The sequence below is a fragment of the Cuculus canorus genome, chromosome 3 (assembly GCF_017976375.1).
Source record: "Cuculus canorus isolate bCucCan1 chromosome 3, bCucCan1.pri, whole genome shotgun sequence".
Classification (NCBI taxonomy): Eukaryota; Metazoa; Chordata; class Aves; order Cuculiformes; family Cuculidae; genus Cuculus; species Cuculus canorus.
Window position 1 is genome coordinate 67209409 of NC_071403.1, and position 108131 is coordinate 67317539.

General features: G+C 59.8%; 3 protein-coding genes and 3 non-coding genes across 21 annotated transcripts; 5 read left to right on the top strand and 1 right to left on the bottom strand.

Annotated features, from left to right (window-relative positions):
- The first annotated feature begins 5930 nt into the window (after positions 1 to 5930).
- DNMT3A (DNA methyltransferase 3 alpha) lies at positions 5931 to 50426 on the top strand. Of its 9 annotated transcripts, none has more exons than XM_054061659.1 (23): positions 5931 to 6080; positions 15780 to 15977; positions 21690 to 21794; positions 29897 to 30239; positions 32508 to 32554; positions 33189 to 33335; positions 37490 to 37702; positions 37794 to 37952; positions 38041 to 38148; positions 38758 to 38914; positions 39066 to 39215; positions 39432 to 39476; positions 39968 to 40047; positions 40219 to 40331; positions 41693 to 41876; positions 42398 to 42482; positions 43315 to 43460; positions 43851 to 43941; positions 44042 to 44190; positions 44276 to 44361; positions 45284 to 45353; positions 45600 to 45718; positions 45828 to 50426. In XM_054061659.1, the coding sequence occupies exons 2-23, from the start codon at positions 15909 to 15911 to the stop codon at positions 45967 to 45969; spliced, it is 2808 nt and encodes a 935-aa protein (XP_053917634.1). In that variant the 5' UTR covers positions 5931 to 6080; positions 15780 to 15908; the 3' UTR covers positions 45970 to 50426. The 9 variants fall into 9 exon arrangements, with proteins under 9 accessions (XP_053917634.1, XP_053917640.1, XP_053917639.1 ...); XM_054061665.1 differs by having other exon boundaries at positions 29897 to 30170; XM_054061664.1 differs by having other exon boundaries at positions 29900 to 30239.
- A 3656-nt stretch (positions 50427 to 54082) lies between these two features.
- DPYSL5 (dihydropyrimidinase like 5) lies at positions 54083 to 71389 on the top strand. 2 transcript variants are annotated; one of them, XM_054063827.1, is made up of 13 exons: positions 54083 to 54221; positions 60223 to 60487; positions 61957 to 62115; positions 63536 to 63715; positions 63802 to 63870; positions 64039 to 64083; positions 64316 to 64391; positions 65492 to 65648; positions 66256 to 66397; positions 67119 to 67261; positions 67347 to 67554; positions 68960 to 69128; positions 70268 to 71389. In XM_054063827.1, the coding sequence occupies exons 2-13, from the start codon at positions 60227 to 60229 to the stop codon at positions 70351 to 70353; spliced, it is 1695 nt and encodes a 564-aa protein (XP_053919802.1). In that variant the 5' UTR covers positions 54083 to 54221; positions 60223 to 60226; the 3' UTR covers positions 70354 to 71389. The 2 variants fall into 2 exon arrangements, with proteins under 2 accessions (XP_053919802.1, XP_053919803.1); XM_054063828.1 differs by lacking the exon at positions 68960 to 69128.
- Positions 71390 to 73153: 1764 nt separating this feature from the next.
- MAPRE3 (microtubule associated protein RP/EB family member 3) lies at positions 73154 to 83837 on the top strand. Of its 7 annotated transcripts, none has more exons than XM_054063846.1 (8): positions 73167 to 73286; positions 76106 to 76270; positions 80145 to 80272; positions 80362 to 80507; positions 80879 to 81080; positions 82060 to 82211; positions 82306 to 82458; positions 83049 to 83837. In XM_054063846.1, exons 2-8 carry the CDS (start codon positions 76263 to 76265, stop codon positions 83115 to 83117), a joined length of 858 nt encoding a protein of 285 aa, XP_053919821.1. In that variant the 5' UTR covers positions 73167 to 73286; positions 76106 to 76262; the 3' UTR covers positions 83118 to 83837. The 7 variants fall into 7 exon arrangements, with proteins under 7 accessions (XP_053919823.1, XP_053919821.1, XP_053919825.1 ...); XM_054063847.1 differs by lacking the exon at positions 73167 to 73286 and adding an exon at positions 74762 to 75654; XM_054063848.1 differs by lacking the exon at positions 76106 to 76270 and having other exon boundaries at positions 73154 to 73286.
- A 951-nt stretch (positions 83838 to 84788) lies between these two features.
- On the top strand, positions 84789 to 84952 carry LOC128851922 (U1 spliceosomal RNA). Its single transcript, XR_008449452.1, has one exon. It is a non-coding gene; the product is annotated as a U1 spliceosomal RNA (small nuclear RNA).
- Positions 84953 to 87566: 2614 nt separating this feature from the next.
- On the top strand, positions 87567 to 87730 carry LOC128851915 (U1 spliceosomal RNA). Its single transcript, XR_008449447.1, has one exon. It is a non-coding gene; the product is annotated as a U1 spliceosomal RNA (small nuclear RNA).
- Positions 87731 to 88370: 640 nt separating this feature from the next.
- On the bottom strand, positions 88371 to 88534 carry LOC128851916 (U1 spliceosomal RNA). The gene has a single exon (XR_008449448.1). It is a non-coding gene; the product is annotated as a U1 spliceosomal RNA (small nuclear RNA).
- Positions 88535 to 108131: the final 19597 nt, after the last annotated feature.

Below are 108131 nucleotides of genomic sequence, written 5' to 3' on the forward strand. Positions count from 1 at the left end.
CTTAGAACAGCCTCCCAGTACTGAAAGGGGCTCCAGGAAAGCTGGGGAGGGATTCTTGATCAGGGAGTGCAGGGATAGGGGGAAGGGTTTTCAGCTGGAAGAGGGGAGATTGAGATGAGATTTTAGGAATAAATGTTTTCCTGTGAGGGTGGTGAGGCCCTGGCCCAGGTTGCCCAGAGAAGTGGTGGCTGCCCCATCCCTGGAGGTGTTCAGGCCAGGCTGGATGGGACTTGGATCAACCTGATCCAGTGGGAGGTGTCCCTGCCCATGGCAGGGGATTGGAACTGGATGGGCTTTGAGGTCCCTTCCACCCCAAACCATTCTGTGATTCTGTGATAGATAACACTGGGAGCAGTGGAGACAAGATGGAGATAACGCCAGAAGCAATGTGGAAATCATAGGAGACAAACACTGGGAGCACTGAGGACTATGCAGTGGGGCAACTCCAGGAGCCAGCATTCCAACTCTTCCCCACTCCCACCCTATGCCCTGCCCCAGTTGATGGGAAGCGGATGCAGGCCCAGCAGATGCTCCTGGCATCGACTTCTCCTCCTTGGTGTGGTTCAAAGCGGACGGGGAAACCAAAACGTCCTGGTGTTGGAGGGGGATGTTTTCCATCCCAAACACTGTCAGCAGGAGAAGACACAGGGAAGGGGGAGCTGACGGGTGAGAGGAGGTGCAGGAAGCGCCGTGATGAGAAGCATCCCACCCCCGGACAGACAGCCGGCCGTCTGGACAGACAGCAACTCAGCACCTGCAGCCCAGATGCCCAGGGAGCTGCCAGCACCACCACTCCCATCAAGCCGTCTGGGATGGGAACAACAGGGAAAACAGGGATAATGGTCTGGAGGGAGAACTGTGCCCATCTATCCCTTCCCTCTGCCCCATCCAGCACTGCGGCTCAGGCCAGTTTCTAGCAATAATTAACACTGGCATGAGCAGCCCTGTGCCCTCTGCTCCAGCGGAACGGCCGGGCTCAGCATCCAGCCCAGCACAGCAATGGATTCAAGGAACCAGAGCCAGGCACAGGAGTGCAGTGCTCTAAGGAATCAAGTGAAAAATGCAACACTGAGACTGTTGCTGGTGGATCAGTTCAAGGAAGCTCCTCTGATGCAGTGCTGGTGGGATGGTCCTGCCTGGGCAGCAAGCACGGGAAAGCCAGTGGTGCTGTGGTGTAGCCGGTGCCATGTGCTGTGATGCTTCCCATCCCAGCTCTGCTGCAGCCATCACCTGGTCCCCACGGCTGCTCCCCAGGGAGTGGCACTGCTCAGGGGTTCGTCTGCAACACAAGGACATCCCTATCTGGGTGCTGCCATGAACCAACGCCAGCCATACCCAGTAGATATCTCCAGCTGTACCTACAGGCAGATATTCCCACATGGAGCCATATCCATATGCAGATACTCTCCTGTGCAGCTATACCTGCAGGCAGATCCACCTATATAGAATCATGAAATCATTTAGGTTGGAAGGAACCTTAAAGCCCATCCAGTTCCAACCCCCTGCCATGGGCAGGGACACCTCGCAAGGGATCAGGTTGCTCCAAGCCCCATCCAGCCTGGCATTGAACACCCCCAGGGATGGGGCAGCCACCACTTCTCTGGGCAACCTGGGCCAGGGCCTCACCACCCTTGCAGGAAAACATTTCTCCCTGAGATCTCACTTCAATCTCCCCTCTTGCAGCCCCTCATCCCATCCCTGCACTCCCTGATCAAGAGCCCCTCCCCAGCTCTCCTGGAGCCCCTTTCAGCACTGGAGGTTGCTCTAAGGTCTCCCTGCAGCCTTCTCTTCTCCAGGCTGAACAACCCCAACTCTCTCAGCCTGTCCTCGTACAGGAGGTGCTCCAGTCTCAAGCTCTACCTCCATGTAGATGTACCACATGGAGCCATTCCTGCTCACAGTTGTCCCCTCTGTGATGACAATCCGCACCGGTGCTGCCGCAGGGCTCTGCAGCTGAGTTGCCCATGCTCCGTGCTGCAGGCACCGCTGCACAGGCAGCACCACTGCACGGGAGTGATGCGTGCCCAGGCTGCTGCTGGGCTGGGTGCCAGCCTGTGCCACAGGCACAGTCACCGGCAGCACCCCAGCACGAGGCAGCATGGCAGTGCCAGGGTGCGAAGGCGGGTGTGTGCCTGGCAGCGCTGCTATTAGGCTGGGGCTTTGGGATATGGAAAACAATTCCTGCAGCGTGGCAGGCTATGCCAGAGTCAGGAGCAGGAGAACACATGCGGCAAACCCAAGCTGGGTGCTGATGCCGCCCTGGGGATCCCACACACCACCGGAACCTGGCACAACGGGGAGCTGGGCAGATCCCCTCTCCCAGGTGCTCGAGCAATGACACGCAGCTGCTCACTGCACCCAAGCCTGGCAGCTCCGCAGAGCAATGCCTAAGGCACTGCTGGGGCTGCACCATCGTGGATATGGCCATCGGCAGCCAGTGCCGCTGCCAGCCAGCCTGTGTGTTTCGGTGGGGTCCATCCCGGCACAGCGAGCATCCCGATGCTGGCTCAAACACGTGTCAGGGCACCAGCACAGAGTGGACACCACCTCTGCTGTTCCTAGTGGAGCATCAGGAGGTACCAGCGGGAACAGGTAGCCTGGCAGCCTTTGCCACAGCTCTGTGCTGCTGAGCACCTTTCCAGCCTGGAACACCCGCACACGCTCCTGGGAGAGACCCTTGGGAGCAGGAAGGAGGGAGGGAGCAGCCTTCCCTTGCAGCAGCAGAGGAGGCTGCCCTATTAAGTCAGGGGAATGCAACCTTAATTATTACTATTAATTAATGTCTGATTTTACAGTGCCCCCATGTGCGCTAGGTGCCTTCCAGCACTGAGCTGGGGGCCCTGGCTGGGAAGGTTCCTCTCACCGCTGCAGCCCTATGTGGGGGCACAGCATGGCCAGGGCAGGACGGGGCTGCAGCAGCATGGCTGGGAGCTGCTGGGCCCCTCAGTGTCCATGCCAGGGGCTGGGATGCCAGTTTGGGATCCCAAGCACCCACCCGGGTGGTGCTGGGATGCTCCCTGGGACAGAATGCCCCTGCAAGGTCACCGGTGCCAGTTTTGCTCTGCAGACGGATCCAGCACTGTCTTTGGTGATGCAGCCTGTGCCCAGCACGCACTCGGGTGCGGCAGTGTGAGCATCCCTGGGTACCCACCGTGGCTGGAGGGACCCAGCAACCTCCTCCCAGCTTCCCAGAGCCCCCCAGAACCCTGCCTCTTCCCCAAGCCTCTTCTAGGGTCCCTGGTGCTTCTCCTAGCCCAGGTCTAAGCTCTAAATTTCCCCACCAGCACAGAGCAGAGATATCTCCCCTCCACAACTGCTGCCAACGTGCCGGTCCTGGCAGTGCCCAGCTTTCCAGTTCCTTCCCAGCACCCACAGCACTGCCTGTGCCGCAGGAACTTGAATCAGCCCATGGGAAACCTCACGTGTGCTTACAGATCCCGAGACTGAATCGCCGAGTCATAGAATCATAGAATCACCAGGTTGGAAAGGACCCACTGGATCATCGAGTCCAACCATTCCTATCAATCCCTAAGCAATGCCCCTCAACACCTCAGTCCTTTGATCCATCGGCTGCTCTCCAAGCCTTCACCGTGCAGCCATGCCCATCATCAGGCTTTGAGAGTCTCAAGGTGTTGCCACCAAATGCCTGGCAGGGGATGCTGCCCCAAGGATGCTCCAGCCCCCGGCATCCCTCTGGCAGGCTCCGGCTGGGAGAGAATGGGGGGGGGGGGTCTCTCTCCAGCCCTCCCAGTATGTGGTGCCAGGGCATGGAGCACGGATGCCCAGCAAGCAGAAGCTCCCAAAGGGATCCTGGCTGTGCCCGGTGGTGTCTTCTGGGGGGCGGGGGGACACGTTTAGAAAGAGCATGAGGAGGAGGGATGGGGCAAGGGAGCCGGCAGAGGGGTGTGGGTACAGCTCTGGGAGGGAAACCACAAGTGCAGTGAGTGTCCCTGCCATGGAGCACCACCATGGATCACTGCCGGGTGGTCTCCATGGCTGAGCACTGCAGGCTGCCCAGCGCAAACCGCAGAGCAGAGCAGGTCCCACAGCCCTGCATGGCACAGCTCACATGGCATGGCTCAGCTCGGCACTGCGGCACGCAGTTGGCTCGGCACAGCGGTGCGTGACTTAGCACTGCACATCTCCACTCAGTGCTGCATGGCACCGCCCGGCACAGCTCCACATGGCTCCCAACCTTGGGCACAGCTCGGCACAGCACACCTTGGCACGGCACAGTTCGGCATGACAGCACAGCTCAGCACAGATAGACACCACATGGCACAGCTCAGCACAGCCCAACCCAGCACCGCACGGTGTCACACTACAAGATTTTGTTCTGCACAGCTCAACGTGGCTTAGCCCTGCCTGGCACGGCTCAACACCACACTGTGCCGTGTGGCATAGCACTGCGTGTCCCTGCTTGGCTTGGCACTGCACCGCCTCATCCCGCATGAAACTGCTTGGCTTGACAGCGTTCTTTGTAGCATGGTATTGCATGGCACGGCTTGGTTTTGCCCAGCCCTGTACAGTGTGGCACTGCATGGCACAGTTCGGTATGACCTGGTGCTCCTCTGCTGGGTGTGGCACTGCTTGGCTCAGCACAGTATGGCCTGGCACTGCTTGGCATGGGCTGGCACTGCATGGACCTGCCCAGGTGTCGTCTGGCCCAGCCTGGTTCAGCTCGGCTCAAGTTGGCATGGCATGATCCAGCCCAGCTTGGCTTGGTCTGAAACGATCTGGCTTGGCACAGCATGGCTTGGCACAGCATCACCCAGCCTGGTTGGGCTCAGCTTGGCCCAGGCCAGCCCAGCTTGGCTTGGCACTGCCCAGTCTTTGACTACTCTTGGCTTAGTCCAGTATGGCTCCGCTGGTCTGGCTTGGCATGGCGTGGCGTGGCATGGTTTGGCAATGCACTGCATGGTTTGGCACTGCATCCTCTGGCTTGGCATGGCATGGAATGGCTTGGCATGTTACAGAACAGTTGGGCACGGCACGGTCCAGTGCAGTTTTGCTTGGCACTGCACTGATTGGTCTGTCACAGTCTTGCTTGGCACATCATGGTACAGATTGGCATGGCATGGAATTGCTTGGCGCATAATGGAAGAGCTTGGCATGGTACAGCTTGGTCTAGCACGGTCAGGCTTGCGACGATGCAGCTTGACATGGCACAGAACACCTTGGCATGGCAAGGCACAGCTTGGCTTGGTCCAGCACAGTCTGGCTTGTCACGGCATGGTTTGGCATGGCATGGAACAGCTTGGCGCAGCATGGCATGGCTTGGCATGGCATGGCTTGGTCCAGCATGGTCTGGCTTGGCACAGCATGGCTTGGCACAGCATAGAACACCTTGGCACAGCATGGTCTGGCTTGGCACAGCATGGAACACCTTGGCACGGCACAGCATGGTTTGGTCCAGCATAGTCTAGCTTGGCACAGCACAGTTTGGCACAGCACGGAACAGCTTGGCATGGCGTGGAACACCTTGGCATGGTACGGCTTGGTCCAGCACAGTCTGGTTTAGCATGGCATGGTTTGGCACAGAATGGAACAGTTTGGCATGGCACGGCTTGGCTTGGCACAGCATAGTTTGGTCCACCACAGTCTTGCTTGGCATGGCACAGTTTGGCACAGTATGAAACAGCTTGGCTTGGCATGGTATGGGTCGGTGCCACAGGGTCTGGCTTGGCACAGCATGGCTTGGCATGGCACAGCTTGGTCTAGTACAGCGTGGTTCGGCACGGCACGGTTTGGCACAGCACTGAACAGTTTGGCTTGGCATGGTACGAGTTTGTCCAGCACAGTCTGGCTTGGCACGGCACGGCACGGCTTGGTCCAGCACAGTCTGGCTCGGCCAGGCACGGTTTGGCACAGCACGGAACATCTTGTCACGGCTCGGCGTGCCAGCCCCGGCCGCCCCCGCGTGTCGCAGCCCCCCCGGGCCGGGCGGGCGGCGCTAGGACCGCGCGGCGGCGGCCGGTGCTGCAGTGGAGGCGGCGGCGCTGCGGGAGGAGGAGGCGGCCTGGGCAGCGCAGCGGCGGCTCCGCACGGCTCGGCTCGGCTGCCGGGCCCCCACGGCCCAGGTAACGCCGCCGCGGCTCGGGTGCGCCCCGGGACCGGGAACGGCACCGCCGGCACCCCCGCCGGGACCCCCAGCCGGGCTCGGCACCGCTCGGGTGCGTTCGGTTCGGCTCCTTTCGGGGGGGTTCGGCACCGCTCGTGTGGGTTCGGCTCCTTTCGGCCAGGTTCGGCTCTGCTCGGGTGGGTTCGGCTCCGTTCGGGTGGGTTCGGCTCCGCTCGGGTGGGTTCGGCACCGCTCGGGTGGGTTCGGCTCCTTTCGGCCGGGTTCGGCACCGCTCGGGGGGGTTCGGCACCGCTCGGGGGGGTTCGGCTCTCTTCGGCCGGCTTCGGCTCCGCTCGGGTGAGTTCGGCACCGCTTGGCCGGGTTCGGCTGCCCGCGGCTGGGTTCGGCACCCGTCGGGTAGGTTCGGTTCGGCTGCCTTCGGCAGGGTTCGGTTCGACTGCCTTCGGCTTCCTTCGGCTCGACTCGGCTGGGCTCGGCACCGCTCGGGTGGGTTCGGCCCCGCTCGGCTCGGCGTTCGGTTCCGTTCGGCTGCGCTCGGCTCCGCATTCGGGCGGGTTCGGCTCCGCTCGGCCCCGCTCGTCCCGCGCTGCCCCGTCCCCGTTCCCCCCCGTTCCCGGCCGGGGCCGCCGCGGCGGGGCCGAGCAGGAAAACATGGCAGCGCCCGGGCCGCCTCCCGCCGGGCCGGGCCCCCCCGCCGCTCCGCCGGCCCCGCGCAGGGGGCGATGGCAGCGCCGTGTCCTTGAGCGCCGCGCCGGGCGCGTGAAGGGCAGCACCGGGGCCGCCGGGACCGGGGGCTCCGCGGTGGGCGGGGGGGGCAGGAAACCGGGAGCTGCTGGGGAGCCTGACGGGGGCTCCGTGACGATGGGTGCTGAGCCCTGCCCGCTCCTCCCTGCCTGCCGAGCCCTGCCTGCTCCCTGCCCGCTCCCGCTGCCTCCTGCCCGCAGCCCCCTGCCTGCTCCTGTTGCTCCCTGTCCGCTGCTTTCTGTCTCCTGCCTGCTCCCACTGCTCCTGCCCGCAGCCCCCTACCCGCTGACACTGCTCTCTTTCCACTGCGCTCTGCCTGTTTCCCGGCCACTGCTCCCTTTCCACTGCCTCCTGCTCACTCCCTGCCCGCGGCTCCCTGTCCACTGGCTGCTGCTCCTTGCCTCCTGCCCGCAGCTCCCTGCCTGTCTGCTGCTTCCCGCTCCCTGCCTGCTCCCTGCCTGCTCCCTGCCTACTCCCGGCCTGCTGCTGCCTCCTGCCTGCAGCCTCCTGCCTGCTTCTTGACTCCTACCTGCGTTCTGCCCGCTGCTTCCCACTCCCTGCCTGCTCCAGGCCTGCTGCCCCCTGCGTGCACCCTCCTACCTGCTCCCCACTCCCTTCCTGCTGCCTCCTGCCTGCTCCCTAACTGCTTCTGCCCACTGCTGCCTCCCACCTGCTGCTTCTCACTCCCTGCCTGCCCCCTGCTATCCTGCCTGCTACTTCCCACTGCCTACTACTGCCTTCTGCCTGCTCCATCGCAGCTCCCTACCTGCTCCTGCTTCCTGTCCACTGCTCCCTGCCTGTTCTCTGCCTGCTGCTCCCTGTACACTGCTTTGCACTCCCTACCTGCTCCCTGCCCAATGCTGCCTCCTGCCTGCTGCTTCCCACTCTCTGCCTGCTCCCTGTCTATCCTTGCCCACTGCTCCCTGCTCCCTACCTACTCCCTGCCCTCTGCTGCTTTCTGCCTGCTTCCTGCCCACTGCATCCTGTTCCCTGCCCATTGCTGCCTCCTTCCCACTCCTTCCCACTCCCTGCCTGCTCCTTGCCTGCTCCTTGCCCGCTGCTCCCTGGCTCCACAGTTCCCTGGCCCCTAGCCTTGTTCCTAGGCCGCCCCGCTTGCCTCCCCCTTTGCCTCCCTCTCTTTTTCCTCTCCCCCCTCGTTTTCGGGTGCCCGTGTGTGTGAACCTGTGGGCAAATGAAATTTTCCTCTTTGCTCAGTTCCTCTTTCTTTATTTCTTCCCTTTGTGTGACGTCGGTGGTGTCACCACAGGATTGGCGTTCGGTGCTTGCATTGCTGCACCGAGAGTGTGGTGGCAGGAGCCTGCTGCCATGGCGGGCGCCCGCATCCTGCCCACTTCTGCGCCCCTTGTCCGAGGGATCTGGATGGGGAGACCCATGCCAGCTTCCCGCCAAATCCCTCGAAGCCGGAGGCGAGTGGATGTTGTCGTACCCGGCGGCCGCTCCCGGCAGCTCCCGCGCCTGCATGGGCCTTGCCTGCTGAGTCAGCTCGAAACTTCCTAGCGGGAGCCTCTTTCCGTGACACGCAGCGCCCACCGCCTCTCGAGGAAAGGCAGGATGCTGCTGCCTGCACCGGAGCTGCAGCCCAGCCGTTCCCCTCCTGCATCCGTGATCGCTGAGCATGGGCGACCTCTGTGCCTCAAATCCGCCAATGCTTCGCCTCCACTTCGCCGCCGGTGCTGCCGTGCGTGGGGCCCTTCAGGTGGTGGTGGTTTTCCTAGGGGTATTTTTAGGACTGCACATCTGTGCGTCCCTGCCTGCTGCCTTCCCATGGGCTCTGCCTGCGCTGCTGCCTGTCCCGGGCAGGCTGGGCCAGCAGCGAGCGTGCAGCACCCTGCCGCAGCCAGAGGGAAAGTGTGTGGGCTTGCCGGGTAACTGCCAGCACGCGTGTGCGTGTGCCCGGGACACGCGTGTGCCAGGTGCACACATGCCCGGTGGCTCCATGGGAGGAGCTGCTGGTGTTTGGTGGAGTCGGAGCTGTCGTCTGCTCTCCAGGACCTGTTCGCCCTTGAGGCTGTGGGTTGGTTTGGAGTTTCAATGCCATCCAAACTCCCACCGGTGCCGCCGCTGCGGTGCAGGGCAGGGACTCGCGGGTCTGTGCCGGGGCAGCTCACCCAACGCAGCAAACAAGGCCTGGAGCCACCATCCCGCTTCCCCACCACATTCCCGCCGCAGGGCTCGGCACGTGCGGGAACGTGCTGCTGCCGGTTGGGCCTGCTGCGGCGGTTAACCACCCTTCCCAGTTCAAAGCCCATACCTGCTTGCAGATTTGGATTGCCCTGGCTCCCATTCCCTGCCAGCTGGAGCTGTTCCGTGGTGCCGGCGGCTCTGCCCGCAAAGCCACTTGCTCACCATAATCGCAGCATCTCCCGGCCTGTCTTTTCCCTGGATTAGCTGAGTGTGTTGAGCTCCTCGGCTTTCCGTGGTGGAGTGTTCCCAGAGCTCTGGGAGCTCTGCTGCAGCTGAGCATCACTCCTCAGGGTGCAGTGCAGTGCATCGCATCGCTCCCTGGGTGCAGTGAGGTGCAGTGCATTTCTTCTCAGGGTGCAGCAATGTGCAGTACAACGCTCCCCAGAGTGCAGTACAGGGCATTGCATCGCTCCCTGGGCGCAGCACTGTGCAGTGCCTTGCTCCTTGGGGTGCAGTGCAGGGCATTGATCCCAGGGTGCAGTGTCGTGCAACGCATCGCTCCCTGGGATGCAGCATGGTGCAGTGCACTGCTCCCTGGGATTGCAGCACAGGGCTATGCATTGATCCGAGGGTGCAGTGTCGTGCAACGCATCGCTGTGTGGGGCACAGCGCTGTGCAGTGCATTAATCCCTGGGGTGCAGGGCAGTGCATCGATTCTGGGGTGCAGTGTGGTGTGGTGCGGTGCTTCCTGGAGTGGAATGCAGTGTGTTGATACTGGGGTGCAGTGTGTTGATCCCAGGATGCAGTGTGGCGAGTTGATCCCAGGGTGTAGTGCATTGATCCTGGGATGCAGTGCGTTGATCCTGAGGTGCAGTGCATTAATCCCTGGGGTGCAGTGCGATGCGTTGATCCTGGGATGCAGTGTGGTGCATCACTCCCTGCACGCAGCATGGGGCTTCTTCAGTGCCGTCAGCCCTCCCAGGGTCCCCCCAAAACCCCTGGTTCTATTTTGGCCCAGCACTCCCTGTCACCTCATCCCCCCAAAACCCCTGCAGGATGCACCCTCTCCAGCAGTTCCCACAGGAGCTGCCACATGTGTGGCCAGCAATCGGCCACTTCTCTGTCCTGCAGGTGCCCCCCTAAGTATTTCCTCCTAGGTTCTAATCCCAGGGGGACTAAATTGATGCTTTGCTGGCCACGGTGGTTTTGGCACAACTGCATCAGAGGCGATCGCAGGGGGTCCTGAGGTGGAGTGGGGACACCCACCCTGTCCCCAATTGCCCCTGCAGCAGCACCCACGCCGCAGAAGGGGGATTATGGGGTGGGGGCAGCCCCCCACCATGAGTCAGGGGTGGGGGGAGTGACTCACGGCCGCAGCTCCCAGCCCCTCTGAGTCAATCCTGAACTTCATCCCCCAGCACTAGGAAGGAGGAGGAGGAGGAGGAGCACGGTGGTGGCAGTGACTCAAAGTGACAACAACAATAATAATACGCTGCGGCACTCGTCACGGGAGAGGCGTTTGGACAGGGTCCCTCGTGCGTTCCCAATGCTGAAGGCGGTGGGGACGCACGAGGGACCCCAGCCAAACCCGGTGGGTGTCACCACGCAGGTGGGGTCACGTTAGGACAGTAGGAGGGGGGAGACTGCAGTGAAGGTGGCATGGGGACCCTGTTTGCCGTCACCTAAAATGGCCGGTTGGGTTTGTCCGGCTGTGGCACAGCACCGGCGAGGTCTTTAAATATGAAAAAAAGGCGGATTTGGGTTGTTATTTTTTTCCCTTCCCCTGAACGTGTCTCATCCATCCATCGCAGGTAACCTACTTTGCACCGCCTCTGCTGTGCGGCGAGCGTGACTCGCCGGGGCCCTGCCGTGCGGGAGCGGCACGGTGCGGGGTTGGGAATGCCGAGTTCCCCCCCGCTTCACCGTCAGCCATAAGGTCAACCCGAGCCCTTAAATTGGGAAGCGAGAGGGAACACGGTGAATCCATCACCACGCTTCGCTGGACGAGGGTCTATCCCTGTCGCCAAGCCACCGCATCGGCGAGGGGGATGCTCCGGTGTTGCCGGAGAAGGGTCCCAGTGGCCTAGTGTGGTGCCATCCCATCCTTGGTTGGGTAAGAGCGCGGCGCAGCGGGAATGATGCTGGGAGCTGTGGCCATACCCACACGCTCACCCCCTGGAGCTGGCAATGGGGTTGGCGGAGCAGGAGGCAAGTGGTGCCTCTGACTGGCTGCTCCCCGGCTTTGTTCGGCTCGGCTGGGGCTGCCGCGGGGTTTCTACACCGCCCAACTATTTTTAGCGCGTTTGGAGCCCATCTTTGCTGGAAGGGAATCAAAACCCACAAGCTTGCCCTTTGGCAGCCCCCAGTGGGCACCGGGGATGTTGGGGGTCTTGCCCGTGTGCAGGGCTGCCAGAGGGACCCTGGGGTGGTCGAGCTGGTTTTTAGGAGTGCGGGATGTGCTGGGGTTGCCGGGGATGCCAGCACCCCAGTGCCATTGGGCAAGGGTGCTGGTGCTGGGATGCCGTAGATGCCAGCAGCCCCAGTGCTGTTGGGCCAGGGTGCCGGTGCCAGAGTGCTGCCGGGGCTTTGTGCGGCACAGTGCGGTGGGAGTGAGGCTGGGGGCTTGCAGGGAGCCCTTGAGTAGCACCCCGAGGTGCCACTCCGTGCTGTGCCAAACGCTGTGCTGGCTGTGCCGAGCATGCCGTGGTGCTGGTGGCATCAGGTGCGAGATGGGTGCCCGGAGCTGGCCCTCAGGGGCAGGGGTGCTGGGTGCTGGCCCCTGGCTCTTCACCAAGTGGCACCGTGGTGCCCAGGGTGCCATCGTGGGGCCAAACGTGCCAGGGTGAAGGGGATCCACGGGGAAGTGGCGCGGGCAGGCAGTGCGTGGCAGAGGGCTGGGGGGTGGGGACGGGGGTCCTCCTGGGGCTCCCCGAGCTGGGGGAGGAGAGGGAAGGGAAAGCCCTTCCCAGGCTCCCACCGGTGGCACAGGACTGGGGAGCAGCCAGCACCCCCAGCCTGCACCATACGTCCCCCTCCTACACCCAGCACCCCCCTATCCTGCATCCCCAGGTCCCATCCTGCACCCCACACCCTTGCCCTGCACCCAGCACCTCCAGCCCACCTCCTCCATCCCCCACACTCAGCCTGCGCCCCACATCCCACTCCTACGCCCAGCACCCCCAGCCTGCTCCTCCAGGTCCTGTTCTGCATCCTGCACGCAGCACCCCCAGTCTGCACCCCATATCTCCATCCTGTGTCCTGCAACCCTGTCACATACCCCTGTTCCACTCCACTTATCCTGCACCCCCAGGTCCCATTCCACATTCTGCACCCCACCCACACCTCCAGCCTGCACCCAGCCCCCCCAGCCCTCATCCTGCACCTGCACCCCCCACCCCCAGCCTCCACGACATATCCCCATCCTGTATCCTGCACCCCTATCCCGCATCCCACACCCCTATCCTGTGCCTCTGGGTCCTGTTCTGCACCCAGCACCCCTAGCCCACATCCTGCACTTGCACCCCACACCCCCGTCCTACATCCTCCATCCCCATCCCACCCCCCTATCCTCCACCCACCTATCCCGCACCCCCAGGTCCCGTTCTGCATCCTGCATCCCACACCTCCAGCCTGTACCCAGCACCCCTACCCTGCACCCCACACCCCTATCCTGCACCCCCAGCCCACATCCTGCACTCAGCACCCCACACGTCCAGTCTGCACCCCACACTCCCAGCCTACACTCAGCACCCTCTATCCCACCCCCCGCTATCCTGCATCCCCTGGTCTTGTTCTGCGCCCTGCACCCCCAGCCTGCACCCAGCACCCCTACCCTGCACCCAGCACCCCAGCACACATCCTGCACCCCACTCCCAGCCTGTGCCCCATCCCACCCCTCTATCCCGCACTCCGCATCCCCAGCTCCCAGCCTGCACCCAGCACCCCCACCCTGTGCCCCACACTCTACCTCACCCCCTGCAACCCGTCCCATCCCCCACATCCCACACCCCCATATCCTACACCTCCACGTCCTGTTCTGCATCCTGCACTCAGCACCCCAGCCCACATCCTGCACCCCCCACTCCCATCCTGTGCCCCCTGCTCCCCTGCAGCCCCCACCCCCCATCCCACCCCCTACTCCCGATCCTGTGTCCCCCACTCCTCTGCAACCCCGCACACTCATCCCACTCCACGTTCCCATCCTCTGCCCTCCGCTCCCCTGCACCCTCCACTCCCATCCTGTGCCCCCCACTCCCCTCCACTCCATCCCACTCCCAACTCCCATCCTGTGCCCCCCACTTCCTTGCATCTCTACACCCCATCCTGTGCCCCCACTCCCATCCTGTACCCGCACTCCCCTGCACCCCCCACTCCCATCCCGTTCCCCCCACCATGCATCCCGCATCCCAGCCAGCACTGCGTGTGATGCCGTCCCAGACAGACTCCCCCCCAACCCTCCGAGCCCGGAGCCCCAGTCCTGTGTGCCCCCCGCAGCCCCCCTGCCCCCCGCCCGCGGCCGGGCTGCGGCTGGAAAGCTCTAGAAACGGCTCGCTTGGAGCCAGAGCGACAGACAGCGGGCACGGCGGCTGCGCCATGGCAACGGGGGGGGCTGCCAGACCCCACTGCACCCCACACCTGCACCCCAAACCCTGCAGCCATGGCAACAGGTGGGGCTGCTGAACCCCACTGCACCCCACACCTGCACCCCACATCCTTCAGCCATGGCAACAGGTGGGGGCTGCTGCACCCCAAACTCTGCACCTCAAACCCTGAACCCCAAACCCTGTAGCCGTGGCAGGAGGTGGAGGCTGCTGAACCCCAGACCTGCCCCTAACCCCAAATCCTGCGTCCGTGGCAACAGGTGGAGCTGCTGAACCCCAAACCCCACTGCACCCCAAACCCCAAACCCTGCAGCCATGGCAACAGGTACAGAGGTGCTCCATGGGGCTGCTGGACCCCAAACCCCATTGCACCCCAATGCCTGCAGCTGTAGCAAAAGGTGTGGGGATGCCAAACTCCACTGCACCCCAAAGCCCACTGCACCCCAAAGCCCACTGCACCCTAATGCCTGCAGCTGTAGCAAAAGATGCAGGGATGCCGAACCCCACTGCACCCCAAAATACACTGCGTCTCAAACCTGCACCCTACTGCACCCTACCCCCTGCAGCCATAGCAACAGGTGTGAGAATACTGAACCTGACTGTACCCTGAACCTCACTGCACCCTGCACCCTGCACCCCAAATTCCACACTCCAAACCCCACTTCACCCCAAACCCCCACTGCACCCCAAACCCTGCATCCCAAAAATTGCAGCCATAGCAACAGGTGTGGGGCTGCCAAACCCTACTTCACCGAGAACCTCATTGCACCCCAAACCTGCATCCCAAACCCTGCACCCCAAACCCTACAGCCATAGCAAGAGATGTGGGGCTGTGCTATGGGGCTGCTGAACCCCAAACCCTGCACTCCAAACCCTGCACCCCACCCCATGCACCCACACTCTGCAGAATGCACTCTGCACTCTGCCCTCCAAACCCTCCACCTTTCACCTTGCACCCCACAGAATGTACCCCACACTCTGGACCCAGCACCCCACAGAATGTGCCCTGTACCCTGCAAAATACACCCTGTATCCCATGCTTGCACCCCACACCCTATACCCAGCACCCCAAACCCTGCATCCTGCACCCTGCAGAATGCGCCCTGCACCTTTCCCCTGCACCCCACAGAAGGCACTCTGCACCCTGCATCTTAAAGAATGTACCTTGCACCCCACAAAATGTATCCTGCACCCTGCACCACACAGAATACACCCTGGACCCAGCACCCCACACCCAGCACCCTGCAGAATGCACCCTTCTTCCAGCTCCTTGCACCAGCACCCCACAGAATGTACCCTGAACACTGCACTGTGCACCCCACACCCAGCACCTTACAGAATATACCCCGCAACTTCTACCCCACAGAAAACAACCTGCACCGTACAGAACTTAGCTCACACCCTGCAACCCACGCTCCGCACTGTGCACCCTGCAGAGTGCACCTCATATTCTGCCCCATGCACTCTGCACCATCTGCCCTGTGCTGTGCACCCTGCACTGCGCGCCCCACACCGTGCACCCCACAATGTGCACCACACACCCTGTGCGGTGCACCCTGTGCCCATGCTATGCGCAGGGCACCCCACGATGGGCACCACACGCCCCGCACCATGCATCGTGCACCCCGTGCTGCTGCAGCCAGTGCCATGCAGCCCACACCCTGTTCCATGCATGGCTCACCCCACACCATGCACCCCACACCATGCATGGCGCACTTCACGGTGCCCCATATATCGTGCACACCACACCATGCGTCATGCACTCAACATCATGCACTGTGCACCCCACACCATGCATCGTGCACCCCGTGCGGCTGCAGCCAGTGCTGTGCAGCCCACACCCTGCTCCATGCATGGCTCACCCCATACCGTGCACCCCACACCATGCATGGCGCACTTCACGGTGCCCCATGCATCGTGCGCACCACACCATGCATCATGCACCCAACATCATGCACTGTGCGCCCCGTACCATGCATCGTGTACCCCATGGCGTGCACTGTGCACCCCACACCATGCTTTGCACACCCTACGCCCTGCAGCCAGTGCTGGGGCTCAGCCGCCCACCGCGAGTGATGCCGGGGACGTGGGCCCAGCCCACCAGAGTCAAGGTTGGGGCACGTTAATAATTGCTGGGTGCTGGGGCGTGGTGCGAGGGGCGGTGGGACCAGAGCTCTCCCCTCACTCCAGCCCTCTGTATCCCCCAGGGAAGGCTCCAGGCAGGCAGCAGGACGCAGGGGCTCTGGGACCCCCTCCTCAGCGCAGAGACCGGAGCGTGGCGGCTGCTTTGGTGCTGAAGAGGCAACGGTCACAGGCGCCCACCCTCGCTCCCTACCATGCCGTCCAGTGGGACCCTTGACACCAGCAGCCCGGCTCTGGACCGCGAGGCACTCGACACGCACAAGGTAGGGTCCTGCGGCCATCGCCATCAAACCATGGCCATCCCCATTGTGCCATGGCCATCACCGTCGCTGGACTTTGTGCTGGTGGTGCCGGGGCAGGGATGGCAGTGGGCTTTGGGTGTCCAGCTTGCTCTGGTGGTCTGGCTCACTCCAGGGTCTGGCTTGCTCCAGGGGTCCATGCTCGCTCCAGGCACCTGGCTCACTCCAGGGGTCAGGCTCTCTCTGGGGATCCCACTTGCTCTAGGGGTCCAGCTCACTCTGGGAGTCTGGCTTGCTCCAGAGTCTGGCTCAATGTGGGGATCCGGCTCACTCCAGGGTCTGGCTCACTCCAGAGGTCTGGCTCACTCCAGAGGTCCGGCTCACTCCAGGAGCCTCGCTCACTCCAGTGTTGTGGCTCGCTCTGGGGGTCTGGCTTGCTCTAGGGGTCTGGCTTGCTCCAGTGGTCTGGCTTGTTCCAGGGGTCCGGCTCACTCCGGGGTCCGGCTTGCTCCAGGGGTCCAGCTCACTCCAGGGTCTGGCTCGCTCCAGGGTTCTGGCTTGCTCCAGGTGTCCAGCTCGCTCCAAGAGTCTAGCTCACTCTGGGGTACCACTTGCTCCAGGAATCCGTCTCAATCCAGGATCTGGCTGACTCTGGGGATCCTCCTCACTCTGGGGGTCCCACTCACTCCAAGATCTGGCTCACTCCAAGGCTCCACTTACTCCAGGTGTCCGGCTCGCTCCAGGGGTCCCACTTTCTCTGGGATCCAGCTCATTCTGGGAGTCCCACTCACTGTGGGAGTCCCACTCACTCCCAGCCATCGCTGGCAGCGATCGTGCAGGATCAAGGAGTGTGGGGGCTGCATGCCATCCTGCTTCCCCCTCGCTGCAGAGCATGGAGCAGGATTAGCACGGATTGAGCTATTCCTGGCGGTGCGGGAGCACGGGGAGGGGACGGGTGACCTGCTGTCACACCCGGCAGCGGCAAGGCTGGAGAGCAGAGGGGTGGGTGAATCTCTGAGGCTGGGGACTGCCCTGGCTCTGGGAGTGGTGATGAGGCTGGGGGTGGGTGCCTGTGCTGGGCTGTGGAGTGTTGGAAGAGGAATATGGCATGTGGATAGAGAGGTGACCCCTCCTGATGATCCCTCCTGGAGACCCCTCATGGTGACCCCTCCTGGTGACTCCTCCTGGAGACCCATCCTGGAAACCCTCCTGGGAACTCTCCTGGTGACCGCTTCTAATGATCCCTCCTGGGAACCCCTCCTGGTGACCCATCCTGGAAACTCTTCCTGGGAACCCTCCTGGGAATCCCTCCTGGTGACCCCTCTGGGGAACTGTCCACTCCAGGACACACCAGGGTGGTATGGCTGCTCCTGGTGTTGCCAAAGGTATCGCTGTCCCCTTGGTGAGGAGCAGCATCCTGGGCCCTGCCCTGGTCAAGGCATGGGTCCTGGGGCGGGTTGCCAGCTGGATGCAGTCCCAGTGCCGGGCAGCGCTGGGTCAGGGTCATCCGAGTTCCTCCAGGCTGTCTCCACCACGCGGTGCCTCCATCACCAGCTCAGAGCTAGTGAATCCCCACACCCATGTTCCCCATTGTCTGGCTGTCACTTCCGGCTGCTGGAGATGGGGTTGGGAATTGCTGGCAGCATTCTTGGCATGGCTAGTTGTGAGCGAACCAGGGGTCGATCCAGCACATTCCACCATGGCAGGTGATGCTGGAGCAGGTGTGGGCAGCCGAGCCTGCTCGCATGGCTCATCCGGCACCAGGAGCGTCAGCCAGGTGGCCGGGCAGCGTGTGGGGCATGGATGTGGCTGCTCACCTCAGTTCTCAGTGCGGTTCTGACAGAGCCAGCGTGGATAGTGGGGCATGGTGTTGCTGGGAGGAGCCATGGGGGAACCAGGTGCCTGTGGCACAGCCCGGTACGTCCTGGAAAGAAGGACCTGCTGGTGCCAGTGCCTGGAGTGCCTTTTTACACATGTGGGCTGGCAGTGAGCACGCTGGGTGCTGTCCTGGTGTGACCCCATCACCAGCCATGTGTGGAGGTCACCACTGCTGCCAGGTTCTGTGGGGTCAGGAGAACAAAGCTGAACCCCAAGCCATGGATCTCACCAATGGTGGCAGCCGTCAGCATGGACCCAGCAAGGCTGCAGCTCCCATGCCAAGGGGGGTCCTTGCATGCACCCTCTCCCACCCTGCCAGGCTGCTTTCCCCATAGACTGGTTTGGGGTGGAAGGGACTTAAAAGCCCATCCAGTTCCAACCCCCTGCCATGGGCAGGGACACCTCACCAGATCAGGTTGCTCCAAGCCCCATCCAACCTGGCCTTCAACACCTCCAGGGATGGGGCAGCCACCACTTCTCTGGGCAACGTGGGTCAGGGCCTCCCCACCCTCACAGGAAAACTTTTCTGCCTAAAATCTCATCTCAATCTCCTGTCTTTCAGTGGAAAACCCTCCCCCCTCATCCTATCCCTGTACTCCCTGATCAAGAGCCCCTCCCCAGCTTTCCTGGAGCCCCTTTCAGTACTGGGAGGCTGCTCTAAGGTCTGCCCGCAGCCTTCTGTTCTCCTGGCTGAACAACCCCAGTTCTCTCAGCCTATCCTCAGATGGGAGGTGCTCCAGTCCTCAGATCATCTCCAGGGCCTCCTCTGGACTCGCTCCAACAGATCCATGTCCTTCCTGTGCTGAGGACTCCAGAGCTGGACACAGTCCCATCTGCCAGGGACTCCCGACCCTGCCACCGGTGCAGCCGGGAGCTGGGACCTGGCGCTGGGGCCGCGCAGCCAGCACTGCGTCATGCAGCAACTCTCCTCCTCGCTGGTGGTTTCCCTCCAGGTTGTTGCTTGGCAGCAACGCAAGAGCGCGGTGCATCACAGGAGCATGGTGCATCAGGGATGCACTACGCAGCCCCACGCCTGCCCCAGCCCCGGCAAACAGGGGAGCGACGTGATTTACAGGGAGATGACTCAGCTCCGAGCAGGCTGCAGAGAGTGAGGGGCTGCGGCACCTGCACCTGCTTTTGGGGTGCTGTCTATGCCCCAGGGGTGCTGCCACGGGCCTCACATCCTCCAGCTCAGCACTTCCATGGGGACCTTGCTGTCCCCCTGCTGCAGAGCCAGCTGGGGACCCTGTAGAGCACCGTGCAGCCCCCTCCTCTAGCCGGCACCCACTGGATGCTGCCTGGCCATGGAAGGGCTGGGTGCCCAGCACAGCCCAGGTGCCAGCACTGCGCTTGACACCGTGCTGTACCATTCCTTTACATCCCATGTCAGCACTGCTGGGGCCCGGATAAAGCCGGTACTTGGCAGGGGAAGCTGGCAGGACCCATGTGCCAGCAGCTGGCGCAGCACCAGGGGCAAAGGGATGGATTTGGGGGGCTCACCTCTGCTGTGGCATTCCCACTGGGCCACATGGGCTCCATGGCACTGGCAGTGGTGACAGGAGCCGCATGTTTCCCCATGGGACTGGAAGGGAATGGAACTGGGGAAGGGTCTGGAGCCCAGGGGTTCTGCCGGTGTCTGAAGGCCTTGGGGCTGTTTAGTCAGGAGAAGAGAAGGCTGAGGGGAGACCTCATTGCTCTCTGCAGCTCCCGCGAAGGAGGTTGCAACCAGGTGAGGGTCAGTCTCTGCTCCCAAGGAAGAGGTGATGGGATGAGAGGAAATGGCCTCAAGTTGTGCCAGGGGAGGTTTACGTTGTATATTGGAAACAATTTCTGTACCAAAAGAGTAGTGAAACCCTAGCAGAGGCTGCCTAAGGCAGTGGTGGAGTCCCATCCCTGGAGGGATTAAAAAACTGTGTGGCTGTGGCACTTGGGGATGTGGTTCAGTTGGCACAGTGGGGCTGGGCTGACGGTTGGACTGGGTGAGCTTAGAGGTCTTTTCCAGCCTTAATGATTCCCTGATACTATGAAGCATGACCTCACTGCAAGGCCACCTGCATGGCTACAGGGCCATCCCAGCTCCAGCTGGGACAAGGTGCAGCGCCGCGGTTTGGCAAAGTGGGTGCCGGTGGCTGCAGCAACGGGAGCTCTGTGCTTCTACCCTGGACCAGCTCCGATGCATGGCAAGGTGCAGGTGCGGAGCTGCAGCTACAATCCTGGCATCATCCTTGGAGCTTTCCCAAACCTTCCTGCCCAGGGCTGCGCAGGGAGCAAGTCTCAGCCTGGTGCTGAGCCCCCGTGTGCCGCGGTGCCACTTCTCCCCGCTCAGCCCTAGCTTCCCAGCATGGTGCCAGTGGGTGCTGGGGCCGGGCACCGTAGCAGGGCTGGTGTGGGTTCGGTGTGGGGCTGGGGGCTGCCCTGCCCCACGCTGTGATGGGACTGGACCCGAGTAGGGACATATCCCAGTGGGGTCATGCCAGATCCCGGTGGGGCTGTGCCAGACCCCAGCAGGGCTGTGCCGTATCCCAGTAGGGTTGTGCTGGACCCCAGCAGGGATGTGCCAGCTGCGGCATTACTGCCCACAGCCACCCCATCCCAGGGAGCAGCAGGCAGGAATGCAGCTACGAGGCTGGTGGTTGTGGGGTTGGCAGCTGCAGTGCTGCCCTTTGCAGTGTAGGCAGTTGTGGGGCTGGTCGCTGTGGGGTTGGTGGCTGCAGTGCTGGCGGTTGCAGGGCTGGTGGCTGCGGAGCTGGCAGTTGTGGGGTTGGCAGCTGTGGGGGTGGTGGCTGTGGGATTGGCGTCTGTGGTGCTGGCAGTTGTAGGGCTGGCGTCTGTGTAGCTGGCAGTTGTGGGGCTGGTGGCTGTGGGATTGGCGTCTGTGGTACTGGGAGTTGTGGGGATGGTGGCTGCAGGGCTGGCAGTTGCGGGGCTGGCGGCTGCGGGGCCTGCGGCTGCAGCTGGCTGCCAGCGCTGTCTGGCTGCCAGCCGCATCCCCTCCCCGGCCTCTCCCTCGCCAGCCCCCCGCCGGCCTCTTCTCCATTCCCGGCTCCCCTCTCCGCGGCCTCTTCCTGCCTTGCCTGCTGCCGCTGGGATCTTGAGGGGCTCAGGTGAATGCAGCCCCGCTGCCGCTGCGAGACTCGCTGGGGTACACAGCCCTGGGCATGCATGCACGATCCGCATCCATGCTGCAGTGCTGCTGCGGGCTCTCCGAGTGGGAAGCGGGGCCCCCAGCACGCTGCAGGGCTGGGGCGGCTGCTGTGGCCTTGGGCTGGGGAGCAGGTTCATTTCCCTCGCCAGCGCGTGTCCCCCCCCCCGGTGCCTGGGGCTGGGGCTCGACGCTGGGGATGGGGGTGAGGGGTGGGCAGGGCGCACAGGGTCGTGGGTGCTGGTGGCTGCTGCATGGAGAAGGGTGCATGGGCCTCTGAAATGCCGGTGCAGTGAATCCAGCAGCTGCCTGCCTGCTCTGAGGGCACCCGGGCTTCTGCCCTTCTGTGTCCACAGGGCACTTGCATGGCTCCCTGCATGCCTGCTGTGCCATGCCAAGCCGGAGTTCTTTCCACTTGCCATGGTGCAGGAGCCCCCAGACCCAGATAAGAGGTCTGGGAAGCGGGCTGGTACCTCTGAGCCAACCATGGGGCAGTGGGGCTCATCCGGTGATGGTGCTCAGCCGCACGACAGCGTGTGCTCCACCAGAGCCCTGGCTTGGAGCTGCCAGTGCAGAGATGCCAGCACCACTCCTGCCTCTCCGGCCAGGTGCCTGGCACGCATAGCCGGCAATGCCAGCACTGACCCGGTGTGGAACCTTGCCCGCCGAGGCTACCTAGCTCCATGGTGTAACTGTCCTCTGTCTCTGGCTCGCAGGGGGAAGAGGAGTCCGAGGAGAACCAGAGCAAGGAGGAAAAGCAGGAGCTGGGCACGCCCATGAGGAAAGCTGGGCGGCCCGGGCGGAAGCGCAAGCATGCCCAGGTGAGCCAATGGGTGCCGGGGGTGGCAGGGTGTCCCCTACAGCTACGGCTCCCAGTGTGCTGTGGGCTGGCACCCTTCCCTGGCTAGTGGCCCTGGCAGAGCACCAGAGCGGCAGAGCAGCAGGAGGGGAACGCGTCCCCCTGCCAGTTCCTCCTGCTCGGTGGCAGCTGTGCTCCCCTGTGGCTTCTGTCAAGGCCCTGCCGTGTGTTTGCTGCCTATCTGGGGTTTGGCACCGCTGTCTGCCACTGCCACAAAGCCGGTCAGCTCTCCTCCAGCTGCCAGAGCCAGCTGGGAATGGGGAGCAGAGCCCACGGCTCTCCAGATGATGGTGCATGTCACCTCCAGGTGATGGTGCATGGCTCTAGAGGTGGTGGTGGATAGCACCTCTGGGTGATGGTGCCCAGTTCTTGCGCTTATGGAGCTCCCAGCGATGGTGCCTGGCTCTTGGGCTCCCAGACCCCCTGTCTCTTGGGTGATCTCCAGCTCCCTGGATAATGGTGCCCAGCTCTTGGGCTCATGAAGCTCCCGGCTCTCAGGTGATGGTGCCCAGCTTTCTGGGCAATGGTGACCAGCTCACAGAGCCCTTGGCTCCCTGGGCAGTAGTGTCGGTCTTTCAGGATTGCACCATGGGATGCAGAGCCTGCTCTTAAGCACGTGTGGTCAGCAAGCCACTGGCTGGAATCATACCCTGCTGCCAAAGCAAATGGAATGGCTGATCCTGGGGAGTGCTTTGTGGGGCCCTGGTGATGCTGCTAGCTGAGAGGCGGGCATAGGGGAGTGCAGTGCTGCCACCACTGCCATTCTCCTGGGAGAGGCTGCGGCATGGCAAGCAAGTGCTCAGGGCACTCAGGCACTCACAGAGGCAGTGGCTTGGCCTTCTCAAGCCGTGGTGCCAGCCGGGGAGCTGTGATGCCAGCCAGGGAGCCCTGGTGCTGGCCAGGGAACCCTGATATACCATGGTGCCAACTGGGTAGCATGGGCAGTGCTCCCGGGCACAGAGCTGAGTGGTACCAGGGTGCATTTGCTTCGCAAAGCCTTTTTGCAGAGGTTTCCAGTTGCAGAAGGGGTTAATCCTGTTCTTGGACGTGACCAAATCCATGCTGCCTGTGCCGATCTACACAGATCCGTGTCCAGATCCATGCTGTCTGTCCCAATCCATGCTGTCACACAGCAGTGGGGCCGGGGAAGCCGGGATGGCATTGTTGGGGATGCAGTGGGGTGCAGTGGGGCTCAGTGGGGTGCAGGGCTGGGAGCTGGTGGGAAGCGGGCGGCAAGGCTCTGCGTGCCTGCTGGAAATCCGGCGGGACGGGAGGTACGTGCTGGGGTGGGGGGAGCTGCTTCGGTGGAAGAACAATGCTGGCACAGGAACAACTGGGGAAAGAAAGTCGTCAGGAACAGCCGGAGCCTGGGAACCAGGAGGTGTGTGGCTCTCGGAGCAGGCGGCCCTGGGAGCCCGATCGAGCATGGTGGGTCTGGAGCAGGGTGTGTGGTTGGCAGTGGTGCCACGGCACTGGGCACCACGTGGTGCAAAAAGAGTGCAAAAGAGCCGGCAGTGAGTTCCCGTCCCATGTGTGCTTGCTGCGTGCTCCATGCGCTGCACCTGCCCCATGCCCGGTGCCGGCCCAGCCAGTGGTTCCCACTGCCAAGCAAGCAGAGCTGGCAAGCCCCATGGCACCGTGGGCACTGCCAGGAGGCTGGGAAAGCCCTGGCCGGAGCAAGCTGCTAAAAATATCCTCCCTGCTGGAGAGCCCTGCGGTACTGACATTGGCAGCAGCGGCCCTGACCGGGGCACTGGACTGGGGTGGGATGGAGGGAGATGGCAATGCCTGCTGCAGGCAGTGGTGCTGGGTGTCACAGGGTACCGGGGAGTCGTGCCATGGCATGCCAAGCTGTGCTGTGCTGTACTGTCCCATGCCGTGCCAAAGCATGCCTTAGCTCCACGACCAGTGTGGGACCAGGGCTGAGCGGCATGATGTCCCTTTGCCAGTGCCGCTGCAGCTGGGTGGAGGGGAACAGCCGGGGAGGCTGCCCCATTCTTCCCACTAGCAAAGGGGGTGCAGCTGTGTAGCCCTTCCATCCATGTCCCCCCACCTGGCAGCTCCCCAGGCTCGGAGCTGCCAACCAGTGCTCCAGCACCAGTCTCAGCACGAGGCTACCCAAGGGCCATTGGAGTTGTCCCACAGCCCTGGTGTTGGCATTGTCCCCGGCACAGCCAGCCCCCCACCCCATGGCCAAGGCATCCCCCCAGCAGCAAGCAGGGCCAGCATGGGGCTGGCCATCCCGGCGGGCTCCCGGCGAAGGAGCGTCCTTGGCGAGGGTCCAGCGGATGGGAAGGGAGCGGGAGAAAGGCACTGCTTGTTCCCAGGCCCGGCCAGTGCAGAGGAAGCGGGTGGGTGGGCAGGAAGGCAAAGCCGCCACCGGACCCTCCTCAGGGATGGGGATGGGCACCAGGGCAGGACCATGGGTGGGTCCTGAGTCCCACTTCCCCTCCAATGGGTCCCCCCTTCCCACAGATGGGTCCTGGGCTCCCCTTACCCTCTGATGGGTCCACCCTTCCCCAGGGGCAGGTCCTGGTCACCCCTGCTCCTACAGCTCACTGGCACAAGAATGGTGGCCAAGCAGCAGCACCGGGACATGCTGGTGGCTCAGGGTGCCCAGTGAGATGGCGTCTGGTCCCCATCCAGGTAGGGAAGCAGCAGCAGGGCTGGAGCCAAGGTGCCATGATTTGCACTGGAGATGGGTTCTGGATGCGTGCTGGGCCAAGGCGTGACAGATAGGCTGCACATGTCTGTCCTGGCAGCCTGTTGTGCCAGGGACTGCGGTGCCCATCCCATCCTGGAATTAAACTCCCACATGCACCCATCCCACCATGATGCACAAGGACCTGCTTGCCTGTCACTGCTTCCTGCATCATCTGGCAGCACCACAGGGCGCAGGGAGTCCCCTGCAACCACATTGAGCCCTCACAGCTGCTCTGAGCCCGTGCAGCCACAATGAGCCCCCTACAAATGCATTGAGCCCCTGCACCTGTGCCAAGTACCCCAAAGCCACACCGAGGCCCTCGCAGCCGCATTGAGGTGCCCTGGAGGTGGGATTGGGGCTGGAGGCTGCACTAGCTGCGCTCTGCCCTGGCACTGCGTTGCAGGGATGGCAGAGGCATCTCTCAAGGAGGTTGGCTGCTGCTGGGGTATGCTGGGACGGGAGGGATGGAGTTGGAAGCCATGAACTTCCCGTGAGTAGTGTGGGATGGACCCCAGCTTGTGCGTCTGGCTACAGCCCTGGCAGGGAGCTCTGGGGTGCAGGGTGGGGCACAGCTCACAAGCCTCACGTAGGTGTGAATCATAGAATCATGGAATAGTTTGGGGTGGGAAGGGACCTCAAAGCCCATCCAGTTCCACTCCCCTGCCATGGGCAGGGACACCTCCCACTGGATCAGGTTGATCCAAGTCCCATCCAGCCTGGCCCTGAACACCTCCAGGGATGGGGCAGCCACCACTTCTCTGGGCAACCTGGGCCAGGGCCTCACCACCCTCACAGGAAAACATTTCTTCCTAAGATCTCATCTCAATCTCCCCTCTTTCAGCAGAAAACCCTTCCCTCTCATCCTATCCCTGCACTCCCTGATCAAGAGCCCCTCCCCAGCTTTCCTGGAGCCCCTTTCAGTACTGGAGGCTGCTCTAAGGTCTCCCCAGAGCCTTCTCTTCTCCAGGCTCAACAACCCCAGCTCTCTGCCTGTCCTCATACAGGAGGTGCTCCAGCCCTCAGGTCATCTGTACAGCCTTCTCTGGACTCGCTCCAACAGATCCATGTCCTTCCTGTGCTGAGGACTCCAGAGCTGGACACAGAGCTCCAGGTGGGATCTCACCAGAGCAGAGGGGCAGAATCTCCTCCCTGGCCCTGCTGGTCCCCCTGCTTTGGATGCAGCCCAGGGCACCATTTGGCTTTCTGGTCTGCCTAACTTTTCTGCCTAAGATCTCATCTCGATCTCTCTTTCAGCTGAAAACCATTTTCCCTCATCCTATCCCTGCACTCCCTGATCAAGAGCCCCTCCCCAGCTTTCCTGGAGCCCCGTTTGGGAGGGGCTCTAAGGTCTGCCTGCAGCCTTCTCTTCTACAGGCTGGACAACCCCAGCTTTCTCAGTCTGCCCTCATATAGGAGGTGCTCCAGAGCCCTTTGCTCAAAATCTCCCTCTGTCCCTGTTGCCCCAAGTTGTCCCATCCCCTTCTAAGCCAGCTCCAGCACTTCTGTCAGTTCCTCATGCCCTGAGCTGGGGCAGATGGGATGCAGGGACGTTTGGGGGTGCAGGCAGACCGTGCATTGTACAGAGCTGATCCAAGGCCTGAGCACAGACTCAACAGCACTGGCAGCTCCCTCCCCTCCACCAGCCGGGGACTTGGCTCTCTGGCACTCCTCTTGCTGATGGTGCCGGCTCCAGGGCTGCATCCAGGCACCGTGGCATCCCACCACCTGTCACAGTACTGCAGTCGGCATCCAGGGCTACAACGTCCATCAACCAGGCATGAAAACGTTTGTCCATCAGCCTCCATCCCTCCATGCTTGTGGCAAGGAGTTCCAGCGTGGCAGCCTAGCATGACACAAGTCTTATGAGGAGCAGCTGAGGGCCCTGGAGCTGTTTAGTCTGGAGAAGAGGCTGAGGGGAGACCTCATTGCTCTCTGCAGCTCGTGGAAAGGAGGTCATGGTGAGGTGGGTGCTGGTCTCTTCTCCCAAGAAACAAGGGATGCGGTGAGAAGACGTGGCCTCAAATTGCACCAGGGAAGGTTTAGATTGGGTATTGAGAACAATTCCTTCATCAGAAGGGTTGTCCAGCATTGGAAAAGGCTGCCCAGGGCAGTGGTGGAGTCTGCATCTCTGGAAGGATTAAAAAACACTGTGGCACTTGGGGACATGGGTTGGTCAGCATGGTGGGGGTTGGTCTGGTGGTTGGACTGGATGAACTGAGAGATCTTTTCCAACCTTAATGATTCCATGATTCTTTGGCACCTCCACCCTCCTGGTGGCAGCAGTGTCTGCTTGGTTGAGCCATGCCCTCCTGGGGAAGCAGGATTTGCCACCTACCTGAGCCAGGAAGCCTGGCATGAGGAGAGGCTGCCAGGCACGTGGCAGTGGCTCATGGGTGCACAGCAGCCCCCCCTGCAGTTTGGGCACATCCCCTGCAGGAGTGACCTCAGGTGGGAGCAGGACCAGCCCGGCTCCAAGCCTGGAGCAATGGGAGGGTGTTCGGAAATGCTTCCCTGTATCCCATGAGCAACCAGGCATTGCATTAGCATGGCCATAGTCCCTCACTGGCATGGCCAGACACCCCACCCCTGCCCCCCATCACCCTCTGGTTGACAGCAGCTGGACATGAGCCAGCAGTGGCCCAGGTGGCCAAGAAGGCTAACAGCATCCTGGCTTGGATCAGCCATGGTGTAGCCAGCAGGAGCAGGAAAGGGATTGTCCCCCTACACTCGGTGCTGGTGAGGCAACACCTCAAATCCTGGGTTCAGTTTTGGGCCCCTCACTCCAAGAAAGACCTTGAGGGGATGGAGAACGTCCAGAGAAGGGGAACGGAGCTGGGGAAGGGTCTGGAGCGCAGGAGTTCTGGGAACAGCTGAGGGCCCTGGGGCTGTTTAGCCTGGAGAAGGCTGAGGGGAGACTTCATTGCTCTCTGCAGCTCCTGGAAAGGAGGTTGGAGGCAGGCAGGTGTCAGTCTCTTCTCCCAAGGGATAGGAGAAAAGGGAATGGCCTCAAGTTGCACCAGGGAAGGTTTAGATTGGATATTAGAAAATATTCCTTTACTGAAAGAGTGGTGAAGCCCTGGCACAGGCTGCCCAGGTTGGTGGTGGAGTCCGCATTCCTGGAGGGGTTTAAAAGCCGGGTAGATGAGGTGCTCAGGGATGTGGTTTAGTAGTGGACTGGTATGGTTGGACTTGATTTCAAAGATCTTTTCCAACCAAGCCATTCTATGATTCCATGTTTCTCCTGCCTTTCCAGCCCTTTCCCCACAGTGGGGTGGCTGGTTCCCTCCTTCTTGGCTCCGTTTAGCACAGCAGCCCCCGGCCCCCGCACGCCAGGGCTGGGGCCAGCGAGGAGCGAGCAAGCGCGCGGAGGAAGTGACTCTGCCAGCGAGCCGCAGCGGCTGGGACGAGCAGGAAGCGTGCGGGGCAGTGGCCACCAGCGCAGGCAGGAGGCAGCCGGACGGGGGTCTGTGGGCCAGCTGGAAGGGATGCATCGCGGTAAGCGGCACATGTGGTGGGAGCGAATGTGGGGAGCCCTGGGGAGCAAAGCCTCCTCCGGCACCTGCCATTTCCGCCTCCGAGATGCTGCCCCACACCTCGGCCTCAGCATCCCAGGGCAGGGGAGGGTGGGCAGCACTGTGGGCACCCCAGCAGCACCAAGGGCACCCAGCGGCATTGCAGGCACCCCCGAAGCGCTGCGAGCACCCCAGCTTACGCCAGGCCTAGCTGGCAGCTCGGTGTTTGCTCGCTGGCAGCTTGCCCACTGTATGGTGCATCCTGGGATGTGTAGTTTGCTGGGAACAGGCAGGAGGGTCCTTGCAGATGAATCCCCTTCTGTGCCCCCCGGCACCGTGCTGGCCCCACACCGCTGGCCCCAGCTCTCCTGCATCATGGGGAGCCAAGAAGGGCAGAGGTGGGACTAGTGACGGTGCAGTGAGGTGCCGGTGCGTTGTCTCTGCCTACAGTGTGGCTGCATTTCCTGGCATCGCTGCAGCAAAACAGAGGGGCCCCTACTCCAGCACAGGCAGGACAACAGGCAGGGCTTGCATTCCCTCCACATGCACACCAGCAAGCTGGCAATGACTCTATTGTGGGTCCTGGGGATTGGACAGGGATGGGGAGCTGGGGTGCACGAGCTTGCAGAGGCAAGCACAGAGCTCAGGGGTACCCAAGCTCAGAGAGTGAGCACAGGACTCGGGTGCATAAGCTCAGGGGTGAGCACGGGGTTCAGGGTTACACAAGCTCAGAGGGTAAGCACAGGGTTCAGGGGTGCACAAGCTTAGAGGGTGAGCACAGGGCTCTGGGGCGTGGGGCAGTGGCACACACAGAGCCTTCTCTGCAGCAGCAGCACTGTGTGTCCAGCACCGGCTGTTGCAGTGACGCAGTAGCGACGCAGCAGCACTTTCACTGCTTCCCCACGGAAACCACTGAGCCAGGCTGCGCATCTCGCTCTGACTCCACTCCCGCTTCCACCTCTGCTGTGCCATGCTGTGGCCATGTTGTGTCGTGTCATGGGGCTGGCATGATGGCACAGGACCAGTGATGCCAGCTGTGACCTCGCTCACCCACTCGGCACTACCGTCTCCCACGCTGGCGTCAGTGCCGTCTGGCATGCGGGCACATGCTGAAACAGCTTGTCCATGTGTCCCCGTCCTGAGGATGCCATGGTAGCGTGTCCCAGTCCTGACATCCCGTGGTATTGTGCTGTGGGTGTGACATTGCCATGGCAGCGTGTCCTTGTCATGAAGGTGTCTTAGCAGCGTGTCCAATTCCCAATAATGTCACATCTGTATGTCCAGATCCTGCAGGTGCCGTGGTATTGTGTGGTGGTCCTCATGGTGTCACGAAAGTGTGTGCTCGTCCCAAGGGCACCATGGCCGCTAGTCCGGGTCCTCAGGGTGCCGTGGCCTTGTGTCCTGCTCCTGAGGGTGCCATGGCCTTGTGTCCTGCTCCCAGGAGTGCCATGGCCTTGTGTTCCCCTCCTGAGGTGCCGTGGCCATGTGTCCTGGTCCTGTGGGTGCTGTTGTAGCCCTGACCCAGGGCACCCTGGGATCCCTGAGATGCAGGAAGTGGAACTTGATCTTTTCAGGATAATGCACATTTTTCCCCAGACTGTCACTGCATGGTGGAGCCGTGTCCCTCGGGGTGTTGGCTATGGTCCTGGAGAAACCCATCCTGCTGCGTCGTCTGTGGTGGGACATGGGGTCAGGGCAGGGGGACAGGGACTGGATGGGTCTTGTTGCACCAAGGTGGTGCCAAGGGCTCCTGCCATGGGTCCTGGTGGTGGTGGGCACATGTTGGGACAGGAGTGGGGCCGTGTCCCCCTCACCAGCACACATCTCAGCTCCTTTCCCTCTCCTCAGCAGGTGGAAAGCAGTGACACTCCCAAAGACATCGCGGCCGCCCCAAAGTGCCCCCCATCCTGCCCAGAGGCCAGCCCTGCCGAGCCACTGCCCAACGGAGACGTGGAAGGGGACGGTGCCCAGTGGAAGGGTGCAGAGGAGGGTGGCGGGAGTCCCAAGGGTGGGCGCCCCGAGGAGGACGAGACGGAGAGCCTGCCGGACGGCGAGACGGGCCGGGCGCTGGAGAACGGCCGCTGCACCCCCAAGGAGGGCCTGGACGCCCCGGCCGATGAGGGTGAGCTGGCCCCTTCCGACCCCCAGAAGAAACGCGGGAGGAGGAAACTCCTGGAAGCCACAGAGAAAAGTAAGACCTTAGCGTTGAGGGCTCTCCCTGTTACGGAGCTGCGGCTCTGCGCCCCTCGGGGACCCCTGGCCCCACCACCCTGCCCGGCATGCCGTCCCCGAGGTTCCTGGCTCCATGGCTCACGGGCTGCCGGAGGAGGAGGAGGAATGGCCAAGCTCCTCCGTACCACTACGTGGGATTTGGGGTGGGAGCAGCCTGTCAGAGCAGGAGACATCCCTCACGTGCTCATCCCATCTTGCAGAGGCAGAGGGGACATCAGTCCTCACCCTGCTGGTGCAGCCTGTGCCATTGCCCCACGGAACAGGCATGCCACGTGGGATTCTGCTCTGGAGCATGCCTGCTGTCACCAGTGCTTGTGCCGCTTTGCATGGCAGCCCTGCATGTGCCGGGGGCAGAGTGGGCAGTGTGTGCATGGTGCTGGCTCCAGTGCCAGTGCTGCTCCGGGTCGGCCCTGGGCACCAGTGCATGCTGGGAAGCGCTTGGCTGGGATGCAGCTCAGCAGAAAAGGTCCTGGTAGCCACCAAGCTAAGTGTTACAAGCAGTGGGCCCTTGGGCAGTGGAGGTGGATGGCATCCTGGGATGCATCAGGAGTGTTGTCTGCTGGCTGAGGACACACATTCTGGAGTGCTGGGTCGAGGGCTGGGCTCTCCAGTATGAGAGGGATGTGGATGGACTGGATAGAGTCCAACCAGGGGCCACCAAGGTGGTGGGGCGTCCCTGCTGGGAGGAAAGGCTGAGGAGCTGGGAGTGCTCAGCCTGGAGCAGAAAGGGCTCAGCAAGGTTGAATCCCTGTGTGTGAACACCTGCAGGGCACCAGGAGGATGAGGACGAGCAAGGGAGGGATGGAATGGAGCTAGGAGAGGCAGAGCTTTGGTGGCAAGGGATGAGGAAAGACCAGGATGCAGACAAGCGCTGCAGATGCTGCTGCAGTCACGAGGCACAGCGCTGGCAGCCGCGGGAGCGCAGATGCCGTAGCTGGCAGCGCAGAACAGCCGCCTGAGCTGGGCATGCCCTGGTGCAGCCCTGGTGCCAAGGTGCCTGTGGCAGGCAAGAGGAGCTGGGCCAGATGGGTGCACCCATGCATTCAGAGCAGCCCTGATGCAGGATGAGCAGCATGGTGCAGGATGGAGACAGACCTGGGGTATCGTGCCACTAGCACTGTGCACCACAGGGCACTGGGTGCAGGGACCGGCAGGAACATTCATGAGCATTGGTGCCATCAACATGGGTGCCATGAGGTCAGGTTCCACCTCCCAGCTTCTGCAGCAGCTGCCTGCATCCTTCCCGGCAGGCGCTTTTTCCAGTGGCTCTTCCCTGCCCTTCCTGCTTCTCCAGTGCTTTTTTGCAAGCGCAGCCAATGTCTGCAGCCAAGTACTGCCTGCCCAGCATTACTCCAGGCTCTTAGTTTACTGATGATGGTGTTAAAGCAGTGCTGGGTGGTTCCCAGAACCGTTGCAGCCACTGGAGCTCACTCCCTGCCTGCTGTCACCCAGGAGCCATTTCCAGTGCTTTGTCCATGTCTGTGCTAAGGTTGGCAGCAGCAGTGGCATCAGCACCTTCTGCAACGTTCCTGTTCCTTGGTCCTTCAGCTCCTGCTGCCTCATGCGCTCATGCTGCCTCTGCCCCCTCCCTGGAGGTGTTTAAGGCCAGATTGGATGGGGCTTTGAGCAACCAGATCCAGTGGGAGGTGTCCCTGCCCATGGCAGGGGGATTGGAAATGGATAGGCTTTGAGGTCTCTTCCAACCCAAACCATTCCATGATTCCATTATTCTATGCCCAGCTGGCTCAAGGGCTCTCCGAAGCATCCGGCATCCTGCATCCATCACAGGTTCCTCCTCACATGGTGGCTTTTTGCCTTCACAAAGGTTTGCACCCCCAGACTCTGTTGGGGTGCATGGAGGTTTACAACCCCAGACCCTGCTGATGTTTATGGAGGTTTGCACCCCCAGACCCTGTCAGGGTTCATGGAGGTTTTCACCACAGACCTCTTGGAGTGCATGGATGTTGCAAAGGGTTTGCACTCCCACTCTCTTGGGCTTTGCAGAGGTTTGCGCTCCCAAACCCTGTTGGGGTTTGTGGAGGTTTGGACCCCCAGAACCTCCTAGGGTACATGGAGGTTTGCAATCCAAGACCTTATAGGGGTGCATGGAGGTTTGCACCCCTAGACCCTGTTGGGATGTGTGGAAGCCTGCACCCCCCCAGACCCTGTTCTCCCCATGGCACCGTGCTGCCCCCCAGCTCATGGCTCCTCTGTGTTTTCCATGCAGGCAAGGAAGAGAAGGAGGAAAACAACTTCGACACCCTGAAAATGGAGGCAAGTATGGTCGGGGCTGTGCCAGGGCACCTGTAGGAGATGCAGCCCCCAGTGCTCCCCACACAAGCGGCACCCTGACTCCTTCAGCGCTGGGAGCTGCAGGGCTGGGGTTCCCAATGGGATGGGGCTTCTGCATCCCAACATGGCCAGTGCTACCCAGGGTGGTGTCCATGGCAGTGCCCATGGTGGTGCCCATCGTGGTGTCTATCATGTTGTCCATCGAGTGGTGCCATTGGTGGTGCCCATGGTAGTGCCCTGGTGTAGCCAGGTCCTGGTGCAGATGTAGGACAGAGCGTGTGCATCCATGTGTGTATGTCTGTGCACGTGTGTGCATGCATGTGTACGTGTGTGTGCATATCTGTGCATGTGTGTGTGAATGTGTGTGCATGTGTGTGCATGTGTGCACACCTGTGCATGTGTGTACACTGTGTCTGTTTGTGTGTGCACACATGTGCACGCTTATGCTTGTGTGTGTGCACACATATGTGCGTGTGTGTGCCCACATGTGCGCGTGTGTGCGCCCATGTCTGTTTACCTCCCGTGTCCCCACCTCCCCCTGTCTCCACCCCTGCCCCACATCCCTGCCCCATCCCCGCTTCTGCAGCCTCAGCCCGTGTCTCTCTCTGCGGCACAGGGCTCCCGCGGGCGGCTGCGTGGTGGCCTGGGCTGGGAGTCGAGCCTGCGGCAGCGCCCAATGCAGCGGCACACCTTCCAGGCTGGGGACCCATACTACATCAGCAAGAGGAAGCGGGACGAGTGGCTGGCCCGCTGGAAACGCGAGGTAAGCAGCCGGATCGGTGGGAGCAGGAGGCACCACGGTGATGCCAGGATAGGGTGGGATGTGTGACACCACGTGGTCTGAGCACACAAAGCCCCGAGGCGTCCAGCCATTGCTCAGGTCCCTGTGGCCAATTCTGGCATTGCCAATTCAGGCATCACCAATTTCATCATTGCTAATTCCGGCATTGCCAATTCCGGCATCGCCAATTCCGGCATCGCTAATTCTGACATCACCAGTTCCAGCATCACTAATTCTGACATCACTAATTCCAACATTGCCAATTCTGGCATTGCTAATTCTGACATGACCAATTCTGGCATCACTCATGGTAGCAGGCAGAGCTCCGGCACAACACAACACAACACTCTGCCGGATGCTGGCAGTGCCAGAGTAACCAGCTGCACAAGGAATAGGGGTTCAGGTGGGTGGCCTTTGCTGCGAGGCATCCTGGCTTGTGCCATGCCAAGGGGCTGGGTGCTCCTGGTGAGTCTGCAGTGGTGTCACTACTGTGCCTGCATCCTGGTTCCGTGCCGTGAGGCTGGGTGCTCCCAGTGAGGCTGCGGTGGTGCTGCTGCCATGCCTGCATCCTGGTTCTGTGCCAGAGCCAGGGCCAACAGCTTTGCTTTTCCCACCCCGGTGCCCGATGCACACAGCCATGGTGCGGGCTGCCTGCTGGTGCAGGCAGCCATTCCATCTTCCCTGGAATGTGCCAAGGGATGCGCTGCTCCTGCTGGTTTCCCACAGAACCAGTGTGTGCCGTGACGCAGCTGAAGATGGCAAAGCCGGGAGTCGCAGTGCCAACGGGTGCTTGGTGCGGGGGGGTGGTGTGGGGCTCTGTGGGTGCCGGGGGACTCCTCCCCCCCAGTGCTCGCCGCTCCCCCCTCTCCCTGGCAACCATTCCCACTGCGCCACCACTGCTCTGGCACTATTTATAGCATCGAGAGCTGTCACGCTTGCAGCACACAGGGCACAGGGCAGGGCTGGCACGGCCACAATGTCCCCATGGAGCACAGGGTACGGCTGGCATGGCCATGATGTCCCCATGGGGCACAGGGCACGGCTGGCACGGCCACGATGTCCCCATGGAGCACAGGGTACGGCTGGCACGGCCATGATGTCCCCATGGGGCACAGGGCAGGGCTGGTGTGCACACCCCTAACCCAGCGCCAGCCATCAGGTGGGAATGGGGATGAGGCAGAGGGTGGGGATGGGATGAAGAGGGAGATGGGGATGAGGCAGAGGGTGAGGACAGCAGGTGAGGATGGGATTGGGACAGGTGATGGAAATGGAGATGGGACTGAGATGGGAATGAGGCAAGGAGAAGGGGTGGGGATGGGCATGGGGATGGGGCAAGGACAGTGTATTGGATTGTATGGGTCAGGGAAAGGGGATGGGGATGGAAATGGACGTGATGATGAGGTGAGGATGGGGATGGGGCAGGGATGGAAATGGAGATGAGCATGGGGATGGGATAGGGACAGTGGATGGAGACAAATAGGATGGGGATGGGGGTGAGGATGAGGATGAGGAAAGGACAGGGAATGTAGATGGGGGAGGGGCTGGAGATGGAGATGGGGATGGAGATGGAGATGGAGATGGAGATGGAGATGGAGATGGAAATGAGGATGGGAATGGGGGTGGGGTGGGCCTGGGGCAGGGGACGGGGATGGGGGGCAGGGGCAGACAGAGTTTTGGCCCCAGGGCAGGAGCCGGGCTTAGGGCATTGTCTGGAGTAGCCCATCCCAGAAGATCCAGCTTATCTCTGCCTGACGACCCGAGATGGGACATTTCCTCCCTGGCCCCACTCCCGCCCGGAGGACAAAGCAGGAGCATTCCCGGCTCTGTCACCTCCCTCGGAGAACCAGGGACTCTGCCTTCTGCGCTGAACTGGGAGCTGTGGTCCCACACCAGTGCCGTGGGTTCTGGGCTGAACTAGTGCCAGAGCAGTGCTGTGGGATCTGGGCTGAACTGGGTGCTGAGGTCCCACACCAGTACCGCGAGGTCAGGGCTGAACTGGGAGCTGTGGTCCCACACCAGTGCAGAGGGTTTGGGCTGAACTGGGAGCACTGGTCCCACACCAGTGCCGTGGTGTCTGGGCTGGACTGGGAGCTGTGGTCCCACACCAGTGCCATGGGAGGTCTGGGATGGACTGCGAGCTGAGGTCCCAGATCAGTGTAGAGGTTCTGAGCTGAACTGGGATCTGTGATCCCAAGCCAGTACCGTGGGGACAGGGCTGAACTGGGAGCTGTGGTCCCAGATCAGTGCCATGGGGGTACTGGGCTGAACTGGGAGCTGTGGTCCCGCACCAGTGCAGAGGAATCTGGGATGGACTGGGATCTGTGATCCCAAGCCAGTACCGTGGGGGTACTGGGCTGAACTGGGAGCTGTGGTCCCACAACGGTGTAGGAGGATCTGGGATGGTCTGGGAGCACTGGTCTTGCACCAGTGGGGTCAGTGCTGAACTGGGATCTGCGGTCCCAGACCAGTGCAGGTGCTCTGGGCTGAACTGGGAGCACTGGTCCCACAGCAGTACCCCCGCGGGGGGTCGGACCCCGGGCAGTTCCCCGTGCGGGGCGAGGTCCCCCCGGGCGCCGCCGCCCCCGCCCCGTTCCCCCGAGCACAAAAGGCGCCGCGGGGCCGGGACCGCGGCGGAGTGGAGTGGGACCGGAGAGGTGAGCGCGGGGATGGACGCAGCCGGACCGAGCCGAAGCCACACGAACAGAGCCGAATGGAACCAACCCGACCGAAGCCGAGTGGAGCCGAGCCGAACCGAGAGGATCCGAACTGAACCGAGCCGAGCGGCCCCGAACCGGCCCGGGCGGAGCCGAGCGGCCCCGAGTCAAACCGAGCCGAGCAGCCGAGCGTCGACGAGCGGACCCGAGAGAACCCGAGCGGCCCCGAACCGACCCGAGCGGACCCGAGCGGAGCCGAGTGTGGTCGAGCGGCCCCGAACCGACCCGAGCCGAGCCGAGCGGAGCCGAGTGTGGTCGAGCGGCCTCGAACCGACCCGAGCGGCCCCGAGTGCGGCCGAGCGGGGCCGCCCCGCCCCGAGCGGAGCCGAGCGGGCCGCGGGCTGCGGGGCTGCCCCTCCCGCCGCAGCCAACCAGCCGGGCCGGGAGGCGCCATGTGACCCGGGCAGCCCAGACAAAGGGCCGGGACGCCCGGCGGACCGCGCCGCGGAGTCCCTCGGATCGGAGCGGATCGGTTCGGCCCGCCGCGGTGGCCAGCCTGCATGGGTAGGTAGCCAATACGGGGAGGATAGCTTGGTTCGGCTCGGCACGGCATGGTACAGTTCGGTTCGGCACGGTACAGTTCGGCTCGGTTTCTTAGACTCGTAGAATCGCTTGGTAGGTGATGATACCTTTGAGAACATCGAGCGACCTTTGAGATCATCGAGTCCAACCGTACCTGCCCACTACTAAAGAGCATCTGTCAGTACGTCGGGTTCGGCTCGGTTCGGTTTGGCACGGTTCGGATTGGTTGCGGTTCACCTCGGTTCGGCCCGACTGCACCTGGTGCTTCCCGGCTAGGGGGCCAGGATGCTCCATGCCCAGTGGAGTCGATCCTGGAGCACGGCTCTGTCCGCGCTGTCCTGTCCCGGCTCGGAGCCTCGAGGCGGAGCGGCGACCCGCGGGGGAAACTGAGGCACGGGAAGGGGACCCCGAGCTGCCCCGGGGCCATGTGTGCCTGGAGGGGCTGTGGGGACAGGGGACTGGGCTGGACTGGGAGCTGTGGTCGCAGGTCAGTGCGGTGGGGTCTGAATTTAGCTGGGAGCTGTGGTCCCACACCGTTGCCATGGCATCTGGGCTGAACTGAGAGCACTGGTCCCATACCAGCGTGCTGGGGTCCGGGCCGAACTGGGGTCTGGGCTGAACTGGGACCTGTGGTCCCACACTAGTGCAGTGAGGTCAGGGCTGGACTGGGAGCTATGGCCGTGGAGCCTGGGCTGAACTGGGATCTATGGTCCCAGACCAGCATCGAGGAGTCTGGGCTGAACTGGGAGCTGTGGTCCCACATCAGTGCGGTGGGATCCGGGCTGAACTGGGATCTGTGATCCCAGACCAGTGCCAAGGGGTCTGCGCTGAACTGGGAGCTGTGGTGTTGGACCAATGCGGACAGCGGACACCCTGTCTAGCCTGCTGCTGTCCCCACAGGCGGAGAAGAAAGCGAAGGTGATCGCCGTGATGAATGTGGTGGAGGAGACGCCGCCGGCCGAGCCGCAGAAGGAGGAGGAGGCCAGTCCCCCTGCCTCGCAGCAGCCCACCGACCCAGCCTCGCCCAACGTGGCCACCACACCTGAGCCTGCGGTGGCCGATGCGGGTGACAAGAACGCTTCCAAGTCTGCCGACGATGAGCCCGAGTACGAGGTGAGGGCAGGGATGGTCGGGGAATGAGGGGTCTGCAGGGGTGCTGCCCCCAACATGGGCTCTGATGTCTCTCTGTCTCCTCACGGTGCAGGATGGACGTGGCTTTGGCATCGGTGAGCTGGTGTGGGGCAAGCTGCGTGGCTTCTCCTGGTGGCCTGGGCGCATCGTCTCCTGGTGGATGACGGGACGGAGCCGGGCGGCTGAGGGCACCCGCTGGGTGATGTGGTTTGGCGATGGCAAGTTCTCAGTGGTAAGTGGCACCCGTGGGTGGGGCTCCAGGCAGGCCCCTTGTCCCCAGGTGTTCCCACCACAGCTCATGGCCTCATCCTGTCCTCCAGGTCTGTGTGGAGAAGCTCCTGCCTCTCAGCTCCTTCGCCAGCGCCTTCCACCAGGCCACCTACAACAAGCAGCCCATGTACCGCAAAGCCATCTATGAGGTGCTGCAGGTGAGCATCGGTGCCGGCACTGGCTGCAGGGTGGCATTGGCTGCGCCCCGACTTTGGCTGTGGACTGGATCTGGCTGTATGGTGCTTCTGGTCACAGAGTGGCACCAGCTGCACCGCAGCACTGGGTACATGCTGGCTGGCACCTGTTGCACTCCAGCACCGGCTCCAGCTGTGCCCATCTCCGGCTGCAGGCTGACGCCGGCTGCAGGGTGGCATTGGCCATGCCCTGGGACTGGCCCCCCGCCCTGGGAGGTTTGGGGCCACATAGGTGCCCAAGCAGGTCCGTCCCACTGGCTCCGAGGAGCTGCCCTTCTGCGCCACCAGGACCTAAAAAGATTTTGGGGTGTTCTTGTCCCAGACAGGGAGGTCTGAGGGGGAAGTTGAAGTCTCTCGTGTTTTTGAAGGGGTGGTGCTGGGGGATCCTCGATTCCAGGGTTCTCTTGGCAGTGCCAGGAGGTGTTGGGTGATGGTTGTGGGGTGAACTGGGGGGTCCAGCCTTGGGTGCTGTGGGCTCCCTGCCTGGGCAATTTGTTTGGGGGTGCTGGGTATGAGACCCTTTGGCAGAGTGGGTGGGTGGGTGACAGGTAAGGTCTGCGGCTTCCCTGGCAGGTGGCAAGCAGCAGAGCTGGGAAGATCTTCCCGGCATGTCCTGAGAATGACGAGACGGACACCTCCAAGGTAGTGGAGATCCAGAACAAGCAGATGATCGAGTGGGCTCTGGGTGGCTTCCAGCCCTCTGGCCCCAAGGGGCTGGAACCCCCCGAAGGTGAGTAGGAAGGAGGCATGAGTGCCTTAATGAGCATCCCTTGGGATCAGCCATTCACGCTGGCATCACCAAGGTGGTGTGGGAGTGGGTGGAGGAAGCGCTGTGGTGCTGGCCGGTCTGGATCCACTGATGAGACCTCATGCCCTTGCAGAGGAGCGAAATCCCTACAAAGAAGTTTACACGGAGATGTGGGTAGAGCCTGAAGCAGCTGCCTACGCACCACCCCCACCCGCCAAAAAACCCAGGAAAAGCACAACAGAGAAGCCCAAGGTCAAGGAAATCATCGATGAGCGCACACGAGGTACCTGCGGGCGTCAAGAATGCCCCCATGCCCACCCTTTATCCATGGGGGTTTGTTTGGCTGTGACCCTGCTGGGGCTTGGTCTTGGTGCCGGGAGAGCCGGGATTGCTGCAGGGAGTTAAAGCTGATCCCTTCTCCATCAGTAGAGGGGATGTTGATGGAGACCTCCCTGGCAGAACCTCCTCACCCTGACCCCCCCTCTTTCTCTCTTCCCAGAGCGACTTGTCTACGAGGTCCGGCAGAAATGCCGGAACATCGAAGGTGAGCAAGAGGCGATGCGCAGCTCTGGGGCTGGGATGCATCTTGCTCCGTGTGGAGGATCCCTCCCTGTTTTGGCACCGATTCTGGGAGGCAGGGCGTACTCAGAGGGGCAGGGGGCCCAAGGGGCAGAGGACAGGCCTGTCCTGTCCCTCAGTCCAGCTGGCAGCCATGCCGTGCACCAGATGGCGACAGGGACCCCAGGGACACTACCTGGGGCTGGAGTCACTGGCATGGGAAGGGTTGGGGTGCTGTTGGGGGCTGGGGAGGTGGTGGGATGGGTGCAAGTCCTGGTGGTGCCAGCAGTTCAGGGCTGCAGGGGCAGCTCTGCCATTGCCCAGCTTAGAAGGTAAAGCTGATGTGACCCAGACATGGGGATGGGCATTTGCGGGGGCAGCAGCAGGATGTGTCTCGGGGTTTGGCAGCTCCCTACACACTGGGTTCAGCCTGGGGTGCAGAGCCTGGGGGTGACATCCGCTCTCCTGCCCCCCTAGACATCTGCATCTCCTGCGGGAGCCTCAACGTCACCCTGGAGCACCCTCTCTTCATTGGAGGAATGTGCCAAAACTGCAAGGTACGGCGCGGCACAGGCAGCCCCGGGCACAGCCGTGTGCCCTTGAATACCCTCTCCCAGAGACCTCCCTGCCTAAAGGTGACCCGGTGCGCTTGTGGGGTGCCAGGCCTCACAGCGGCCTCACCGGCTCAGGGCTGGGCCACGCCACACTCACACCTCTGCTCTTCTTAGAACTGCTTCTTGGAGTGTGCCTACCAGTATGACGATGACGGCTACCAGTCCTACTGCACCATCTGCTGTGGCGGCCGCGAGGTGCTCATGTGCGGCAACAACAACTGCTGCAGGTCCGGGCCAGAGAACCATCCTGGCGCAGGGCTGGGAGGGTTTGGTGATGCCATGGTCCTCATGTGAGGCTGGGAGGGTTTGGCGGCACTGCAGACCTGGTATGGGGTTTTGGTGGAGCTGCTGTCTTGGCATGTGGAGGTTTCGGTGATGCCGTATGGGGTCACGGCTTGGGGCTAAGGAGGTTTTGGTGGTGTCCCAGTCCTGGTATGGGAATCCAGTGATGCCACAGTCCTGGTGTGGGGCTGGGGAGGTTTTGGTGATGCTGTGGTCTTGGCATGGGGTTTTGGTGATGCCAGTCCTAGGGTGGAGCTGAGACGTTTCAGTGATGCTATGGTCTCAGTATGGGACTCGGAGGTTTTGGTGGTGCCCCAGTCCTGGCAAGAGACTGGGAGGTTTTGGTAGCACCACAGTCCCGGTACGGGGTTTTGCTCCAGTCCTGGTAGTGACCTGGGGAGGTTTTTGTGTTGCCACAGTCTTGTAATGGTACAAGGGAGGTTTTGGTGGTGGTTCTCGTAGCATGGTGCTGGAGATTTCGGTGGGACCGTAGTCCCAGTATGAGGGTTTGGTGATGCCCCAGTCCTGGCATTGGGCTGGGCAGGTTTTGGGGGCACTACAGTCCAGGTATGGGGTTTTGATGATGTCCTAGTCCTGGCGTGGTGCTGCGAGATTTTGGTTATGTTGTGATCTTGGCATATGGTTTTGGTGATGCCAGTCCTAGTGTGGTGATGCCACAGTCTCAGTTTGGGACTGGGAGGTTTGGTGATGCTGTGGTCCTGGCATGAGGCTGGGGAGGTTTCGGTGGGGCCACAATCCTGACATGGGAATTCAGCGATTCTGGTCCTGGTTTGGTGCTGGAATGTTTTGGTGATGCCGCAGTCTTGGAATAGGGCGGTGGAGATTTTGGTGGTGTCCTGGTCCTGGCAAGGGACTGGAAGGCTGTGGTGGCACAGTCCCGGTATGGGGTTTTGGTGATGCTTTAGTCCTGACGCAGGGCTGGGAAGTTTTGGTGATGCTGGGAGATTTCGGTGATGCCATGGTCCTGGTTTGGGCCTAGGACAATTTGGTAATGCTACAGTCCTGCTGTGGGGCTGGGAGGTTTTGGTGATCCCAGCTGCAGGTCTTTGTGTAGAGCTGATGGAGGTTTGGGAGTGTGGCAGATCCTGGCGTGGGGCTCCTGGTCCCAGTGTCCCCCCAACAACATCCTGTGAGGGGAACAGCCCCAGCCTGGCCTTAGCCTTGGCTACAACACCAGGAATGCTGTCCCCCCACATCACACCGTGCTTGCTCCCCAGCATCCTATAGCCTGGATGCTGCTGGGGCCACCAGACCCAGCCCCGACCCCAGCTCCCACCTCTCCCAGGTGCTTCTGCGTGGAGTGCGTGGACCTGCTGGTGGGCCCTGGGGCGGCCCAGGCAGCCATCAAGGAGGACCCCTGGAACTGCTACATGTGTGGCCACAAGGGTGTCTACGGGCTGCTCCGGCGGCGGGAGGACTGGCCCTCACGCCTCCAGATGTTCTTTGCCAACAACCACGACCAGGAGTTTGTGAGTGCCCTCTGCCCCCCCCCCCCCCCCCCCCCCCCCCCGCGCCCTGCTCCCTGCCCTCGCGCAATGATGGAGTTACTGAGTCTGGAAAAGACCTCTGAGGTCATCCAGTCCAACCATAAGCCCAACCCCACCGTGCTGTCCAAACCATGTCCCTAGGTGCCATGGCCACATGGTTTCTGAACCCCTCCAGGGATGGGGACTCCACCACTGCCCTGGGCAGCCTCTGCCAGGGCTTCACCACTCCTTCTCTAGAAAGAAATTGTTCCTAATATCCAATCTGAACCTCCCCTGGTGTAACTTGAGGCCATTTCCTCTCCTCCTATCTCTTGTTACTTGGTTGAAGAGACCAGCACCCACCTTACCATAACCTCCTTTCCAGGAGCTGCAGAGAGTTATGAGGTCTCCTCTCAGCCTCCTCTTCTCCAGATTAACAGCCCCAGGTCCCTCAGCCACCCCCATAAGACTTTGTGCTCCAGAAGACTTGTCCTACCCTCCTAACACTCACCTCTGCCTTCCAGGACCCGCCGAAGGTTTACCCACCGGTGCCGGCCGAGAAGAGGAAGCCCATCCGTGTGCTCTCACTCTTTGACGGCATTGCCACAGGTGGGTGGGGGTCCCAGCCCAGCAGCTCCCACAGGGAACCCTCTCTGGGGCACCCTGGGTAGATCCTGCCTGCACCCCACAACCGTCTGGCATCGAGGCTGGGGGTTTCCACACCCCTTGTGGTGTCAGCAGTGGGTGCACAGGGCTGTGCCCAGTGCGAGACTCCCAGCTGGGTATTTCCATGGGCAGCCCCCCCAAATCCTGGGGGGTCCTTGGTGGTGGGGTGATGTTGGTGCTGCCGTGGTGGGGTGGAAGGGACCTTGGCACACGGATGCTGGTGCTTCCAGCCTGGAATGGGTTAGGACAGGATGACAGTGTGGTCCGGGTATGCTGGTGCTACCAGGGTGGGATGGGTCAAGATGGGGAGACCATGGTCTGGGGGTGCTGCTGCTGCCAGGGTGGGATGGGTTGGAACCATGGCACATACATACTGGTGGTGCTGGGGTGGATACTGGTGACGCTGGGATGGATACTAGTGATGCTGGGATGGGTGAGGGGGGATTGTAGCACAGGGGTGCTGGTGTTGCCAGGGGGGAATTCATTGGGATGGGTTGGGACCATGGCACAGGGATAGTGGTACTACTGGGATGGGTCACGGGTGTCGTGGCACAGGGATACTGATGCTGCCAGGGTGGGATGAGCTGGGACCATGGCATGTGGATACTGGTGCTGCTGTGGTGGGACAGGGGGCTTCGTGGCATAGGGATGCTGGTGCTGCTGGGTTTGGATGGGATAGCCATGGTCCAGGGATGCTGGTGCTACCAGGGTGGGATAGGTCAGGACCAGGACCTCATCATCCGCTCGCCTCCCACTTCATCCCTGCTTTCCGCAGGCCTGCTGGTGCTGAAGGACCTGGGCATTCAGGTGGATCGCTACATCGCCTCCGAGGTGTGTGAGGACTCCATTACTGTGGGCATGGTGAGGCACCAGGGCAAGATCATGTACGTCGGGGACGTCCGCAATGTCACCCAGAAACACGTACGTCCAGCTGGCTGGCCCCCCATCACTCTCTGCACCCCGCAGGCAGTCCCCCAAAGTTCTTGGCCCTGCATCCCCACTATGGGTCCCATCTCTTCTCTTCATCTCCCCATGTGCTGAGATTCATCAGCATGGCCTTCCCATTGCACTGGGGAGCTCGGATGCTGTCTGCCTCCTGCGTGTCTGGGCATCCCCCAAGTGTCTGGGGTGCCTTGGCATCCCCTGAAGTGTTCAGGTGCCTCTCAAAGTGTCCAGACGTCCCCTGAGTGTCCAGATGTCCCCCATGTGTCTGAGTGTCCCTTGAGCATCCAGGCATCTCCCAAGCCAGTAGCAGCATCCTTCCCGAGCAGCATCCGGCGCCTGGCTTACTATGGGTTCTCCCTGTTACAGATACAGGAATGGGGCCCCTTTGACCTGGTGATTGGGGGGAGCCCTTGCAATGACCTCTCCATCGTCAATCCGGCCAGGAAGGGGCTCTATGGTAGGTGACTTGCTGCCAGGCTGGGGCTGGTCCCTGCTGCCGGGTCCCTCTGCCAGCCCTGTGCTGCTGACACCGACCTCTCTCACTCTCTCCCACCCAGAGGGCACTGGGCGGCTCTTCTTCGAGTTCTACCGCCTGCTCCATGAAGCCCGGCCCAAGGAGGGCGACGACCGGCCCTTCTTCTGGCTCTTTGAGAATGTGGTGGCCATGGGGGTGAGTGACAAGAGGGACATCTCCCGCTTCCTGGAGGTGAGTGCTGGCAGGTTCCCACTCTCTGGACACCACAGTGAGCTGCTGAGCCCCACTGACTCCCTGCCTCTCGCCTTTCTCGCAGTCCAACCCTGTCATGATTGATGCCAAAGAAGTGTCTGCAGCGCACAGGGCACGGTACTTCTGGGGTAACCTTCCCGGGATGAACAGGTTGGTTAGAGTGCTCTGGAGCTGTGCCTGCTGCAGTGCTGAGGCAGCCAGCGGCTGCCGCTCTGGCACCCGGAGGGTGGGTGCTGCTGGACACTGCAGCAAGGAACAGAGCCCTGGGTCCTTCTGCAGCCTGGACGTGGCTCTGGGGGTCCCCTGCGCTATCAATGCAAGAGTCAAGAGGGCTCCCAAAGGGATGCTGGGTGACTACACAACTCAGCTGGACCACCTCCCATCCAAGGACAGGCTGAGAGGGTTGAGGTTGTTCAGCCAGGAAAAGAGAAGGCTGCAGGGAGACCTGAGAGCAGCCTCCAGTACTGAAAGGGGCTCCAGGAAAGCTGGGGAGGGGCTCTTGATCAGAGTGTGCAGGGATAGGATGAGGGGGAATGATTTTCAGCTGAAAGGAGAGATTGAGATGAGATCTGAGGAAGAAATAACTTCCTATGAAAGTGGGGAGGCCCTGGCCCAGGCTGCCCAGAGAAGTGGTGGATACCTGGCCCCTGGAGGTGTTGAAGGCCCCGTTGGATGGGACTTTGAGCAACCTCATCCAGTGGGAGGTGTCCCTGCCCATGGCAGGGAGTTGGAACTGGATGGGCTTTGAGGTCCCTTCCATCCCAAACCATTCCATGGTTCTATGAAAAGCCTGGAGTGGTGGCCCCTAGAGAGAAGGGGTCTTGTCCATGCCTGTGGAATAGCATGAAGCTACCCTCTAGGGCTGCGATGGCACAGGGCTGCTGGCCATAGGCATGATCCCATGGATAGGCTTCTCGCCTGCCATGGCCTCTCCAAACCAGCCATGGCCTCCCCAAACCAGCCATGGCCACCCAGCACTCCCCCAAATCCCAGAGATTTGACCTGTGCCCACGCCAGTGCCAGCGTGGGGACATGGTGTTGCCACCCCATGACCTCCCCATTTCTCCTCCAGGCCACTGGCGTCCACAGTCAATGATAAGCTGGAGCTGCAGGAGTGCCTGGAGCACGGCAGGATAGCAAAGGTCAGCCCCAGCACACGGGGACGGTGTGGCCGAGGGGGTGGTGGGGTTCCTGGATGTCCCTGGCTGTCCTTGGTGGTCCCAGGCTGGCTCGTTGGGCTGCAGGGATGGGATCCCATGAGGGTGGCAGAGGGACGCGACAGTGGCATTGGCGCCCTGGGGTGGGAATCTGGGATTTGGCACTGGAATTGGTGCACCACTGGGCTCCATCCTGCTTCTCCCTGCATAATGCACCTGTGCCTCTTGCAGTTCAGCAAAGTGCGAACCATCACCACTCGCTCCAACTCCATCAAGCAAGGCAAGGACCAGCATTTCCCTGTCTTCATGAACGAGAAGGAGGATATCCTGTGGTGCACGGAGATGGAGAGGTAGCACAGCCGGCTGAGGGCTCGCCACAGGGCTGCGCAAGGGTGGGAGGTCCCTCAGGGCTGGCATCCCACTGATCCTGCTCCATGTCCCCTCCTGATGTCCCCACAGGGTCTTTGGCTTCCCGGTGCATTACACAGACGTGTCCAACATGAGCCGCCTGGCCCGGCAGAGACTGCTCGGCAGATCCTGGAGCGTGCCGGTGATCCGCCACCTCTTTGCTCCCCTGAAGGAATACTTTGCCTGCGTTTAAAGAGAGACAAGACAGGAACTAGTGACACGGAGTGAGTCAGAAACAAACCCATCCACGCCAAGAGAAGTGAAAACATGGAATGAGAGAAGAGTCAGCACCCAGAAGAGAGACAGGATTTCACAGCCTGACGGGAACCCGGCACACGTCTCCCCGAGCAAAAGGGTTCGGTGTCCTCTCCTGAATTTCCAATGTTCAGCTTTTAGCCTATTGAAAACAAAAAAAAAAAAAAACCACACAAAAAAACCCAACAAAACCTAAATGAAACAAACAAAAAAAAAGCAAACAAAAAAAAACCCAAAACCAATTTGAGGGGGGGAGTAACCTTTTAATTTTCCGCTCTTTTCTGGCTGGGTTTTTCTGTTGGTTTGGTTCCTGCTTCTCAGAGCGAGCGGGCGAGATGTGACGCCAGTCGCCAGCTCTGCTCTCGGAGGAGGGGAAACTGCAGTGGGAAACCCTAGCCGGGAGAGAGGCGGGAGGCGAAGGATATCAAACTTAAACCCGCTCCGTCTGCGCCACCGAGCTCGCAGCTCGCCCGGCTGCCGGCCCCAGCGAGCTTGGGGAGGGGGGAGCGCGAAGCGGCAGGGAGATGCTCGGCCGGCTCCGCAACGCCCAGCGACTGAGCCTCACTCTTTTTATTCCACCAGCACCGTTTCACTGGTGATTATGGAGCCAACATAACTGGCAGGGAAGCCGAGAACACACACACCACAACACACACCTTTTCTACAGTATTTTGGGTGCCTACCACACAGGAAACCTTGAAGAAAGCAAATTCAGAAGCCGCTGTTACCTCGTGTTTACAGTTTATATATATATGATAGATATGAGATATAGATATATATATATATAAAAGGTACTGTTACTACTGTACAACCTGAATTCATAATGGTGCTTTTAAACAGCGGGGTGAGTCGAGACATCAGCTTCCATGTTGCCTTACGTGCCGGGCCTTTTTCCGAGCGAGCGGCGCGGGAGTTGGGCCGGGGCAGCGGCCGGGCGGGAAGCGTCTCCATCCCGAGTCCATGCAATAACCTTTTTTTCTGTCCTAAACAAAACAAAAAAGGAAAGTGCGCCTCCCTCGGCGGTGATGGTGACCGCCCTTGCCCGATTCCTGCCCGCGCTGCCTGTCCTCCTGCCCTGCGACGCGCACAAACGTACTGGTGCTCTTCTGTGTACGTGGCGTTCCCGGCGTCGCCGGTGCTGGTTGGTGTCCCCCGCTTCCCCGGTCCGGTAGCAGCCGCGTGGTGCTCCCAGGACGGCATGGGGCACGGGTGCTGTGAATCAGGCTCTTGCCAAAAGCTGTGGTGGTGCTGAGCCGGCAGGAGCTCGGGTAAGGAGCTGAGCGCAGGACGGAGCGTGGCTGGGATGCTTCTGGCATGGGATAGGGATGGCTGCGGGTTCCTGGACCCTGGTGCTACATCTGCGGGGCCGGGTTTGTTGGTAGGAGAGCGATGCCCTGGTGAACCGGGATGGGACCCCGGTACTGCCTGCGGCCTTGTGCACCAGGCAGCTCAGAGCATCACACTGTTGTTCTGGTGTTGTTTCAGAGCAAGTGTCCCCCGTGCCGGGACACTGTGCCTGTAAGGTGCACAGTGATGCCGCGGGAGCAGCAGTGTTGGTGCAAAGGGCAGACAGCCCTGGCTGTAGGGGTCTAGGGGCTGCGTTGGCGGTGCAGAGGGGAGCCGTGGTGCAGGCAGGATGCGGGCAGGTGCTGGCATTGCTGTGGATGGTGCTACTTGTCTGGCAGCTGTGGGTGCCATGGGAAGTCGGTGCCAGCCGGCTTGGCACAGGTGCCCACCAGGGTGGCCGGATCCTGTGCCTGGTGCTGGAGCAGAGGGGCTCTGGCAGGGGCAGGGAGTGGTGCTACGGTGCGGGGGCAGCCCCGTTGCCATCTCTTCTCTAACTGTGAAAGGTGCTGGGGGGTCTGCGTCTAAGCAAGGGGCCGCTGGCCGCTCGGTGCGGGGTGCTGGCTATTTGGCAGCGAGCTGTGCCGGTGGCCCCAGGGTGCTGAGAGGTGCTGGGACCGATGGCAGCGAGGGGTGGGTGGGGGCCCTGGGCCCCCTCACCTCCTCACCGTGCCTGGTGCTACGAGTGGTGTTCAGAGGCCCCTCTGTTGGTGCAGGCGGCGTGGGGAACTGAGCCAGCATGGGGCAGCGGTGGTGGGGGCACCGCGGTGCCCAGTTTTGCTGAGTGGGAAAGGAGGCAGAGCAGGATGTGGACCCCTGAGTGCTGAGCTGTGGCTGTGGGTTCCGGCTTGGCCCCGGGGCCGGGTCCCACACACCTCGGCAGCACCGGGGCGAGTCTGGTGTGGGGCTGCTGCACCGGGTGCAAATCCTCCATGGCCCTGCAGCATTGCATGTGGGTCCTGCAGGGCCCTGCAGCAAAGCATGCGGTTCTTGCACAGCCCTGCAGCACTGCTTGCTGGTGCTGCATGGCTCTGCCACACCGGCTGCTGTGGATTCTGCACCACCCTGCGGCACTGCCTGCAGGTCCTGCATGGCTCCACAGTACCAGTGCGAGTGCAGCTGGCAAGGTTTGCGCAGCCTTGCAGCACTGCATGCATGTGCCCTGCATGGTGCTGCAGCACCAGGTGCAAGTCTTGTGTGGCTTTGCCGTGCTGGATGCGGGTCCTGCATGGTCTGCAGCACTGGGTGCAAGTGCTGTATGACCCTGCATTGCTGGGTGCTGGTCCTGCAGCGCTGGGTGCTGATCCTCTGTGGCCTGCAGTGCTGGGTGCTGGTCCTGCATGGCCTGCAGCACTGGGTGCACCAAGTGCTACACAGCCCTGCAGCTCTGGGTGCTAGTGCTGCGCAGTCCTGCAGTTCTGGGTGCTAGTGCTGCGCAGTCCTGCAGCGTCATTTGCAAACTCCACACAGCCCTGCAGCGCTGGGTGCAAATCCTGCATGACCCTGCGGTGCCAGATCTGAATTGTGCTGGGCTTGGCAGCTCCAGGTGCAAATCCTGCACAGCCCTGCAGCTCTAGGTCCAAATCCTCCCTGGCCCTGCAGCAGGGTTTGGGGATCCCAGCGGGTTCTGCCACGCTGCACCAGCCTGGCACAGCCCTGCAGCAGGGTTTTGAGGGTCCCGGCAGGCTCTGCCATGCCACACTGGCCTGGTACTGCCTTGCAGCTGCATTTGGGATCCTGGCATGACCCTGCAGCTGGGTTTGGAGATCCTGGCAGGCTCTGCCATGCCGCACCAGGCTGGCACAGCCCTGCAGCTGAGTTTGGGGATCCCAGTGCAACCCTGCAACCAGGTTTGGGGATCTCAGCGCAGCTGGGTTTGGGGATCCCAGCTTAGCCCTGCAGCTGGGTCTGGGATCCCGGTGGGCTCTGCCGTGGCGCATCAGCCCAGCACAGCCCCGCAGCGCTTCCCTGGGATCCCCCTCGTCCCCTGGCTCTGCCGCACGGCTGCCAGCCCAGTGTGGCATCGCTGCTGCTCCTGTACCTGCTCCGGGCTCCTGCAGCCGGGACGCCTGTGCCGGTACTGGAGCCGGTGCCAAGCGGGAAGCAGATTCCCGTTGTGGCCCAACTGGAAAGGCCTGGTGGCAGCCATGCTGCAGCTGCCGGTGCTGGTGGGGACGGTGGGGAAAGGGATTCAGTTTTTTAACGTACCCGACTCACATCTTTTTTTAAAACGCAAAACCAGGCAAATTTTGTTGCACAGCCCGAGACGAACCAGTAAAAAAAACGACGACAACAACAAAAATAGCCTAAATTCCTTAAGATCCGCCGAGGGAGTAGGTGACAAAACACGGTGCTAAAACATTTTATTAAAAATATATATTGTTAAATTAAGTCTGCTGTCTGGACAATGACTGTTTGTTTTGTTTTCTCGTAGTGGAGTTTCACAGAGCACTATTATTTTACTCTTATATATTATTATGAAAAACAAAAAAAAAAAGATGGAAAAATGACAAAAAAAAAAAGGCATTTTAACTTTGTACTTGAAAACTAAAAGGAGAGATTTCATGTGTTTTAGCCTAGGCATTGAAGTAGCTGACGCTTAACTATTTGTGGGGAATCATGTACTCATCCCAAGGAATAACCACGTAGAGTTCAGTGCCCTCCCTCCTCTCCTATGATTTGGCTCAAACCCGCGCCCGCCAACATTCCCGGCCTCCCCGGCTGCTCTTCCCTCCCTTCTTTCCCCCTCTTTTTGATTTTACTCTCTCGGTTCGTTCCTTCTGGTTGGTTTTTTTGTTTTTGTTTTTGTTTTTTTTTTTCTTCTTCTCCCTGTCGGTTTGGTTTATTTTTTAGGGTCGCTTCTCTATTTATTGCCGCTGAATACTGTGCATTTCACCGTATGGTTCTGGCCCGCGGGGCTCGCCCGGCACTGTTGTATCTGTGTAAGTATTGCTCGTGACATAGCTGTTCTGAACTAATTAAAGGTCAATGCGTGCAGCCGATGTAGAAAGTCTGTCCGTTCCGCTTCCATCCCATCCTCCTCTTTTTTCTTTTTTTTTTTGTTTTTTTCTGTTTTCCTTTGGTGCCCAGAAAAGTATAAATACAGACAAGCTCCTTTCTAATGTACTTGTGCTGGAGAACACTTGAATAAATGTACTGTTTTTGTGCAAAAAAAAAAGAAAAAATAAGGAAAAAAAAAGAGGAAAAAAAAAAAGAAAAAAAAAACCTGTCTGCTGTGTTGGGTGTTACGAGCTGGGGAGGGGGGGGTGTGGCCATGGGTGGTGGGGTCCCACAGGGGGGTTCAAGTGGGCAGTGGGGTCCTGGTGATTGTGGGGACCCCATAGGTGGTGACATCATGGGGTCCAAGTGATGGGGGTCCCAGTAGGTGGTGGGGTCCTACAGCAGGGTCCCAGCAAAGATGGGGACCCAGTGGGTGATGGGTCCTACAGGGCAGTCCCAGTGATGATAGGGTCTCAGTGGATGATGGGGTCTCAGTGGGTGCTGGGATCTTGGTGATGGTGGGGTCCCAGCAGGTGGCAGTGTCCTACAGCAGGATCCCAGCAATGATGGGGTCCCAGTGGGTGATGAGGTCTTGGTGAGGATGGGGTCCCAGTGGGTGGTGGGGTCTTGGTGATGGTGGGATCCCAGGGGGTATTAGGGTCCTACAGCAGGGTCCCAGACATGATGGGATCCCAGTGGGGTCCCAGTGATGATGGGGTCCCAGTGAGTAGTGGGCTCCTGGTGATTTTGGAAACCCATGGGTGGTGGCATCCTGAGGACAATGGGGTCCAAGCTATGATGAGGTCCCAGTGGTGCTGGGTCCTGGTGATGGTGGGGTCCCAGTAGATGGTAGGGTCCTGGGGACAGCAGGGTTCCCATGGGTGGTGGGGTCCTGATGATTGTGGGATCTCCATTGGTGGTGGGCTCCTGGTGGGCACTGGGATTCCTGTGGTAATGGAGTCCCAGTGTGTGCTGGGGTCCCACTGCAGTCCCTGCAGGCGATGGGGTCCTGGGGATGTCAGAGCCCCAGTGAAGATCGGGTCCCAGTGGTTGGTGCAGTCCTGGTGGGCACTGGAGTCCCAGTGATGATGGGGTCCCTGGAGGTGGTGGGATCCCAGCAGACATTGGGGTTCCCAGTGGTTGATGGGGTCCAAGCAATGGAAGGGCTCTGGTGAGTGCTGGGGTCCCAGTGGTAGTAGGGTCCTAGCAGGTGGTGGGTCCTAGTGATGATGGGATCCCAGTGGGTGATGGGATTCCAGCACAGGTGGTGGGGTCCAAATGATGGTGAGGTCCCAGTGGGCAGTAGGGTCCCACTTCCAGGTGTCGGGACTGTGAGCTGAGCCCAGACCCTGAGACAGCACCAGGGTGTGGGGTTGCCAGACCCCATGTTTTTGTTCCACAGCTGCAGGCAGGATCCCTGCACTGCTCTTGCCTCAGTTTCCCCTCCAGGTGTGCAGAGCTGGGTGGGTGGTGAAACTACCGGAGACCCCTCAGTCCCAATTCTGGATGCCAAAATGATGCGGTCTTGCATGTGAGACCCAGGAGAGGGGCTGAGGGGGGCGAGGGACTCAAGGGCTGAACACAGCCCCAACCTCTCACAGTCAGGGGCTGCCCAAGGCCTGGGCTGGGGCTGAGGAGGGCAGGGACAGGAGATGAATGCCTGGAGATGGGGCAATAACCCACCTGAAAAGGAGGACCCAGCTGGGGGTCTCTGGAGACACCCTAACCCAAGAGTGTCCAGGGGCTGCCAATGTCCTTGTGAGCTCCTCATCATCATCTCCAAAAGGTGATGGGGACACGGGGGACATCCCTGGTGGGTGGAAAAACCACACCCTAGTGGTTCTTTAAGTATGCTTTCTATGGAGCAAGAGAGCTGTCAATTCCCAGACGAAAGGAATCAGGACGGAGGTAGGAGACTGGCACCACTGGTTAACCCAAAGGGCATACACAGGCAGTGGAAGCCATTTTCCTCGAAAGAGGACAGGGATACTGTCCAGTTGTGTAGGAATGGGGGTGACCCCCTCGAGTGTATGGACTCTGGCAGTGGAGCAAAGTCTCTGCCACTGTGAGAGAGATCAGGACTGAGATGACCTGAGGAACCTCAACATGCATAAATCTACGGCACCTGATCGTCTGCATCCCAGAGTTCTGAGGGAACTGGCAGATGTGGTTGCCAGGCTGCTCCACATGAGATCTGAAAAGTCCTGGTAGTTGGGTGAAGTCCCTGGTGACTGGAAATGGGGAAACATTGCACCCATTTTTATAAAAGGTGGACAGGAGGAGCCTGGGAACTACCAACCTGTCAGCATCACTGCTGTGCCAGTGCAAATCAGGGAATAGATCCTCCTGGAAGCTCTGCTAAAGCATTTGGAGGACAGGAAGATGATTGGAGACAGGCAGCATGGCTTCACCAAGAGCAAGTCCTGTCAGACCAATATAGTGATCTTCTGTGATCAAGTGACCACACCAGTGGACAAAGGAAGAGCTATGGATGTAATCTATCTGGATTTCTGTAAGGGCTTTGACATGGTCCCTCACAACATCCTTTCTCTGAATGAGACACACATAGATTTGATGGGTGGACTATTCAGTAGATAAAGAATTATCTGGATTACCACATCCAAAGAATTGTGGTCAATGACTTTATGTCCAAATGGGGATTGGTGACGAGTGGTGTCCCTCTTGGGTCCATACTGGGAGCAGCACTGTTTAATATCTTCATCAATTACATGGACAGTGGGATTGAGAGCACCTTCAGCAAGTCTGCAAATGACTCCGAGCTGTGTGGCATGGTCGACGTGCTGGAGGGCAGGGATGGCATCCAGAGGGACTTGGACAGGCTGGAGAGGTGGGGCTGTGGGAACCTCACAAAGTCCAACAAGGCCAAGGGCAAGGTCCTGCAGCCAGGTCGGGGCAATTGTAAGCACAAATCCAGCCTGGGTGGAGAATGGATTGGGAGAAAACCTGAGGAGAAGGACTTAGGGTGCTGGGGGATGAGAAGCTCAATGTGAACATGCAGTGGGCGCTTGCAGACCAGAAGGCCAAACTGTGTCCTGGGCTACAGGAAATGCGGATGGGGTAGGGGATAGAGATACAGATGAGGCAGGGAAAGGAGATGGGAACGGGGGTATGGATGGGGCAGAGGTTGGAGATGGGAGTGGGAGGGGGGGTAGGGATGGGGCAGGGGATGGAAGTGGGAGAAGGGATATGGAGGGGGCAAGGGATGGAGATGGGAATGGGAGTAGGAGTAGGGATGGGGAAGTGGATGAGATTGAAAGGTGGGTGGGGATATGGATGGGTCAGGGGATGGAGATGGGAATAGGGGTATGCATACGGCAGGGGATGGAGATGGAGATGGGAATGGGGACATGGATGGGGATGGGGATGGGATGGGGGGCCGAGGTCACTCGGGGCCGACCCCGCGCGCCTTTGTGCCGGCTCCGGTCACCACGGCAACAGCGCTGGCTCCGCCCCCCGCGCTGTCAGTCAAGCCGCGCGCCGCAACCCGGAGGGCGGGACGGCCACGCCCCCCGCTGGGAAAGCGGGCGGCGATTGGCTGAGGCGGCTGTTGGGCCCCGCCCCTGGCTCTGTCACTCAAGCCACGCCCCCAAGGCTGAAAGCGGGCTGCGATTGGCTGAGGCTGCTGTTAGGCCCCGCTCCCGGCGCTGTCACTCAAACAGCGTGCACTGCACCCTGCCTGGCGGACAGGCCACGCCCCCAGGGCTGAGAGCGGGCGGCGATTGGTCGAGGCCACTCTAAGGCCCCGCCCACCATCGCGCAGGTTTGGGCGAGCGGCGATCGCGGGCGCAGGGATCGCGGCGGGCACAGCCGGAGCCGGAGCGGGAGGTACGGGATGGGATGGAATGGGATGGGATGGGATGGGATGGGATGGGATGCGATGCGATGCGATGCGATGCGATGAGATGGGATGGGATGGGATGCGATGCGATGCGATGCGATGCGATGAGATGGGATGGGATGCGATGCGATGGGATGCGATGTTATCGCACCTTCCCGCACCGGCGGGACCTGACTCGTCGCGGCCGCATCGCGACGGGTGGGACTATCGCGACAGAGGCGTGTGTCGCGACAGGCAGGGAGCGCTCCGCTACCCCCGTCCCGATGCGCCTCTATGGGCAGAAAGGTCGCGTGCGCCCCCTCCCCTTCCCTGTACGGTGATGCACCTGTCGCGACAGGGCGGTGGTGTCTCGACAAGGCGGTGATGTCGCGACAGGGCGAAGGGGCTAGCGTCGGTGGGGGGTCGCGATGGGGCCGGTTCCCCAGCGGTCCCGGCTCCCCTGTCGGTGCCCTGTCGCGACGCGGTGCGAAGCCGCAGGTGCAGGGAATGCTGGAGGCAGGCGGGGGTCCCTTCGGGCCCGGCGCCCATTGTTCCGCGGGGGCTCCCGGGCGGCCCCGCCCCGGCTCGGAGCATCCTTTGTGCTGGGCGGCACCGGGCTTTGTCTGCGGGGCCGTTGGAGGCTGGCGGAGCCGGGAATCCCCCAGCATCCCCAGTCCCTGCCCTGAGACACCCCTAGCATCCCCGGTTTCTGCCCTGAGACCCCCCCAGCATCCCCGGTCTCTGCCCCGAGACCCCCCCCAGCATCCCCAGTCCTTGATCCGAGACCCCCCCCAGCATCCCCGCTCTCTGCCCCAAGACACCCCACAGCATCCCTATTATCTTCTAAAAGACGCCCCCCTGCGCATCCCTGCTCCTTGCCTCGATACCCGCCCTAGCATCCTCGATCCTTGCCCCGAGGCCCCCCAGCATCCCCGCTCTCTGCCTCAGGACCCCCCTGTACCATCCCCAGTCCTTGCTCTGGTGACCAACCCCAAAACCAGCATGCTCAACCCCACCCTAAGCATCCAAAGATGCCCCACTTCCAGCATCCCTGCTATCTTCCCAAAGACATCAGCCCCCAGCATCCCCGCTGTCTTCCCAGAGCCCCCACCAGCATCCCCACTCTCTTCGCACAGTCCCCCTCCCCCTCAGCATCCCTGTTCTCTTCGCAGAGCCCCCCCAGCATCCCTGGTTCCTGCCTGGGGACACCCCCCCTTTCCAGCATCCCCGCTCTCTTTCCCAAAAACCCCTCCCCGAGCCCGTGCCGGACCACTCCAGGTGCTGGCAGGCCCCCCCACAGCTCGGTACCCATCGTGCCGCCAGCCTGCTGCAGTGAGAGCCGCACCGCACCCTCCTGGCACACCCTGGGGTGCAATGGGGACCCCGTCATGGGACTAGGGGAGCTCCCAACACCCTGCTGCAGTGGCAGTGTGCCCCGTACTCGCTCGGGTGTGGCTGTGCCATGGCGCGTGCCGTATCAATGTGCCATGAGAACAAGCACAGGCTGCTGGCACACCCGAGAGGCACAAGCCAGAGCATCTCTGCCCCTTTGCCCATGGACCACGGTCACTCCGGTCACTACGGGGCTCCCTGTCCCTCTCAGGGCAGTGGTTTGGTCACCCCAACACCAGAGATGATCCTGGCCCATGCATGATGCCGGCAGCTGGCCCGGCTCTGTCCGAAACAGAGCTGGGTAAGGACGCAGCGGTCATGGTCCCACCAGGAGGCATCTGTGGGGTGGGGGACAGTGCCCACCCATCTGCCACCACGGCTGGGGTCGTCACTTGGTGTCACTGGTGGGAGACTGACTGATCCTGCCTGGGAGGGGACGGTCACCAAGCCTGGACGCTGGCAAAGGGGGGGTCCTTGCCAGCGCCAAATCATGGTGGCCAGTGCCTGGCAAGGTGGTCTTGGGGCAAGTTGGGCACCAAGTATTGTGGGCCCTGGGCAAGGTGGGCTCCAGACATGAGTCCGGGTAAGATGGGTGCCAGGCAGGGTGGGCACCAGGCAAGGTGGGTACAGGGGCACCAGGCAGGGTGGGTGTGAGGCAGAGTTGGCACTGGGCAGGATGGGTGCTGGTGAAGGTGGGTACAAGGGCTCTGGGCAAGGTGGGTGCTAGGCAGGGTGGATACTGGGCAGGATGGGTGCCGGGGGCTCTGGGTAGAGTGGAGACTGGGCAGGATGTGTGCCAGGCAGGGTGGGGGCCAGGGGTTCCCACCAACACAGACAAAAGCGGTGAGCAGCAGAGGGGCCTTCTGTGATAGCCGCCCCTGACCTCGCCTCACCGCACAATGCGGCTCTGTGTGCTGCCACGCCGCCACAGCCCCCACCGTCCTGGCACAAAGGCTGGGCCCCAGCCCCAACAGGTGCCCCCCCAGCAGCCCTTGCGCCAGGGCAGGGATCCCTTTGTCCTGCTGGGGTCACAGCTGTCCCCTCACTCCCAGCCACCGGCCCCCACGGCTCGGGGCCAGCGGCACAGCCAGCAGGCGCTGGGGGGGCCGCGAGCCCCCCGAGATGGCTGCGCTGCTTTGTGTGCCTGCCTGGAAGCATTGCCACAGCCCCTCAGTTCCTGAGCCTCGGCCACACTGCCGGCAGTGCCCAAGGTTGGATGAGGCACAGGGGTTGTCGACTGCGGTGGCCGCACTGAATGGGGGGGTCCCCAAAGATTCTTTCAGCCCCCTCCCCGGTGCTAACACTGCGTTTCTGCCCTGCTGGGGAACCTGTTGTCTCACAGAAACCTCCCTGCCTTCCGCCTGGGTGAGCAGCTGCCACCGCTGCTGCCTGATGCTGGCTGTGCCGCTGCACCGCAGCAGCTCACCAGGACATGGGAGAGAGATGGGGTGTCACCAGGGCCGGCTGTGCCACGCTGGCACGGCACCAGGGGCTGGGGGACAGAGGGGCAGAGCCCGCCGGGATGCTGAATGTGAGCTGCAGGGGGACACTGGGTGGGAGCTGGTGGGGGGACTGGATGTGAGCAGGGGAACTGCTGTGATGGCTGAAGCAGTGGCAGAGCGTGGTGCCAGGGCCGTCCCAGGGTTGGGCACAGGGGGTGGCTGGCCAAATTCCTGAGCAGGGGGCAGGAAAGGGGTCTGGTATGATGAGGAGGGGGGAGCGCGGTGGTGGTGTGGGTGGCTTCATGATGGCCAAGGCCATGGGCAACATGTTGAGCTGCCAACCCTTGTCTGTCCATTGTGTCCAGCCCACGCCCTCAACTGTGTCCCTGAGCGATGCTCTGTCCCCGCAGCCAGTGCCTTGCCACCACCTGCCGTGTGCTGCCACACTCGCCCCCTCCCAGCACAGCTGTGGCAGCCCCCCATTCCCCCACCTCACCTATGGGACCAGAGAGCCCACTGCCCGCTTGTGCCTGGCCTCCAGAACATAGCTGGCAGGTGAGATCCCATCACCAAGCACAGCAGAGGCACAGTGACTCGGGGGGCACGGTCCCCTCCTCCCAAAGCTGCTGTGGGGAACAGGACAGGCAAGGCTGGGATGTGGCTGTGAGGATCTGTGCCATCCTTCTGCCCTATCCCACCCATGCTGGGGTGGGAATGCTATGGCAAGACTGGGAGATGGCACATGCTGCCTCCCCATGCGCTGCCGTGCTCTAGATCCGTCCGTCACAGCAACCTGCTTTCATCTTGGGGTGCTGTGCATCACTCCCCTCCCGCACCCGCATTCCTATGCCGCTCAGGCACCATCCTGCACTGTTCACCCTTGTCTTGGGGGGCTTGGAGGGGACAGTGGGCATCACTCTGGCTCCTGTGGGCATCGCTGCAGCTCTTGTTGGCACCACCAGGTCTCCTCACCAAGGTCAGGTTCAGCCTCAATATCTTGCCCCATCCCGGTTGCTGCCAGCATGGGAGCTCAGCAGGTCTCCAGCTTGAGATGAGTCCCCCTCATCCACATGGGGCCAGCACTGCAGCCATGGGTCCAGCTGCCCCCCAGCACAGCCCTTGCACGGGGCAGCAGCTTCCAGGGTGCCTGAGGCAGAGCCCTGGACTGGGGCAGCAGTGGGGGGACGATGTGGGCACTGACAGCCCTGCCCTGGGACCAGCTGGAATGGAGTGCCGATGCCTGGCATGCCACGGCGGCCCCGCATGCTGCATGAGGAGCTTCTGCTGTCAGGAATGTTTCTGCCACCCCACCTCGGCCCCTCTGGGACCTGTTTTCCTCCACCATCCCTCACAGCAGGCGCATGCCAAGCCGGAGCAGCTGTGCATGGCAGAGGCATTCCTGGTAGGGTGGGGGCTGCTATTCCCAGCAGCATTCCCTGTGGCACAAAGATCCTGCTGTGGTCCTGTGCCGGGGTAGAGAGCAGCAAGATGAGGCACGGGCTGGTACCAGGCTTGCCCACGGCAGGGCTGGCACTGCCATTGCAGAGCCCCAGGGCAGGATTTGGCCCAGAAGGGGCTCCCAGGGCACCCCAGCTCCAGCACGGATGCAGTCCTGTATAGGGCACAGCCGCTTGCCCTCCCCAGTCAGTTGCCCCTTCCAGCAGTGCCAGGAATGCTCAGGTGCCGGCATGGCCTGGCCAACAGTGCCAGCCACCGCGGCTGGATGCCAGGTCACTGCAAGCACAGTGTGCGAGGATGGGTGTGCAATGGGTGCAGAGACAGGGTGCCAGGATGGGTGTGCAATGGGTGCAGGATGGTAGTGTGTTGGTGCCAGGATGTGTGTGTAATGGGTGCAGGGATGGGCGTGTTGGGAGGAGGATGGGTGTGCAATAGGTGCAGCGTTGGGTGTGTAGTGAGTGCAGGGACAGTGTGCCAGGGTGGGCATGCAATGGGCACAGAGACAGGTGTGTTGTGGTGAAAGTGGGTGTGCAATGGGTGTAAGGGACAGGGTGCAAGGATGGGTGTGCAATGGGTGCAGGGACAGTGTGCCAGGGTGGGTGTGCAATGGGCACAGAGACAGGTGTGTTGTGGTGAAAGTGGGTGTGCAACGGGTGTAAGGGACAGGCTGCAAGGATGGGTGTGCAATAGGCACGAGGATGGGTGTGCAATGTGCACAGGGATGGGCATGTTGGTGCCAGGATGGGTGTGCAATAGGTGCAGGGATGGGTGTGTTGCGGTGAAAGTGGGTGTGAGATGGGTATAGGGACAGGGTGCGAGGACAGGCATATTAGTGCCAGGATAACTGTGCGATGAGCCCAGGGACAGGCGTGTTGGTGCAGGGACAGGTGTGCCTGTGATGCCGGGCAGTGCCATGCTGCCCACATGCGCACCCTGGCTTTGTCTGAAGTAAGGGAGGTGGGACTGCCCATTGCCAGCGGGCACTGGGGGCACTGGGGGCACTGGGAGGTCCCTGAGGTGGCTGTTCTGATGGGGTCCCACCCCACCTTGTCCTCCCGGCATGCCCGTGCAGTCGTCGCAGGCTGTCCCTGCTCAGACGGGTCGATGATGTTTGACCTTCATCTGCCAGATGAGTTATAGATTGTGGCCAGGGGTTGAAGGCGGCACTGGGGCTGTGGCCAAGCTGGCATCATGCAGGTCCATGGGGGCAGAGACCCCAGCAACTGGTGCCAGCCCTGGTGATCTCCTTATTGGCCCTGGCCACCATACAGTGCCGCTGGGACTTGGCAGGCAGCCTGTCCGAGCATGGGTGCTTCATCCACTTGGCTTGTGTAGCACCAGCAGCTGGATTCACCCCGCTCTCTCATCCTGGGGTCGGGCAGCATAGCAGGGATGGGAGTCTGGCGCTCAGTGTGTAACCGGCTCTGGGTGCTGGGACTGCGGTGCGGGCAGTGCGGAGGGGCTCAGCGCAACCGCAGCTCCGGACTTGGCACTCCTGGATCCCCCCCCTCTCCATGGATTGCCTGGGATAATCCAGGGTTAACATGGCCCAGGGCGTGGATGGGCATGGAGGATGTGCAGCTGCAGGGGGACACATATCCCTGTGACAGCACCGTGACAGCCTGGGACCACCCAGGGGTGGAAATGGGGCTGAGATTCCCCCCTGGGGGGCTGCACCAGATGGCAGCGATCCCAGGGCTGGTACTTGCCCTCACAGCGCCATGCTCGCCAACGCGGCCACCATGCGGATCCTCATCAAGGGGGGAAAGGTGGTGAACGACGACTGCACGCTGGAGGCAGATGTCTACATCGAGAACGGCATCATCCAGCAAGTGGGTCGTGAGCTCATGATCCCCGGTGGGGCCAAGGTCATTGATGCAACTGGCAAGCTCGTCATCCCAGGTGGCATCGACACCAGCACCCACTTCCACCAGACCTTCATGAACGCCACATGCGTGGATGACTTCTACCATGGCACCAAGGTACCACCTGCATCCGCTGGATATGTTGCCCACACCCCAGGTGGTTGGGGTTGCCCTGGTCCCTGGGGGTCCCTGGTCCCTGGGATGCTGGTGGGCCCCACAGGGGACTGGTATGGAGCATCCATGGCTGAAAGGGACAACCCAGCAACCTGGCATGAGATAATGTGGAGCATCCATGGCCGAGGGGAATGCCCCAGAACCTAGCATGGAGCATCACTGGTCAAGTGGGAGGGCCTGGCTACCTGGCGTGAGATGTTATGGAGTATCCATGGCCAAGGGGGATGCCCCAGCAGCCTTTTTAGGGTTGGCATGGAGCATCCGTGGCTGATGGGGATGTCCCAGCAACCTGTCATGGGTTGGCATGGAGCATCCATGGCTGACAGGGATGCCCTGGCAACCTGGTAGGGTTTGTCATGGAGCATCCATGGCTGAGGGGAATGCCTCAGCAGCCTGGCGTGCATGGCATGGAGCATCCATGGCTGAGGGGGATGCCCCGACATCCTGGGAAGCCCAGGGTTGGCCAGAGGCTCTTCAAGTCCAGCGTAGCTGCCATGGGGATGCTCCATGGTGCCTTTCCAGCTCAGCACCCTCCCTGTGCTGCAGGGCTCTACCGGGGATGGTGGTGGTGTGCGCTGGGTGCCGCTGCCTGGAGTGTCGAGGGACTGGTTGTCCTGGGCAGTGCTGATCCCGGCTGCCTCCAATATCTCTCACAGAGCAGGCATTGTGCCGGGCTGGTGCTGGCCGTGCCTGGCCCCGGGGTGCTCAGCATCCCCGGGTAGGGGGCTCGGCTCTGTCACAGCTTCCACAGCAAAGGGGCTGGGGGAACAGTGATGTGCCAGAGGGCAAGGGTCCGGTGCAGGTACCACAGGCAACCCATGCCGAGCCTGCTCCCCATCCCAGCAGGCTGGCTCACAGCACTGCACTGGCACCACTGGCCCACGGCAGCACACGAGAGCCAATTGGTAAAGGAGCTTTGGGGATTAGCCAGGCTGGGTGAGCTGGGGACACTGCCAGGCAGGATGGAACCTGCCCTGCTGCCCATACGTGCTGCTGTGGGGGAGTCTGCCTGCAGCCGGGCAGCCCCATCCTGGATTGGGCACCACAGCAACAGCACAGTTGGGGTGACCTATGACCAGGGCATCCCCATGGCACCCCAAATTTGGGCTGGGCTGGGCAGTCATTGCCCCAGCGGGTGGCAGGATGGGGTCCTCCAGATGTGTCATGCGGCCAGATGTGCTGCTGCAACTGGGCAGGTGCAGTGTGGTGGGGGGTGGTTACACTCTTCTTGCAACGGGGCCCAGTGTGGAGTCCTCATCTCCTGGGATGTGGCTATCCCAGCCCAGCCTCTCAGGATCAGCCCTGTTTGTAGCCAGGCAGGATTAGTGCCACCCACAGTGTGGGCAGCACCACAGGGCCATTCCCTGGTGGGACGAATCCTGTTCCCACACTGCTGTCCCTTTCCCCCGCAGGCAGCCCTGGTGGGAGGGACAACGATGATCATCGGCCATGTCCTGCCGGACAAGGAGACCTCGCTGCTGGATGCCTACGAGAAATGCCGCAGCCTGGCCGACCCAAAGGTCTGCTGCGACTACAGTCTGCACATGGGGATCACTTGGTGGGCACCCAAGGTGAGTCCAGCCACCCCGGCACAGTGCGGCTCTGGCTCCTGGCACGGCGAGTGGCCAGGAGCAGCTGCTGTGGCCAGGGCTAATTCCCAGCCCCGTTGATCCCATTAGCTGCTTGGTGGGATGGGCTGAGCCCCCACGCTGCCTTTTGAGCTGCCTTGATCCAGGCTCAGTGGGGCAAGTGGTCCCAGTGGGGCTGAGCCCCTCACCAGGATGGAAAAGGTGCTGCCGCTCCAGGAGGGGCAGTGGGATGCGCTGGCATGGTGGTCACAGCTTGGGGGGCCCAGTCTTGCAGCTCAGCCCCGACGGGTGCTGCTCAGCACTGAGCCCCATCCCACAGCACGCTCAGCCCCTGCAATCCTCACCAAAGCTGCTGGAGCAGGATCAGGCCTGGCTTGAGCCGGATTGCTCCCAGCCGCGGTGCAGGGACACCCCAGCCCCTGTGTACCCTGTGCTCAGCCAGTGAAGGGGATGGATAGAGACAGAGTGGGTGCCCCCCGGCGTACATCCCAGCACACTGGGGTGCCGGCACCAGATCACGGCGAGTGCAATCCCCCCTGCTCCTCCCCGGCATCTGTCACTCCCCAGATCACCCCAGGACGCGCACACAAATAGAGTAGAATAGAATCGTGGAATCATTGAGGTTGAAGAAGACCTCTAAGCTCATGCAGTCCAACCGTCAGCCTAACCCCTCCGTTCCCACTAAAACCGCACTGGGTACTCCATTAGTTCCCTGGGCAGCCTCTGCCAGAGTCTGACAACCCTTTCTGTGAAGGAATTGTTCCCAATATCCAATCTAAACCTCCCCTGGCACAACTTGAGGTCATTCCCTTTTCTCCTATCCCTTGGGAGAAGAGACCAGCACCCACCTGGCTCCAGCCTCCTTTCCAGGAGCTGCAGAAAGCGATGAGGTCTCCCCTCAGCCTCCTCTTCTCCAGGCTAAACAGCCCCAGGGCCCTCAGCTGCTCCCAGAACCCCCGGGCTCCAGACCCTTCCCCAGCTCTGTTACCCTGCTCTCCAGCCCCTCAAGGTCTTTCTTGGAGTGAGGGGCCCAAAACTGAACCCAGAATTCGAGGTGTTGCCTCACCAGCACTGGGTCCAGAGGGACCATCCCTTCCCTGCTCCTGCTGGCCACCCCATGGCTGATCCAAGCCAGGATGCTGCTGGCCTTCTTGGCCACCTGGGCCACTGCTGGCTCATGTTCAGCTGCTGTTAACCAGCACCCCCAGGGTCTTTTCCACCAGGCAGCTTTCCAGACACTCTTCCCCAAGCCTGGAGCACTGCATGGGGTTGTTGCATGGTTCATGCATCTTGTGGCCTCAACAGGGAAGCATCAACCCCTGTTCCATGCAATTAGGGAGGAGCAGGTCGTGGATCTGCAGTGTCCCTCTGACACCGCAGTGACCCTCTCATCCTGGCGCAGGTGAAGGCAGAGATGGAGACACTGGTGCGGGAGAAGGGAGTGAACTCCTTCCAGATGTTCATGACCTACAAGGACCTGTACATGCTGCGGGACAGCGAGCTCTACCAGGTCTTCAGGGCTTGCCGGGACTTCGGGGCCATTGCCCGTGTCCATGCCGAGAATGGCGAGCTGGTGGCTGAGGTGAGCACTTGGCACGAGATGGGACGGGGAGGCCCAGCAGAACTCCCCTAAATCACCCCGATCCTGATCCCAACCTCATTCCACAGGGAGCAAAGGAGGCGCTGGACCTGGGCATCACAGGGCCAGAGGGCATTGAGATCAGCCGGCCTGAAGAGGTAGGGACCATCCCATTGCATACCCATCCTCGCACCAACATGCCCATCCCTGCACCCACTGCACACTCATTCTTGCACCAACACTGGTGCCACTGGTCTGAACCTAGCAGCATCTCCCAACTGAACCATTTTCCCGTGCCATGCCCTCACCTCCTGTTCTCTCCACAGCTGGAAGCCGAGGCCACACACCGTGTCATCACCATCGCCAACAGGGTGAGTGGTTCTGAGCAGGATTGAACCCTGCTGCCCAGGGTGTGGCACATGGCTGTGCTGGAGCTCAGTTGGCATCCCGACTCCTGCAGCCAGCACATCCCCCTTGGCTGTACCTGGGTGTGGACACCCCGGTTCCATGGATGGGGGGGTCTGTGAGCCTCATATGCGGTGCGTGGACCCACCATGGGACCGGGGAACCCCAGAGGCATTGTCACTGACCCCTTCTCTGCAGACCCACTGCCCTGTCTACCTGGTGAACGTCTCAAGCATGTCTGCAGGAGATGTCATTGCTGCCGCCAAGATGCAAGGTAAGGGGTTCAGATGGCCCCGTCGCCCAGGGCTGGAAGTGGGGTGGGATGTGAGTGCCTGTGTGTCCCTCTGAATGTGCCCCCTCCTCTGCCGGCAACTCCGCCTGCAGCCTCCCTGAGTCTCTGCCTTGCCCCATGTCCCCAGCCCTTGCACTGTGGGCTGTCCCTGTGCTCCCACACGCATGGGCATACGCAGGAACACGGCCACGTGCAGGGACAGGGGCAGAGGTGCTGGGGCACACGCAGAGGGGTGTGCACACACCGGCATGAGTCCCCGTGGGGTCACAGACACGGGACACAGACAAGGACATGGACACATGGACACAGACATGGGTGGATGTGGGCACCAGGAAGGTCACGGGCTTGAAGGGGCATAGACATGGCACTGTGTCACGCGAAGAGGTGTCAACACAGGCAGTATGGGAGGTGCTGGGCCGTGGACACACACAGAGACACACGTGGGCTCTTGCGTGGATGGTGATGCGGGCAGGAACAGACACATGGGCACAGGAGCACATGTGTGCATCAACACACATGGCATGGGATGCGCAGGGCCATGGACACACAGAGACACCTGGCCTCTTGCACGGACAGGAACATGGGCACACGTGGGTGAGGGGCACATGCACAGACACAGACTCGGCAGATGTGGGTAGTGGGAAGATCATGGGCTTGTAGGGGCATGGACATGGGCACATGTAGCATTGTGTCATGTGCAGAGGCGTGGACACTCACAGCATGGGAGGTGCCAGGCTATGGACACACGCAGAGACATGTGGGTTCTTGCACGGACAGGGATGCAGGCAGGACCAGACAGGCAGGCACAGGAGCACACATGTGCGTGTCAGGATGCGCAGTTGTTCATGTGTGCACATGGGGACACATAGGACGGCAGCCAGTGAGCCCACACAGCTCTGCTTGCACAGGTGTGAGCACACGCGTACATGGGTCTCATGCCCAGATGGGGCGCCCGCTGCCAGCAGAGATACCACGCCAGGCAGAGCTCGCGTGCATTCCCTGCACACTTGCCCGTGCCTGCCTCTACCTTGCCCCCCTGCCCGCTACCCCCAGTCCCATGCATGTGCCTCTGCCCCCGGCAGGGAAGGTGGTGTATGCGGAGACTACCACGGCACACGCCACGCTCACTGGGCTGCACTACTACCACCAGGACTGGTTCCACGCTGCCGCCTATGTCACCGTGCCGCCACTGCGCCTGGATACCAACACCTCCGCCTACCTCATGAGCCTGCTCGCCAAGTGAGGCCCCTCAGCACCCTGGGACCCCTCTCCAGCTGCTGTGCTTCCTCACACCCCTTCCCAGCTGCCACACTCACCGGGCACCCTGCCCCTAGGACACAGTGCTGTTTCAGCATCCCTAGTGCCCATCATCCCATGTGTCCAGCATCCCTGGTGCCCACCATGGGACCCCCCCCCCCAACCCAGCCCAGCTGGACTTGGGCTGCCTGTCCCACCTGCGGACATTGGGGCCATCCTGGTCCCAGCTGCCCCATCACCTCAGGACCTCATGTTCTGGCACCCCGCTCCTTAGGCACCTTGCTCCCCTGGTGCTGTGCTCCCTGGGCACCCCATCCTTCAGGCACCCTGCTCCTTGGGCTCACCACCCAAGAACCCCATGTCCAGGAATCTCACTTCTTGCGCACCAGACTTGCTGGGTGCCTCAATTCCCAGGCACTGTGTTCCCTTAGAGTCTCACTCTGTGGGTGCTGAGTCTCCCAAGCACTCACTGAGCACCTGGGCTGCTGAGTGCTGAGCCCCCTGGGCACCCCACTCCTTGGGCACTGAGCCCCCTGACTCCCTGCTGCCCCAGCCATGCCCTGATCCACGCTGCCCTGTTCTCCCACAGTGACACGCTGAACATCGTGGCCTCTGACCACCGGCCCTTCAGCGCCAAGCAGAAAGCAATGGGCAAGGAGGACTTCACCAAGATCCCCCATGGCGTCAGCGGGGTGCAGGACCGCATGAACATCATCTGGGAGCGTGGCGTGGTATGGGGTCCTCCCTCTTCCCAGACCGGGATGGCACACTGGGGGCCTGGTGATGGGGCCAGCTTGGACCGAGGTGGCCCCAACTTTAAAGCGGGAGGGCCTTTTACATGGGATGTTCCGTGGGGGGTTGCCCTCTGGCGTGGGGCTGGGCGAGGTCATCCCCAGTGCAACCCGATGGGTCCCAGTAGCACCCACTGAGGTGTTCGGGGTGGGCAGCAGAGGGGATAAGGGATGGGGTGCAGCCAGCTGGGGGATGGTACAGGATGCAGCCTAGCACTGAGGTGGCCCCAGCTTTGGGGCAGGGTGGCTTTTTCTATGGGACATCAGTGCCCTCTGGCATGGGAATCGATGAGGTGCTCCCCAGTTCAACCCAGTGGGTCCCAGCAGCACCCCTCAAGGTGTTTGGGGGTTTGGGATGGGTAGTGCAGTAGGTGAGGGATGGGGTGCAGGCAGCTGGGGATGGTGCAGGATGTGGCCTGGCTTGGGCTGAGCTGGCCCCAGCTTTAGAGCAGAATGGCTTTTCCATGAGGGGATTGCCCTCCAGCATGGGGATGGACGAGGTGCCTCCCCATGCAACCCAGTGGGTCCCAGCAGCACCCCTCGAGGTGTTTGAGGGGGTTGGAGATAGCAGCAAAGGGGATGAGGGCTGGGATGCAGGCAGCTGGGGGCTGGTGTGCAGGATGCGGTCTGGTACATCCTCATCTCCCTGTTCTGGTGATAGGTTGGAGGCAAGATGGATGAGAACCGCTTTGTGGCCGTCACCAGCTCCAACGCAGCCAAGATCCACAACCTGTATCCCCGCAAGGGCCGGATCATCCCTGGCGCCGATGCTGACGTCGTGGTCTGGGACCCTGAGGCCACCAGGTAGGTGCAGCTGGCACAGGGGCTGGTCGAGGGGGCTCCCCATGATGCCTGGCACCCACTTACCACACCGTGTCCCCCGACCCAGGACCATCTCAGCCAGCACCCAGGTGCAGGGAGGGGACATCAACCTGTATGAGAACATGCGGTGCCACGGGGTGCCCCTGGTCACCATCAGCCGTGGGCGTGTGGTCTACGAGAACGGCGTCTTCATGTGCGCCGAGGGCACTGGCAAGTTCTACCCACTCCGCTCCTTCCCAGATTCCGTCTACAAGAAGCTGGTGCAGCGGGAGAAGGTAAAGGGGTGGTGGGTGCTGTGCCTGCACTGTGCCGTGGCGTGGGGAGAGCATGGTTGTGCCGGGCTTGGCTCCTGGGTGCCAGAGGTGGTGGCTGTGGTGGTCGCAGTGGTGTGGGGCAGTGCTGGTGGTGCTGGAGGATGGGTCTGTGCCACCCCGGTGCTGCGGTCAGTGCCATGCCATGCTGAGGTCACCGTGCCACGGTTGGTACCACCATGGAGCATTGCTTGGTGGATGCAACGGTTGCCTTGTGCCTGCATGAGGATGGATGGAGGTGGCAGTGCCAGCAGTGGAGTCCCTGCGGGAGGACCTTCTGCCCCACAGGGCTCCTTGCCTGTGTGCCGGTGGTGCCGAGGGTTTGTGGATGGTCACTCTGCGCACTGCTGTGGCCAGCGGTCATCCCAACATGCATGCCAAGCGTCATGGTCACCGCTGTCACAGGCTCTCTGCCCTTTACCTGGTCTGCAGCCCCCCAAGGTGGTCCTGCAGCTCATGGTGACCCCATGTGCACGGGGCCTGGCACAGAGTGGACCTCGTGGCACACGAGTCACGGCTGTGGCAGCAGGGAGCTCCAGCAGAACTCAGCGCTGGGGATCCCTGTGCCCCCGTGCCTTTCGTCAGGACCTGCCTGGCAGTGGGGGATGCACTGGGAGGTTCAGCGTGGTGTAAAGGAAGGGATCAGGGGTATCCCCGGGAGATGGGAGCCAATACCCAGTCCTGGGGTGTCTGGCTGGAGCTGGGGGGTCCTGGGAGCTAGGAGCCAGTGCTGGGGTGTCCAGATGGAGCCGGGGATTCCCTGGGAGCCGATGCCCTGCACCCCACCCATAGCACCCTCCCCACACACAGCATCCCATGGCCCTTTTCCTTCTCCCCTAACCCAGGTGTAGAGCAGTGGGACTCCGAACCCTGCTGACACCACAGGGCACCCTGTACCCACCCCAATCCCCCTCCCCACCCACAGCACCCCCTTGGCCCCCTTCCTTCCCCACCACACCTGGCTGATCCACATCCCAGTGTAATGCAATGGCACCCTGAAGCCCGCTCACACCGTGAGGCACCCCTGCACCCCACAGCCCCCTTCCCACCCATGGAACCCCCTGGCCCCCTACTTTCCACCCCACACCTGGCTGATTTGCACCCCACTATAAGGCAATGGCACCCTGAACCCTGCTGATGCCATGGGGCACCCCTGCATCCCACCCATAGCCCTTTCCCCACCCACAGCACCCTGTGACCCTTTTCCTTCCCCAACCTGGCTGATCTGCACCCCGCTGTAAGGCAGTGGCACTCCAAACCCTGCTCACACCGTGGGGCATCCACATGGTCCCCGCTGCAGCCCCCCACTGGCCACAGTGCAGTGCCCCCCACCTTGACCCTCTCCCTGCTTTCTCTCTCCCTCCGGCAGAGTTTAAAGCTGCGGGGTGTCGATCGCACCCCATACCTGGGGGACGTGGCCGTGGTTGTCCATGCTGGGAAAAAAGAGACGGGGACGCCCCTGGCCGATACCCCAACCCGGCCTGCCACGCGGCATGGGGGCATGAGGGACCTCCACGAGTCCAGCTTCAGCCTCTCCGGTAAGAGGTGGGGGGCGCAGCGGGGGTCTCCCCAGCCCCAGAGCCAGCCCCACAACAGCCCCGCAGCCGGTGGCTCTGCAGCATTCGATGGGCACTTGCCACCCCAGGGTGCCCCACTGCCACCCCAAAGTGCCCCATCACCAACCCAAGGTGCCCCCCCCCCATCAAGAGTGCCCCCTCCACAACCCAGGATAACCCCCTTCCACCACCACAAGGTGCCCCCTTGCTACCCCTAGGTGACCCTACAGCCACGCTAGGGTACCCCCACTACCACCCCAACGTGCCCCCTCTGCCACCCCCATGTATCTCCCCCACGACTATCCCAAGGTGCCCCAACCACCACCCAGGGTGCCCCTCCATCACCACCCCAGGTGCCCCATCACCACCCCAGGGTTCCAGCACAACCACCACAGGGTGCTCCCACCACCCCAGGGGTCACGAGTATCACTCCCAGTGCTCCCGGTCTCTGGTGGGGACCACAAGTGTCATTGCCAGTGCTCCCAGACCTAAGGGGGGATCAGGAGCATTGTTCCCAGTGCTCTCAGACCTAGAGCAGTCAGGAACATCGTTCCCAGTGTTCCTGGACCTAGAGGGGTCAGGCGCATCATTCCTAGTCCTCTCAGACCTGAAGGGGTTGCAAGTGTCATTCCCAGTGCTCCCAGACCTAAGGGGAGGGTCAGGAGCTTTGTCCTCAGTGCTCCTAGACCTAGGAAGGGTTGCTAGCTTCATTCCCAGTGCTCCCAGACCTAGGAGGGGTTCAGGGGCATCATTCCCAGTGCTCTTGGACCTAGGAGGGGTTGCAAGCTTCATTCCCAGTTCTCCCAGACCTAGGGATGGTGAAGAGAATCGTTCCCAGTCCTCCTGGACCTGGAGGGGTTGCAAGCATCATTCCCTGTGCTCCCAGACCTAAGGGGGTCAGGAGCATCGCTCTCAGTGCTCCCAGACCTGGAAGGGTCACAGTCGTCATTCCCAAGGCAGCCAGTGCCACAGGAGGCACTGGTGTTTGCCCACCCCATGTGGCACGGCTGAGGTGACAGTGGGGTGACCCACGGTGCCAGCAGATGAGGTGCTGGGGTGTCCGTCGGGTGCTCACCCCAGTCTCCATGACCCTGATCCTCATCCGTCTGTCCTTCCGGCAGGTTCTCAAATCGATGACCACGTTCCAAAGCGAGCTTCGGCCCGGATTCTCGCTCCCCCCGGGGGCCGGTCGAGTGGCATTTGGTAAAACCGGGGACCTGTCCCCCAACTGAGGACCAGGCACCAGCCCCACGCCGTCCCCTCTGGGAACCCTGCTCCGGTGGGGCTCCCCTCGCACCGGGGGGCTCTGCCCACGGAGCTGGGCCAGCAGCCGGCAGCCGTGTGTGGGGTCGGGGTCTAGGGGAGCTGCAGCCCTGGGCGGCGGGGGGGGATGGGGGCAGCGGGTGGGCTGCCCCCAGCCCTTTTCTGTTTGCACGTTGGGTTTGGATCCGTGAGTTTTTGAGTTGTTTGTGCATCCCGTGGAAATGCTCGGAGTGGTTTGTGTTCAGTAGTGTTAGGGGAGCAGCAGGGACCCCCCCATCTCCGCCCACCCTTCCCACCCCGGGCTGCACCCTGCACCCTGCACACCCCTTCCCCTGGCTCCCACCTCTCCCCATGGGACGCGTGAGCCCTTCCACACCCCGGCAGCGAGCAGTGGCACAGCACCCACACACCTGCCGGCACACGAGTGTGCATCCCTCCATGCGAGGTGCCGGCAGGATCTTCACTGCAGTGTGTGTGCACTGTGCGTGGCCTCAATGAGATGTTCTTTGCACACACGTGTGCACGCATGCGTGCTTCCCTCTGTGCAAGGTGCTGGCAGGATCTTCACTGCCATGTGTCTCACCATGCACGGTCTCAGTGTGATGTTCAGTGCACACACGTGTGCATCACTCCATGCAAATTGCTCATCGCTGCCGCACGTGTGCACCGTGTGTGGTCTCAGTGAGATGTTCATTGTGCACTAGTGTACATCCCTCTGTGCAGGGTGCTGGCAGGTTCTCGACTGCGGCATGTCAGTGCACACGTGTATATCACACCATGCATGGTCTCGGTGAGATGTTAGTTTCACACGTGTGTGCAAGACACTGTGCATGGTTTCAGTGCAATGTTCATCGCACACACGTGAACACGTGTATGCATCGCTCCATGCAAACTGCTGGCAGGCTCTCCACTGCTCTGTTTGTGTGTACACGTGTGTCACACCATACATGGGCTCAGTATACTGTTCCTTGCACACACACGTGCACACGTATATCACATCGTGCACGGTCTCAGTACGATGTTCCTTGCACACACACCTGCACACACATGCATCACACCATGCATGGTCTCAGTATACTGTTCCTTGCACACACATATGCACACACATGCCTGGTCTCAGTACGCTGTTCCTTGCACACACGCTCACACACTGTGCATGGTCTCAGTACACTGTTCCTTGCACACACACATGCACACACATGCATCACACCATGCATGGCCTCAGTGCAATGTTCCTTGCACATACATGTGCACACGTGAACTCCTTGGCTGGTGTCTGCACACACACACACGTGTGCACACCGTCGGCCGCCTGCCCCATGCCATGCCGGGAGCCCCACCCCACCCCTCTGTGGGGCCAGCGATGCCCCAGCCCCGCTGCGGGTGGGGGTCCGGGTGTGCGTGGACCAGCAGAGCAGGGTCCCCGTCCCCCTGGTGCTATCGGGGGGGGTCCCGCTCCCGTGCCCCCTACCCAGCTCCCGGGGTCCTGTCAGATGTGAATTGTCCCTTGTGCACTGTTCCCTATGGGTCCCTGTGGGTGGGGGGGCCCGGGGTGGGGGTCCCACTGCCCCCCGGTAGTTGGATGTCGGCCGGTTTAGGAACTCGTCTCTGTTTGCTCATTAAAGACCGTTCTCACAGCGCCCAGCCTCAACGCCTGTTTGGGGGCATCTAAGGGTGGCTCTACATCACCCCCTCCTCCTGGGGGACACCCCAAACCCTGCGAGTCCGGGATGTCCCCATGCCCTGCACATACACCCACGCAATGCTGTCCACCAGGCTGCCAAGGTGGGGGGCTCAGATTCCCAGACTGGGGGGCTCAGACATCCAGGGTGGAGGCCAGGTTTGGGGTGGGGGGTTGGTGGGGGGCTGTGGAGAGGGGATGGGGTGCAGGGTCTGTTGGGAAAGGATGGGATGCAGGGTTGGGGGGGTCTGCAGGGAGAGGATGGGGTGCAGGGTTGGGGGGGTCTGCAGGGAGCGGATGGGGTACAGGGTGCAGGGTCTAGGGAGGGGATGAGGTACAGGTTTGCGGTGCAGAGTCTGTAGGGGAAAGACGAAGTGCAGGTTTGGGGAGTCTACAGGTGGGGATGGGGTGGGATTTGGGGTGCAGGGTTGAGGTGTAAGGTCTGTGGAGAAGGAATGGGGTGCAGGGTTGGGGGGTCCGTAGGGAGGAGATGGTGTGCAGGTTTGAGGTGCAGGGTCTGTAGAAAAGGGATGGGGTACAGGGTGCGAGGTCTGTGGGGAAGGAATGGGACACAGGTTTGGGGGGCTCTGTAGGAAAGAGATGGGATGCAGGGCTGGAGGGTCTGTAGGGAGACAATGGGGTACAGATTTGGAGGTTCTGTAGGGAGGGGATGGGGTGCAGGTTTTGGGGGGTCTGTAGGGACGAAGTGGTATGCAGAGTTGGCATATGGGGTCTGTAGAGAGGGGATGGGGTGGAAATTTGAGGGGTCTGCAGGGAGGAGATGGGGTGCAGGTTTATGGGCGTCTGCAGGGAGGGGATGCGATGCAGATTGAGGGGGTCTCTAGGAAGGAGATGGGGTGCAGGGTCTGTGGGGAGGGAGTGCAGGTTTGGGAGGGTCTGTGAGGAAGGGATGCAGGGTCTGCAGGAAGGGGCTGGGGCGCAAGGCTGGAGGCTCTCCCATTGCGCGGTTGCAGTTCCACCGCCCGCTGCCGGGGGGCGCGCTGTGTCCCCAACCCAGCGGTACCCGGGCGCCGGGATGGGGCGTGGCCTCGGTTGCCGTGGCGACAGAGGCGGGGCCGCGCGGGGGATGCTTCGGCGCGTGCGCGGAGCGCGCCGAGCGGTCCCGGCCATCCCGGAGATCCCGGTGATCCCGGTGCGGAGCGAGAGGCGGCCGCGGCGGGCGCGGCCCCAGCGCGGTGAGTGCGGCCAGGACCAGCCCCGCGGGGCGGGGAGGGACCGCTGAGAGCCGCCAGTGCGTCCCCGCACCGGGAGCGGGGGAAAACCGGGGATGGAACGGGGGAACCGGGGCTCCGGGGGGTGAAACGGGGATGGAGCGACGGAAACCGGGGCTGCGGGCGAGGGAACCGGCGATGCAGCCGTGAGAATCAAGGATGGAGCGGCGAGAAGGGGGGATGGAGAGGTGGGAACCGGGAATGGAGAGGTGGAAACGGGGGATGGAGAGCTGAGACGAGGTCCCGCGGTGCCGGTAGCGCCGGGTTTCTGCTGGGTTCAGCGGCTGCGGCTCTTGCAGGGCCCGGTCACCGCCCGGTACGGAACGGCAGGGCAGGGCAGGGCAGGGCGGGAGCTGTAGTCCCGGCACTGCGCGGAGTACCGGCCATCAGCACTGGGTACCGGCCATTAGTGGAGCCCGGGGCCTGGGCATCACCGGGCATCACAGGGTACCAGGCATCAGCGCTGGGTACCGGCCATCACCGGGGCCCAGAGCAAAGGCATCGCTAAGCACCAGGCATCCCTCAGGTACCGGCACCTCCCAGTTACCAGCGTCACCAGGTGCCAGCATTCCCCAGGTACCGGGCATCGCTGGATACCAGGCATCCTCTGGGTACCAGCCATCACGGGTTACTGAGCATCGCCGGGTACTGGGCACCCCCTGGGTGCCGGGCATGATGGGGTACCGGGCATTGCCAGGTACCAGGCATCGTGGGATACTGGGCATCACTAGGAACTGGGTACCCTCCAGGTATCAGGCATCACATTGTACCAGGCACCCCTGGGTACCAGGAATCATCATCGGGTACTGGGTACCTCCCAGGTACCAGGCATCACTGGATACCGGGCACCCCCTGGGTACCAGGAATCCTCTGGATACCAGGCATCACGGGGTACCGGGCATTGCCACGTACCAGGCATCACAGGATACTGGGCATCACCGGGTACCGGGCATCCTCTGGGTACTGGCCACTCCCCAGGAGGAGTCCTGGGCTCAGTGGGTCCTGATGGGCCTGGCCTTGCCGTGGCATGATGTATCCTTGTCCTCTTGGTGTCACAGTGGTGGCAGCTCCATCATGGCAGCAGCTCTGTGATGGCAGTGGCTCCATCGTGGCAGGAGCTCTGAAGTGGTGGTTGTGTCACGACAGCAGCTCTGTCACTGCAGTTGTGTCATGGCAGCAGCTCCGTCACGGTGGTTCTGTCATGGTGGCAGTGGTTGTGTCACAGTATTAGCTCTGTCATGGCAGTGGCTCCATCCCAGTGGTTCTGTCATGGTGGCAGTGGCTCTGTCGTGGCAGTGGCTCCATCCTAATGCTTTTGTCATGGTGACAGTTGTTCTGTCATGGCAGTGGCTCCATCCCAGCGGTTTTGTCATGGCATCAGCTCTGTCATGGTTGTTCTATCATGGTAGTGGCTCCGTCACAGTGGTTCTATCATGGTGGTGGTGATTCTGTCCCAGGAGCAGATCTGTCACGGTGGCAGTGGCTCTGTCATGGCAGTGGCTGCATCACGGTGGTTCTGTCATGGTGGCAGCGGCTCTGTCATGGTAGTGGCTTCATCATACTGGTTCTGTCATGGTGGCAGTGGCTCTTGTCACAGCAGCAGCTCCATCGTGGTAGCAGCAGCTCTGTCCTGGCAGTGGTTCCATCGCAGTGCCACAGTGGAGCTGAGACAGACACTGGCAGCCCTATGCGGTCAGGATGGCAGCATCGAACGATGCCCGCTCTGGTGCGTGCCAGGATGGAGGGGACGGTGCTCTTCCCGGTGCTGCCATTCCCAGGGACATCCAGCCCCACCTCTGACCTTCTTGCTGCAGATCTCCTGGGGGGCATCGTGTGCTGCCATGTTGTCCCACTCCCATCACAGCTCTTCCTGGCAGGAATGCTGGCATGACCGGAGCATACGAGGCCTCTCCCAGAAGAGCTGCTTGGCTGGGATGCTCTTCCCAGCATGGTGGGTAGTAGGACAGTCCCAGTGGGATTCATCCCACTGCAATGGGTGCCGGTGAGCGTCTCTCCCCGTGTCACCTCGCAATCTGCATCATCCAGCTGCGCTTGGCATTAATATTTCAGGGATGCTGTGCAGGATAAGGATGCCTAAGCAGGCGCGGTGGGAGGTGCTGCCAGCAGCACTATGCTCTGCACATGCTCCCGCCGCTGCGATTCCAAGTTATTTAGGTTAGCGGGAGTGGAGCAGGCCAGGATCCCCCCCCTCGGCACCGCGGCCGCACCGAGCATCGCCGTCGGATGCCACAAGCTCCTAGCTGGTTTGTGACGGGCACTGTTGACTCCTAAAGAGCTGGGAAACCGGGAAAGGTGCTGAGAGACGGAGCCGGTGAGGAGCTGGGTGCTGCCAGCACCCAGGCAAAGCCATATACCCGGCATGGGCTCCGGCGTGGCGTGGCACAGGGATGCTCCTAGGGGTGCTGGGGGGGACGGGAGTGAGGAGCCAGCCTTGCCAGCACCTGGGTGCCTCCGGAGCTGCCGGGAGGTGCCAGGAGCTGCCAGCTCTGCTGGGATCAGCCCCCGCTGCGTTGTCTGTCACCCCCCTCGCGTATTTGTCACTTGAGAAGCCACCGGGATGGCTCCCAAAATAGAAGCCACGCGTTGCAGCAGCTCAGCTCGCCCCGGCACGGTGGTGCTGCCTGTCCGGCTGCCGGGCAGCCGCAGCGGCGCACAGTCGGAGCCCGGCCTTGGCAGCTGGTGTTGGCACTGCCACCTCGGTGCGGAGCGGACACGTCCGGCACGGTCACCGGCCTCATTCTCCTCTCGCTTTGTTTGGCCAGATCCGGCCCGGCGAGGGATACCGGTGCCTGCCATCGGTGCCAGGAGCCGGGCTGGACGACCTCTCTGCGCTCCAGCAGCGCCGGCGGGACAGGGCAGAGACACGCATCCCAGCGTTTTGTTCACCGTTGGGCCTTGATTAGCGGCCGGACAATTAAAATGCAGCGGTAAGCGTCCCCCCTGCCCCGTCAGCGCTGCCTGCGCGCCGCGGACATGGCCACCGTCAAGGGCAGTTGGCTGAGCCGCTGCTCCCCGGGGACCCAGCGCTGTGTGCTCATCCCTGTGCCAGAACAGCTCCTCTCCACAGGGCTTGCGGGAAATCAGGGCTAAATCCTTATTTTTAATTCTTTTGGCACAAGCTGGTGGCAGAGGCAGGCTGCAAACTGGTTCCCTGCTTTGAGTGCGTCCATCACCTGGTATTGGGGCTGGGATGGGCAGCAGGGCTGCCAAAGGGCTGGGGAAGCGTTGGCTTCCCTGTCATTATGCCAGGGCGTGCTCGGCACTGCGGTGCAGGGCGTTGGGGCTCGGCGTGACATTTCAGGGAGTGAGCTGGGTGGCACTGCGTCCTCTCAGCACCACGTCCCCTTGCAAGCGTCCCCATCACAGTGCCTGGGGCCAGAACCTGCGTCGGAGGGGGTCAGGGTGCTCCCTGCCAGGCTGGCATGTGTGTGAAGAAGTTGGGGTGCAGCTGGTGCGAGTGACCCCTGTATTCACCCTGCTGAACCCCATCTCTGCCACCTGGATTCGTCCCATTGAACCCATCCCTGTGACCGGTGCAGGTGACCCCTGGATTCTTTCCGTTGAACCCCATCCTTGACACCTAGATTCATCCCATTGAACCCATCCCTGTGGACAGTGTGGGTGACCCCTGGATTCATCCCACTGAACCCATCTCTGTGGCCAGTGTGGATGATCCCTGGATTGATCCCATTGAACCCATCTCTGCGGCCGGTGTGGGTGACTGACCCCTGGATTCATCCCACTGAACCCCATCCCTGCCACCTGGATTCATCCTGTTGAACCCCATCCCTGCAGCCAGTGCGGGTGACCCCTGGACTCATCCTGTTGAACCCCATCCCTGCCACCTGGATTCATCCTGTTGAACCCCATCCCTGCAGCCGGTGCGGGTGACACCGGGATTCATCCTGGTAAACCCCATCCCTGCAGCCGGTGCGGGTGACACCTGGATTCATCCTGGTGAACCCCATCCCTGCGGCCGGTGCTGCCTGGATTTGTGCCAGTTAACCCCATCCGTGCTGCTACCGGCATGTGCCTGGTCTTGCTTCGGCAAACTGGGGGGGCTTGCTGGATCTGGATTCTGTGCATCCCAAGCTGGGGCAAAACCTGGCCCCATGAGCTCAGCATGGTGGCCAAATCCTGCCACGGAGGCTCTGGCATCCATCCCCACTCCAGCTCTGCAGGGCTCTGGCAGCTGCTTCCGGCTATTTTGGGAAAGGATGGTGATTTGGCGGGGTCTCATGCGGCTGCTGGCCCCTTGCCGGGGTGGGCATGCAGCCCTCTGCCCCACTGCAGCCCACCCGGCAACGGGCAAGCGCCGCTGTTTTGCCGGCTGTGCCGCGGCAGCCGCACCGCAGTGCGTGTGGCTCTAGCTCTGTGCTGCACATGACTCAGCTCGGTGCTGCGGGAGCTGGGGGACCCCTGCCTGCACCCCCTCCCGCATCTGGCCACTTCCAATGGGAGCAATTGGTGGCTTTGGTGCTCACTGGCTACTGGCAAGGGTGACGATGGCAACCACACTGTGCCGGGGGCTGGTGGTGGCTGCGGGGGCCTTGTTTCCAGCTGCTCCAATGGCTAAAAATACCGGTGACGCGGGTGGGATGGGATGGGGTGTGGGGGTCCTAGGATGGGACGGGGATGGCATCGCTGGTGCTGAGTCACGGCAATGCTGAGGCCATGGAGGGGGGGACTGTGGCCACCGGCACCTTCCCTGTGGCAAGTGGGCACCCAGGGAGGTGGGAGAACCCCATGCCACTCCCTCCCAGTGTACCCACATTTGTTGAGGGGGTTCCTGCATGGGGGGGGCACCTGCTAGGCTCCCCATGCAACACCCAGGACTGCAGCTGCAGGAGAGTGGGGCTGGGGGGGTGAAAGGGAGGGGGATGAGGGGTGAGGGAGGGGGGCTAAAAGGGGGGCTGCCCCACCCCCAGCCCCTGCCAGCAGCTGGGTCTGATCCCCAGGACGAGGGGAAGCGGATTAACGCTGCCGTAGCGGCTGCTGTGCTGGAAAGGGGGGGCAGCGAGATGGGGAACCCCCCCCTCTTGGGGAGGGGGTAGGGGGATGTGCACCCCATTCTGGCAGCAGGGATGGTTCCTTCTCTTAAGGAAATCGGTGGGATGGGGTCTGGGTGCCCCCTCCCTGGCAGCCCCCTACCTCGCGGTGCTGTGCCTTGCCGGGGCAGTGGGGTCCAGGGCACAGCCCCCGCCATCTGGGCACAGGATGGAGCCATGCTCGCTGGCAGATGTTGCCCCTCTAAGCCCTGCGCTAATGGACCCCGATCCCAATCCCAATCCCGATCCCAGCAGATTAGGCAGCCAACGCAGGCTGAAACAGGGTCGGGGGGGGAGTGGGCGCACATAAGCAGCTTAGAGGCCAGCAGTGGCCCCCCAGGAGCCCCGTGGCCATGTGCCAGGAGGGAGCTGTGCCCCCATGCACCCCACATCCCCTCCGTGAGCCGCATCCTGCACCCCATCCCTGCCCTGCGGTGAGTCCTGCTCCTGGTGGGGTGGGTTCCCTTCCAAGGGGTCTGTCTGGGACACCATGGGGCTGCCAGGGACCCTCATCCCCCTTCCCTGCGCCCCTGCCGTAATGGAGAGTGCAGCTGGGACTGAGGGGGTCCCACCAGGGTGGCCCCAGTTTCTCCAGATGGGATGGGTTGCCCCTAGTCCTGCTGGGCTGGGTGGGTCCCAGTGGGGTGGCCCTGGTGTCCCCAAGTGGGACAGGCTTCCTGAGTCCTGCTAGGGCTGAAGGGTCCCACCAGCATGGTCCCAGTGTCCCTGAGTGGGATGGGCTCCCTGAGTCCTGCTAGGGTTGGGGGGGTCCTACCAGTCCAGCCCCAGGTGAGATGGATGCCCTGCTGGGGCTGAGGGTGTCTTGCTGGGATGTCCCTAGGTAGGACAGGCACTGCAAGTCCTGCTGGGCTGGGGGTGTTTCACCAGGGTGGCCCCGGTGTCTCTGGATAGGATGGGCATCCCAAATCCTGCCAGTGCTGGGTTGGGGGATCCCACCAGGGTGGCCCTGGTGGCCCTGGATGGCATGGGCACCCCAAATCCTGCCAATGCTGGGTTGAGGAGTCCCACTAGGGTGGTCTCGGTGTCCATGGGTGGAATAGGTGCCCTGAGTCCTGCTGGGGGTGGCTGGGGCTGTCTCACTGGGATTTCTGCAGGTGGGACAGCTTCCCTGGGTCCTGCTGGGATGAGGGGTTTCCCACTGAGGGGACTCTGGCTGGGATGAGCACCTGAGACCTGCTGGGTTGAGGATTCCCACCAATGCAGCCCCAGTGTCTCCAGGCAGGATGAGGGCCCAGAGTCCTGCTGGGCTGGGGGATGGTCCCTACTGGGGTGGCCCTGGTGTCCTCAGGTGGGACAGGCACCCCAAGTCCTGCAGGGGCTGGGCTGACGGGTGTCACACTGAAGTAGCCTTGGTGTCTCCAGGTTGGATAGGCACCTTGAGTCCTGCTGGCCTGGGCTGGGGGGGTACCATTTGGATGGCCCTGGTGTCCTGGCTGGGACGGGCACACTGAATCCTGCAGGACTAGCCTGGGGGGGTCCCACCAGGATGACCCAAGTGTCTCTGAGTAGGATGGATCCCCTGCTGGCACTGGGCTGGCGGGTCCCACTGGGATGTCCTCGGTGCCTCTGTATGGGACAGGCACCCTCAGTCCTGCCGTGGCTGGGCTTAGGAGTGTCCCACTGGTGTGGCCCATGGTGTCTCCAAGTGGAATGGATGTTCTCTCAGGGCTGGGCTGGGGGAGTCCCAGCGGTGCGGCATTGCTGTCATGGCGTGACACCCATCTCTCATCAGCTGGGGCATGGCCGTCAATGTGTACTCGACGTCGGTGACTAGTGAGAACCTCAGCCGCCATGACATGTTGGCATGGGTCAACGACTCCCTCCAGCTCAACTACACCAAGATTGAGCAGCTCTGTTCAGGTGAGACGCGTGTCCTGGGGGTCTGGTGGGATGGGGGTCGGGGGATGGGTCCCCCCATCCCCTGACGCCGAGGTGTGGGTCTGGCGCAGGGGCTGCCTACTGCCAGTTCATGGATATGCTGTTCCCCGGCTGCGTCCACCTGCGGAAGGTGAAATTCCAGGCCAAGCTGGAGCACGAGTACATCCACAACTTCAAGGTCCTGCAGGCGGCCTTCAAGAAGATGGGAGTGGACAAGGTGGGTGCAGGGAAGCTGGGGAGGGGCTCTTTATCAGGGAGTGCAGGGATAGAATGAGGGGGAACGGTTTGAAGCTGCAAGAGGGGAGATTGAGGTGAGATCTTGGGGAAAAAATGTTTTGCTGTGAGAGTGGTGAGGCCCTGGACCAGGCTGCCCAGAGAAGTGGTGGCTGCCCCATCCCTGGAGGTGTTGTAGGCCAGGCTGGATGAGGCTTTGAGCAACCTGATCCAGTGGGAGGTGTCCCTACCCATGGAACTGGATGGTCTTCAGGGTCCCTTCCCACCCAATGCATTCTAGGGGGGGCTCACAGTGGGCAGGGGCTGTGCCAGAGCACAGCCCTACAGCCCCTCTGCGCGTGTTCCCTCCCTCAGATCATCGCAGTGGAGAGGCTGGTGAAAGGCAAATTCCAGGACAACTTTGAGTTCATCCAGTGGTTTAAGAAGTTCTTCGACGCCAACTACGACGGGAAGGAGTATAACCCGCTGCTGGCGCGGCAGGGCCAGGACGCTGCGCCCCCCCCAAACCCAGGTGATCACATCTACAACAAACCCAAGAAACCCATTGGCACTGCAGGTAATGTCGGGGTCCCCCAGCGAGCGATGAACCACCCTCTGCCCGCAGCCAGGCGTCCGTGTGTCCGTCCCTGCACCCCTGCCTGCGCCGCACTGCCTGCCTGCCTGCCTGCGACTTGGGAGGGAAGCGGGGGGGGGAAAGCGGGTCTGCAGGGACAGCTGGGAAGGGAGGGACGGTGGGGGAATCCCAAGGAGCTGGTCAGGGCTTGGTTTGTCCCCCTGGACCCTCTCCATGGCTGCCACCACCCATCATGGCTGCCAGCACCTAGCCCCCCCCATGGCACCCCAGACCCACCACCCATGGCTGCTGTTTGACCCCATCACAGCTGCCATCCCCCAGAACCCCCAGCCATGGCTGCCATCTGCTCAGACCTCTCCCCATCACTGTGATCCCCCCAGACCTGCCCCCATGGCTGCTTTCCCCTCTGATTGACCCCCAAGGTTACCATCCCCTCAGGTTCCCTCATAGCTGCTGTTCCTCCAGACCTCCCCCCCATGGCTGCCATCCCCACCCCATGGCTACCAGTCTCCCCTATGACTGCCACAGTGCCCTCAATGGCTGCCATTCCCCCAGAACCCCCCTGATGGCTGCTGTCCCCCTAGACGCCCCCCATGGCTACCAGACCCCCCCACATGGCTTCCAGACTCCCCATGGCTGCCGTCCCCCTAGGTGCTGCCCTGCATCCCGGCTGCTCATGGCCGCATCCGATGCTCCGTACATTCCCAGTGCTACCCCCATGGGAGCATCTTGGGGTCTGCCCCCCCTCCCCCATCCTGCTGCAAATCCCAGTTAGAACATGAGCCCTCCTCAAAGAGCTTGGGTTGGGGGGGAGTATCTGCCAGGGGAAACTGAGGCAGGGAGCCTGGAATTGCAGCTCAGTTCCGAGTGCTCTCCTTCCCCTGCTGCTGCCTCCTGGCCCTGCAAGGAGCAAGGGGGGTCCCTGCTGGTATTAACCCTTTGCTCCCCATGTACTGCCCAGTCCCGCAGCGGACCTCTCCCACCGGCCCCAAGAACACCCCCAACCCAGCGCGCCTCAGCAATGTCCCCAGCAGCATCCTCCGGAAAAACTCCCCCGCTGCCCGCAACGGCGGCACCGAGGCTGATGCACAGATCCTGGAGCTCAACCAGCAGGTACGCAGGGGTCTGGGATGTTTGGAATGGTGTTGAGCCCCCCCCAGGACCCCTTTCCCGGTCCCAGGGTGAAGGCTCCATGTCCCCCTGGCAGCTGATGGACCTGAAGCTGACGGTGGACGGGCTGGAGAAGGAGCGAGATTTCTACTTCAGCAAACTGCGGGACATCGAGCTGATCTGCCAGGAGCACGAAAACGAGAACAGCCCCATCATCACCGGCATCATCAGCGTCCTCTACGCCACGGAGGTGAGGGCTGAGTACCAACTGTGTCCCCCATAAACCCTGCCTCTGGTTCCCCTGACACTGCTGTGTCCTCCAGACCCTACCACTGGTGCCTCTGACACCTCTGTGTCCCACAGACCCTGCCCTTGGTTCCCCTGACACCGCCGTGTTCCCACAGAACCTGCTGCTTGTGCCCCTTGCACCTCTGTGTCCCCCAGACCATACCCCTGGTCCTTCTGACACTGCTATGCCCTCCAGACCTTGCTGCTTGCGCCCCTGACACCTTTGTGTCCCCCAGACTCTCCCCCTCATTCCTCTGACACTGCTATGTCTCCCCAGACCTTGCTGCCAGTGCCCTGACACTCTGTGTCCCCCATACCCTGGTATCCCTGACACTGCTGTGTCCTCCCAGACCCCACTGCTGGCACCCCAGCCCCTCGCCTGCTCTCCGAGCATCCCTAGGATGAGATCCCATTCCCTGTGGATGTTCCTGGCTTCATTCCCTCCCTTGGGATGCCGGGCGCGGGGCTTGGACTTTACCAAGGTGCTGGGAGGGAGCGGGAGCGCCCACCTTCTGCCACTCCCAACTGATGGCCACACATCTCCTGCTCCAGGAGGGCTTTGCCCCACCAGAGGATGACGAGCTGGAGGAGCAGCAGCCAGAGGACCAGGACGAATACTAACCCCGGCACGTTCCCACGCTGCCCCGCGCTGTTCCCCCACCACAGACATTGGAGGCGTGAGCCTTGCGCGCCTCGCCCTGCTCGCTCACACGCCATCGCGGCCTCCGGCAGCCCAGCCCGCCGCCTCGGCATCCAGCAGCTCCGCCAGGAAGCCACTGTCTCTCTCCATCATAACTTCATGGCCACCCAGCGAGGAGCCAGGGCTGTGGGGTGGGGATGGGCTCCGGTCGCTGCTCTTGGCTCTCGCCACCCATATCCCATATTTATTTCCGTTGTCCCCCTCCGCCTGCCCCGCTGTGTGAGAGCGAGAGGGAAAAGCTGCATCCTTGAAGGGTTTTGCCAGGATGGAACGTGCTCGCGTGCTGCCTACATCCTGCCAGCCCCGGAGCCTGGGAATTGGGGCTGGAGCTGGCTCTGCGACAGCTGCACTGTGCAGCCTGCGGGGAGGATGCAGCGCCGAGGAGGGAATTGTCGCTTCAGATTCCTGGGAAGATGGAAAAGGAACCCCAGGCTGGCAGACGATGGCAGCAAGCAGAGGGGAATCTGGGTGCTGCGGGCCAGGATGGAGCATCCCGGAGCGGGACCCTGGCCCTGCTGCGGGGATTCCCGGCTGCAGGACCCTCTCCCCTCGCCCACCGCGGACCCCAGGGCGCTGGGGTGGCTTTGCCGCAGCGCCCGTCCTGGCCATCGTCTCCCCATCGCATCGCTTGTCTGGTTCCGTCACTCCGGTTGCAAAGCCTGCATCTGTGTCCGGTTTTATTTAAAATAAAACTCGTGTGGTTAAAAAAAACCAAACCTCATCCTGCCCAGCTCCGGCTGGGATCCAGACCCGGGAATCAGCGGGGATGCGGATGGGGAGCTGGTTTCAAGACCCCCAAAACAGGGTGGGGATGGGGAGCATCGCAGGGTGCGTCCTGATGCGGGGGTGGCGCTGCGGGAGTGCGGAGGGGCAGAGAAGGAGAGGGAAAGGACGCGAGGGACCAGGATCCTCGTGCTGAGTCGGATCTCCGAGACCCCCGGGGCGCGCTCCTCGCGCCTGGCGGGAAAACGGGGCGCGGGGCTGTGGAAACAGGTGGGGCTTTGTGGAAAAGTGGGTGTGGTCATGCAAATTGAGCTGCCGCCAGTAGAGCCGTTATCGTACCCCAATCGGGCGGGGGGGGGGGCTAAACGAGAGGGGCGTGGTCATGCAAATCACGTTGATGCGAATCAACGGAGGGCGTGGTTTGCTAAAGGAGTGGGGATATGCAAATCGCGCAGCTGTCGGAGAACCGCCGCGAAACCACATAAGGGCGTGGCTATCGTGGGCAATGGGGCGTGGTCATGCAAATCACGCTGCGGCCCAGTAGGGGGCGGGGTCTCACTGGAAGGGGCGGAGCCAAACGGATGGCGCCACTGCTGAGAGAGACACTCCCTTGGGCAATGGGGCGTGGCCTTGTACAGAAAAAGGCAGGGCTATGAAAATAAGACAGCTCCCGCGGCACCACGGGACACACACGGGCCGAAACACGGGAGGCCGCGAGCGACAAGGGCACTGCGGGGCCGCTGCGAGGCGGCACGTCGTGGGGCGGGCGGGGTGCAGCGGAAAGGGGTTGGCGTGGGGCTGGCACGGGGTGGCCGTGCTTTAAAGGGGAGTGCGGCGGGGTGGGCTGTGTCGGGTTAGAGAGGGAACTCATACTTACCTGGCAGGGGAGACACCATGATCAAGCAGGTGGTTTTCCCAGGGCGAGGCTCATCCCTTGCACTCCGGGTGTGCTGACCCCTGCGATTTCCCCAAATGCGGGAAACTCGACTGCATAATTTGTGGTAGTGGGGGACTGCGTTCGCGCTCTCCCCTGATTATCCTAGTGCAAAAGTAGACAGACAGCGAACAGCAATGTGGCGGGGCGTAACTGTGGTGGTCGGTTCAAAGTGTCGAGGGTTTCTTGGCTTTGTCTAGAGTAAGGGTTGTCCTGAGGTTCGGGCGCCCCCACGCGCTCCCGATCGGTGGATGCCGCACAGGGATAAGCACTTGCACCGTTTCTCTAAGCGGGGGCTGTGACACACAGCAGCGCGTCCTGTCGGATAAGAGCGGGGAGCGGAGGCCGCGTCGCTGCGCGGGCAGAAAACGAACAGTTCGAACCCAGTTGGGCTGCGCCTCTCCTTAAGGTCGAAAGTTCACGACGAGGAACGGGTCAAACCTTCCTCCTTGCACCAGCGGGAGAGGCCGTCACCACCCCTCAAAGGACCAACTACGCATTGCAACCAGGCATGGGAAAGAAGGAATATGGGATACATTCTCCGGATATGAAATGAATAGGGATCCGGAACATCAACCACACGTGGTTTCTCACTCGGGGGAGCGTGTTGGGAGGAGCGATGCCTGCGGCCCAGCACTGGGAGGGAAGAGCACCCGCTTCATAACGCCCGTCCGGTTGTTACTGAGCCCTGACCTCGAGATCCTCGCCCAGCCGCACGTGGCCGCCCGCTGCTGTGAGTGGGGCTGGAGTGTGAGGGGTGGGGAAGCGCTGTCCTTCAAATCGAAGGCAGGAGCGCTCGGAGGCTGGAAACCCTGCTTGCCCGGTGGGGGTGGATCAGCCCGAGGAGGGGACGTGCCGCATGGCATCACCGCACCGGGCATGGCACACGATGGGCAGAGAGAACCAAGGAGCCGTGCCCGAGCACCACCGGGCCTGGCTGGCAGAAACACCAAACGTGGTGAGTGTGGGGCGAGATGGGGCATGTGGAGCCTTTCCGAGAAATCATAGGATGCTTTGGGTTGGAAGGGACCATAAAGCTCATCCAGTTCCAAACCCTGCCACAGACACCTCCCACTAGATCAGGTTGCTCCAAGCCCCATCCAACTTGGCCTTGGAACACCTCCAGGGATGGGGCAGACACCACTTCTCTGAGCAACCTGTTCCAGGGCCTCACCACTCTCATGGTGAAGAAATTCTTCCTTATGTCTAGCCTAAATCTGCCCCTCTCCAGTTTATACCCATTGCCCCTCATCTCATCACTACCAGCTTTTGTAAACAACCCTTCTTCAGCTTTCTTGTAGCCCCTTCAGGTACTGGAAGGTCACTATAAAGATCTCCTTGGAGCCTTCTCTTCTCCAGGCTGAAGAAGCCCAACTCTCTCAGCCTGTCCTCTATTGAGAGGTTCTCCAGTCCTCAGATCTTTTCTGTAGCCTCCTCTGGACCCATTCCAACAGCTCCATCTCCTTCTTAGGTTCAAAGTTCCAGAACTGGACACAATACTCCAGATGAGGTCTCACAAGAGAGGAACAGAGGGGCAGAATCCCCTCCCTCACCCTGCTGGCCACGCTGCTTTTGGTGCAGCCCAGGACACGGTTTGGCCTTCTGGGCTGCGAGCGCACATTGTTGGCTTATGTCAAGTTTCTCATCCCCCGGTACCTCCTGGTCCTTCTCCTCAGGGCTGCTCTGACTCACATCATCCTCCATCCTGTACTGAAACTGGGGATTGCTCTGACACAGGTGTAGGGGTCAATGAGAGGCATTGGCACGACATGAGGAGATACAAAGCTCCAACACCAGAGTCTGGGCATGTGCATCTTGGGAGGAGCCATTCCCTGTGCTGGATGAATTGTAGAATTGCTTGGTTGGGAAAGAGCTTTGGGATCATCGAGTCCAGCCATCCTTGTCCTGAACCATCCATGAGCACCTCATCTGCTCAGCTTTAGAACCCCTCCAGGAATGGGGGCTCCACCACCTCCCTGGGCAGCCTCTGCCAGGCATAAGCCACTCTGTCAGTGAGGGAATTGTTCCCAATATCCAATCTAAACCTCCCCTGGTGCAGCTTGAGGCCATTTCCCCTCATCCTAGCACTTGTTACCTGGGAGAAGAGACCAGCACCCACCTGGCTCCAACCTCCTTTCCAGGAGGTGCAGAGAGGGATGAGGTTTCCCCTCAGCCTCTTCTCCACACTGAACAGCCTCAGGGCCCGCAGCCGCTCCCAGAACTCCTGGACTCCAGACCCTTCCCCGGCTTCATTCCCTTTATCCAGCCCCGCGAGGTCTTTCTCGGAGTGAGGAGCTCAAACCAAGCGCGACCCACTCACCGGAGCTCCGAAAGGGCCCCGAGGCGTTTATACTGCCGCACAGTGACGGGGCGGGGGCGGGGCCAGAGCGCGCGCCGGTGCGGGACCTCGAGGGAGGGGCGGGGCCATGCAAATTGCGGCGCTAACGGCGGAGACGCATTTAATCCCGAGGGGGCGTGGTCTGGAAAAGCGGGGGCGCGTCCATGCAAATAAGGCATCACCCATGGCACCACGGGACACACACGGCCCGAAACACCGGTGGCCGCGGGTGGATAACGGCACTACGAGAGCGGACGGGCTGAACAAAGTAGGGCGGGCGAAGAGAGCGCGGGTCGATGCGGGGCGGGCGTGAGGTGGCCGTGCGTTAGAGGGGAGTGCGGCGGGGTGGGGTGTGTCGGGTTAGAGTCGGAACTCATACTTACCTGGCAGGGGAGACACCATGATCAAGCAGGTGGTTTTCCCAGGGCGAGGCTCATCCTTTGCACTCCGGGTGTGCTGACCCCTGCGATTTCCCCAAATGCGGGAAACTCGACTGCATAATTTGTGGTAGTGGGGGACTGCGTTCGCGCTCTCCCCTGGCTTTCTTGTTAAAGAGCAGAAATCAAAAGCGGGTTCCGATGTCAGGTGCCGTTTAAAGTGTTTTTGCTGCTTCAGCGTGAGGCGAAAGCTTTTGGTAGCCGCGGTGTTAAGACGCCGGTGAACCCTCACACGGGGTACCCAAGCACGGAGATTCCTTCTCCCATCTACTGGCCCGCTGCGCTCTGCCAGTACCGACCCCGGCACCGACCCCCACCCTTCGCTGCCCTTCTCAATCCAGAGCTGCTCCCAAGCGTCCCTGGAGCCCGTTTCAGCGCTGGAAGCTGCTCCAATGTCTCCTCTTCCGGCTGAACAAAACCCCAGCTCTCCCAGCCCAGCCTCGCGCAGGAAGGGCTCTAGCGCTCGCGTCATCCCCGCCAGCTGCAGCCAAGCGATGCGACTGGGATCTGAGCGCAGGACTGGCTCACTCTCTGCTCTGGTCATGTCGGTCACAGGGAGCGAGGCGGTGTCGACAGTGGGAGTGGTTGCGAAACAAACGACCCCGTAGCTTAATAACCCCTTCCGCGAGCCCTGCGTGAGTTAGACGGGTGCCGTGCCTAAAAGAAAACCACCGACGAACTCCACGGCGCAAAAGCTATATTGCAGCAGAGTCAGTTTTTCTTTCTTTTTCACTACGAAAGTCAGGGGAGAGCGCGAACGCAGTCCCCCACTACCACAAATTATGCAGTCGAGTTTCCCGCATTTGGGGAAATCGCAGGGGTCAGCACACCCGGAGTGCAAAGGATGAGCCTCGCCCTGGGAAAACCACCTGCTTGATCATGGTGTCTCCCCTGCCAGGTAAGTATGAGTTCCGACTCTAACCCGACACACGCCACCCCACCGCACTCCCCTCAAGGACACGGCCATCTCACGCCCGCCCCGCATCGACCCGCGCTCTCTTCGCCCGCCCTACTTTGTTCAGCCCGTCACGCTCTCGTAGTGCCGTTATCCACCCGCGGCCACCGGTGTTTCGGGCCGTGTGTGTCCCGTGGTGCCATGGGTGATGCCTTATTTGCATGGACGCGCCCCCGCTTTTCCAGACCACGCCCCCTCGGGACTAAGCGCGGCTCAGCCGTTAGCGCCGCTATTTGCGGGCTGGGTGTGTCCCGTGGTGCCGCGGGACCTCTTAATTTGCATATTACCGCCCCGCAAACCACAAGACCCTGCCCCCCCCGCCCTCCCCCGCTTGACACAGCCGTGATTTGCATGTCTCCGCCGCGTTCTCGTCAGACCACGCTCCGTGCGGCTTCATTGAGGCTCTGCTCCGCTCCGCGTGGCCGCGCTCTGCGCTCCAGCCCGTTCCCCAGGTCCGTTCCGCTTCTCCAGACGCGCTACATCCCTTCGAGGTCTTTTTTTTTTTTTGAGCGAGGGTCCCAAGACTGAGCCGAGGATTCGCTGTTGAGGTCCCTTTGCTCTGCAGCCCTGCAGTGTCCCAGGCAAGGAGGGAGCAGGAGCTCCTCCTCCCTCAAACCCATGCTTTGCTTCCGAAGCAGAAGCCACCTCTCTTGCAGCGAGGTGTCTGTCCTGCTGTGGCTGGGAACGTGTCTTCTGAAGGAGAACGAGGGGGAGCTTCACCGCGGTCTCCAGCTTCCTCACGAGGGGAGAAGGAGGAGCAGGCACTGAGTTCTTCTCTCTGATGACCGGCCCGAGGGTCCGTAGGACCCGAAGGAATGGCAGAAAGATACACTAGGGGAGGGTTAGGTTGGACATTAGGAAAAGGTTTTTCCCCCCGAGGGTGGTGGAGCACTGGAACAGCTCCCCAGGGAAGCAGTCACAGCACCAAGCCTGACAATATTTTCGAGAAGCGTTTGGCCAATGCCCTCAGACCCAGGGTGCGAATGTTGGGATTGTCCTATGGGACAGGAGTTGGAGTCTTATGATCCCTCTGGGTCTTTTCCAGTTTAGGTCATTCTGTGATTCTGTGAAGTCCGCTGGGGATGTTTTTCCTCCGCGTCTCCCTTAGAGGGCACCAGCAGCTCGCGAACTGCGCACTGTGGTCTCCCGTTGGGCCAGGAGAGGTTTAGATTGGATATGAGGAACAGTTTCTTTACAGAAAGAGTGGTGAAGCCCTGACAGAGGCTGCCCAGGGCAGTGGTGGAGTCCCCATCCCTGGAGGGGTTCAAAAACCATGTGGCCGTGGCACTTGGTGACATGATTTAGTCATCATGGTGGGGTTGGGCTGATGGTTGGACTGGATGAGCTTAGAGAACTTTTCCAACCTCAATCATTCTATGATTCTGTGAAGGTGAGTAATGGGACCTCCAGACCTTTGGGTTAGTCTCCAAGCTGACTGCTTGCATGGACACCAAATTTGCTTCTCTGCATCTCCACTCATGTTTCATTCCACACTGGTGCCATGGGTGTCAAGGTGTCTGTGCTTTACTTGGTGCAGGCAATGGATGCACCAGCAGTTTAAAGGACAACCAGTGCCCCTGCCTCACTTTCCCATATTGCTTCCCTTGCTGTGACAAGCACTCACCTGCAGCTCTGGGAAGGGGACACCAGCTCCTTTATGCTGCAGGTGAAGGGTAAGGTGTTCTTCTACCCTGCAGCAAGGTTGCAGGGCTATGGAATGTGCTACCTAGGACTTTCCCTGGTGTGGGCGGAGGCTGAGGAACATGGATCCCACGGACCTCATGCTTGCTTGTACGGGACCTGCACTTGGGCTTCCCTCTTGTTCCTGACACAGGGCTGGGGTGAGTGAGAAGGGAAGGGCAAAGTAGAAGTAACAGGGTGGCATACATGGGTGGCAGAGCTGGGGCAGGGAAAGGCTGGAGAAAGTGCTGGAATCTGCAAAACCCAGCTGCATTTTCCAGCTACTTTGGCTCCCAGACCTCCTTGTTTGTCTGCAGGGCCATCTCAAGGACCCGGGTGCATGGGAGAAGGGAGACCTACAGACTCCCCTGGGTGACAGGGAGCCCATGGAGCTGTCACTCTCTGGGGACTCAGATGAATAAGCCACATCCAGGATTAAACCCCACCACCCATGCAAGGCTGTTGGAGGGCCCTGGCACGCTGGGGAGGGGTTTTCCTTTGCAGACCGATCCTGGCTTTTATGTTCTGCTGCTCCTCTGATGCTGAGGAGAGGATAGATGAGGTAACCCCAAATTCGATGGGGTGACGGAAGGGCAGGAGGCAAGGAGCAGCAGCCAGGTTAGAAATAAGGGCTGGAGCATCCCCTTTGCAGTAAAAGCCAAGAGCAGGGTATGAAGATGGTCCTGAACCAGCATGAGAGAGCTGGAGTTTGTGGGTGGAAATATCATAGAATCATGGAATGGTTTGGGTTGGAAAGGACTTCAAAGGTCATCCAATTCCAATCCCCTTTCCACGGGCAGGGACGATTCCCACTGGATCAAGTTGCTCGAAGCCCCATCCAGTCTGGCCTTGAACACCTCCAGGGATGGGGCAGCCACAACTTCTCTGGGCAGCCTGGGTCAGAGCCTCACAACCCTCACAAGAAAACATTTCTCCCTAAGATCTCACCTCAATCTCCCCTCTTTCAGCTTCAAATCATTCCCCCTCATCCTATCCCTGCACTCCCTGATCAAGAGCCCCTCCCCAGCTTTCCTGGAGCCCCTTTCAGTACTGGAGGGTGCTCTACGGTCTCCCTGGAGCCTTCTCTTCTCCAGGCTGAACTACCCCAACTCTCTCAGCCTGTCCTCGTACGGGAGTTGCTCCAGCCCTCCGATCATCTCTGTGGCCTCCTCTGGACTCACTCCAGCAGATCCATGTCCTTCCTGTGCTGACAACTCCAGGGCTGGACACAGGGCTCCAGGTGGGGTCTCACAAAAGCAGAGCAGAGGGGCAGAATCCCCTCCCTGGCCCTGCTGGTCCCACTGCTTTGGATGCAGCCCAGGACATGGTTGGTTTCTGGGCTGCAAGCGCTCTTTGTCGGCTCGTGTAGAACTTCTCATGCCTCCAGCACCCCAAGTCCTTCTCCTCAGGGCTGCTCCCAATTCATTCTTTGCCCAGCCTGCATTTGTGCTTGGGGTTGCCCCGACACAGATGCAGGACCTTGCCCTTGGCATTTTTGAACTCCATCATGTTTGCACAGCTCCACTGTATATGTCCAAAAAACCCTTTCTCAGCCCTTCAGGAGTGAGATCTCCCCATGCCAAGCCCCTCTGGAAATCCCACCAGGCTGTCACCAAGCTGATCCCTCTGGGAGAACAAGGGTTGACCTGCAGACTCCATTAGAGGCATAAGAAACCTTCTGAGGGCTGTCCTGTGAGGAGGAGCTCGTGGTCTGTGACACCCTGAGCTGCAAGCACCACTGGAGCCAAGCCAGCTTGGAGATGGAGGTGCTGAGAGCAGGTCCCCTATCCTGGGATGCTCCACAGAGAGACCAGGCAGAGCCCTGGGGACCTGGCCCAGGCACCAGTGCAAGTTCACTGAACCTGAGATACTGAAAAAACCAAATCAAAACATGAGGCGTTCCAGGGACTGGAGTTTTCCGAAAGAATTTTACTATGCTGGAGAAGTTCCAGCCATCAAAAGGGTGATGTAGGGATGAAATCCAAAGTGTCAGGGAGGACTATATAAGGCGGTGTTTGAATGGTCCGTGTCATCAGTCATTAAAACATACTAGACAGTGTAGATCTGCTCTCTGTAGGCCAACGTGTGGGATTTCCTCTGCTGGGTCAGGTCCAGGCTCTGAGATGGATCTAGCCCATGCAAGAACCCTTTCCTTCTTCAGGTGTCCCAAGCCTACAGACCTCATGCCTTCCTGAACTACTCCTGTTATAGGAAGAGCCCTGCTCCACCCTTCCTCTCCTCCTAGGGCAGCCAAGCCATTCCACTGGGCACCCAGTGCCATTTAATACAGCTTTCCTTGGGATGTGCTTTCCAGAGCTGCACGACACCCTCAAACATGTAGCTGGAAGCACTATCTTCCTTTGACACCACCAAACTCATGACTGGAAGTGGTGCCCTCTTTTGAACCCTCAAACCCATGGCTGGAAGTGATGTCCTCCTTCCCACACTCTTATCTTCCTGGGAACCCCTCACATGAGGTTCGCCCTTGAGTTCTTGCAGTCATAGCATGTTCAAAGCCTGTTGTGGCTCTCTTTTTGCCTTGTGCATTACTTTGCGCTCATCAATGTTAAATTTCATGATTTATCTGCAGCCAAAGCAGCCTGAAGTGAGTTCCTTCTTCACCTTGCCCAACCGCAGGCTGGGTTTGAGTGTTCCACCCCACTTGGTGTCACTTTTCCGTGTTACCTATGAGTTCTATCAGGCACAGAGCTGTGGGGAGCCCCATCAGCAGCTCTTCTCTGCTGAGAAGAGGACGAATGCTCATCCCTGCTCACTTTATCTGATGGCCTCCAAGCAGCTCTGGAGCAGCAGAAGGACACCCCAGTTCATGTGGTTTTCACAGCCCCTGCTGTGTGTCTTGGTCAAGCCTGCCTGGAAAATCTGAGTATGCCCTGAACACCAGCAGAGATTCCTGCCTTTCATGCAGGTACGAGGAGAAATCAAGGGCAGAAAAGGAAGGGAAACCCTTCATTGCCCATCTTTTTCCCTCCATACTTCAATCATGGGTTTCCTAGAGAGGTGGTAGGTGTCCCATCCCTGGCAACACCCAAGGCCAGGTTGGATGGGACTCTGAGCAGCCTGATCTGGCTGGTGATGTCCCTGCTCATTGCAGGGGCTGGACTGGATGGGCTTTAACAGTCCCTTCCCACCCAAATTGTTCTGTGATTCGATGATCCATCACAGCAGAGATGTCAGGGATAAATGACATGGTTGTTTACCACACTTTCCCCACCCTCCAGCGTGTCCTGTTAATTAAGTCAGGCTTAGTGTTTTGCAAAAACAGGCTGATTTTGTCCAGAGCCAGCTTAGCTCCGAGCAAGCCCTCTCCTCCTCTCGTGCCCTGGAAAACCACCTCTCCCTCTGACCTCTGCTGCCCCTTCCCCACCTCATCTGCTCCCAGATCCCATCTCAGACCGTCCCAAAGGTGGGGGTCACCCTCACCACCAGCCTGGGCATCATCTGGCAGAGCCACCGGCACTGTTTGACCGGGTAAAGGTTAACCCAGATTGGCAACCAGGCTCACAGCTCCTGTCCTGCCATGTTTTTCTGGCTATGGAAGCAGGGAGGTGGGTGTTTAAGGGATCAATCTGACGCTCTTTACCACCTTCGATACCTTGTTGAATCTGGAGCTCCCCAAGCCAGTGATGTTGCCTTTTCCCTACCTTTCCATGTTTAGACTGGAGCTCATTTGGATTAGAGACGTGTTAAATTGCGGATTCAGCCAACCAGCAGCACACCAGGTGTTCGTCAGGGCTGTTGGATACTTGCATAAAAAGGATGATCTGCAATAAAAAAGTGTTTGTTTTCCGACTCCCAATGTGACAAAGCCCCTCTCTGTCCCCCACCCCCAGGTCTGTGCACAATCCAGTTTGACCAAGGCAAACCAGAGCTGTTCCCTGATGGTCCTGGTGTGCTCAGTGATGAGTTATCTGCATACGAAATCAAGGCAGGCGAGAGTGATCTGCCTGCTGGAGCCCTCCATCCTGCTATTATGGGAACATGCATGGTTGTGTCTTCTTTATTGTCTATTTGGTGGGTAATGACTGCGGAGGCAGCCCGGGGAAAGGCTTGCTTGAGCATTTTATAGCCCTCCTGAAATGTGAAGTGTTCATCTGAAATGATGCATGGCAGATGCGTGGCGAGACTCTGACCGTCTCCTGCTCACTCTGCACCGGAGATGCTGCAGGAATAAATAAGAAGAGAAGAGATTCAGCACCAGTCCTCTCGCCTGGAGGGGTGGATTTTTCACCCAAGAGGCAGATTTCTGCTGGGGAGGAGGGAAAAAGCTGTGTGGCATCAGGGCCAGCACCCCAAACTCCTTCCAGTGGTAAGGGGTCTTTTACACATCCAGGAGAAACCACTCCTGGCAATATACTGTTGAGTGGGTGCAAGGCAGTGGGATGCATCTTGAACCGCATAGAATCACATAATCATGGAATGATTTGGGCTGGAAGGGACCTCAAAGCCCATCCAGTTCCAATCCCCTGCCATGGGCAGGGACACCTCCCAGTGGATCAGGTTGATCCAAGCCCCATCCAACCTGGCCTTCAACCCCACCAGGGATGGGGCAGCCACCACCTGGGAAACCTGGGTCAGGGCCTCACCATCCTCCCAGGAGAACGTTTCTTACTAAGATCTCATCTCAATCTCCCCTCTTTCAGCTGAAAAACATTTCCCCTTGTTCTGTCCCTGCCCTCCTTGATAAAGAGTCCCTCCCCAGCTTTCCTGGAGCCCTTTTCAGTACTGGGAGGCTGCTCTGAGGTTCCCTGGAGCTTTCTCTTCTCCAGGCTGAACAGACAGCAGCTCAACATGAGCCAGCAGTGGTCTAGGGAGGCAAGATGGTCAACAGCATCCTGGCTTGGATCACCCATGGGGTGGCCAGCAGGAGCAGGGAAGGGATGGTCCCTCTGCACTCAGCAATGGTGAGGCCCCACCTTGAATCCTGAGTTCAGTTTTGGGCTCCTCACTCCAAGAAAGACCTTGAGGGGCTGGAGTGTGTCTGAAGCAGGAGAACGGAGCTGGGGAAGTGTCCAGGGGTTCTGGGAGAGGCTGAGGACCCTGGGCCTGTTTAGTGTGCAGAAGAGGAGACTGAGGGGAGACCTCTGTAGCTTCCATAAAGGAGGTTGGAGCCAGGTGGGTGCTGGTCTCTTGACCAAGTAGCAAGGGACAGGAGGAGAGAAAATGGCCTCAAATTGTGCCAGAGGAGGTTTAGATTTGATATTAGGGACAATTTCTTTACCAAAAGAGTTGTGAAGCCCTGGCAGAGGCTGCCCAGGGCAGTGGTGGAGTCCCTATCCCTGTAAGGGTTAAAAAACCATGTGACTGTGGCGCTTGGGGACGTGGTTTAGTGGGCATGGTGGGGTTGGGCTGATGGTTGGACTGGATGAGCTTAGAGGTCTTCTCCAACCTTAACGATTCAATGAATGGTTTCCTCTCTTCACCTAGCTAGTAAAAGCACAGCCCTGGGGGTTCTGAGCAAGCCTTTTCCAATGAAAATCTGCCCTTTGGGGCAAGGATTCCCCTGAGGCAGCAGGACTGGGGGCTGGTGATTCTCCCATCTGTGGAGGAGGATGCTGATGAGACACAGGTGCCAGCTGGCTGGAGCACATCTTGGGGGCAGGCGTGATCACGCCAGGCTCATGGTGCTCCTCGCTGACATCCTGCCTGTCACTGCAATCGCGGAGGTAATCTTAGCAGTGTGGCTGAATGGAAAAAAAGCACAAAGTCTGCCACACTTGATGTGTTTACATAACTCCAAAGGTCAAGTGGTGAAGGCAAAAACAGCAGAGAGGGATATTAAAACACAGGCTAATTAGCACAGGCTCTCAAGGCAGCACAGGGATGACTGTGGTGACACGGTGTGTGGGATGACTGGCATGAGGGGAACCCATCTGGCACTTCTCCAGGGAGGTTTTGGCATTGCTGAGCTTGATTTTTCCCCACAGCTGGTGGGGAACTGGCTGGAAATGTGACTCTGCTGGGCATGAGCATTTCGGATCTGAATAAACAACTTCATGGGTGCTCTCTCTCAGCCCGGCTGAGTCTTGGGAGGGCAGAGTGGTTTAGTAGGTATGTTGGTGTTGGACTTGATGACCTTAGAGGTCTTTTCCAACCTTAACATCTCTGTGATTCTATGATGCTCTCTGCCCCTGCTGACTGCTGGGCTGTTGGAGTGAAGGTATGCAGGCACTGCTGTCGGAGAGCACAGCTGAGTAGCAAGTGATGGGGATGCAGGAATGGACCATCTCCCCCAAACCTCTGTAGGATGGAGCAGGGAAATCTATGAGCTCCCATCATAGCACCCCTCCCCAGTGCAGGACCCTGGGGTCCCAGCTCTCAGTCAATATCCAAAAAGCAATAACCCTGTTCAAAACACACCCTCCTACGCACACGGGGATCACAGAATCAGTGTTCTTCCCATTCTTTCAGTTTCCTTTTAATAGTTAAGTGGTGGAGTCCCCATCCCTGGAGGAGTTAAAAAACCATGTGGTCATGGCACCTGGGGACAGGGTTTAGTCAGCACAGTGGGGTTGGGCTGATGGTTGGACTGGATGAGCTTACAGGTCTTTTCCAACATTAACAATTCTACAATTCTGTGATTCTGTGAATACCTCTACGAGCTCTTCACTCTTCATACATTTGTTCCAGGCCCTTGTAAAGCTGAGCTGCGAGATTTGTGCAGCCCCATCATGCAAAGAACTTTAATTAAACATGCGAAAGTCAAACACAGGCAATGTAATTCAGACTGACAGTGTATCTAAATAGATTTAGTTCCTGGATTTTAATTAAATCCTCCAAAGCAACGGTCTGATTCCTTCAGCACAACACATAATTCCTCCTTTTCACTTTTTTTGCTGTTCCTTGGGACAGAAGAGCGTGTTTCCTGCACGGATATTTGTGCGATTGCACATATTTTAAGTCCCAGATGAGTGATGGATGTTCGTGACGTCAGGAGGAAACCTGGATGGGTCCCAACAAGAGACTCTCCCTGATTGTAAGAGCAAGGTTGCTCATTTTTTGCCTTTCAAGAGAAACAATTCTTCTTTTTTTAAGATCATAAATATCCCAGAAATGATCCATTAAAGCTGAAAACTCTTGCAGGAACTCTAGAAAATACTTGGATGTGCCAGAGATGAGCACAAGGGAGACATCTCAATGTGATTTACTTTGGTCTGTGGCTGAAGTGGGATCGTAGAATCACAGAACTCTTTGGTTGAAAGGGACTTTAAAATCCTTCCAGTTCCACCCCCCTGCCATGGGCAGGGACATCTTCCACTGGATCAGGCTCTCAAAGCTCATCCAACCTGGCCTTGAACACCTCCAGGGATGAGACAGCCACCACTTCTCTGGGAACCCTGGGCCAGGGCCTCCCCACCCTCACAGGAAAACATTTCTTCCTATGATCTCACCTAAATCTCCCCACTTCCAGCTTCAAACCATTAAGATTTTAAGGATGAGGGATGGAGAAACACCCCCAGAGTGGGTCTCCACCCCTTGAAACAAGTTGTCCCCAGATGTCCTCTCTTGCCTCTGAAATCACATCTGTGGTATTAAGTGAAATAGCGGTATTAAGTGAAACACATTTTTTGCCCCTTGCATCTGCCCTGCTTTTCTCTAATCAGTGTAATCCCTGTAATTACACGGTTAGGCACTAGGAATCGGTAATGGCAATTGCTGGAGCCTTGTCAGGACTTCTTGGGCTCTGTGTTGGGCTCATGCCCAGCTGTCCTAGTGCAGTACTGGAATCTGGGCTCCAGATTCTTTTCCAGTGTCTTCCAGTTGCTTGCTGGGACTGGGGCTTGGGTTGGGAGCCGCCATGCCTTGCTGTGGGCTTGTGATGAACATCTGTGTGTGTCATTCCCCCTCCCCATGCCATCTGTCCCATGAAGGGGAAATAATTAAATGAGACTGTTCATTAATATGTCCTTGAAACTGCAGCTCCCTGGGAAAGGAGAAGCCTCTTCCCTATCAGGGATGTGTAATTAAATACACAGAGTGGCACAGTTTTCTGTGTGTGGCTTGCACGGTCTTGTGGGTGCAGTTAAGGAAAGTTCAGGGCCATCTTATTATTGTCATATATTTAATAATAATAACAACAACAACAGCAACAACGATTTACTATTATTACTATTACAATTACATTTACTACTACTACTATTATTATTATGGGCCATATTATTATAAGAGGGCTGGAGCACCTTCCGTACAAGGATGAGCGGAAAGAGTTGGAGTTGTTGAGCCTGGAGAAGAGAAGGCTGCAGGGAGAGCTTAGAGCAGCCTCCCAGTACTGAAAGGGGCTCCAGGAAAGCTGGGGAGGGGCTCCTGATCAGGGAGTGCAGCGATAGGATGAGGGGCTGCAAGAGGGGAGATTGAGATGAGATCTTACGGAGAAATGTTTTTCTGTGAGGGTGGTGAGGCCCTGGCCCAGGCTGCCCAGAGAAGTGGTGGCTGCCCCATCTCTGAAGGTGTTCAAGAACAGGTTGGATGGGAATTTGATCAACCTGATACAGTGGGAGGTGTCCCTTCCTATGGCAGGAGGTTGGAAGTAGATGGACTTTGAGGTCCCTTCCAACCCAAACTGTTTTACAATTCTATGATTATTATCATCCTTTGACTTATTTCCTCCTTCTCTCCCAGTCTCCTCCCTTCTTTTGCTCCCCTCTTCTTTGGGGCAACCCATGTGCATTACTGGTTTTAGGGACCAGCCCTTTGGTCGCTGGTGGTGGAAGATGGAACCCATGCATGAGGCCCCACAGTATTCGGCAATTTGGGGATCCCAATATGATGTGTTTTTTTGGCAAATATAGCTGTTTGCCCATTGCAGGAGTCATCTGGGAAGGCCTGGAGGAAGCTCTGGTGGAAAGAACAGAGCTGCCCTGGGGTGAGGAACACGAAAGGAGAGCAACAGCTGAAAACGCAAGGTCAAGATTTAACCAGGACGATTGGAGCTGGCAGGGAGAAAAGAAAGAAAAAAACAGGAGGAGTTCTGAAAGAAGCAGATGATCTTCTCAGTTTTGGGCTTTAAGAAACAGCTTTGACAGCCCTTTTCACTGCTATGCCACTTTCCCAGAGCTGGAAAAGCTACAAAGCAAGAAAAGCAAACAAGATTAATAAGAAGGGATGCTGAAGGAGTGATGTGAGAAGACCTGAGTCTTCAGTGTGATTCACTTCTGTTTTGGGTCGAATGAAGAGAGAAAATACTGGTAAATCCTTTCTGGGTTCTGCAGATGTTTGGGAATCATAGAGTCATGGAATAGGTAGTGTGGGAAGGGACCTTAAAGCCCACCTAGTTCCAATCCCCGGCCATGGACTGATACAGCAGGGAAGCTGAATGGAGGTGAGGTTGAGGGTGGCCAAGTGCCCCCCCCCTAGAGTGGCTTTGGCGTCTTTTATGTGAATTCTGTGACAATTCCCATCCTCTTGTGGATGTAAAAGCAGAATGTTCTCTCCATGTCTGGGACACAGCAGCTTTGCCTCCTCCACAGCTGCCGTGGCTCTCAGAGAATGTATGGTGGGCCTGGCTGCAGAAACCCAACCCCAGCAACTTCCTGAGTTTATAGAATCATACAATCAATTGAGGCTGGAAAAGAACTTCAAGCTCATCCACTCCAACTATCAGCCCAAACCCACTGTGCGGACTAAATCCTGTTCCCAAATGCCACAGCCACATGGTTTTTGAACCCCTTCAGGGATGGGGACTCTACCACTGCCCTGGGCAGCCTCTGCCAGGGATTCATCACTCTTTCAGTAAAGAAATTGTTCCTAATACCCAGTCTAAACCTCACCTGGCACAATGTGAGGCCATTTCCTCTCATCCTATCACTTGTTCCTCAGCAGCAGAGCCTGATCCCTGCCTGGCTCCAACCTCCTTTCTGGGAGCTGCAGAGGGTGCTGAGGTCTCCTCCACATTAAACAGCCCTAGGCCCCTCAACCACTCCCAGAACCCCTGGGCTCCAGACCCTTCCTCAGCTCCATTCCCCTTCTCCTGATGCACTCCAGCTCCTCAGTATGTTTTCTGCTGTCAGGAAGGGCATTTGCCCTCAAAGAGAGTTTTGTGGTTTAGTAGAAAAATGTGAAAGATGTCTTTAGGAGTAAAGTTGCGGAAGTTCTTTAGGACCAATGCCATGCACATCAAGCAGGACCAAATCCTCCTCTCTGGAAGTGCTGTGTAGCTTTCAGCCCTGGAAAATACATAGGATGTTCTTATAATGGTATCCAGATGACTAAATGTGAGTAGTGGGAAGGCTTGGATGAGGCTTTGAGCACCTTGATCCAGTGGGAGGTGTCCCTGCTATGGCAGGGGGCTGGAACTGGGTGGGTTTTAAGGTCCCTTCCTACCCAAACCATTCCATGATTCTATGATTCTAAGAAAAGAGGTGAAGAGCAGAGCATAGAGGTGGCTGTGGGTACCAGGAGCACTGCATCAGGCTGAGGACCAGGTCCTAACACCTTCCTCTACCTTGTGCCACATGCAGGCATCCAGGGAGGTCCACGTCCTGATGGGGGTCAAGAGAGATGTCTCCTGAGCTGACTGCTGCAGAGCCCCATCCGTGGTTCATCCTTAAGAGGCTTGAGGAAGCCTTCAGAGAGGTTTCTTAAGTGGATGTGAAGGCTTCATCTGAATGCCGAGGGCACAGGGCTAGCCTGGTCCCCTCGGAAATGTCATCCTGGGAAGCTCTGATCTTATTCCTACCTTCACCTTTGCTTGCTCCAACTTTAGTCTCCAGCTCTTTCAGCTTGCCTTTGCCTGCTTGTTTGAAGAGCCTCCTTCACCACCAGTGGCTGCCCCCAGGAGAGGTCATTCTATGCTGTGACAAGTTTAGTCCCTCTCTTTCATATTGAGGAGTTAGAGGGCAGGAGGATGCTGTGGGAAGGACTTTGCAGACTGGGAATGGAAATGAACTCTGGGCTTTTGTTTTCTCTTGTGGACAGGGACCCTGGTGGGTACAGAGGTGATGTCTGTGCCCCATCAATCCCCTTCCCATATACCCATACGCCTGGCATGCCAGCAGCCATGGGCAGAGAAGGATGCTGCAAGGGTTGAAGAGACTTGTTGCTATTCCTGCCTTAAACCCCGTGTTGCTAAATTGTCCCCAAAATGATCCACTACCACTCTGCATCAGTGTTTCAGCCTGGCCGTTGTTCTCCCATCCATCATCGTGTCAGAGGCAAAAGCTCTCAGGAAGGATTTAAGGTTGGCTGTGGGCGCGTTGAGGGGAATACTGAGCAGTGCAGGACTGGGAGCCGTTCAGTAACCTTGCTGCAGGAATGTATGCTTCTCTTCCCTGTGGGCAATATTTCTAAAATGTTAACATGTGTTGTTTCACTGTTAAGAAAATACAGACATTATTCTTGGTGCATGTAGACCATCAGCATCGTGTCATTGTTTTCAGGGACATGAGATGCGTGTAACATGAATTTTCTAACGAGGCATTTAATCCTTAAAGCATGCAAAATGATTCGAAAGGGAAATGACAAAGGGAAAAGCTAAAAAAAATAAAAAAGGAGGACACAGCTGCATGCTGTGCATCCCTAATCCCCTTCGGATGCAACATACAGGCAGGTTCAGCCTTCAGCCTAGAGAAGAGAAGGCAACAACCCCATGTAGTGCTCCAGACTTAGGAAAGATGCTCACTGAAAAAGGCTGTGAGGATACTGGTCAGCAGCAGCTGAACATAAGCCAGCAGTGGCCCAGGTGGCCAGGAAGGCCGAGAGCATCCTGGTTTGGATCAGCCATGGGGTGGCCAGCAGGAGCAGGGAAGGGATTGTCTCCCTACACTCAGCAGTGGTGAGGCCGCACCTTGAATCCTGGTTCAGTTTTGGGCCGCTCACTCTGAGGGAGAACTCAAGAGGCTGGAGCACATCTGGAGAAGGGGAATGGAGCTGGGGAAGGGTCTGGAGCCCAGGGGTTCTGGGAGCGGCTGGAGGAAGACTTCATTGCTCTCTGCAGCTCCTGGAATTGAGGTTGGAACCAGACATGGGTCGGTCTCTGCTGCCAAGGAACAAGTGATAGGACAAAAGGAAATGGCCTCAAGTTGCACCAGGGGAGGTTTAGATTGGACATTAGGAACAACTTCTTTACTTAAGGAGTGGTGAAGCCCTGGCAGAGGCTGCCCAGGGCAGTGGTAGAGTCCCCAACCCTGGAGGAGTTAAAAAAACATGTGGCAGTGTCTCTTTGGGGTATGGTTTAGTCGGCATGGTGGGGTTGAGCTGACATTTTGTCTGGATGAGCTCAGAGCTCTTTTCCAACCTTAATGATTTTATGATTCTACTGCTCCTTGGACAACACAATGAAACTCCTTGTTTCTCCTTTTTTCCCCATCTTTGGCAGCCAGAGCACCCTACTGGGAGGCACAAGAGATTCCAAACCAGAAGGTGCTACACATACTCTAGGGTAATGAATTTCCCTATTCACAGAGTAAGTTGTTTTTTTTGACTCCTTAGTTCAGTTACTAAAACAAATTATCCCTCATTTCTTCTGCTCTGCTCAGCATCACTCTTGTTAGCATCCTCCTTTCAATTATGACAGCTTCAGAGATCGGTGGCTTTCCAAGGGCAATGGATTATGAGTGAGTAACACAACCCATTTATTTCCCTCATGCCTGCTGCCTGTGGGAGGTAACTGGCGAACAAGGGCTCCAGGTCACACTAATCCTAACTATAAACGAGTATCAGCAGTCGCGCACACAGTGAAGTTAACAAGTGCCTGTCACAAGCCGTGTCCCCAGGGCTCAGTGTTGGGTCCAGCTGAACAGAGCATTCATTGCCTTTATCGGTGATCTGGATGAAGGGATTGAGTGCTCCTGTAGGAAGTTTGTGGATGACACTAAGCTGGGTGGAAGTGTTGATCTTCTTGAGGGCAGGAAGGCTCTGCAGAGGGATCTGGACAAACAGGATCCATGGGCTGCAACCAATGCAATGGGTTTCAACAAGGCCAAGTGCCGAGTCCTGTACTTGAGTCACAACAACCCCACGCAGTGCTCCAGGCTTGGGGAAGAGTGGCTGGAAAGCTGCCTGGTGGAAAAGGCTTTGGGGGTGGTGGTCAGCAGTGGCTGAACTTGAGCGGGCAGTGGCCCAGGTGGCCAAGAAGGCCAACAGCATCCTGGCTTGGATCAGCCATGGTGTGGCCAGCAGGAGTAGGGAAGGGGTTGTGCCCATGGTCTCCTGGAATCCTGGGTTCAGTTTTGTGTCCCTCACTCCAAGAAAGACCTTGAAGGGTGTCCAGAGCAGGGGAACAGAGCTGGGGAAAGGTCTGGAGCCCAGGAATTCTGGGAGCAGCTGAGGGAGATTGACAGGCAGGTATGTGACTTTGTCTTGGAATAGGAAGCTCTGTTACTGGAAATGGAAAAGCTGGAGCGTTTACCCGGTTAAAGAGCTGGAGCCCCATGACGCGCAGGACTGAGAATGAACACAAAATGCCTTTGCAAAGGTGGAAGTAGAAGTGATCCTTTTTCTTTTCCTGTAGTGTGGGATAAACAGAGGTTTAGGAAGGGGCTGGAAGCAGCAGGGTCACCCTGACACCACCTTTGAGCTCATTCAGCGTTGTAGAGCCACAACAGCACCAAAACCCCATCTTCAGGAGAGCTCTGTGCAGTGGCACTCTTTACCCCATGGGGATGGGGCTACCAGACTGGCAGCATCCTTGAGTGCACCCGCTGTGGTTCTGCCTTGCGCTCCATCCTTGGCAGCTCACTGAACTGAACAAGTCCTGGGGAGAGACCATCTTCCCTGACCCTGTTCCACTTTCCTCGCACTGATGTCCAGGGATCTCTGGTTGCTTTGGGGTCTCAGCATTTCTACAGCCAAATCAGCCTCAGACACCGCTCTTTCTGACACCCTGAACACTGCTGGTGCTTCAGATCTTCTTGGCACTGGGTTGTCTCCTCCAGCATCCACTCTTGTGCTCTTACTTGCAGGCAAGCAGCTCGCTTGTGCCCGGGACTTTGCTCTCCACTTGGAAGGCAGCAGAGCCACTTCACCACTTCTCACCCCATGGGGCTTTGTGGGTGGCTGGGACACTCAGCTCCCTTCTAGGACAGGGAGAACTTCCCTCCTGGCAATACCTGCTGCCCTGTACCATTAGTTTTGTCTACGTAGTTTCCCTGCTCAGTGTTACCATGGTTACCTGTTTGCTTTTTTCATTAGGAGGCACAAACTCTGATAATTCTTGTCCCGTGTGTGCCACCTCCTTGAACTCTCTGGGCTCTTGTGCAGGCTGGTTAGAGAGGATGATGTGAACTTCACCTGGGACAAGGGTGGCAGTGGGGCACCCCTGAACAAATCCCAGTGGTCTGGGAGACTATGAGCAGACTTGGAGGCTGTTGGTGAAAAGCTGAATAGCTGGAAAGACTGCATTAACCCTCTGCACCTTGGTTGGGGGGGAAAGAGAATGGAAAGCAGATGCTGTGATCTGGATTTACTTTTTGCAATTGGGTTCCATTGACTTGTGCCTGGAGTGAGGAGCATCCTTACTCAATAGAAGTAAGTCTTTCTGGGTCAAAAACTTCCCCAGAGATGTGAGTTGTCACCAGTGTCTCCACCTCCCAGTCGAGGTGCATCTTTTCTTTGCCCTGTCCCCTCTCATAAACAGTGAGTGAGGCAGGAAGACAGATAGGCTTTTAGCAAATCTAAACAGACTTTGCCCCACTGCATCAATTTCCTCCTTGGGCTGCTGGAGGACAGACTGATGGATGGGCCAATGTGTGTGTTGGCTCATTTCCAGGCAGTGCTTGGAAAAGGCAGAAGAGGAATTCTGTCAGCACTTGCTTAAAAACATTGTCCCTGGCTGGGAGTGTTGGCTGGGGCTGGAATCCCCTCCAGATGTAGGTCCCAAACTGTGTCCTGGCATGGACGCAGTTTGGGACATGGGTCTGTTGGAGCGAGTCCAGTGGAGGCCACAAAGATGATCTGAGGGCTGGTGCACCTCACATCTGAGGACCTGCTGAGAGAATTGGGGTTGTTCAGCCTGGAGAAGAGAAGGCTGCGGGGAAACCGTAGAGCAGCCTCCCAGTACTGAAAGGGGCTCCAGGAAAACTAGGGAGGGGCTCTTGATCAGGGAGTGCAGGGGTAGGATGAGGGGGAATGGTTTTCAGCTGCAAGAGGGGAGACTGAGATGAGATCTTAGGAAGAAATTTTCTCCTGTGAGGGTGGTGAGGCCCTGGCCCAGGTTGCCCAGAGAAGTGGTGGCTGCCTCCTCCCTGAAGGTGTTCAAGGCCAGGTCGGATGGGGCTTTGATCAACCTGATCCAGTGGGAGTATCCCTGCCCATGGCAGGGGATTGGAGCTGGATGGGCTTTAAAGTTCCTTCCCACCTAAACCATACCATGATTCTATGAAAGCTACTAATATCTCTACCAGTGACTTCCATGCTAGTGCCTGGAGAGCATCACCCAGGTCCCTCCTGCTGCTGCCCCAGAGTCCATGTGGCAAAGGGTGATTCTGCCAGTGTTCAGGGGCATATCTGGACCCCCACATCTTCACGGGATGATCTGATGAGCTTTTTCCCATCATCCAGCTCTGCTTGTGCTTGTCCTTTGCTGAGGACAGGCTGAGTCATATTCCAAGTGGAGACAGCATCTGTAAGTGCAGGCAGTTCTCATGTGACCCATCTCCTCTTAGCTTTCATCTCCAATCTGACATGAAACGGAGTCTCTAAGGACCAGTTTATTACATTTTCTTGGAAATTTCACCGCCCAAATGTGTTTGATGATTGAGAGAATGCAGGCAAGCTAAGCCAGGGCCAGAGGGACCAGGGAGCGCCAACGTGTCCAAGTAACACACTAAAAGGGACATAATTATCTGTTGCTGGCTCATGTTGAGCTTCTCATCTCCCAGCACCCCGAGTCCTTTTCCTCAGTGCTGCTCCAAATCCATCCTCTGCCCAGTCTGGGTTTGTGCTTGGGATTGCCCTGGTCCAGGTGCAGAACCTTGCACTTTGAATGTTAGGAAGTTTTCACAGCCCCATCTCTCCAGCCTGTCCAGATCCCTCTGGATCCATCCCTTCTCTCCAGCACATTGACTGCATCACACAGCTTGGTGTCATCAGCAAACTTGCTGAGGGTGTCCTTAATACCACTGTTTGGCTTGTTTGTTTAAGGACAAAATATTCTCCAGGGCTGGAAGAGGTGAGAAATGTCCTTTCTGCCATGTGAGCCTGGCCCTGGAGTAGCCCAAGAAACATATTTGTTAACAATGAGGACAAATGAGCATCAGTTGTTCACACAAGTGCACAGCCTGAGCCTCTTAACTTCTCCAAAACCCATGGAGGAAAATACCCTCTTGCTTTTTCTCATCTCGAAAGAGGCTAGAATGAGATAATTTCATACAACTGTTGTTCTCTCCTGTTTTGCTGTTCCTCCATCCGTGAAAGGAAGCGAGGACTCTCCTAATTAAATTGGTGTTGAGCAGATATACACACCACTGAGGAGTGTAAAAGAATCAAATGAAATAGATTGCAGCTTTCCTGAGATGTTGTTCATTCAGGAGGATGAAGCTGTGCAGCACTGTTACATTTTCATTGGGTTTCAGTAAAGAAACAATTAAACTCCATTCTTTATTGAAGAAGGACTCCAGAAGGCAGCAGAGCGAAGACATTTTTTCTGTCTGTTGTACACTGACTGTAGAAGCCGTGGTTGCTTCTCACAGAAGGGAGATATTAAAAGAGGGGCAATGGGAACAAACATTTGCTTCGGAGTTCAGGTTGCTCTTCAGTTGCTGGTCCTGCCAGGCAGGAATTACCAATTCAGTGTGTTTGGCCAGCGTACCCTGCCAGCGCTTGGGAGAGCTGAGACATCTCATCAGGGCAGGGGATCCTTTCCCTGCTTCACCTCCCTGCAAGTGTTGGCTTCTTTGGTTGCTGTGGTTTCTATCTCCCTGGAGGGGCTCTGATGAATTGCATGGGGCAATTGGGTTGTATACTCAAGGGCTCTGTGATACCCAGTGTCATCTCATCTCTTCATCTCATCTCATCTCATGCCATGCCATGCCACGCCACCCCATGCCATCCCACCCAATTTAAGCTCCAGAATTACATAGAATCATAGAACCATATAATGGTTTGGGTTGGAAGGGGCCTTAAAGCCCATACATTTCCAAACTCCCTGCCATGGGCAAGGACACCTTTCAGTGGATCAGGTCACCAAAAGCAAGGTGCCCCAGCCCATGACAGGGGGGTTGGAATTGAGTGGGCTTTAAGGTCTCTTCCCACCCAAACCATTCTATGATTCTAAGATGAGCCTTGCCATGGGCTGAAACCACCCATTCTTAAGTTATGATCTCTTCTAGTTCGTAGGCTTTGCTTAGTTATTGGCAGCATGTTTCTGTTCACTCTTGTGCTGTAGCTTGGCTACTTTGCCTCCTCTCCACTGGTGCTCAGTGGGGGTGTATTGAGAGTGCTCCTACCTCAGCCTCTTTATGTCTTGCAGTTACCTTTCTTTTCCTGAAGTCAGTACTTTGGTCCTGACGAATAACCTGACAGATGGATGTCCCAGAGTTATCCGGAGTGGTTGGACTTTCAACCTTGGGAGACAATAACAGGCTTCAAACACAAACAAGGAAGTACTTCTGCACATTGTCATTAAATGATGTTGAAGACATCAAAAAAATATACATGTGTTCAAAAGAGAGCCAGACTGATTCATGAAACCATAGAATCATGGAATGGATTGGGTTGGAAGGGACCTCAAAGCCCAACCAGTTCCAACCCCCTGCTGTGGGCAGGGACATCTCCCACTGGATCAGGTGCTCCAAGCCCCATCCAAACCAGCCTTGAACACCTCCAGGGATGGGGCAGCCACCTGTGGGCAACCTGGGCCAGAGCCTCCCCACCCTCACAGCAACAAATTTCTCCCTAGGATCTCATCTCAATCTC

Coding starts and splice junctions, on each gene's coding strand:
- DNMT3A (XM_009563785.2), top strand. CDS start 35,753: ATGGTCTGGGAGCACTGGTCTTGCACCAGTGGGGTCAGTGCTGAACTG. Junction 39,477..39,967: donor GAAATGCCGGAACATCGAAG/GTGAGCAAGAGG, acceptor CTGCCCCCCTAG/ACATCTGCATCTCCTGCGGG. Junction 43,461..43,850: donor GCAATGTCACCCAGAAACAC/GTACGTCCAGCT, acceptor TCCCTGTTACAG/ATACAGGAATGGGGCCCCTT.
- DPYSL5 (XM_054063827.1), top strand. CDS start 60,227: ATGCTCGCCAACGCGGCCACCATGCGGATCCTCATCAAGGGGGGAAAG. Junction 63,716..63,801: donor ATGGCGAGCTGGTGGCTGAG/GTGAGCACTTGG, acceptor CTCATTCCACAG/GGAGCAAAGGAGGCGCTGGA. Junction 64,084..64,315: donor TCATCACCATCGCCAACAGG/GTGAGTGGTTCT, acceptor CCTTCTCTGCAG/ACCCACTGCCCTGTCTACCT.
- MAPRE3 (XM_054063845.1), top strand. CDS start 78,569: ATGCTCGCTGGCAGATGTTGCCCCTCTAAGCCCTGCGCTAATGGACCC. Junction 78,826..80,144: donor CACCCCATCCCTGCCCTGCG/GTGAGTCCTGCT, acceptor ATCTCTCATCAG/CTGGGGCATGGCCGTCAATG. Junction 80,273..80,361: donor GATTGAGCAGCTCTGTTCAG/GTGAGACGCGTG, acceptor GGTCTGGCGCAG/GGGCTGCCTACTGCCAGTTC.